Here is a 128,002-nt window from a genome sequence, read left to right on the forward strand (position 1 = left end):
TTCAGACAATTCATTGAACAGCATAATTAATTATTCTGCTGAAGAATTCACAGATATTTAGTATGTGTATTACTGTATGAACCTGTTGGATTCCTTTCCTAAAAAAATGATGACTCAATGAAAACGTTGTGAGTCCTTTTTAAAGTAATAACATTACAGCAAATGGGAAGAAAAATAATTTTTAAAATTGCAGTTATTATTTAATGATGTATTTTGGCGGCGTGTCTTGGGTTTTTTTTTTAACTCAGGTGTTTTCTAATTTGTGATTGCCTCTAATGCATGCAAAATAGCATGGGGGCCATATTTTATTACATTTTTACTTGTATGAGTTCCCTCAGATTAAAGTTCCTGCTCTCCACTTTGTCTGGAGAATCACCAATGGGGCTTGTGGAGGAGGTGTTTGGTAACTGGAGCAGAGAGACTATATTAGCTCTACCTTTGAGTCTAAAAATATCTCTGTTTTAGGATGGTTGGACAGAATTTGGCCCTTGGGATTTATAGCCTAGGCAGGTTAAGTGAGTGCTGTGCACATTAAATGCAGACTTTGAGGTAGGCCATCGCATCTTTCCTAAAATGATGTTACCCTACGGTCAGATTTTTGTTTGTTTTTAATACTCTGTAAATTTACTACAGGGGCTTTGATGCATGTTTTTCAGCTTGAAAGCAAAACTGTCTTCCTTCATCCACCACTTTACAATTTTAATGCTTTTAGCAGGCAGCTCCAAGACACAGAAATGGGCTCAGAAAGCAGCACAGCTAACAAGAATATCTGGAGCTCTTCTAGGGAAGATTTAAAAGAGAACCCAAGAGGCCAGAAGAGGACAGAAAATCTTTTAGCTGGGCATCTGTCAATCTTTGAATGAGTGCATGGACAATGCTCCACCGTGGCAGGTTGTTCTTCAAGGCGGTGTTTATGCACGTTCAGAGGAAGTTTGGTACCAAATCAATGCCAAATAGAGGCTGCTGGTCCTGGTGTGCATCCCTGGGGTGGGATTGCCTGTCTCTCCAACCAGCTCAGCTTTTTGCAGCAGCTTTGAGCTAGCATAAAGCCTTTGATGAGTTACTTCTGGTTTATAGCAGGATGGATGAGGAAAGAGCCCTCTTACACTTCCAACAGAACTTTCTGCTGCCTGCACTCATTCTGTTTTTTGCTTGTTTGATTGTCTTGAAATTTTTAACTGTGCTTTTGATCTGAACCCAAGAATTGAAACCATCACTGGGAATGTGCTGCTAGAGAGAATTATGAAGAAAAATGCAACCACAACACTTTAAATGTTGATTTAAGGGATGTCTAGACCTCACGCTGGCTTTCTGCACCAAGATGAATTTCTCATAGAGAATACCCCTCCTCCACTTCCCAGATTTTATATTAAAAGTCAATTCCCTATACTCTCTCTCAACTCTAGTCCTTCTGTGGAAAGAGGAATAATAGGGCTTCTGCTTTCTTATTTTCATTTGCAGTTTGGAAAGGGCTTGTATTTAATGGAAGTGGAGGGAACACTAAAGAGGAAGCATGAACATGTGTAGGGCTTTTGAGTTATTAGGTTAATTAAAGAAAACCACAAAATGGTAGCAGTGTAAAAGACCAAAGTCAAAGCATCCATATTCCATGGCATTGCTGTTGACTCTGAAGAAAGATGTTCTCACCCTTGAAGAGTGTGGCTTGTGCTCCTGTGGGCTGATGCCAGCAAGAATTTCTAGAACTTGTGCTTTTGTTAGATTCACATAGTAGATGTTTTCATCTTGCTTTTATCTTTGGAATTTTCTCTCTTCTCTCACAGCTGTGGTGATTTGTTTATTTTGGTGTTAATAACTAGATCTGCAGTTAGTGTGTCTAACAGCATAATAATCCACATGCACCAGAAACACAGAGGTAGATTCAGCACAGAATATTCATTTGTGTTGGAGGATGGAGAGGAGTTCTCAGCCAGGAAGGGTTTGAAATGCTTTCCAGGATCAGAATTCAAGTGATCTGTACAGTGGCAGAAAAATATCCAAGAGTAATATTTTTTCAGTGGAAATTCCCATTTTAAGGGGAAAAAAAGAAGGACAAAGTAATGTTTCTGCTGTTTATTCTGGCAACCAAAGTTGCTTAAGCATTATAGACTATAATATTCAGTAGTAATTCCAAATAAATCATTTGAGACTGCAGTCTTTTAGGCTGGTTATTTTTTCCTTCTTTTATACTAGACATTACAGCTAGGACAGGGTATGTCTTTTGCCTGGAGCTGCTCATTAACACAGGAAAAAATAGTGAGCCAGAAGAGTTTATTATCTAAACAGACAGGACATAGTGAAAGTAGAGAAGTTACTAGCCACACTCTTATGATGGGAATGAAGGAGTATTTAGAGGAATTATTTGTTCAAGGAGGATCAACAGTGATGCAGAAAAGCCCCAGCCCACCATAGTCCTGATCCAGTACTTCAAACTTTTGTTTTCATCTATTTATTCTCAATTTAAAAGGATTTGATGGTTTTTATATTTTTTTCCCTCCATGTTTATTGTTGGAAGACATCTAAATTGTCACAGAGAAATGCTTCATGTCTGATGTGCAAGCTAGGATGGGCTTGGAGATGGAATAGTCAATTCCCCCAAGAAAAAAGAACACCTGTACCTGAGTCCTGCACCACCCTTGAAGCCTTTTGCCATGCACAGCAATACACTTTATGCATTCACATGCCCAGAGGGGGTGGCCATATCCTGATGGGCAAGGAAAGCAAGATGTGCGTGTGGGTTCACAACTTTGAAGTGTCAGAATGGTTCCAAAGCCTATTTTCAGTTTCTTGAAGCTCCCTACTGGAAATATTTCTGGATATAGGAAAGTGAAAGAAGGATTTTCACTTGTTTAAACTTCAGTCCATCTCCTAAAACCAGAAGGAGTTGCAGGGAGGTTTGCCTTCCCATTGGGTCTGACATGAGGACCACTTTGGCACTGTCAGGGGGCAAAATAAAAATGGATCCACTGAACATTCTCACTGGTCAAAATCCTCCTGGCAACACAGAGAGAGCAGCAACCCTGCGTCTTGCACCTTATTGTGTAGATTTATGTGGTATTAAAGGACCATGAGCATTGTGCTAGCTCTCTGCACATGGAGGATTTCACTCAGCAGCTTGAGAAGGTCAATTAAGTATTAAATAGCACCCAGGATAACAGGGTAAGATCACTAGGTGCCATGTAACATTTTTTTACATATCATGAGCTGTGCACAAGGGCATATCTAACTAAAATGCATAGGAAATAGCATCACACAAATATGATCTACATTTTTTCTTGATCAAAGAGGCTGAGGAAAAAAATAATTAAAAAGTAAAAGCCTTATGCAATGAGATTTAAAAGAAAACTTCCGGGGCTGATAAGACGCATCTGGCACAACTTCAAAGTCCATCAAAGTACATATAATCAATGTTTGTCAATAGCAGTTTTGCATCCTTTAATTTATCTTTCATGGATATAAAGCATGATGTTATTAGGATCCAGTCCATACCTTAATTCTGTTTGAGATTTGATGAATCAGGGCTCTATTAAAATTCAGTGCAAATCAGCTTACTCAAGGACACATTACATAAAGTCACGTGTTATCTAACTCCTTTTATCTTTTTGTCTTTCTAACTAGTTAAAGAATCTGGAATTTCATAAACTTCTCTTTGTGGCTGGCCACCAACATACTGACTCAAACACATATTGCTTGTAGGCACCTGCTCAAGGTATGCACATGTGGCATAGTCAGGATACCAAATTTCTTTGTGTATGAAATCTCCTTTAGGAATGTTCATGCTCCAGAGCAAGGAATCATCAGAAACAAAGTTCTCTGGCATACAAATTTTAGCACCTGCCTCTGTAATCAAGCACGCACAACTGTTTCTTTCACCACAGAATCACATTCAGGACGGGAAATTTTTAAGCCCTTGGGATTTCACTGCTTTCTTCCTTATATTTCAACATGTGAACACTATTTTTATCACTTTCTGCCTTTTCAGGTTCTAAACTGTCTTGGAGAAAGAATGGTCACTTCATTTGTTTTTGTGACATGCAGCACAAACAATATCTGATCAGCAAAAGTTTGTCAGCATTTCTGCTACAGGGGGTTGTTTATTCTTGCAGAAATTCTCTGATTTCCTGAGTTGCTACCATTGTTACAAATGCTTCAGCCTCAGGACAATAAAGGTTACTCAAGAATTTAGATTTTTTTATTTAAAAAAAAAGTCCTGGTTCTCACATTAGTGGAATAAATCTTGAGGACATGAACTCTGATTCACATTTGAAATTTAGAAAATAATCAAATAACACACTTTGATGCTCTTAAAAATCATATATTATGTAACAAGATCTCAATGTTTTTCAGGTGAGAGAGAAGTAAGTATGATTCATACTTTTTTCCAATTTAAAATAATAGATGAAAGATAATTCTAATACAAGGTAAATGCTTGTTTTTATTGTTAATTTAAACTGTTCCCATCCTTGTTACTTACTGATTTAAAACATTTGCCAGTGGTCAATACAGTGATTATCTGGACAGGATGTAATTATTTGATCAGGGCAATCTGTTGAACATTAAACAATATTTGAAGCACGGTTAATTATTTGCACTGAATTAGCTCAGCCTCAAAAGACTGTGACTCGTCTGAAAAATCATAAGCAAGAAGAAAAAACTAATTTCAAGAAAAAAACAAGGATGGCTAACAGTGCTTTGACACTTCAGGTTCTTCCACTGGTTATTCTCCTAGGGACCACATGTTTGGGTGTGAGTATGTTTTTATTCTCCTTTTCTTTCTGTGTGGTAGCTCTGCTGTATCTGCATTTCAGGCCACTGAGGTGACCAAGTTAATGCATCATAAGAGGGGAGCCCCATGGGTTTTTTTTGAAGCAGACATCTAACAGTGTCTAGGAATGGCTCTCCTGAGTTTACTGAGTGGCCACACCACTCCGGGTGGTCTGTGGTGGGGAGCATGGTCCCTCTCCTGGCCCTGGGCACTAAGAAATGCTCCAAAACCCTGGGCTGCAGCATGGGCAACTCATCTTAAAATCATAGAATGTTTTGGGTTAGAAAGCACCTTAAAGATCATCTTGTTCCAATCCCTTTGCCATGGACTGGGACATATTCCTCTAGAGCAGGTTGCTCAGAGCTCCATCCAGCCTGGCCTTGGGTATTTCCATGGATGGGGCATCCACCATCTCCCTGGGCAACCTGTGCCACTGACTCACCTCCCTCACTGTAAATTTCCAGTCTTCATTCTGAAGGGCCTAAATGTCTGGTTAAACAGGTCAGGTAGGCCCTGCCTTGGCAGTTTTGCAAACTCTTCTGTAAAAGGTAGAAATTCCCTCAGCCATATGTTTTGAATGACTGAATTATCGTTGCTGCTAATGTGGGAGGAAGGTTAATGGCAAAATATTCAACACAGCTAGGGGTGACCAGAGCTCTGCTCTGGCAGAGCTTGATATACTTTCCTACATCTATTCATCTCCTCTTTAAAGAAGACTGGAAGAATGACTTGTAATCAAAGGAAAGTTAAAAGTCAGTTTAAAAAAAATTTCTTTTGTTCTTCCAAGCAATCAAGTAGATTTTCTCATGAAGGAATCTGAAGTTCTTGAAAACATCTGCTTTCTTAGTGACTTTTCCTATGTGTACAGGTTCATATTTACTGAAATACATTGCAAAAATTCAGATGTTGACGTGTTTAAATTGAATTCTTTGGGAAAAATATATAGTGAGGCTGTTTAATGGATTTTTTTAAAGTCTGGAATTTGAGATCAGTGATTTTCATAACTCAGTAGAGTAATTAATAATTAGTGTATTACCACGACCCATGCCACACTTGGTCCAGTATGGATGCAGGATCTTACTGAGGGGATCAGCTCTAGGGTACTTAAATGCCAGTTTTACAGACTTTGTGGAAACCCCATCTAGTACCAATAAGCTCATCATGAATTGGGCAGTGGTAATTCATGCTCAGTTAGGAAGATATGGGGCCAGTCTTAGACAACATGAAGTTTTGCCCAGATTCTTTCTAATGAGTCCTAAGTGTTAGATTGATTCAATGCTTTGACAGTCTTAATCTAACTTTGCTTTAAAAATTGCTATGGAAAATGTAGAGTATATCTCCCCCTGCCCCTGAAAATTCATTAACATTGCTGAAATGCAAAAGCAATTCTGCTGTCACTGAAAAGCAGCACGACAGAATATTCAGCAGGCTAGTTTTTAATAAAACATGCTTTTTCTTCATAATTAATATAACAAGGTTTTCTGGCTTAGCACTTGGCATGGATCCCAGAAAAAAAAAAAAAAGAGAGAATGAGTTGCCATGATGTGACCATTGCATGACAAACAAGTTATGAGAGGATATATTTGTCTTAATGATTTATCCTGAAGAAAAAGTTGCACTGAAATAGCTTGAATGAAAAGATAATAGATGCACTTTTCTGAAACCACAGAAAACACTCTAAAATTACTAGTTTAATCCTTTTCTAGAACTATCGTTTTTATTTAAATCTGTTTTTAGAAGTAATAAGATGATTAACAAATATTATTGGTGAAATATAGCAGAAATCAAACATGGGTTTAAGCAGTAGTTCATGCTGAGTCAGTGATAATCGAACAAGAAAATACTTGGGCATCCATGGATCTGACAGGTTTGGAGCAGAATCCGAAAACGAAAATTTTCATTCAGTTCTTTCATACTACCTGAAAATAAACTGGTTCCATCTGCATGAATGTGTACTATTTCCATAAAAGGCATAAAGCTGCATGGTGAGCACTGAATTTCGTCCTTTACTTTAGCATCTGTGTTGCAACTGCACCAAAGATTGTCTTCAGACATGGCAGGTCTTCTTGGGTTGGGTTTTTTACCCTTGCTTTTCATTCCACTTTTGCCCAGCAAGATACTGTAGTAGAAATGTGCCTGCCATCAAGGTACTGTATTGTTAAGTATTTCTTAATTAATTTATTAATTCAAAGAGAAAGCCAAAGAACTCTGCTGCAACTGAGCCTATCCTCAGTTATCCAGACTTGTACTGAAGCAACTTTTCTGGAATGCACTCAGATTTGAATGCCATGCTTAAATGTTGTGCTGAGTTGGGCTAGAGAAGTCTAGAATAGGACAATAGGAAGTTGGATCCCACAACACTCCAGTGACAGCTCTTCCCATACACCAGCCTGCAGCTCCCACTTAGCAGTGCTCTAAAGTGATTCAGCACATGTTTGCAGGGAAAAAAGTTATTTTTAAATCTACAAGTGTTCAGATCAGGCCTTTTCCTTGTATCAGATATCCCTGCAAACTCACCATCCCTGGCAGCAGGGAGGAAGGCTTGCAAGGGTCAGAGTAGCAGAGGTGGCTCTTCACTGAATATTTTGGGACTTCAAAAAATTGATGTCCACTTAGTTGTGATGGAAAGTGTTTTGAAATCACAAGCCTTGTCCAATCCAATAACCAAGTGCACTTAGTAGTGGAAAGGGAAGGATAAAAGTATCACATTAAGATCAAACAATTGTAAAAAAGAAACCCTTATCATAAGGGCCTATGGAGAGCTCTTGGCCCACTGTTGCCAGCAGTGCAGGTCTTTCCTTGCTTCAGGTGCTTGGAGACCGACATTTTGGGGTGTTCCGAAGTCAAGTCTGTCTAACATCTTTTTCTGACCCCCAAGGGATCCATTCTTGTTGTAAACCCCCTCTGCTGCTTCCCTTACCCTCACTGCAGGGCTGCACCACGCACACAGGGCTTCACTATCTGCTGTGCTGATCACTGTGAAGAGAAGCGAATGCTGCCAAGCCCTCCTGGATTTGTGGCCCATAAGGTGTAATGCCCTTCTGCAGTGCTCTCCTAAATTTACCTGATGCAGCAGGAAAGCAACAAAGCCCTGGGAGCGCCCCCAGCTAATTTTGCACGGTGCTCTCAGAGAGGGAAGCGTTCCTCACTGACCCCCCAAGGCAATCAGCTTATGCCCTGCAGCGTGCAGGTTGATATCCCGTGTAACTAAAGGGACTTAATGACTTTGCATAAGCTTTAAGTCTAGCAGTATAACCTGCATTCCCAGGACTGGCTGCAGGAGTGTTTGATAGCACAGGCACTCTGTTGGTGTGACTAGCTGGCTCCTGCAGCCCCCTGAAACACATTTTGTAGCTTCCCTGTGCTGTGGCATCCTAGGCTGACCCCATTTTTCACCTGGGAGCACGAGTGCACTTCAATCACCAGTGAGCTTTGAAAACATCCAGCTGCTACCAGGCCACCACTCACAGAGCAAAGATTAATTTGGAAACTTTGATCTCTTGGAAAATGGGAGCAGGTAACTCCTGAGCAGAGGACCAAGCTGGTTTCAGTGGTGCCTCTGAAGGGTCTTGCTTTTTTTTTGGATCCCTGTGGGTTTTGTATGAGTAGCTACCATGGGAAAGGTTCACCACTAAATAATCAGCAAAATAAAGATTTAAGTGTGAACTTCTCTGGGTACTCTGGGACTGGTTGATAAGGAGCACACCATTTAGTCTGATGCACAAATTGCAGTTCAGTGTGAAGGCAGGAGATGTCTTGTTAGAAGTGAAGAACTCAGAGGCTTTGGTGGAATCCTTTCAGAGAATGGTTTCCCAGGCTAAAAACACAACATGTGTTGCATGTGTGCTCCAGATGATAATATGCCCTGCTTTCATTATCCTGCAGCCATGGCCTTGGCTGAGAAATACAATGTCATTGCTGGAAAAGCCACTTTCCCTTGAAGTTCAAAGACTGTCACTACCCAAGATGGTTGCAGGCAAAAATCTGGCCGATTGTAAGAGCATCAGAACTGTCGATTCCCTCCTCCTTTGGCAAGCAGCCCAGACAAAGGTTCCTACTGAGAGCTGTCAGCAGGATCAAGGGGTTCACTACGAGCAGGCAGTAGCTGTGTCTGCCCTCGTGGCTCCTTCATGGCTTGTGTCACTTGTGGATGGAAGTTGATCAAATATCCATCTTCATTCTCCAGTTCAACCCCATCCCACCTCCTTCATGGCTGCAAAGCTGTGACTGCACAGATGAACAAATGAAAGCATAATCTTTGTTTTTCTGCCACAGAGGCCAGTTCATGACAAGTTGCAGGAGAATTTGCAGGACTTTATGCAATTGAGTGAAAAAGCCAAATCCTACCAATGCAGTTTCATACTGGAATTCTTATAGTGCTTTGTTGCAGAGTCTGTGTATGTATAGTGCTAGTTTTTGTCTCTCTTGCTACTCTGTCATGCAAGCTTGAGTGATTTCACTGTTTTCTCTGGAAGTCTATTTTGCACACATATAAATTCACATCATAACCCTGAGTTGTCACCTTTTTGCTCTCCTTCTCCACCTGCTTTTGTGTTTTAGTGATTCATTTTTACTGCAATAAGAGGTAGCAATAGCAAGACACAATAAACAGTTCAATTGCAGAATGGCCCTGGCAGCCATAAATAACTTCCCTTGAATTTGGGGCCAAATCTTCCTGGGTTTGCTCAGAAAGAATTGCTAGAGATTAACTGGACATTTTTGTCTGAGAAAGAGCCATAGGATTCCATCCTGAGATAAAGAAAGCTCATGGTTCTGTCATTCCTGTTCGAATCTATTACATTTCATTGGCCTCTATTTCTTTAGGAGTTGAAATGGAAACATTGCATGTATCATGTATGTGCAATGTAATTAGTACAAAATCTATTTAGCAAAATTTTCAAGTTTCTTTTTGAAGAAATGAACTTTTAGTGAAGTGCTAATCTTTACAGTGACAAAATACAACAAAGGCCAGGTGAAATTAGGATATTTTGATTTTCGCAATTTTTGTCTTGGAGACCTATAAATGTAGTTGGCTCCATAGTCAGCAGTGCACTGTACCTATGTAAAATGTCCTTTCTTTTTTTTTCTTTTTACTGTTTGGGGGTTGTTGTTATTTTCTTTCTTTCTTTCTTTCTTTCTTTCTTTCTTTCTTTCTTTCTTTCTTTCTTTCTTTCTTTCTTTCTTTCTTTCTTTCTTTTTTTTTTTTTTTTTTTTTTTTTTTGGTAGGGTTTCTTTTTTATGAGCCTGAAGTAGTAAAATTTAAAATTGCTCTCTGCAAATTCTTCCAGCTCTGTCCCTCATCACTGCAGAACTGCTATGAACAGAATCCAGTGGTTTTATTCCCTCTTGAGAGAGCACACAAAGTATCGGTGTTGAGCTGCAGCAAGGAGACCGTTTGGTGAAACCAGCCCACGGTCCAATTTCTTCTCCCCCCGCCCCCCTTCCTTTTGTTCAAATCCTGCTCCTCCTTGGGCTCAGTGTTGCACCTCGTCGGAAGGACAAGATCCTCCTCTGCTGGCCACGAGCAATACGGCACTGCAGGCAGGAGGCCCTGCCTGCTCTGCCCCTGCCTGCCTCCCTCCTGCAGCCCCCTCCTGAACGCCCACCCTCTGCACCCCTTCTTCTTCTGTATCCATCTCTAACATCCTGCATCCCCCATCCTGCATCCCCCATCCTCTCCTGGAGGGGATGAAGGGGAGAGCTCCAGCACACAGGAGGGAAGGAGTGAGCTCTTCCTCCTCCTCTGCTGCACACCACCATGGCAAGCTTCAGGCCATGAGTCAAAAAGTGAAAATTTGGCCCTCTCCTGGCTAGCAGGGGTGAAATTGCTTCAAAACCAGTGTGGGCTGGTGAGTGGTCCAGGGGACCCCAGGACAGAGGAGAGAACTCTCCGTGCTGAGAAGTCAGCTCTGCCAGAGGTTTTGCCCCCTGTGGCTCTGCTGCTGCAGTTTGTGACAGGCACACGAGGAGGGAGAGCTGCAGCACAAAAGGAGATGCAGGAGCCTTCAGTAAAGATTGTGTTTAACTCCTGGACTCTATGCTGAGTGCTCCAGAAGCCTTTGTTCCCAGTAATATTTATATTGTGGCAACAGAGTGCTTTCATCCAAAAGCAGGAATCAAATTCTGAGACTCAGTCACCAGCCACCAAGCCATTGCCTGCTCTGAAGTGTGATACTGTAAACCTGCACATTGATGAGGGCACCACTTTATTGCAAGAGGGAGTTTAGGGTACCTACCTTTCTGTGGTCAGCTCTACCCATGTTTGGACAGAGCAGCAGATGAATAGCCTAGGAAAGAAAGTAGTGTAGCACAATGCTGCATCATCTCTCATCTTTCATATTTCCTCGGGGTATGAGCATTGTGAAAGTGATCTCCACCCTATAGCTGGGGAAACTGAGGCACAGAACAGCCTGGTGCTCCTCACTCTGCCTGGGCTGAAACCCTCCAGCATTCCCTGGAGTGCCAAGGGCTGCCCCCAGTGCAGGGACAAGCTCACTCAGTCAAACCTTTCAGAGCCAAACCCTTTCCAACCCCATAAGGCAAACATGACAGCCGGGCAGCACAGAGAGCTGGAGAGTGAGATGAAATGTTTCTTGCATCATCCTGCTCCCAGTGCTTCTTCCTTGTTCTTTGTTTCATCAGATCCTCCAAAAGAGAAGAGTACACTTGCAGAGTTTGTTTTGGTCTGTGTTTATGGATGAATGCTATCACTAATTGTAAATAGAGCAATTAGACCTTTGCTTTATGTGGTCTCCATTGGGGTCTGGCAAAGGATCTGACGAATGCTGTACCTGCACTCAAGAAACATATACACCAAGGACAGAGCTTTTACAGCCTTCTCATTTACCATCATCTCCACACTCATTCAGGAGGGGCAATTGTGTGAGGATGTGTGTCCTTCCAGCTGCAAAGGATTTAGTTCTGTATGTGTGTGGCTCACTCAAATGCACCTGGGAAGGGGCTCTGCTGAGTGGCTCAGGGGACATTAAAGTCAGTGGGGAAGGGGAGAACTGGAGTTTCTGTTCTCCCTGGCTCAAACACAAGAGGGATGCAAAGGCGCCTGAAGCAAAAGTTCATTTATATATTCCAGAAAACATTCACAAATGTGAATTCTAAGCTTTTTATTTTGTCCTGTTTCTTATTCATTGCTTCTGATTCATTTGTTCTTAGTCTTAACCAGCATTATCTGAGAATGTCTCTCTTCAATGTATAATGTGCAAGTAAACAGGGCATATATTTACAACTAATTGTATCTGTAGCAATATAGAGGTGCACATAATAATTGCATGTGTATGCTGTCTTTGCTATGTGTGTTAAATTGTTTGGAAATGCATTTTACTCCCTAAAATTATGTGAGGGATGAAGAATAGCACTTCAAATCTCCTTCACACCCACTGTTAGGATGTGTATCCTCACTGCAGGCAGGTAATCCTGTCCTCAGCTGGGATTTAGAGCAAGAGGAAAAGCAAACGGAAATTGTCACGCTGGGGATGCGTCCTGGTGTAAAGTCAGTGCCTTTCCTTTCAGACGAACCTCACTCACACTCTTCAAAGGCTAAGAGCTGTTTTCCTTCTTCTTCTGTTCCCTTTTGTTGCTTGCCCTTGATCATGAGCCAAACAGGAAAGGCTGGAGCCCCACATTGGAGGTGGGACACAGAGTGCCAGAAATATTCTCCTACATCCAAAGATTGTTAACAGCCTTCCAGCTCAGGGGTCCAGGTCCCACTGGGCGCACCAGGTGTAAGGTCCTGGGCCGTGCTGCACTGCCCAACATCCACTCTGCCATGCCCAGGCACCGCCCAGCCTCCAGCTTTGGCAGCCAGCTGGAGTGTGGTCTCTGTCAGCATCTGAGAAGTTGGACAAATAATCAGTTTGCCACCACCTCATAAGCAAAGAGGAAACTTAACCCATTCAGGTCATGTTTGCCCCAAATCAGACCAGCCCAGCAGCTTAGGTGGTATTCTTGGAAAAGCCAGACCTCTCTGGTGGGTTGTTGACATTTTGTTACCCTTTTGAAAGAGCTCTAAAAATCTAGGTCAGTTGGCTCCAAAGTGTGTGTGGGGGGGAACAGCCTTATCTGGATGTCCAACATTAGGGGCAAACAGAACTTTGTGCTGTAAGCAAAGCTCTGTGCTGGTTTCCGTTTTAACCAGAAAATGACTCTCTGACCTTTATTATCTCATGCAGGCTACCCATTCTTTCCTCTGGGCCAACACGATGGAAGGTAAGTGGTTTCAGTTTCATCATTTCAACTTCTGCCTGCCACAAAACTGAGAGGCTGGCAACCTGGTTCATCAAGACCCTTTCCTAGTGCCCAGTGCAGAATTATTTTAACTTCATGATGAGCCTTTTTGTGCTTAAAATATGGTCTGTGATCAAGTAGAAAGTCTGTTTGACTTTGGACAAGTAATATGGTGAATGCTTTCAGACCTCCATGTGTGCTGCAGGAGACAGCAGTGCATCATGTCCCAGCCAGGAGTGTGTCTGACACACTGCAAACAAAAATAGAGGTACAGCAGCAGTACCAACATACAGCTGATCCCAGGGTTCTCCTGGACCACACCTGCAATTCTCAATTCTGTCCCAAACCATGACTTTTCTGCCACTCTCTGCCTTCCTGTGCTTTGGGGACCAGTAGGTGACAGTGGCCAATGGTCTGGAGGAGAGGTCATGGTGCTGGGCTGCAAACCTCACAGAAGGATGAACAAAGACCATAGTTGGGGATCAAAACTGGAGGTCAAATAAATGAAGGCTGACTTTCCCCTGCAGCATGCAACTAACTGTGGAACTTATCTCTGCAAGGCTTTGCCCCAAGTGCTAGAAGATTCAGAAACAAGCCCATGCAAGTAAAAATCGTTAAAGGCTGTGTCGCATTAAGATGTTGATAAGGGAAAAGCTGTGATGAATATTGTGTGAGGATGTGTAGGATGTTTGAGGATTTGTATATCCTTTCACAGTCTATGTGGGCCATGTAGAAGATTATGGTTTTATTAAAAAGTTCCGTATTTTTGCAGGTAAGCTCTGCTCTTTCTTCTCTTGATTTCAATGGCTGAGTTTATAATGCATATCTAATTAAATATCACAATAATTTTGCTGATTTTCCTTCAAAAAAATATGGTGAATGTTAGTATACCATTATTCATTTGCATTCCTGTTCATTTCAGTGGTATTTGGGCTTTCAGGTTAAACCAGAAATCTTATCTCTCATACAGCAGTGCCCAAATCAATGTTGCTGTTTTGTGTGTAGAAAACAAATTTCCAAATCATTTTTATGTCTGAGCTCAGTATTTGGGCTCTGCAAATATTTGATCACAGTCATGCACTTGATTCAGGGTTACACAGCCTTGTGCAAACTGGTTGATCTGCCTTTTGATGGTAGCTTTAACAATTTCTTAACTCATTCCCTGCCTTATGGTGCATGGTCCTTACATCTGTCCCCGCACTGTTCCCACAATCTTCTTCTCCCCATCCCCCTTAAAGTTTCCACTCCTTCAGCCATCACGATTCCCCTTCACCCGCATCCATCCCTCTGAGGAAAAAAGTGCTGCAAAACTGCTTTTAAGTAACAGCCACAAAACTATTTGAAAGGCTTTCTGGCTTTGTTGTTAGCTGGTCTCCCTTCTTTCTGAAGCTGCAGCTACTCCCAGTCACAGCTTGCTTGGAAGGGAGGAAATACTGTGAGGTCTCATCTCTGCAGAAGTAAATGGGGAATATCTCATTATTTAAAATACAGTCAGGATTTCAGCCTCATAAAAATAACACTGCAATAATCTCAGAGCTGGGGACAAAAAGTATTTAGGGGGGTGGTAGGAAAACTCATCCTGCTTAAATTAGGCCAGATTTCAGTCAGTCTCCAGAGGTTCAGAGAGCTTGAATAAATGCTGGGTACTTTCTGGCACTCTTGATGTGTGTTGGTAATAGGCTTTAACTCTGCACATCACTCATCTTGACAACTGCAGTCCAACAAAGTTACCTCGCAATTCAGGTCACCCGATGGCATCCTAATGCATCACTTTCCCACTTGGAACATTAGTCATCACTTGATCCAGGGAAGGTTTTGAAACCAGTGTGACTGTCGGCGTTGGGGTATCTGTTCTCTCCGTAACAGAGAGCCCGTGTCAGCTAATGAACAAGGGGATATTGATCAGAAATCCATCGCTTGATTGACAGCTCTTGGCAATGTGAAAAACTGCAGATGAAAGCTTGCACAGTTTAAAAGATCACCCAGACCTCAAAGCTGATTTGAAGCTTTAAAAGTCAATCTCTGTCTATCAATTACGGGGGGATTTTTTGTACTACACAGAGGAAAGTTATTCTTTGAAAATTTGCATGCAGGATGTCTAATTTAATTTCATGTAATAGTCACATTTCAGTGACAAATGTCAGATCACTGCTTTTTTAAGCATGTTAAGGTTTTCCAGCACTTACAAAGAACGAACACTCTGATTTAGTAATATGTTTAAATCAACCAGTGTATCAGACTTTGTGCTTTAATTATGTGCTCAGATAAAAAAAGTGTTGTTTTTGCTTTACTAAACCTATGGCTTGTTATGAATAATTTAAAAATTTGGAATGGGAGCACTTCTTAAATAAGAGATGTGGAAGCCAAATAGTTATTTAGTGTCAAAACAGTGATAAATAAGAAGACATCTCTTAGTTTGATATCATATGCCCCAGTGAGGGTTTTCTGGTCTTTGTTTTTCATTGCTCCATGCAGCTGGAGCAGCTGGGAGGTGGGAAATATCACTCATGTGACCTGGAGGAGCTATGTCTGTTTCTCAGTTTCATGAAGAGGAATAGCAATGGGAAAAGCAGGGACGCTGGTCATTTCTCAGATCTGCTGCACTCTTACATTGCCTTGGCTGGTCTCCTAGGTAGTAGCCTCAGCTTCCTGACTCCCATATCCACATGGGGGACAGGGTACCCAAAAGGCTTTGCTCATGTCTTCTGAGCCCTTTCCACATGCACCCTGAACTCCATTCCTTGGCCATTAAATTTCTTGTAATGGTAATGCCAGCCCTTGAGGGGATTGCCCAGGGTTGCCTGCTTTACCTCAGCCCTGGCTACCTGAAGCTGCCCTCCTCAAGGGCAGCTGGGTGCCAAACTCAGCAGGTGTGCTATAGCCTCTCCCAGAACTGCCCCATCAGTGTACATGGGGGATTGTGCCCCCAAACCTTGTGAATTACATCTTGGCCATCTTGTTTACAGAACAGCTGAACTCAAAAATCATTCATAACCTGTCAAGTAATTACATAAGTATTCTTAATAAATGATTAATCTGTTGCTGAGAAATCATGCCAAACAAAAGTCAAATTACAGTAGTGTCATTTCTTAACAACACACACAGAGCAGTTGGCTTAAAAACCAGGGTAGATTATTCTGCAATGGCTTAGCTATTTGTCCTCATTCAGGGCACTAATTTTTCCTCTGTTGACTCAGGAGAGTCCTCTGTAAAGCATGGTGGCATGTTTGCACTGTGCCTTTCTCAGCCGTTGCTCCCCTGTTCATCCTTCATAACTTTAAGCAGGTATATTTTTCCATAAAAAGGGATACCCCATCCTTCAGACAGCATCTGTGGAAAAAAAGCCAGAATGCCCCTCTAAGATTCTGAAAATAAACAGGGGATACAAAATCAGACTACTTCAGACAGTTCCCTCAACCTCAAGTCGTTTGCAAAATCTCCTCTCCAACAAAGTGAACTTGGAGGCTGCATTTCAGGCAAAACTTCCTTTTTGTTTTTCTTCCTTAACTACATCACATTAATTTTAATTTTTTTCAGTGTAGACAATGTCCTTATCTTTCAGCAAGATCCTTCTGTTCCTCAGCAAGGCGTACACTTCTGCAACACTTGCACATAGTCGAGACTCGGCTCCTGTGGAAATAATGAGCTGAGGAAAAGGAGTCTTGACTTGACATAGCAATAAATGAGGTGAAACTTTCCTCTATTTTTTTTTTTTTTGTGAGAAACGAGAGTTGGCATGTAGGAAAAAAAAAAGAGAAGAAAAAAAGACGGTTCTATTTTAATATGAAATATAAAACACCCATTGTACAAACGTGGAATTTCTTTCTTTTTTTCAGAAGCAAAGAAAGAATAAAGATAAAGGCTGCAAGTGAATGAATGAGGAGAGAAAACTAAGATAATGCAGTCGATAATCAGTTCAAGGCAAAGCATTATCCATGGGGCCATCGGTCCGGCCCTAGGGGAGAGCTTTTTAAAATGTCTCTGTACGTAGCTTAGCTTTGCTCATTACCATAGCTTGTCTTTGAAACACTGGAGTGGCTTCCACTGGCAAGAGCTGTACCTGTGGCAGGAGCCGCCAGTCCACTTTAATCAAACACCCCCTGTGTGGTTGGCAGAGCCGCGCTCCCTGCAGGGTCCATGAGGGCTCCGGCCCCTGTAGGCCACGGCTGCCAAGGCAGGGATGGGCTCCTCAGCCAGCACATGGCTGCAGTGCCAGGCCCTCACTGTCAAAGGCTGCTTTGTGGGTGAAAAGTCACAAACTCGTGCAGGTGGATGACTCTGTCCCCCCAATTGCTCTTGGGATGGGACTCTGTGTCCCCTCACACAGCAGGGCCTCCATGCTGGGGAAGGCCATGCCTCATTCTCTGCAGCAGCGGTGATAGTCAGCAAAGCAGCTGGACAAAGAAAATCTCTTCTTCTTATAGGAGCCTAAATCTCTTTTTGTGCTGGTGCCAGCCTTATTGTCAGTCCTGCCTGTGGTACCACACTCCTTACGCCTTTGCCTGGAGACCCTGGCCTGCATTCCCTCTGGGGCATCCTGGCTGTCACCACTGGAGCCACCTGGGCAGCCAGAGCCCCAGTGCCCCTCAGGAGCATCCTCGAGGGCAGCACTGGGGCCAGCTGTGCTCAGGTGAGCTCTGTCTATGCCGAGGAAGAGCTGAACAGCATCTTTGGTCCTCAAGATGGTTACTAAACCCACTGACATCCCAAATCAGCTGAAAGGGAAAAGTACTGTCCATCTCAGGAATAACTTCTTTCACAACTTGTCTCCTTCCAATTTTAATTCCTGTTCCAGTTTTAATCCTCTGTTCTTTCACTCTCTTCTCACCCCTCCCTGCAGATGAGACTGAGGACTATGAGAACTACGAGAACTACTACTATACAGAAGCAAATCAGGACACCAACCTCCAGCAGGAGCTCTCGGAGGAATTTAGCTGGATGGAGACATCTGTAGGCGACTTCACTTACAGGAGAGGTACCTGTCAGGGGTGGGCAGGAAGGCAAGGAAGGGGTAAAATCTCAACCCCGTGCTTGAAGCATGAGTGTGGCAGGCCTGGCTGCCAGCCTGCTCTCGAAATGCCTGCATCAAAGGGATGAGTTAGGAGAATTGTTTGCAATGTTCTTCTTTGTATTTCCCTTGTAAGGATCCTGTGTTTTATCTCCAGGTTTCACAGGCTGGATTCTGATCATGCAGAACATTTCTGATTGCTACTACAAAAAAGCACAGGCTTATTTGTCTATAGACACTGTAAGATGTAATTGCTGTTTTCATGGGATATATGTTCTGTATTTATGCTAGGAACCAAATGTAGAGCAGGTTTTTTCTTTTTTTTTTTTCTTCTTTTATCAGTTGCAGACGTTTTATTTCATTTTCATTTTTTGTTTTGCTAAACTTCAGGAGAACAGGAAAGGATGCTAGAGATTGCTCAAGGGACTCAAAATGGGAAGCCAGGGAAGTTGCCTGTAACACTCTCTCAGTTATCCCCTGGTACAAAGCAGCAGAGCTGACTTTGGACTTTCTCCAGTACCAATTGCTCCTGGCAGCCTGAACTGCAGTGGAGATATTAAGCACTGTGTAAGGAACAGCACATGAGTGACTTTAGCATGTGCCAGCTCCCTTTAGGCAAGAGCCACCCAGAGGTTTGGTAGAGTCCAATGGTAGTGGTGGCTTTTCCAGAGGAGACTTAATGCTATGTTCTGAACAGGACATTGCCAAATCCACATCACTCCAGACTCAGTCCATGAAGGCAGACTCAGTCCAGAGACAATGCCACAGAGACAAATCTATCTCTGATTAAAGGAAGGAACTTGCCCCATTACAGCTCTGTAATAGGGGGGTAGAGGATGTCCAGACCCAAAGCTATGAGCCACTGCAGCTTGAAATAAACTCCTGTGGGTGCTGACTTGATGCACAAGCACAGCACTTGTTACAGAGGATGCTGTGCCCAGGAAGACAGACTCTGGCAACCACAAAATGCAAGAAGAAAGAGCATGTGATGAAGGTTGAGATGCTGAAAGATCTCCATCCTTACCTCTACAGACTCATGCTACTCCAGCCCCTGCAAGAATGGTGGTACGTGTGAAGCCAAGGGAAGTGACTTCAGCTGTCACTGCCCCAAGCCATATGGTGGGACTACATGTGAAAAAGGTAATGGCTCTTTTGCTAACCTACACTCCTCATTTTGGCAGGTAATGCTATTGTTGCAACTTTATAAACCCACTGTTTGTTGAGCTGAGTGCTTGAACAGCCCGGAGCACTCATGTCCATAGCTCTTAGGACCTCATCCAGGCCAAAGTCTGTCCAAAGAGCATCCAGTGAAATAAACTTCAGGAGTGCAGAGAGTGCTCCTCTATGCCCTGCAAGGTGGGCAGTGGGGAGCTGCTCATTGGTTTTTTGCCATAGATGCTGCGAACAAGAAGTGAGACCCAGAGTCCACATCTGCCAAATGAAAGCTTCCTTAGAGCATCAAGGGAAGGAACATTCCTGTGATCCCTGCAAGGGCACAGCTCCTGTGCACACACAAATGCTGATGATGTACTTTATGTGTGTTTTCCACAGTGGAGGACATGTGTCTGGAGAAGAACTGCCACTTTGGTGACTGCCTGATTACATTAACCCCACCCTATTTTAAGTGCAGCTGCAAGCCTCCCTACAAGAGACCCTCCTGCCAGCGTGGTGAGCACTCAGCTGGGCACGAATTGTGGTGGGGACAGCACCATGGCCAGTCTGCAGTGGGAAATCACTCACTGCAGAGGGTGGTCCTGCCCTAGAAATGCTGCTGCTCCCATCCATCACTGGCCAGTGATGAGTTATGCTTGTTTTGCAGGGTGGTGGTTCAGTCATTGGTAAAACCCCCAGAGATATGTGTTTTACAAGATTTCATGAGAACTTAAAGCCAACAGGCTGAGTGGGAGCTCTCCCCAGCTTCCACTGGGCATGTGAGTGTCTGTGTAGTGTTCAGCACATTGACAAGGCTGTTCTGTGTTTTCCACATTGACAGCATCCAAACAGTGCAGACCAAACCCTTGCAAAAATGGAGGCACCTGCATACGGAACAGATACAGATCAAAATTCACCTGCAAGTGCCCTGAACCCTTCAGAGGGAGATTCTGCGAGATCGGTATGTCACAGCCCCTCAGGGGGAGGAGTGAACCTCCAGGGAGCAGGGGCTGCTTCCCCCTGCAGCCAGACCATCTGATGCTATTGCTGTAGCATCCTGTGGTGACTTCCTGTCACTGCTCCAAGAGCCTGACTACACTGGGGCACCGGGGACCTTGGAGAGAGGGTTAGGGGAAGAGGCTGACTTCTGCTGCTACTTCTGGCAAAGGGGCTTGAAAGAGTTCCCATCTTGGTGTTTTCTAAGTGTGCTTTGGCAAGGTCCCACTGGTGCGTGGTTAGTGAGGTCCAGAAGTCCTCAGAGGTTATACATCACAAAGAGAAGAAATGTCAGGATTTCCTTAAACATTCAAAATCTGATGTAGTAAAGATGCCTGCCTGTTTGCCTGTGACTCCCCAGGCTGAGGGGACTGCTTCTGATGAGTGACATTTAAAGTCAGTCAAGGTAGAAGATGGACAGATGTTGGGACATTATTCGAATTTCTGGCCTGTGCACAATATGGAACATAATTACTTGGTCCAGTAGGTACTTTTGATCCTCCATAAAATGAATGTAGGACAAGGAAAGGAAGGAAGAGGAACCACTTTGAGCAAGGAACAACACAAAAGTCATTTTCATAAGTTCATTTCAGTCATTTTCTTTCTACAGGACCAAATGATTGTTATGAAGAGGACTCCTCTACTTACAGAGGTAGAGTGAACCAAGCAGAAAATGGCAGGACCTGCCTGCACTGGAATTCCCACCATCTCTTGGACCATCCTTTTAATGCCTTTATGGAGGATGCTGACACACATGGCATTGGGGAACACAACTTCTGCAGGTAATATTTTGAAGACGCATCTGTAGAGGTCTGTATCAAAGAGATCCTTGAGGACAAACTGCTCATGAATTTGAGAAACTAATGGTGTTAAAATCTTGCATCTTTTTAGACACTACCTGCCCATAAAATACCAGAATATTAGAGATACCTTCTCTAATCATGCTGATATGAGGCTTCCAGAGCTGCCCTCTTTGTTTTGAACCAGTCCCACATTTTTCTTATGGCTAATATAGGGAATAGACATGGCAATAGTAATATGGCAGTACTGTATGCCTTGCTCAGGCATCTTCTTTGTCAATCTTATGAAATACTATCTTTTGTTGATCTCCCATATGGGAACATGAAGCTTCTCCCTTAGAATCCTCAGCTCCTTCACTAGTTTCATGGAGATTTCCCCATTCCTGCTGGCTGATTCTCTCAACTGTTCCCTTCAGGAATCCTGATGAGGATGAAAAACCCTGGTGCTACATCAGGAAAAATAATGAAGTGGATTGGGAATACTGTGATGTTTCACTCTGCGCAGGTAAAGAATTAGAATCAAGTGATTTGGTAGCACATAGGTGGTCTAGAGCAGTAGGGGACTCCCTGCTGCTTAACTCTTCCAGTCTGATATTAACTCTGCATTATACATCTGCTGTCTCTTCCAATGCAGCTGAAGAGACCCCAACAGAACCCCCTACAGACCCCCCTGAAGTATTCCAAACATGTGGACAACCAGAAGTTCGTAGGACACTCAAGAAGATTTATGGTGGATCCAAGGCTACACCTGGAAAACATCCCTGGATGGCATCTCTGCAGATACAGACTCCAGATGGGAATAAACATTTCTGTGGTGGAGTGCTAATTAAATCATGCTGGGTTCTTACTGCTGCACACTGCCTTGAGTAAGTGCATGTCCTGTCATTATGGTAGACAAATGTATAAAAATCAGGATAGCTAGTAAAGGCAGTTTGGTATCAAAATTATTTGCAATCAAATTAATTGCTGGGAGTCAAATTGAAAGGAAAACATATATGTGGACAGAAAAAAAATAATACATGCATAAAAATGTTTATATACTTGAAAATGGTGCTTGCTGAAATAACAAACTTAGGCACCACTTAAATAAAATGAGCTGCAAAAAGTTGTGTGACAGGAAAAAAGGAGGAAAGTAGGAAGATTTTGCAATGTGTAAAAGAAGAACTCTATGCAAACCTCAGGAGATATTGGGATGCCATAAGCAACATCACCTATTACATCAGAATTAAGTTCTTCAAAACAGTCAAAATATGTGTGTAGCTTTAATTTTTTTCCGTGTCAGCTAGCTTAGAATACTACATTTCCTCCAACATTTGTATTGAATCAGTTGGAAACCACCACCCTAGTAAACAGGTAAATTACACACTGGAAATAATTTCAACACATATAATTTTAAATATACTCAGACACTGGCAAGCAACTCTACTGCCATGGCTACATGAGCTGCCCCTCGTCATCACTGCCACAGTAATAGACTGTGTGCATGCTGCTACTCTGCCCTAAAAGGGAAAGAAAATCAGCTTAATTACAGCTGATTGCAGGTTAAAATCACTTTATTTCATGACTGCAACAAGTTAAGAGAACATGCATTTTCCAATACCACTACTTTCCTATCTAAGCCTTCCTATAATGATTTTAGGAAATCTTCTGGCCAAGCTTTACAATAGAAAGAAATATCTTGAGTTCCTGTTACTAAAAGTGCACCCCCACTGATAAAAAATGTCCATACATTAAGGACTTTTTTTTTTTTCCGCAGAAACCTAGAAACAAAGATCCAAGTAGCCCTTGGCAAACAAAACCTCAAGAAGAAAGAGGATCATGAGCAAATATTTGATGCAGTGGAAGTAATTTTACATGGCAAATACAGAGAGGAGACGGGTCATGCCCTATACAATGATATTGGTAAATCCTTTATTTGATACTCACATGGCTCACCTCCAACCTTTGTTGTTTGAAGTGCCTCTCTCCCACCAAAGTGAATGTAAAATTCTCATCGATGCTATGCTCTGCAAATAATCAGGCCAAATTTTGACTTAGACCTGCTTGAATCTCGGGATGTAAATTGTGATGGGCAGACAGAAGTCACTGCTCAGGAGGAGCCAAACAATGGGAGCAGGTCCAGCATAGGCAGGCAAATGGGAGGTTGGGTTTATGCAGCTTGGCATGGTAACAACTGCTCACAATAGTTAGGGATCAAAATTAGCTCCAAATATTTTTGTAATTGTTTATCTCCTCTCCAGCACTGCTTAAACTGCAGCCTGTTGATGGTTACTGTGCAGTGGAAACAAAGTATGTGAAAATAGCATGTCTCCCAGACTTCTTCCTTCCTGCTGGGACTTCCTGCTTCATTGCTGGATGGGGTGACACAGAGACAGGTACTTGTGGGCTAACTGGATTTTGGTGGGTACTCTAGTGGCAAGGTGGGCTGCTACTTTCAGTAGCAATTTCCAGACACAAATGAGGATCTAGACACTGGTGAAACCAAGACAGGGAATTAAAAAATAAATTCAGCTAAGCCATGCCACACAAATTACTCATTAGCAGAAATCTCTAACTGCTAAATCAACCAAACCTGTTAGAATTCTGATAAGATGCCTGATGAATTTTTTAGCCTGCCATCCAACTCTCCATGTCATGGTTTTATCTGAAGCCAGCTACAGAAGCAAAGAAGTATCAAGAGAGGCTATCATATAGCTTGTGTGTTTCAAGACAGCACCAAGAAAGACAGGAATTTTCCAGCCCATTGGATAGGTTTTCCAGCCCATTGGGTAGGATAAAACTTTTTGGAAGCAGCATCTGGACCCTCAGATGTACTGAAAAATAAAAAAAAATTTCCAAGCTTTTCAAATTCAACCAGCTCTATCCAAAAACCTTTCTTGCCCATGGTAAATCCTAAGGGGAGAAATTTTTATGCTTAAAAAATGATAATGGCAATTTTCTGAAAGATGCATTTTCTCATGTTCTGATTGATATTTTGCTGTGAAGCAGCAGAAGGAAAACCTGTCACTGAGGCTGCAGTAGGAGTCCTAGTACTTAGTGACTGAAACAGCCTAATACAATCCATGGGACTGAACTCTCCCTTCACATAACTCCCATTGAAGTGCACAAGAGACAAGTGTGTTCATTTGATCAGAATGCACCAACAGAATTTAATGGACTTTTTTTAAAGCTCCAAATAAAGTCTCTCTTAAAAGGGTAAGGGGGATTTTATGGCTTTTCCCCCCAACAAAGAATATCAAGTACCCTGTACGTGTTCAAACTAAATGGCTCCTTCTATGAGCAGAGCTATTATTAGCATTTCAGGAAATCACTGCAGAAATGGAATATTTCCTGAAACTCAAGCAGAACCAAACTTATAAACCACCTTTAATTATCTACAGATGTAGTATTTTGAAACTAAGGCTATTGCCTTTAGATGTCAAGTTATGTCTTTAGATTCACTGTAATTAATCATTGCCCTTAAATATTGTATGATTTTCAGTTTTCATCTGTTTCATTAGCTTGCATGTTAAAGCATCTAATAGAACCAGTCTGAGAAGCACTGAGCAGCTCAAAATCCCACGGGGACCTCTGGGAGCTGCAGAAAACCAGCACCTTGGAAAAGCAGGATTACACAGAGAGAGCTGATTGGAACCAAATTCTGAATACCTGACTTAACTTTAATTTAGACAAACACTCTGTCCTGACTGAAACTTCATGCTCCAGCTCATTGGAAGCACATTATTTCAGCCAGATAGTTCTTTCCTTCCCAGGCTAGAACATGCATCATCCCCCCTTCTCTTCCCCCATCCCGTTTTTTTGCCCAGCAAGCTTGTATTTTGAATAAAAGACAAATTTTGAATATGACAGGAATGAGAAGAAAGTGACTCCATTTTTTTGGTGCACATCCTGTAGGTGGCCCATCCAATCAGCTGTTAGATGCCAATGTCAGGCTGATTTCACAGAGGAAATGCAATGAACCCAACTTACATCAAGACAAACTGGATGACAGCATGTTTTGTGCAGGACGTCTTCGGAAACCCGGAATTGATTCTTGTCAGGTGTGTGGCTTTTTCTGTATTTAAACACTATTTTTTTTGTGTAAAGAGTCAGGCTGTGCAGAACTTTGGCAATGTGCTGCATATGTACCTGTTCTCACATCAGTTTTTCAACAGCCTTTCTGCAATACCCTTTGAGCTGTACATCCTTAGAGCTAATATTGCCAGTGTCACCTACAGGCAGATCTGTGGAATCAAGATACTTCTGAGGCAGTTTATCATAATAACATGAAAACTTGCTCCTTTTGTTTTTCCTCAGTTTTGTTATGGCCTCTACCTTGACTGCCAATTCTAATCTGATTTTCACTATCAGAGCTAAGATTGCAAGGAGTCAGTATTGATGATTCTCTTTATTACAGCTAACACAAATGTGAAACAAGTTCATACTTATACCATTGAAAGGTAGGAAACAGTTTGGACAACAATTTCTAAGGTGAAAATTACCACTGTAAAGCATATTTTGCAATAGAAATCAGAAACAAAACAAAAAAAAATGCAAGTAAGCAACTCAGGCTATTTTGAGGAGTGTGAGACAGCTTGGGTTTTCATTAATGCCAGGGATCCCATCTTTACCTTTCTGAGTTCAGGCTCTGAATTCCTGATACTTTCACACCTGGGAAATTTCATATGACCTTGTCAGATTTATGTCACAGACTGGAAAAAAATTAAAACTTACGGCCAAAAAGTCCGGTATCATTTGACCTGGTCACAGAACTGCAAGTCCACTTAGGGGCTAAGCAGCATCTGATGGTACATCTGTCAGAAAAAAACCATCATTACAGCTTCAAAGTCTTGTGATGAGAGAAGCATTCTGATTTTGGTTACTATTTTGCTTCACACTTTGAACATGTGTGCTTTTCTTCCTCAGGGAGACTCTGGAGGCCCACTGACTTGTGTAGCAAATGGCTCCTACTACGTATATGGCCTTGTGAGCTGGGGAGAGGGATGTGGGTTAAAAAACAAGCCAGGAGTTTATACCCAGGTGACAAAATTTGCCAGTTGGATTAAAGCTGTAATTCAGGATTCATCAAGGTCACGTCAGTAGGAGAGAGCTTTGGAATGACAAATGGTAAGTAAGATTGAGAGTTTTACTGGTTTTATTCATTCCCTAAATGCCTCGTCTTTGACAAAAAAGATGGCTGATATTTTCTTATGGCCTACATGGGGCATCCTACATCACCATCTTGAAAATAGCCTTAAGAGTGTTAGCTAGAATGTCAGTGACAGTTTTTCTGTTGTGGGCTTTGAAATAAGCCCACATTTTTTAGCTGAACAGATCAGAAAGTAAAGCTACTCCATTTCTTCCCCAAACAATGAAAGGGCCTGATATGTTTCTAGATCTGCTTTTCAAGCTGTGAAAATTCTCCCAGCTCAGCTGCTGCCAGACATTTCCTCTTCTCCTCATGCTCCTCTCTAACATGTGTTTTTTCTCCACTCATTGGACCCTGACACCTCAAAGCTATCGGTGTGTGCGCTTAAAGCCAGTACCATTTTTCACACACATAAGAATCACCATGGGGCTGAGTTTGCAAAATTGCAGCCATTGGAATTTCCTGAGGAGAGAGGATCAGTCAGGATAATTATTTTTAAAAGCATTTTGTGAGTAAATAACTACAAATTTTATTAGTGATGCATTTCATATTGATAAACCAAACAAACTTTCAGTGCTAGAATCACCCACTTTATTCCTGACTGGAGAATAATGACATGCTATGCTCCAGATCTACAATGGTTTATATGTCCTTAACCAGTGAGAGCTAGTAGTACTAAATGCTACTAAAAAATCTGTCTAAAGTCATTGGATAATTTGAGAGTTCTCATAAGATGTACCTGTCAGATTGTGTAACTTTTGCCCAATGATTCTGCACAGAAATTTGAAAAACAGGATTGGTATTAAATAAGGATATAAAGAACAGACTTGTTTGTGAAGAGCCAATTTCTTAAAATAGTGATGTCATTCTCACTTGAATTCCAGGGTTTACAACCTTCTCTAAGCAGCTACCTAATCTGTCAATAGCTGCAAAGAGTAATTCTGAGTTTTTACTACTGCAAAGAGTAATTCTGATTTTTCACTTGGGAAGATTTGGAAAAAAACTGAAGAACTGACTGTGACCTGAATCCATCCTGATAGTCTAGAACAGATTCCCTGAGTCTGCTAGAAGACCTGCCTTTGGCAAGTCAGTGATAACTTTTCTCCCACTGGCCTTTGACTCGTTCATCTCTTAAACCACCTGAATTGTGCTTTTGTATTCCCTTAGGTCAACGGTGTCAATATTCCAGGAACATAAAAATCTCCAAAAATTACAAACATGGAATAAGAGTCACCTGATTTATTCATTATAAATTATTTAATATTCTACCATCCATGATACAAAGCTGAGCCTGCCAGTCATCTAGTACTAATTTCATTTACAGCTTTAAATAAATAGCAGAATCTGTAATACATTCAGTGAGAAATTACAAAGTATCCACACAAAATTAAAAAGATCAGTTATAAATTGCAATGTTTTGGTTACCTCTTAAACCAAAAATTCTTAAATGCCATCTATTGTGTTTCACATAAACCTGAAAAAGCTACAGGATTTGCAGGACAAGATGAAAATCTATTTATGTTATGTCATGTTTCTGTTTACTTCTGATAAAGCTGCATTTGCCTTCTCTTGACTTGCAGAATTTCTGAAGCATCAGGATTGACTCCAGCTTGCTGAGATCCTTCTGTCCCCAACTGGTCCTGTAAAATCACAATCCAAAAAATTGTGAAACCTGCCAGTGGATAGGGGAGGGCTTAAATTATTATTCTATGACAGTATTTTCAGATTAAAAATTACACAACTGGCAAAAAATAGAGGAAAATCTAAATCACTGTTCTGCAGAGAGCGGATTTCTGCTGTGGAGAAGTGCAAAAAATGGACCTGTTCATGTAAGTTAGATACCTCACATACCAAAGGACAAAATGTGCTCAAGTCCTGGTTTCTGTTTTGAAATCAGAAGCAAACCAGCAAACACCTGAGTTCCACATGGACTGCACACCTGTAGATTTCCCTGGGACCATAATTATCATACCTTTGACTTATGAAGATACTGCTACTACTCTCAGTAACAGTGGCTCCCACTGCCTCCATTACTCAACCATAGTTTTCACTTATTTCCTGAGTAGCTTTTCAGATGGGAATGTAAATCATGGGTACGTGCTGTTTCTCTTGGTCTGGATTTCTTACCAAAGTTAATAATTAAATGATCAAAATATTTGAAGTGCAGTGCTTCTCTTTTCTTGTAGCTGAATGGTTCCTAACTGTAAGGGCTACGAGATTCCTGTATGGATTTCTGCTCTCTTGTACTGGGACACTGCAGACTGGGAGTCATCCCTGTGACAGAAGGAAAGCCTGGAAGATTCCTGCTTGTAATATCTTTAACCTTGGGCTGGACAGAGGCAGAGGAGGCTGGAGCATTGCCTCTTTGCACAAAGCCTCCCACAGCACATATTATCTGTCAGGAGCCTACACTCAGCCTGTCAATACGGCTGCCAGTGGAGATTACACGGCAACACTGAATTACATGGCAACATGTGGTTCCTGATGAAATTAGGAAAAGAGAATGGGAGTCGCATGGGGAGTCCCTTCTACCTCTGCTTCTGCTTTCCTCAGTGGTACTAGGACACTTGGAGATGTGACATCATCCACAAGTTGGGGAAAACACATCCTGACACGACACTGCTGAACTCCCTTCAATGGTTCCTTCAAATTAAGATGTGCACTAAGGCACAAAGCTTCATGAGAGAAGTGCACATATCCTGTTCAGGTAATAGGGAGAGCTGTAGACTCCAGGGAGCATTCAAAAGTGTTGGACAGGATGTGTGCAGGTAAGGAGCAGAGCTGTGGGGATTTGTGACAAGATGGTTTGCTCTACTTACAGCTCCAGGTCTGTACTGAGCAGAAGGCTGCAGCAATCCCATTTCCCGAAGGTATGCCAGCTCAGCAGCTCTTCTTGCCATTTCAACTTTGTGGGAGCCTGGGGGAGTCCAGCCAATGCCTCTGAGCCAGTTCAAGTCAGATTTGTATTTTATCTGAGAGAATGAAACATACACCAGGATGTATTATTTTGTTGAGCTCTAACCAAATCACATGCCCTGGGTATTCAAGACAGAGCATATAAAGGAGCAGCAGGGTCAATAATAAAAAATTGTTCATTTTTAGCAAGCAGACTGTGGTTCTTTCAAGGTGATCTTGTTGGCAGGTAAGGTTAGCAAAGGAGATTGCACAGACAGCCCCCAGCCCAGGCAAGGACCATGTCACTCAGCCACACTTACATCACTCTGCAGCTTGTAGGCCTGCTTTGCGTGTTTCACATTTAGCTGCTCAGGGTCACAAGTGTATTGGTGCAAGGGCTGCCTGTAGTTAACATTGCTTGCAAGCTGCTGGCTTCTCTTGGCATGGAGGAATCCTGGCTGGTTGAGGTGACTCTGGAACTGTGCCATGTTTAGGGCACAATCACTCCTGTACTGGAGGTCACTCTGGAGTTTCCCCACTCTGAGGACATGTCTGATTTTGGGATCATCATTTGCACTGAGGAGTCCAATCTGCTGGCCTCTGTCTCTCAGGAAGGCTTCTCTGTATTTGTACTGCAGGAAGTACAGAGGAAAATCTCATTTTCACATTCAAATTACCTTCAAATTCTATTATGAAATAACTTATCCTCCTCTGCCTATCAATCATGTTTCCTGTAGTGCACAAAGACTGAGGGTTTGTTTGATATCAAACCACATCTCCTAATCTAACAAGACACTTTAGAAGAATTACTTTTGTGCTCATTTTTAAAGGAGTGGAAAGACTTAGGGGGCCCAAAATGCTCATCTCTCAAAAGTAATCAGAGATCCTCCTACTGTTGCACTCTTGGGTACACACAATACAGAGCTCAACCAATGAAGCTCCTCCATCTTTAGCTTTCTTGCCAGCTGTGGTCTTCTGTGTTCAAAGATAACCCACTTTATCCTAGACCATGCTTTAACTATTCATAGCCTAGTATCTATATTATTTGATTAAATCATAATATGTCTTCTTCCCAAGAAAAGCTCTTGGCACATAAGAACAAGCCTGGTATTGGACATTATTAATGGTAGATTTCAATTGGAAATCTTTGCACTTAACCAGCACTTTGTTTCATTGGATCACCAATTTTCCATACCAGAATAATGTTCATTCATGTCAGACTTCGGCCATTTTTGCAGGATGGGGTGGCTTGGGAAGAGGGTTGGGAAGTGTTTGAAACAGAACAATTCTTACATCACTAGCAATCTCTCTTGAAGCCTTTGCTGTCTGGAATGGGATGGCGTCAATCCTAAAATCATAGCCAGATGCCCTTGTCTGTTCCCAAGATGTTTTATACAATTTCTGTGTTGAAAAGAAAAGAACAAAAAAGTCATTTCCCCCTGCAGTTTCTTAAATGCAGTTCCATAACTGCAATAATAAATGTTTTATCCTACTGGGCTTATTTGTATCAAGAGTCATCAGTACTATCTCCAAGGTTTTGATCCAGTTCTATAGCACTTCAACTTCTTTTCTATTCACCATAATGATAAAATGCATCATCTGAAAAGTGCCACCAGGGTTTCCTTTTGTACTTGAATGTGGTTGTTTTTGATGTGATTTAATTTCTATTAGAAACTGTGATGCATCAGTCACATCAATATTGCATTGATATTGCCCTTATTCTCTCTTTTGATGCATCCACTCACAGTGTCTTGGGTTTCCTGGCATCCTAATTTCAATACCAGTTATTTCGAGCTTTTCAAATGATCCTCATCTCTATCCTCAGCCACATGTGGCTTCATTAACTCATGTGGAATAACAGCCGGTTCTAATGTGACTTTGAGGCTGTGAATCACATTTACATCCTGAAGAGAAGTTGCTCTAGATTTGGTTCTTCTTCCATTAGTAGCTTTCTTAAAATAGCTTCCAGTCTGCAGTTCGTACTACACAGCCATGGTATCTTAGCTGACACTTTCAGCTGTCCCCTTCTGATTTTATTCATTTGCTTTCTGTAAGTCTTTGATTCACCCCTCCTGGGGTTTGTGACCATAGGAAAAGGAGCACAAAATCCACTCCACATTTTAAGACAATCTTCTGTTTCACTGGTGGCTGTACTGCTAGGTGGTAATAAATTTAAAAGTAAATTTAGATGCCAGAAATCCTGCAAGACAGCCAGGGCAGAAGCAATATAAGCATCACTGTACACCCTGCTAACAGGGATGACCTTTCCTTTGTGTGCAATCCTTGCACATATTATTTGACTTTTTACATTTTCCTTTATTGCTTCAAAATTTAATTTCTACTTGTTTCTTTCACCTATCTCAAAGCTCCTAACAAACTAAAGTCATTCTGACCCTACAGGTAAAGACAACAGCTATTTAGTCAGGGAACAGGACATTAGGAATAGACTGAGTTCCTCTGTATGAGATAATGTGGAAACAAATTCTTTTTAAACTAATTCCCCTCACTGATTCAGTTACATTCAGATTGATGACAACTATGCCTAAGGGATCATTTCAACACAGTGTTGCAGCTTCAGAAAGGTAGAATACATAGTCTAGGAAAGAGGATTCTCCCTCCTCCCTCACCCAAACAAAACAGAAAAGATTTTAATTTGTAACTAATCATATTTATAATGAAGGTTTGAAATCCTTAATAATAGCTTACTGCCCTAGAAAATTAAATGAATGCTCAAAAGAAAAATTAGCAGACTTTACCCAACTCCCCCAGCCCAAACCTAGCAACATGTTGGCTGTTCACTGCCTCTGGCTTATTTTAGTTCTGGTCAGGCTCAGAGAACTTGGCTTCTACATACATGAAGGTTTTTATTTCCAGATAAGTTTACCAAGCCAGCTCCCCAGAGGAGAAGGTTTACTTACATCACTGATGTAGAGTGCATTTTGGCGGGCTCGGATGAAATCCGGATGATCGGGAGGCAGGGTGTACCTGTGCCTGTCTTCAGAACCTCCAGCCTTGTACAGCCTCTGTGGGGCCAAAAGTCATTGAATGCAGGTCATACTGGAAGCAATGTCAAGAGCAATTCTTTCATCCATCATGGTACAGCAAAATTAAGGTCACTTATACATTAGAAGGAAACCTACGTCATTGCACTGGAGGTAGCTGTTTTTGGCATGAATCAAACTCGGAGAGTCAGCCACAGCAGTGAACTTCAGACTTTCTGGCTTCTGACGGTACTTTATCTGAGAGGGGCAGGAGGCAACAAAAACAAACAAAGGAAAAAAAACAGGATATGTTTTTGTTAATGATATATGACAATTCCAGGAGTGTGTTAACTGGGGTAAAACATAAAAGACACTTTCCTGAGGCTGCTGTTCTGCTTTAGTCTCAGTTGCTCTTTCAGCTAGGGACTGGGGATGCCTTTGTATCAGGCACAGGACTTTTTTGTGATTGTGTCTATGTGAGTGTGTGCACAAAAGACTTCCCACTAAAATTGACATGCAAAAAGCTTTTGAACACTACGCTTTTGACAGCTCATAATTTTTCTCCATTAATGCATGATACTGAGCAGGCAAATGCCCCTTCATTGTGGTTGTCAGTGCTGTATCTTTCTACACAACTTCCATAACCACCTGCTTAGAATTTCATAATGGAGTTTCCTGCATTTATTTATTCCTACATGTTTTGCCTATACTCTTGTGTTTCATTTGGAATGGAAAATATTCAGCAGGTGTCACACAGTGGACTTGCGTCTCCCATACTGCTTCTTGGTAACTTACACCTTGTATAAACAGGCTCCCACATCAAAAGGAAATGATAAGCTACATTCGTAAGTGTCATGTAACGAGGAGCCTTGATGGTAAACAATTCCTACAGACTTGCTATCCCATGAAAGATTTATCAGTTACCTCACTGATGAGCTCTCCAGCCTTCTTTACACTTTCTATCTGCGGAGATCTCAGAGCCATCCAACCAACTCCTTTCATGAAGTTCAGGTCTGATTTATAGCGATGCTGTTGAAAATGAAAATTGTTAACTATCAGTTTTGTATCCACAGCTATTAAGGTTTTTTAAAAAACTCCCTGGTTCATATTCACATTTGGAGGTATTTCATTTGCCATGCACATATCAGATCGTAAAGCCAAACTGTTTGCATTTGTTCGTTCCACCAGGAATTAAATAATGTATCATATGCAAGTTACAAGAGAAGGCCCCACGAGTGAATTAGTATGACTCAAAGCAGTAAGTAATAACCTGTTTGTACTGGGCGTAAAAGAATCTCTTTTGAAATAATTTTATGAGGTGAGTACAAGTCAGGAATACTAATTATTTTATCTGGTTCATGGTTCCTCGTTAACCCCATTTCTAGGAGGACATATTACTCTTTCTTTACTTACATTAAAGGCTTGCTTTTAGCTCCTAATCTATTAAAGAAAATCAGGCAGACCCAATAAAAAGTGAAAGTCAGCAAAGTGCCCACAATCCCAACAATCCTGACTTCACTTCAGAGTCATGGTGTCTCACTGTGTGACTTTAATCCAATCATCCAACCTTCATTTTTGTTCTCCCCTGTATGTACAAAGGACATGACAATCAACTAACTCATGTGTGCCATACATTACTCTACTAGGCAGTGAGGGTATCAGGCAAAACCATCATCACCATTTGTTTGGATTCCTGATTTGGGGTTCTAAAGGTGAGAGCCAAGTGGTGAGGCTCTCCCTCACATCCTATCCAGTCCCTCATCCTATCTTGTCCCTCTCTAGTCAGGATCAGGAGCAGCCTGAGCTGCTGGTACATCCTATTACTGAGGCTGGTAGTGTCCAAAAGAAAGATTTTACCTCACTCTGCAGCATGTGGGCTCTTTTGGCCCACTTCATCTTCATGTCTTCGGGAAGTGCCGTAAATTCATGGAGTCTCTTTCTGTAGTCTTGATCACTTGCTAAGGCTTGGGCTTTCCTGGCATGGACTAGATTGACCATGTCCATGGGCAGATGAAACTGGGACCACACATCTTGGGATCCCTTCTTATACTCTTGTTCACTCTGTAATTTGGCGGTGCGCAAGCAGTGCAGCAACCTGGCGTCATCCAGAACACTTCTGGCACCAATGCATTTTCCTCTCTCCATCACAAAATTGTGTTTATATTGGTACTAAAAATTTAGAAAAAGGGGAAAAGAGAAAATGTGCCAAACTTAGACCAGCTATTCAACATAAATAACTTAAGATAAATTACTAAAACATCTATGTTTTCTGTAATACCAGTCAAAGTATGTAGCAGTAGAAAGCAATTGTTTGAATATCTCATTGCTCTCAAATTTAAATACCACAGGAGCTGCAACATTAAAGTTAAGTGCATCTCATTGCATTTTCTGAATATGCCCAAAACATTGATCGTGTTTAACCTCAAATCATGTACTTTTATTATCCCTCTAAGAATTCTATTCCCATCAGAATAGGGAATGAGAATATGAGAGAAACAAACAAAAGACAGAAGAAAAAGAAATCTATACAAAAGCAAAACACCATGCACTCTGTAGCCTTCAGATTTGCAAATGCCACCCAGCTATTTTAAAGAGTAAATTCAGTTTTCCTGGAAAGAATAAGAACCAGCAACCCCTCATTCTCATCTTAGCTGGGACTATGACTCTCCCTGTGATCTTGCATTTATCCTCTCTGTGAAATAGTGATGATGATGATAATGCTTATTTATACAGCATCAACAGGGTGCTTAGAACTTTAAAGGGAAGGCCTGGGCCCTGAAGAGTTCATAATGTAGTTGAAATGGGATAATAACACTTATCTACCACACAAGAGAGTTGTGGGGATTAAATTACAGCATCTAATGTTTATAAAGTGCTTCCAAGATGAAGGGCCAAATTCAGATCTGTTGTAAGTGGATGTAATTCTATTACAGACTTGTACCCTCTAGAGCAGATCTGAAGCTGTAACCAAAAGCACTCTGCAAAATATGGTTAAGTACATATTATAAATTACAACTAGAAATGGTTGCTTCATTAAAGAAACAGGTGTGAAATATATTCATATTTTATCATGTAAGAGATAAAGTATGCAACTAAGTACCACATAAAATGAAGACTTTTTCTATCTTCTTAGAATTTATTAAATATCTTGTGAAGAAGGGATGAACTTAGGCTTTCTGAGAAATGGGTATCACCATGTCTGAGTGTTTTGCATACAACAATCTAAATTATGGGATATTTATAAGAATAAGATTACTTGTTTCTTCTATTTTAGAAGTTAAGGGGATACATATTTACAGGAATTTGCACTGATTTTTCTTCTTAACCAGACAGGGAACTCCTGATTTTTGGAGATTCAAAGAACCCTCAGCTTTTTCTGACTTCATTTCAATTTGGAAATACTAAACAGTTCCAAAAGTCAGCTCAAAACAGAATGCACAGAGTTAGTGGGCACTTTATGTTATGAGGAGCCAACTGCCTGAAAAAGGGCAGAATCCCTTTTCTTTCTGTTTGCAAATACTTTAATTCATTTGCTATTTCCCACTGGAAGATGTTTAACCTGGCTTGGTTCCCGATTAGCAGCAATTCTTCCTCATCTTTTTTTTCCTAATTCACACAAAGAATCTCATTCATAAGTAATATATTCTGTCTCACACTTGTCTCACATGATTATGGAGTTGCTTTAATTCAGTAAAATCTGCTTTAGACATTGTTTTACATGAAGTTAACAGAAATTAGGCAAGAAGGGAGGTTGAATCATTCAACTCACATCACTGGCAATTTCTCTGGAGGCCCTGGCAGTCTGGAAGGGGAGTGCTTCCATTGTCAGCTTGTAGCCTTGAGCACGTAGATTATGCCAAGATTCTCTGTATTTTGCCTAAAGTAGGAAAGGCACATGTAGACTGCTGCTTTACTTTTAAATGCACAAAGGAACAAACAAAGGAACCATCTTTCATTTGTTATTCTGTGTTACAGTCTCATTCTTTATAATCAAAGGAATTTTTTTTAAATTATCTTTGGGAAATCCTACTAACTCAGACAAAACATGTCTCGTTCTTTATGTAGATTTAATTTACTCACAACTGTATACATGCTAATGAAGATTTAATTTGATTATAATCAAATCAAGGAAAGCATAAATAGAATAGACCTCAAATTTCCTCTACTTATTCATCTTCCTTGCCACTGCACAATTCATCCTGCATCTGAAATAAGTTGTAAGAAATACAGAACAAATTCTTACATCACTGAGGTTGGCTGCATTTATTCTTGCCCGTGTAAACTCTGGCAGACCCAGTGTTGGTGTGTAGTGATGCTGACTGTCCTCTCCTGCTGCTTTATACAGGCGCTAGCAAAGAGATGAAAGAGACAACTGAAATTAATTTTCTGTCTTGTTTCAATAATACAACAGCAGTACTTAAGTTGTTAATGACTGTGACAACTGTAGTCAACCATCACTGAAAATAGCTGAGGATATCATTGAAACTGTGAAGTTTTTTTCTGGGCATAAAGATGTGGGGCTTTTGCTGGGCATAAAGGATATTTACACTAATTTTTATAAATATATGATGATGCCAAACCACTACATTCTCAGCCCGGCATTGTTATATTCCCAGCAAGGCGAAAGTAGACCTAAGAATGTCAAGGGCAACATGAATGTGTGTGAAATAAAAAGGCAAATATTTCTGGTAGACTGGGAATATTTTCTAGCTTGAATTTTTTTCTTCAAGTTATTATATATGACTTTGATAATTTTTCTATAGGTTTTGGGTTTTTTTTTCCGAATTTAGACCAGTGATTCTTCTCTAAAAAAGAAAAGGCTCTTTGAGAAGCTCTCAAAGATGGATCATACTATGCAAATGAGTTCCCTCTAGAACACCCCACAGTCCTGATTTTTGAGTCTCCATTTCATACAAAAAACTTGATAATGGAACTCTGTTGTTTGGATACTATGTGAGCTTTTTGAAAGAGATTGAATTGAAAACTGTATTAAATACTTGGGAAAAATAAAAGTGATCTAACTGTGAAAAAGCACAAACCAGTGATGCTTTCACCTTTTTTTGATGCATTTTGCTTTCAGAACAGGGTTGTCTCTTTCCCAGTTCTCCATCCCCAGCTTGCTGCATTTTGAAAAGCATATTTTCTGATTCACGTTAGGAGAGCCTACCTCATTAGCAATCATATTGCTGAATTTTGCATGAAGGAGGCCAGGAGAGTCTGTCACCGATGTGTACTTGAAGGAATGTGGCTGCTGACGATATTTACTCTGAGTTCACACACAAAGAAAAATGAGCAGAATAAGTAAACTGCCTTGTCAGATAAGGGATTTTTTCCAATTCTAGTGGAATTCCACTGCTTCTTGTGCTTAAAACTCTAGTTTGTCTATTGATCCTTAGACTAATTTACCTTTTGCTATTCTGAGTTAGGTGCATTCAAATTTCACAGGGAACATGAAAAGTAAATAAGGAAAAAGACATGAAAGAAAAGTGCTGCCGTGCTGAATATGCTGAAAACAGTAATGAGATTATTTCATCCCTTGGTGTCATTAACCCAGGGTAGTGGAATTAAAGCAAAGGCAATCCAGTCCAGAGAGAGAAGAAGCTGCACAAACCTACTGGATTTTTTGTGAAAAGGTTTCACCTGGCCTGTGGTCTGATGCCAGAATTGTGAACTAAACGACTACAAGATCACTGCAAGCAGGAACTTGTTCCTTAGAACACAATTCCTACTTTTCTTCATTTCACATCTATGTGAATATAGGCAAAAATGCAGGATTTAAAACTATGAGAAACTGTACGAAGAGAACAGGACAGATGAAATAAAAGTCCAGTTACAGAGGAAGAAAAATGACAACGCACAAAAGCAGCAGGTGAACAAGAAGACTGACTGTAAAACAGGTGCAGAGATGAGGACTCTGTAATATTCTGGGCACTGCAAAGCTCATTCTAATTTTGGAGAAATAATACAAGGTATTTATTACAGATAGGCACAGCTTTACTTTTAGTTGGAAAAGCCCATTTAAATTCCTAAATAAATAACATAAAATAAATACCTCCTGGGTCTGAAACACAGGAGAAAAGACTTGCAAAATAAGTTAGCAAAAGTTTGCAAAGCCTAAAACTCCATCAGGTTCACCCATCTGCAGTTAGGACACGAGTGGAATGATCAAACGCAAGGGGAGGGAGTCTGGCATTATCCACTGAGTCACTTTGCCAGCCCAATCTAATAGAAAGACATCTGGCAAACTCTTGTTCGTAGTGGAGAAATCAAACCCCTCTTTTGTTACCTCGCTGATGAGTTCAGAAGCTTTCTTCTTCCCTTCAATCTCCAGGGCCCCTGGGGTAATACATCCAACGCCTCGCATAAAGTTCATGTCAGAGCGATATAAATTCTAAGGAAAACCAAGCAGAAGTAATTACGAGCTTGCATTTGAGATGCCCTATATTTATTCACCCAAAAATATGCAATAACTCCATTAAAATTAGTATCTACCACAGAGAGTTTGTACACATTGCCCTAAGATCTTGTGTTTATGAATGTGTCTGTGTGAATACAGCCCTGGCAGATCTACAGCACAGATGCAGGATTCTGAGGACTACTGAGCCTCATGAACACCAAATGCTACTTGAACTTCTGTCTTCCATTTCTAACCTTGAAAAAACTTTTTTCAGGTACATGAATTTTCTTCATATATAATACATAAATCACAGGTAGATATTATTGATTTATAAATTTACATAAAATGAGACCAGTTTATAAAAACATAGGAAAATATGGTTTTTTTCTTTCTCTTTTAAGTAAGAGAAACTGCAGACAAACTAACCTTGATTTCTAACAGTTCTGAATGGTCATAATATAAGCAAGGAACACTAAGGAAAAATAGCACTGAACCACTGCATACACATCATTAAAATATTTTCCAGACCACCAAACCTATCACTGACTTCCTGTAAATATTAATATTTCAAAAGTTACCAATTGGTTCCTGATAAATACATTATAACAATATTATTTCATTTCATAATGAGATGGATGAGGAGTAGGATGGATGGAAACCTGCCTCAGAATCTCTGATAATGTGTAATCCAAATTAGGATTACACTTGTTTGGACACATCCTGTCATCTCTAAGTCTGTTTGCTGATATGTTAAGGTGATATATAGTAGCATTTTGTGGCCAGGTAGGTTTTTAAGATACAGCCCCTCCTGAGGACTGAAGGGGCAATGTGATCTATGAAAAGCCCTTTGTTCAAGGCTCTGCCTACAGATTTGTAAGGCATTATTAAGTTAATTTTACTCAAGACTATGTAGGGAGTTAAGCTCATCCTTAGAATTTCAATGGATGTGTCTTGGGCCAGAGCTTATAAGTATCCTACAAATTCAATCTTTCTTGTGAAAGTACACATGAAATTTCACCCAGATCCAAATCAAGTTGTAAACACCAGTTGGTAAAGGGTTTGCATTGTTAGAAAGACCTTAAAAAGGGTATTTTTACCAACTGTCCAATCATCCTCACTTGCAAACCCTTCTCTACCCAGTCGTCAAAGTCTACTTTATCTCTAGTTTCTACTAGACTTTATTCTTTCTACTATTCTATTCAACTATTCTTTCTTTATTCTTTCTACTACTTTATCTCTAGTTTCTCTAGTCTCTACTAGACTTTATTCTCCAGTTTCCACTAGATACTCTAGTAGTATCTCTACTACACATTGTTCCACTGCGCAGTGAGACAAACGCCTCATTCCTCCACGTAATCGAGGGGGAACAGCCATTGTTTACCCCTCAGCTCTGCCCAAACACTTGCTGCCACTTGCTCACGAGCTGGAGCAGAGCTGCTTTGCCCCAGAACCAGCAGGAAACATGGCAGTGCCACGCTGCAGTCACCTCACTCTGCAGTCTGTAGGCGTTCTGGGCGCAGCGCAGCCTCACGTCGTCGGCCAGAGCCGTGTACTGGTGGAGCAGCTGCCTGTACTCCTGCTCGCTGACCAGCGACTGCGCCCTCCTGGCGTGCACCAGGGGCATCATATCCAGAGGCAGGTGGAACTGAGACTTCGTGCCCTCAAAACCTTGCTTGTATTTCACCTATCAAGCGAGAAAGAGATCACATAGATATCACGGCAAAGTAATTAAAATTCAGGTTTTGATCAGGAGAGACGTTCCTCATATTTCTTCCATTTTGCAGTATAAATTATTCTTTTTAGAACAAGCTCCCAAACTTGTTTAACCATACTGTGAAAGATCAATAATTATAATTAGAATATGTGGCAGCCTATACTTCATCAAAAAGTAGCCATCTATATTATATTAAACTGAGATTATTTATTTGTTAAAACTTGATACATTGAATCTATAAAATTAAGCAAACTGGCAAGAGAAGTCCTAATTTACTGCATTTTTTTAAAGTACCACAAGAAGAGGCAGCTACTGCCCAAGTAAAACATGCAAGCAGGTTATTTGTTGATTTGGCCAGTTTAGTTTCATAATTCTAGACTAATATTTAGTGCTGGGTTGGTTTTTTTTTTTACTTCTTGTCTCTGTCCAAGAGAAGAAAGGTGCAGAAATCTTCAAAAAACTTTTTTCACATGACATTTCCCAATCAGATTATGCAAATTTGAGATGTTCAGGCTGTTCACCAGGATAATGAATATCCAGAGTTATTGGAGTCATCAAATGACTTAGAGTAACCTGACAGATGGATGAATTCTTCAAACACTTTCTACTAGCTGTTCGTCCAAGCCTGCCATCAGTACAAGACCAAGCACTTCTGAGAACCATGAACACACTCCCATATATTTCACTGCTTTCTGGATCAAGCCAGTCTTCAAAATGCACTGAAGAGTTACAATTCTTATAAGCAAACTACAAATGATGTCATTCTTAGCACATGTCAAGACCAAGTGGGAATCGTTCCCCAACCAAAAAAGTCCAGCTTGAAATTCCATAAACTCATTCATCCTTTGGTCTTCCAGAAAAACAATAAATTGAAAATCAACACTGAATTACTAATTTCATTTACTTCTGTACAAAGACCAGTGCTAATTCTCATTTAGACCTGCTTCTGAGTGATGCTTTCACAGAGTAAAATATTCTGTGACAGGCAGTGGGGGTATGAAGCAGAGGAGTGTGAAGATGGAACAGAGGCTTCTTTTACTGTCAAATTAATGTTACTCTAAATAACGTAGAAGAATGGCAAGAATATCACAATTATATTAATATATCTGGAAAGTGGGACAGAAAGCCTAAGTTTAAAATAAGTAGGCTATTCCACAGCTAGTCCACAGCTACGTGCATCTTCCTTGAGGAACTTTTCTCAGTTAGGAAACCAATTCAAGAATGCCCCCATCCTCTTCCTTGTACTTACATCACTCTGCAGAGATGTTGCACGGACTGAATGAGCAATATGAATGTCACCATCCAGGCCACATGAGCCAGCCATCTGCCCTTTCATTTTCTGAAAGGCCTCCTTATATTTGTGCTAAAAAGGAAGCAGGAAGAGAAATGTGGGTAGGAGTAAAGAGAAGTATTAGTCCAGCTGTTAATATCTGAATAAAAGGGCTTCCATAAGATAGCCAATTCTGACAATATTCAGTACGATAGTAAATCTGAATGAAGCTTTAGTGGGCTCTAGGAAGACCTCACCCAACTGCAATTCCTGTGACTGTGCAGTCTCTGCAGCAGGTAAACTGTTCAGCTTTCCTTTCACAAACCTGCCTTTGCTTATTTAACAAGAGCAAAGCATTTTGGAGGCTGCACTTCCGAAAGCAACACTAACTAGTCTGAGGAGATGTCTCCCAGATGCAGAGCTGGCTGGACATGCTGTTCCCATGAAAAGTCACTCAGCAGGGCAGATGTAGTCTGGAGTGACTGGCATGTCCTACTGGACAGCATCAGCAGCAGGTTCACGTACATCACTTATGATTTCACCCGAAGCCTTTGCTGCCTGGAAGGGGATGGCATCCAGTTTCAGCTGATAGCCACCATCTCTCATCCTTCTCCAGGACTCCTTGTAACGAGTCTAGGAAATACAGAACAGAAATTAAGAAGAGTTGCTGTTCAGAGGGTTGACATTGCAGCATTATTGAGACCCTAGAGATGTTACCAGATGAGTTTCATTCTATTCTAATGCAGAGGGCAAACACAAATGAAACCATCAAAGCACAACAGGAATTATTGCAAGACAAATGTCCATTAGCAAATACTATCTATTTGATCATTCTTAATCTTTCTAATGTAGGTGAAGTTGAATAAGAAGTTTGATTTCTCACATTACTTCAGAAGTATTTAGAACATACCATAGAATGATCATATATGGGGGAAATGAAAGAAATCTAGTATGATTTCCTATTTAGGAGAAACAGTGAAGCACTATCAACATTTCCACTTTCCTTTAAAATATTAAAAGTCAGGTTTATACCTCACTGATATTCATAGCATTTAATTTGGCCTGCAGGATTTCAGGAAGATCTGTTGTTGGTGTATACTGATGCTTTATACTCTCTCCATGCTCCTTGTACAGCCTCTGCAAACAGAGATGAATTTCAGTAGCAAGTACTCTCTACATGTTCAATCATTAGTTCAAACAAAAACATTAACAATTAAGTTTATGGAAAGCAAACACTACAGAAAAGCAGCAGAGGCTTAATAAATACAGGTATTGTATCAGTCAAAATGGATTCAAAAGCCTTTGGGATCTGATACACTTATCAGCTAGAGTGTGCTAGAGAGGAGCTCCTTGAAGTTTTGAGTGTGTAAATCAATGTATATGAAAATTTAGATATTTTAATATTAATTTGATAAAACTTCTAACATATGTGGTTGGGAAGAAGATAAATAAACAGTAGTTATTAAGGGTATGCAGCAATGAGTGGCCCACTAACACTTTGAAATTCCACAGAAATACAGGGAGTTGAAGACTCCCAAACACCTCTCCAAAGGTGTTCAATTTTGGCAGATAAATTGGATGGTAATTATTTGTGCAATTACTCCAAATTTATCTCCAGAGTCAGTTGCAAAGGGTGCTCAATAGTCAATGGGAAGAGATTGCAACACCTCAGAGTGTGATTTATCCCATCACAGAAGAGGTGTCTGTGTGTGCCACTCACATCAACCCTTGGAGGAAGAGCACAGAGCTGGCCCAGGACCAAATAACTTTCAGATGTCTGCAGACAGGTAAGAGGAGTTCCATGCAATTAACTGGAGCTGGAACTTCCCCTACAATGGCTATGCAGATTTCTCCTTCTCATATTACTTTTCCTTACTAGCCTAGTTTTCTTCTTTCATTGACACCACAACTTTCAGATGGGTACAGACAGACACTTTCCTTTCCTTGGCCTTAGATCTGACCCATGTCTGCAGCACCTGACTTGCCTTTTGCAGGCTATTATTTCTCCAGGAGAGTTTGAGACCCTCTGGATTAGAATGGACTCCTCCATTTCACCTGTCTGACACTTTTTTAGCAGCTGGGCCCACTTGTATTGCAGCTCTCTAAGAGGAAAATTAATGAGAGCTCCATGTGTGAAGAAGTAGAGCACCAGACTGATTTTGACTGTGACTCAGTGAAACAAAATTACTTATATTTATCCTGCCTGAGATGTAAGCCTTTTGGGTCTTATTAATTAAACCAAAGGCACAGACGCCAAAAGTATTACAATAGCATGTGTTTTACACAAAGTCTTTCATCTTCTCCTTCACTTTAAAAATATCTATTTTCAAAATAAAACATCCTCTCATGTTTGAAACTTGTCTTTTTTGAGTGACTTTTGCTTATTATTCACTTCTGTATTATCCCAGTTAAGTCTACAATATTTTTAAATCGCTCTTCTATTAAAAATAAACATGTTTAAACACCAAACAGCCTCAATTCTTCCCTTTAAGGTTTCCCCTCCTGGATTTCTCTCTCAGCAGGATGACAGCTTGAAATAATTTATTTTTCCTTCCTTGTCATGCTGCCTTACGTTTTGTTTCCAAAGAATACACAGAAACTGAAATTTGAAAGATCTGTCTGAAAAAGGGAAAGAACCCCAGACATGTTCTTCCTTAATGAATATCAGAAGGTCAAAATTCTTTAAAGGTCAAAGGTCAGTCTTACTCCTAAATTTTACTTCTAAAGATAAGTGGGACAGAAAGTGCTTTCTGTATGAAAATCCCATTCACTTCTGGGGGATCTCTTCCCAATCTAAGTTAGAAACATGCTCTTTGTGGGATGCACCACACCAGAATACAGAAGTTTCATGGTTCCAAAGGATAATCTCAGAGAAAGAAAGAGAGAGAAAGCCAGTGCTTCAATCAGGTCGTTCAAAGAGGATACCACTCTTATAATCATAATGTATATACATTATAACTTACATCTACAGCCTGGTTATAACTAATTCTAGCCTGGATCATCTCAGGAGTGTCTTTAATACTGGTAAACTTCAAAGCATATGGATGCTGACGGTACTTCTTCTGTTGAGCAGAAAAAGATCAAAGCTGTGAATTTTGTGCTGCTCTTTCATGCTATTTGAAAGAGAAAAATCATAGGTTGCTGGAGATTAGAGTGAATTTGTGAACATAATTATTATTCCTCTTTCCTCATCTTTATGTCCTAGGTACTTTCAGATTAATATTTGTTTCAATTCAACAATAACCTTTTGCCAATTAATATTAATCCTTAAATATAAGAAAAATATTTCAAAATCAGGTTCTGCTTACCTAAATACTCCAGAACTCAGGATTTTAAAATCTTTTCTACATTACTTCAAATAGAGTATGACCAATTGTATTTTTCATTTCCAGTTCCTTTAGCAAGGAATGATAGACAATTGTAGTGTTTTAATAATGGCAACTATTTAACTTATTGGTTAGGGGTTTAGGTTACCTCCTTAAACCTGCAGCCAATCTGTGCAGTGGTTGACACAGTACCTAATTGTTATGGCATATCTTCTAGATAATGACATTAATTTTACTTGCTGTTAAGAACTCATAGTAGCTTCTGAGAGCTTCTTGGTTTTGTTATATATACATAATTAAGGTGTAGGCAGTGCAGTGGAAAAAAATGACAGTTTTTCCATTTGGACACGTCACTAAAAGCTACCCTTCCTGCAGGAGTTGTCTTAAATCCATCAATCCATACCTTTATCACTTCTCCAAATACCACATAATAAATTTTCCAAATGCATGAGATAAACTCATGGCTTGTCATTTTCCTTTAAACTGAGCTGTGACCCACACAAGTTTATTTGAAGCAACATCTTGACCCTTCGAAGACTAAAAATACCAATGTAAAACACACAAACACTTTAATGCATTATAAACTTATAAGTAATGTTTTGGTTTCCAAAAGTAATATCCTAAAACTGAGCAATCTTACTGAGTTTAACAGGGAACAAAACTGGTTTATGCCTTGTCTTAATCAAATTTGGAGACAAAGCAGAGTTGACCAGAACATCTCTGCAAAAAGTTGCTAGAGAGGCAATTGTTTTTTATTATATATGGTCACTATATGTATGAAAGGACAAGGCTCAGAGCAACCTAACATTACTTAGTACTCACAAAAAGGTTGAGATGAGCAGCCTAGGGAGTCAAATTTCTACTCAGCAGTTTTCACTATTGAAACACCCAAATGGAATTCACAGTTACTATTCCAGCTGGCATTACTGTGGAAGCTTTTATAAAGCTACCTTGCTTGACACTAGCTGAGGATTTCATTTATTGTGCCTAAAAAATCATCCTTCTTCACAATGGATGATTACATGGGGGGGAAAAATAGTGTTAGCAATCAGCCAGTTGTGAAAGGATGACTATTTTTCTGAGACACCACAGACTGAATGGACACATGGTTTCTGCATTACAGTTATTGAAAAATCACAGGATTCAATCTCTTACAACAACAGATTTGGCCAGCAGGACTACCTCTGAAATAACAGAAACAGAATACTATGAACCTTTTAACCATTTACACCAGAACTTCATTTGAAGGCCTCATTGGACAGGCACAAAATATTCTGGAGTCTGACTTCTCCTGTAAGTGATATTGGTTATAGGGAGAAATAAAGGGTTGATAGATAACTGCAGACAGAGATATCTATATGAATTTCAATGAATATATATGAAAAACGAGCAAGAAAGAAACGTGTATCTGTTACAAAAGGAGGTTCTGGGTCCAATGGCTCCATCTTTTCATCATCTCTCCTGTTTTGGTTCATTAAAAAGGTAGGCTAGTGGGTAGCAATTGAGCACTGTTTGATTGCCATTATTATTCATAATATCATTTGTCACCTACTTTGTTTTTGCAAAGGCTATATGGACTCCTACTGGCATGTGTTTGGTATCTGGTTTCCCTCTAATTACCAGTCCTATCCCTGGTTTTGAGGGCTTTCATGTGGTATGCCTTTTTCTTTCCCCTTTGAGTGGAAATTATTTTAATTTTATACAGACATTTTGCACGCATTATGCAGCAAATTCTGTTACATGCTGTCATGAAATCTCACCTCACTAATGAGTTCTCCTGCCTTCTTAGCCTGTTCCACATTTAATGACCCAGTGGCTATCCATCCAGCTCCTTTCATCCAGTTCAGATCTGCTCTATATCGGTTCTGACAAAGAAAAGAAAATGTCCTATTGTTGGTGTTCACACACTTAAAATGCTATTAAAGGATTCAGACATCTCCAGAACAACAATGAAGTCAAATTAGCGCCTGCTTTTGTTTTATTCACTATTGCACAGTTGCAAGGAAAGCAAAAAAAATACAGAATGAAATAGAAGTATAAGGACTCACCAGCAATTGTGCAATATGCCTTGCAAGGTAATTTTTAAAAGTGGTCTACACCTTACTGTTGGTTGCAATTTTTAGTCTAACTACAGTTTTATTGCATATGGAACACTCTTTAAAAGATCATCTGTGACTTGCAATAAAAAGAAAATGACACAGCATTTCCCAAAGCATACCCTTTTGTTTTACTGGAGAGAAAGCATTTTGGGTTGTTGTTTTTCCATATGTCTTTAAGGAAAAAGAGTACAGCAGCAATTCTCACTTTCCTCACAAAATCTCTCCTACCAACAGTACTGCATTTCAAATGTAAGTCAGGTTTCTCAAGGATGTCACAAAGGTTTCAGCAGTCATACCTCAACAAGGCCTTACACATTTCTGTCTCAGTCTTCTTGAAAAGTTCTGACTTACAACCTCAGAATGGAAAGCTTAACTTAACTGTTTACAGTATCAGACAGCTCATCTGATGGTTACATGTGGTCTCCATATGGAATTTTATCACCAATTTTATCACCATACATTATTTAACCTCCCTGCACATTAGGAAACAAAAATAAATGTACACCATATAGGAATCCTAGTGTTTTATTGGCATTTGAAGTAGGCTTTGAAGAAGCCATGCTCATAAACAGAGTTATAACCCTCCTCAGAAACATTGCATAATTAAGTACACCTCTTGAGGAAATAAGTGGTTAATATTTACTGTTAATATTCACTGTTTAATAGCTGAAAAATTAGGTGCATAAAGGTGTCATGGCATTACAAGCATAAATGTCTGAATAAAGCCAGCGCTAAGTGGGCTGGGAATGGGCAGGATGAGAGAAGGTTGAAAGAGGGGAAGCTTTGGACTTACATCACTTTGCAATCCATAGGCCCACTTGGCCCATGCCACTTTCCTGTCAGTAGGCAGGGCTGTGTACTGGTGGAGAGAGGTCTTGTATCCTATATCTGTGGCCAGATTCTGAGCCTTTTTGGCATGAACAAGGTTAACCATATCCATGGGGATCTGGAACTGGCTCTTGGTGCCCTCAAAAGCCTTCTTGTACTCCAGATCACTCTGCAGCTTTGACATCTGCAGGGAGTGAGCCATCTGCGAATCTTCCTCCACAGCCTTTACTCCAATGAGCTTACCCTTCATCTTCTCATAACCCTCCTTATATTTAACCTGTGAAGAAGAAAACAGACCAAGAGTTAATGATTTAGGCTGCCAAACTGACAGCTCTGCTGGGAGCAAAGCAATGGTCTGCCATTGGTGTGGCATGCTGGGTCCTCAGTACAAAGATCATTTGCAAACAAGAAATGGAATGCCTTAGAAATTAGTGTCTATAAAGAATAAGCCCTTTTTTGATAATAATATGTTCACAAAAACCTGGAAGAAATATTTTCTTTTTGATTCTCTCTAGGAAAAACAACATTCTTCAGGCATAGAGGTCAGAAGGTTCTTTCAGGAATTTTCTAGCCAGGCAGAGGCAGAGATGCATTAAGTTATGATGTTTCACAGGAGATTTCCACTTCATTCTGAGTTCTAAAATTCACCCTCAGGTCAAAATGAGAATAGGAAAACACAGTCAGCATGTGGGAAAAAGCTCTGAATTGCTCAGAGCAACCCTTCTGACTAATTACAGAATGCCAATCACCCAGACAACTCCTCCATCGCTCCTTAGCATGAATCTAGTGAGGGTGGCTCAGGGCACTGAGACATATGTGACACATCCCCAACACTAGCAGCAACCTGGACTGTCAGCTGTCCTGAGAAAAAGGAGGCTGATGGAGACCATACTCACATCACTTGCCAGATCCCTCTTTGCCTTAGCTGTCAAGAATGACAAAGCATCCAAACGAAGCACAAATCCTTTTTCCTTCTGCTTCTCCCAGCTACTCCTGTAGAGTTTCTAAAGAGATGACAACAGCACAGTTTCTTTACTATTTTCAATCCTTTCTATTTCTTCTATAGTCACAGTGAAAGCTCTCAAGTAATGAGTCCCTCCTGTACTCCATGCCCAGAAACAGTATGGCTACAGATCAGAACCTGGTGTCCTCCCTTAAAAATCCTGTAACTGTGGATGCTGTGGTTACTGAAACCCCAATATCTCACTGGTTCCAGCAAAACTGTCAGTGTGCCACTTGCCTGGAAGAGTGTGAAAAATGCACAGCTCCAAACTCTAGAAGTGGCAGGTCTTCAGAGCAGCAGATTTGACCACGATTTATTAGGAGTGTGGGATTAAATTTCAAGATTTTAAATCTAAAACACGAGGACCTTCTCTGAGAAAGAACATAACTTTTACATGCATAACTATTCACAGGAGTGAAGGAATCACACAGTACCTCACTGATATTGGCAGCATTTGCTTTGGCCAGCATGAAGACAGGGTCATCTTTGCTGATGGTGTACTGATGAAGAAACTGCTCTTTCCCTGACCTGTAGGCAACCTGAACACAGGAAGCAAAGCAGAGTCAACAAGCAGTACTCCACATTTAATGATTAAAGAATAGTGGTTAAAACATTCCAAATATCCAAAGATTTGTGAGGGTTAACTTATTTGGGAAAGTTATTCTTTAGCATCTTGAACTTTTGTGTTAAATATAGGGTTAAAAACTGACCTACAGAGTCAGGTTGACTAAACTACTCATGGTTAAATTTCAAGGAAGATGTGAAACAGCACATATATCAGGACATTTTATTTCCCAAAGTTAGCTACTTATCTGGCTATAAGGCTGACAGCAATTCATACTCTATACAAAATGCATGCAAGAGCATATTTCACCCAGTGTTAAACTGCAGCAACTTCTTGTTAATAGGACACAGAAACAGAGAATTCTAGGCATGAAATGAAGAATACTATCAATTGAATCTGCAGAGAACATTTGTGACCTAAATGTAATTGCTGACACAACACTCCATGAGGACTAACATTACAACTTTGAATGAAAACATCAAGGACCTTTTATGTTTTGAGTAGAAATCATCCCCATTTTATATCCCAGGGCTACAACAGCAGAGAAATTAACTGCTCTGTTTTAGCCCATGAAGTTCTTGGAGGAGCTGTTGAAAACTATGAAAATATGCCCCATTCACAAAGTGCTACATTTCTTACATCCCAAAGAAAAAGAAGCCCCTACTATAAAGCTCAAAATCTATGGTTACTATTTTGTTTTCAGCACACAAGAGATAAGCACACAAGAGATTCCCAACGGTGCTGGATTTTTGTTGCTGTTGTTCTAGTTCAAAGAATTCAAGGAGAGAATTAATCAAATAAACGAATAAAACCCCTTAGAATTAATCTGAAGAAACTTTATACATTGAAAGGCTTTATGACTGGGGGCTCTCTTACCATCACACTGTGTCATATGTCAGGAATGACCACATTGTGCCTAAGCTGCTTGCAAAGAGACAAATTCAGTCAAGGACTCACATCACTTTGAAGTTCCTGGCTTTTCTTGGCGTGCTTGATCTGAGAACTGTCAGCCACACTGGTGAACTTCAGAGCATCAGCCTTCTGCCTGTACTTTTTCTGCAGCAAATTAAAGCAAGTTACATAAAATTTTCTACAGTACTTGCCCTCCCCTAAAAATGTATCACTTTTAAAAAGAACATGAGTGACAGAGCCCTGTAAATTCCCAGGAGAGTTTTAGCACAGGAATCAATAAGATAAGCTTCCAAGAACTACCCACTGCTGGTATATTGAGGTGAGGAGGGCAGTGCACAAGTGTGTGCCAAATGCACTGCTGCTGACACTGCAGGAATGAATATCTTTGGTGTCAGATGTGCTGACTACATCTCTTACAGGACCTGGGCTGCACACCAACCAGTGAGTGGTGTTCAACCTGGGCATGACTTAAGTCAGGAACCAAGAGAGCTGATAGGCCACACAGTCATTGTTACTATCTCATTTCCTTACAAGAGACTTCTCAAGCACATGCATGGATGGTTCAAAACACAGAACATATCTTACTGAGATATTTTTATATTATTAAGATGATAATTAAATTAGAGCGAGCAGTTTCAGAGTCCTGAAAGTAACTTGAATTCAAAATCTTGCTCTTTTCAAAGCAGAGCTAGGCATAGACATTGCAGTCAAGCCCTTCTGGAATGAACAGCTATGAGACACCTCCACAAGGCAATATTTTTCCCATCTCTGGCTCAAGTCTCAGAGATGGGAAAAAATATTGTTCTTTTTTCATCCTCTGGTGCTTATATAAAATCTGTTTGAATGGACAAATGTGCATAGAAACTAATATTTTTAGTCTGGTAAATAAGACTGTCCATAGTTTCATTCCATTTTGCATTTTGTTTTACATCTGAAACACACTGAGGTGAATGGAAAACTTTAATTCACTTCATAAGGCTTTAGAATAGGCCTGTTTTAAATTGATGTCATTGCCTAAACCTTTTGCACCCCTCATTTGAAAGCAAGCTAAGCATCCTTTCTTTCCTTGACATAGTACAAGGAAAGGCAGGACTCTGTTTCAAGACCACATTGTGACAGGGGAGACCAAGCAAAGTTGTGTTCTCTAATTGAATTCTCATTCTACCAGTTCAGTCATGAAGTGGGGCATTCCACCTAGAAAGGGTATAAATGCAGTTTTTTTCTTTATCTGGCATTTCAGGAGAGAAATTCTTCTGTTTGAACTGATGGGTGAACAGATCAGTTTGCACTGTGTCTCTGCCAGGGGAACACAAAATAGAAGTTAAAAAAGCATGCAGCACTTCAAAGAGGTGCTCATCGCTTTATTTTAGAAACCTGGAAGGGAGGGCGGCAGATTAAAAACAGCATGTTTTGTCACCTTGCATGGAACACAAGGTAGTGACATCCTGCAAAGAAATGACAAAACACCAGGCTTTGTATGGCAGTAGAGATCTCTAAAATAATATCCACCAGGCTCCAGTTCAGGTGACTGGCAGCCTCTCATGGCCTTGCGCAGCGCTGGAAGGAAAAGGCAGATCATTATGGATTAAATATTTGTGGAAGTAATTACTACCACAGCACACCCCAGAAGCAGGTGTCAGTAGCAAGACACCAGATCTGAAGTTGCTGCTCTTCTTTTGTTTCTAAGATGTATTTTTTCCCCTTGTAGGAGTAGTGAGAGGATGTCAGAGACCCAAGGTGTCAGAGTGTGATCGCCAGTAACTAACTGGCTTCTGCTCCTCCTTCCAGAACTGAGTGGGATTTTATCCCTCTTGTCAAACTTCCCCTAATTTATTCTTCTTTCTGTTCTCTAGTTTTCCCAGCACTAGTGAGGCTGCTCAACCATAGTTAAGAAGCTGAGGAAGTTTACTTCCATAAGGTTAATGGCAGTGCAAAGCCATGAGTTAATAAAGCAAAAGCTATGAAAAGCAGGAAAAGCTGAAGCTATCAGTAAAGTCACAGCCCCTACTTGCCAAGGAGCAAGGAAATTTTCAACTATGGCTGATAAATATCTAATTTTTCAATACTGCTCCTTAAAGCCTTTTTGTACTTCATGCAGCACGTGAAACTCAATGGAAATTTAATGCTGATCTGCAACATGGACAGGAGAATGAAAACAGGTGGAACCACAAATACAGGGATGTCTACCTCACAGATTAGTTTGATAATTATATAAAGGGAAAATGTCATTTTAATCTCTAACCCAGGATCTTTTAAACTAAATTATGCCCATCAGTTTTTCCATTTCTCAGATATTCCTTGTTAGGAATCCTGTACTTATTCCACACAATGTAACAGAGTAAGTGTGCATGAACCTTTCAACAAACGACAGCCAGAAGCCTGAGAACTTTGCTTACCTCACTGACTAAATCTCCTGCCTTTTTGGCTTGCTGGATATTAAGACTTCCTTCTGTGATACATCCAGCTCCTTTCATCCATGTCAGATCTGCCCTATATTGGAGCTGCAGAGGAAAATTACATTTATTGGCACAGAGAACACAAGAATAATGTTTGCAAGTGAACATGCACCCATTCCAGTTGCAAAGTCATTGCAAAGACACTTTAAAAGCCATAATACAATGAGGCAGTGTTCATATGAAACAAGAATTACCATCAAATGGAAAAGGTTATAATCTCTCGTGCTGTTTTTAACAGTTAAGCTGGCTGTACATCATCTTACATCACTCTGGAGATCATAGGCCTTCTTTGCCCACTTGGTCTTCATATCTTCTGGCAGCACAGTGTACTCATGGAGTCTTGTTCTGTAATCCAAGTCACTGGCCAGTGCCTGAGCCTTCTTGGCATGCCTCAGGTTTATCATGTCCATGGGCAGATGGAAATGGGCCTTGCTCTCCTCAAAACCTTTTCTGTAGGCAATCTAGACACAGGAGTGAAAATAGATTGTCTGTATCAGATATTACAAAGCTGTCTCAAGTCCCCTCTCTTCTCTGGTCTTTATGCAGATTAGGCAAAAAAACCCCAAACACATTTAGAAATCAGGTCCTAGGAGGGACAAAACAGATGTCAGGGTAAATTTTCTAAATTCTAGAGACATTTTCTCTATTATAGTAAATCTTACTTTTAAACATACCATTACAGACTTAAAAGTTCTGTGTAGAAGTTTATACTGAGGTTTTAATATGATGATATTTTATTCATATTGAGGTTTTAACTGGATGTTATTTTTCCTGCCCCAAAATAAGGGTGCCATTGCCCAAAATCCCCTGCTGTCCAATCATTGCAGATTAACAGATGGTGAAGGAAACCAATTTTGTTAAATGTTTGCAAGAATTTCTTACAGTAACAGCAGTAACAGTGATAGATCACACAATGTTGCTGAAAGTTTCATAATTATGAAAACCACCTTTTGAGTAAGAAATAATTTACCTCACTACTCATCTTGGCCACCTTCAGAGAGTGCAAAAGTCTTGAATCTTTGGTTTCAGTTGCTTTTCCTTTTGTTTTTTCATATTCTTCTTTATATTTAATCTGTCAAAAAAAACAGCATAAATCTAAGAATATTTCCAATTACCCATGAAGTAAGCAATACGTTTTTCACTGGTGATTTGGATGTTCAAAATTTAGAAGAGCTTTGTCTGATTCTCTCATTGTCACTTCAAATTTCCCAGATTTTCTCAGAAATTCCAAAGATGCAAGATCAGTCTCATTTATGAGATCTTTAACCTCATTCCTTAAGGCTCAGCCCTCTGAGGTGAATATGCTTTAATTCTCCTGATTAGCTAAATTATCTGGCTCTTAGAGGCAAAAATAAGAAATAAATCCAAGTAAGGAATTCAAGACTTAATTTTTTTATGAGGTGGCAGTTTAGAATCCCCACTACTGATGAACATTTTTCAGCTGCAGAAAAAGTATCTCTCTTTTCTCCCTCTCCACGGGTTAAAAATCTTGATATAAGTTGTTTAGAAAGCTTTTGTTTGGCTTTTTTTTTATATACATGTGTTTATGTTAAGGAAGCAGACTAAAGAAATATGCATTCCCTTTGTAGTAGATGATAATACTATTTTTGAGGCTATAAACAATTCAAAACACTGAATTTCACTATGGGTTTATTGTGTAAATTTAGCTTCACTCTGTACACATGATTTTAAAAAAAATAATTTTCGGCAAGTGAAATTTCCCATCAGAATCTCAACTGCTCATTAGCCATTGAGAAAGATGGACAGCCAAATGCAGGATTTAAACATCCAGATGAAGTGAACTATGCTTTATTTGTCTGTGCTATAGCTACTAATAGATAAAGAATAAAGAATGAGAAAGACATAAAGAATAATCCCCAGGTAACTAAATGTAACATACATCACTGGCAAGATCCCTGGAAGCTTTGGCAGCAAGCAAAGGCAGAGAATCCAGTTTAATTTCAAAGCCCTGGCCCTTGCTCTTCTCCCAGCCTTCTTTGTACTTAACCTGAGAAAGGAAAGACAGCAACATGTCACTAACACAAATACACAGGAATTTCAAACAAACATGGAAATGACTCAGAGAAAAAGAGAAGCAGAAATATGCTCAGTCCACAAACTGGAACCTCCTTAAGTCACAGTTCATTGTCATTTTGAGCTAATTAATTGTCTAGGATTGAGTCAAAATTTTATTCTTGGGGTTCACAGGCACTTAATGTCCCAGAACATCCAGCAATAATTCTCAGTTTCAGACAGATAAGGAGGAGGGAGGGTTTTTCAAAATTGCCTCTGGTTATGTCTACCTCTGAAAATAGTATAGATGTATAGGAGCTGATCCATAGGCAGAACATCTAGTGCTGAGAACCTGACAACCTTCCACTCATTTCAGGATTTTTCTTTCCCATCCCCAAACTATAACCAGTCAAGCCCCACACACAGAATTTGAAGGTGCAGTTCTTTACATGAGAAAGCATTCAAAGGGAACCCAGCTGGTGTGCCCTGAGACCACCCCACAGGTGAAGCAGAGGTCAGGGCAGCATCCCTCATAACAATCTGATTTTCTTCACAAGCACACTCATGAGCTACACTATCTCACAAACACCATGAAATGCATGAGAATCACATCCTTCACTTCTGAAAGTTGATGGAATAAATAATAGTTTTTTTAAGTAATATTTTTCTAAGTAATAGTTTTTTAAGCTCTTTTTCAAGATTCCACTTGAAATTCCATTAAAGCAAGATCAAGCATGCCTTCATCCATACTCTGTATGCACCTAATGAAGGTAAAAGGTTCTCAGGAAGACCCAGTTTCTGGATTTGGCTTTTTGCATGTTTATATTTATCCTGAACTTTATCAAGCCCAGCAGTGAGCTTGATCCAAGCTGGCTGAAGTCACTATTTCTTTCCACTGACTTCAGTGGACTTTGAATTACTGGAATTGTGCAAATGTTGGTTCTTCATACAATTTCACCTCAGAAGAAGTTAATTTTGTTGAGTGAATACTGATTTACTGATTTAAAGAAATTCAGATCATCAGAAAATATATTGGAAAAAAAGTCTAGAGGTTTCATTGCCCTTGAAATTGGATGTCTGTCTATTCTGGGAACCATATTTAATTTTGTTTAGTACAAAGACAAATGCTTCCAGAAAGTGTGTCATCATCTTTAAATGAATTTCAGTCTATTAACAGCACCATGAATGCCAGTATTTCCCCAAGGCTTGACTGACCTCACTGTATAATTCAGCATTGGCTTTGGCTTTCACTAACAGTGGTACATCCTGAGGTAGAGTGTAATTTGATTTTGTCTTCTCATACTGGGCTCGGTAGTTCACCTGTGTATGTTGAAAAGGTCAACAAGAAACTCAGTTATTTTTAACTTAAGAAAAATATAACAATTAGACTGAATGATTGCTGTTAAATTTCAGGTTATTGATGCCATAAATTATAAATACATTCATAGGAATTAGTGATGCAAGCATGAAGGCTGTAAGGCTAACTTTTACTTAAGCAGTAGGAAGTAGAAATTTACTCTATAAATAAAAGAGCCACTGATTATCTTTAAGTACAAAAGATATAATTTAAAACTTTGCCTTAATAAATACACAGAAAATAATTTCCTAAAAAAGCACACTGATACAAATCTTAAAAGTGGAGACAAATCTACTTGTATGCTTGCCACATTTTTTCAAGTGATTTTATTTAATATATATTCTTGGTTTGGCTATGCATCTGCTGAAGAACTGTCAAGAATAAAACACATAAGGATACAAATGCTATGAAATTAAATTATCTCATCATTCTAATGAACAACAGGAGCTAATGATGGGAGAACTTACATCACTGAGCTGCTGTGCATTTATTTTGGCTTGAGCAATTTGTGGAGTGCTGGCCACAGAGCTGTACTTCAGCTTGTCTATGCTTTGCCTGTAGTTTACCTAATTTAAAATTAAATTTAAAAAAAAAATTAGTAAAGGAAGAAATGGTCAGACCAGAAAATGAGAGATTGAATAGATGAAGCTTTGCTAACTAATGCTCTGGATAAAATATTACTTAAACCATAATAAAACTCATTTTCTTAACCATCATTTAGTCCATTTTTGTCTTTAGCAGACAAGAATTATTGTAATTGTCTATGAAGAGCTCTATACAGTGTACCACTGGGTAGAGCAAATGAATTCTCTTATACTTGGTCTTTACTGAGTTTTAATGCAATAAATTAACCACAGAATTTCTCTGTGTGGTCAGAGTTTTGTGTGGATGTTGAGAAAATAAAAATACATACTTATATACAAAAAAAGTAATTTTAATGTCAGCCAACAAGAGGACTGAAACCCATTAAATTACTAACACAATAATATGGTAGCAACAACAATAAGTTATAAAAGAAATATGTTAAAGCCCCAAATTATGCATGATAAAAAATCACATGATGCTTCCTTTCAAACCTGTTGCAGCAAAAGAATTCATTGCTATACTACAAAACACAATTATTATTCTTTGTAGGCCCTCATTAATATTCACTGTAGTTAATCACCACTTTGCAAACACTGCAAATCATATTGTTTAAAACTAGTTTCTTAAGAACACTTCTTTCCAGTAAAGTGGAGCATATTTCTGGAGACTTTGAGTTACTGAAACTATTTCAATGCAAACCTTCTTATCTCCCGTATCCTCACATAAACTTCCTCATTCTGCCAGAATGATAAAAGCTAGGAAAAAAGGCCTGAATTATCTCACAGGTCCAAAGTGATTAAGGTACTTAAAACAGTGCATTTGCTTCCTTAGAAACAGAGAGAATTTTAATTCCATGGAAAGGGATCATTTCTTTTAACTGAAACTGAGTATTTATTGCTACTTGTGATTGCTTAGTGTATGAGAGAGGTGTATTCCTAAATGAGTTCAGAGTGAGCATGTTGGTTATTTGGGAGTGCACCAGCCCCTGGGAATAATGCAAAATCCTAGATCAGGACTGGTGAAACTGTGTCTCTGTGGCCAGTGGAATTGTGTGTTTCAAACCCTGATGTTGATGCAGAGCCACTGGAATTTCTGAGATTATTTTTTACATTTTGGACATGAATGTATGTTTACCTTGAACTCTTTAAGAACAGAGCTTTCTCACACTGTAAGCAATCAAACACTGAATTTTACTGTTTTCAGCTTTTACAAAGGCAAAGCTGAAATTTATGCTACAGAGGCAAGAGTTCATCTTAAGAGTTGAAGTGTACCCAACACTTCCCCAAAAACATCAGGGCTCCCAGTTCTAGCTCTTCATGCTACCATCCTTGTCTGGGAAGAGGTGTTTATGCCCAGATAAATCTCACATAATGTTAATGACCTCTCTAAGGCATAATGCTCCTGGATTTTTGTAATTTCAGTGTAAAGACAGGGTGTACCTGCCTTAGGAAGTCAGAAATGCCCTGCAGAGCTGCTGCTCTCCTCTGCTGAGTTTGTAAGCAATGCCTGGTGTCTGTGCTCCTGACTGAGGCACAGGGTGAGCCGGCAGAGGAGATCAGCCAAGCTTTTAATGCCTGTGAGCAGTGAGGGTATCATCCTTTCCCTTCCTACAGCCAGGGGCACAGGGGCTCCTCTCTCAGGAGCTGGAAGGTTCTGTGACCAACCCATTCCCCTCCAAAGGGGAACAACAGTCCCGGGGAATTCACAATGGATTCACAATTGAGTCTCCCTGTGCTTTCAGTGCTTGATGCTGCTGCTGAAGCTGCCCCAGGGTGGTGAGACTTGTGCAGCACAGAGCTGGGATAGGGCAGAAGTCACAGATTTCACATCACTCCACAATCTGTGCTGAACTGACCCAGCAACAGGACAGGGCAGCACTTTAAACTGCTCTGAGACCTCCTGACACTGCACTCTTTTGGTTTAGCTTTGTTAGCAGTGTTTGCTCCTGTCATTAAATCATCATTTGACACATGCAATCTATCACAATCTCTCCTACAGACAGATGATGAGCTATGCAAGTCACAGGAGGGGGAAAAAAAACCCAAAAACTAAAACATAAAATTATTTACATCTTTCAAAGGGACCAACTTTCTTGTTGTCTGGTATGAAGGAGTGAGAGTAGCTGGGTAATTGTAGTCAACACCATCATGTTTGTAATCAGACTTATAGGCTATCTGAAACACAAGGAGAACAAAAAAAAATAATTCTTTTTTTTTTCAGCTGTCATTTGTTTGAATAATTATCAGTCAAGAGGAAAAGGGAAACAATAATATTAATATTAAATGCAAGAAACAAAGTAAGTTCAATGTCATGAGTGACAAAGAAAATGAAATTATTTGCATAGTTTAGCCACTAATTGATTCTTTTTCAGCTTCTCAATTAATCCAATGCCAACAGTGGGAGCATTAACTTAACTTCCACCTATGACACATCTCTTTTATCTTTCTGCTTAGTTCTCAAGCTTCTTACAGATTTGTAAATAATGTACTTGAAGGAATGGTATGTAATGAAATAGCTTCTTGACTAACCCAGTAAATTAAATTGGAATCCAGAAATCTTCATTAAAGACTGTTTTTTCCAGCAAAGGTCTGACCCTGGGGGTGGTGGCAAACAACCTTCAGCATCCTACTGATGTCAAAGAAAACTGAAGGATCTCAGTATGTTGCCAGATCACTGAAATTTCTTATTTTAACTTCTTCCACACAGTGAGCCATAAAACAGTGCAAAAGGGTTTCCAGAATTTCCCCTCTTCTCAACACATCTGTCCATCAGATCCCCAGTACAGTATGATCTAAAGTTTTCTATCAACTTAATTCTGGAAAAACTGAAAGACCAGGATGCCCCAAGCACACAAGTGTGATTAAAAGGGACTCACATTGCTTGCCAAGCTGCCAACCTTCATGGCATGGAGCATCCTCTTGTCCATGCCAACACCCACATAGTGACCTTTCATCTCATTCTGGTAGGTTTCTTTGTACTTAAGCTGTACCAAAAATGAAAAAAAAAAAAGAAGATAAAAATACTCTGAGAAAATATATTCAGCTTTTCCAGTGAAGAGTTTCAGCTTTTAAGAGTTTCCATATTTTACAGCAGGGAGACAATTTTTACAGCTCTGGTCTACCAGTGCTGCTCCAATACAGGAACTCATTAGTCCACAACAGACTTGGTATTTGAAAAAAAAAAAAAGCTAAAACTCTCAGTGAGTTTCTTTTACTACCAGATATCATTTACTTGCTCTTCATATCACCTAAATGCCACATAAAGAAGATACATCTGTGTTTCATTAGGAACAAATACTAGAACAAAGTCCCAAGCAGACAATATTTGTACATTAAGAAATGAACAAAATTGGGTTGTTTTGGTGCATCTTTCACCAATCCCAGAGTGGGGGATTTGACAAGAAAAATTGATCATTCAGCTACCTCAACTGTATGGCAAAATATTTACTCCTCTGGGATTTTAGAGAATGGTAAGAGGCAGTATGAAACGAAATTGTATTTCGTGAGAAATCAGAGGTATAACTATTAACACTGATAATTTTCACACAGTAATTATGTTCCTCTCTGGCACTTCACTCTGGTGAAGTATCTTCTGCCTACTTGTCCAGTCAGGAAATGGACATGCACAGTGAAATAAGTAATAATTATGACAGACCAGAGAAACAACTCTGCTACTTCTCTAGATCAGCAGTACCTGATAAGTGAATTTTCTTCCAAATACCATAATAGTTCTTTTCATAATCCTAAATGAAATGAGCCCCAGTTATACATCAGGACACATTAGGATGAGTGTTGTACAAAAACGGTCTAAAATGAGTTATAATCACATTTCCAGCACACATTTATATGAAACACACACTCCCAGATGACCTGTGATTCCAGCAGCTACTATGGCAAGTAAGCCACACACCAGGTACTGAAAACTTACATCACTGGTGAATTTTGAGATCTTGCTCGTATTCTTGAATTGTGGAGTGTCACAGTAGTTCATGCTGTAGCCTTTGTTGTTTCCAAGATCCTTCTTGTACTCCACCTTAGTGACAAAAATGCACAATGGGAAGCTATGGTAAAACCTTAATCTGCTCTATCAAGTTCCTTCTCACACTTTTTATTAGGCAGACCCACTGTTCAGAGATTTTGACACATGGTGTTCATCAGATGGCATATGATGAAAATTAATGTGAAGAGAATATTCATGTACTCAGTTCTCATTTTACAGGCAAAAGAAATGCAATTTCATCCTCTGCAAACTACACAAGACAGTGGCAGGAGGGAAACTATTAACGAAAACAATGATATACAAAGAAATTCTGAGGTGTGCATGCAGCAAATGAACATGTACAAATGTGCCATGTACCAAATTCCAGCAAGACCTCAGCAAGAGCTTTTGTACTCATACAGCCATTCCTGTTTAAGGAACTGAGCCTGTAACTGCTGCAGTGAAAGACTCAGAGATGAGAGGAACTCAGCTTGCTTGGCTGAGGAAATCAAAGGCAGAGAGAAGAAAATGATGTATTTGTAAACCTCTCAGAAAAGTAACCATGCAGGGAGAAGAACTTTTTAAACTAAAGGGCAACGCTAGCACAACACAGTGGTAATAAAGTGGACAGGAATAAATGTAGGCTAGAAATTGGAATAGGAGGATTATACAGTGCTGTGTTGAAGCAGCAGGAGCCAGGAATCATTGGCCCAGGAGGCCCCTTCCAGCCCTACTTCCAGGGGTTTTTCATTATTGAAGGTTTCATACTTTGACATCTCAAGAGTATAAGTTTTTTAAGTGCCATAGGGAAGTTCTAGAAACTCACATTTATTAATAGTTTTATAGCTGATATGACACTATAAATAAATTAATAATTCAGAATCTACTGAGCATTCTCTTGCAATCTTCCCTTATCAAGCAGAAAAAGAATCAATTATCAGTGACTCACAGTCTTTCACAGGATGGAAGAAAACAGAAATCTGCATAACCAGAATGGTTTAAATTTTGTCTCTGTTCTTATTTTTTTATTATTAGAATATCCTCTGAGACACTCTAAGATACACACCAAATTAATTGTAAAGCTTTATATATTAATATCATATTAAGAGCACAATTCAGTTTTGGGGTGGGGTTTTTTCAGTTTTCAATTTTTGACGTGGTCAGAACTAAAATCACTCTCCTGGGGTTAATTTCCCACAGTTTCATAGAGATGATTGGAAGGGCCAGAAGGCTGCACCTAAAGATATGTTCTTGAGCTTTTCTCTCCAGTTGCTGTGCTACACACAGATGCTTTTTTTATGTACAATGCAGGAAGAACAACAGCTTTATTTTTTTTAACATGCACTCCTTACTCATCAAACACAGATGTTTGTATGAGCTGCTCCCAAACTTGTTAAGAGATCGATTCAAGCCCTTACCTCACTGACAAGCTTGTTAACACTTTGGGCTTGTTTAAGGACCAAGTTGTCTTCAGCTGTTAGGGAGTGAAAGTGAGCTGCACCTTTCATCTTGGAGAGATCTTTCTTGTATTTTATCTGAAAAGAAGTAGGGAGAATTATAAAATAGATGTGCATCTTTTCATCCTTACTATTTAGACTGGCTTCATGAGTCAGGATAATATCTTCCCCGTGTATGGTTTGATAAGTAAATGGAATTGCCATGCTGAAACACTGTATTTACTACCTTGAATAACCCAAATATAACTCCATAGCCCTGCACAGTCCCTCTCAAGACATTTTACTAGATAGCATTTTTCATTAATTTTTGACATAGACTGAACAGCAGTGGTTGTTGTTCATAGCTTGAAGAGATTACTAGCAGAATCTTGGCTGGAGCTTGTGTGCTCTTCTATTAATGAAGTTAATCCTCAGTACTTAATTTTAGTCAGAGGATTACAGATAGTCATCAAGCAGTCTGCAAACTTTTCCTTCTGTAGAAACCAGCTTTTTTAAAAAGCTCTATCTTTTTGTACTTTCAATGTGTTTAAGGGAATTATATTTCTCTACAAAATCAAGATTGAAATAAGGGAATTCTAAATTAAATTTAGACATCAGGTTTTTGACATAAATTGGACTTGGATGGGTGAAGAGAGGTAGTAGTTGGCCTTTTATAAATTATTTCACATGAACTGACATACAAAGTGGTTTGGCTTTTTTTATTTTCCAAGTCTGCACACATTTCCTCAGGCTTTAAAACTACAAGGAAAGTTGCTAAGTACTGTAGTGCGCAAATGTTACTTCCATGAAGCAATCCTCCTCTTCACTCCATGTATTATAAATTAATGAGGAAACTACTGACCATTAGCATTTTCAAAACCTTTCAAACTTTATCTGGAAAGGTTAAATATTCCATGTTTAAACAGGGGATCACTGAGTTTGTCCCCAAACTGGGATTGGTCACAGGGGATTTTTGGTGTTTTATATTGTCCCAGTGATTAGCTCAGGTAACAGAACACGACTGATCCTTTCACTCCAGTTTACTGCTCGTGTCTAGCCCACTCTAACACGAACTGAAAGGCTCCACCATCTGCTCTCTGCCCACAAGACAGACTGAGCTCATCAGCCCAGGCAGCCCCAGCGGGGACAGGTGCCCACACTACAGAAGTTGTCACTCACAGGAGCCCTTCAGAACAGCCACAGGGTACTGACCTACAGACTGACCCACTGTTTTGTCTCTGCCAGAAATGGTCCTCCCAAATAGGGCTGAGGCTGATGGGCTGGATGCAGGAATCACACACCACCACCTCTTTGCCAGCTCTTCAGTTTGCCACCCAAAACCAAAAATCACATCCCAGAAATAAGCTCACTTTTGTGAAGTGACAGTGTCACACTCTCTGCTTCTTTTCCTCCATATGACTTGCTTTGTGCTGGAGGCATGATACATCAAAATATCAAAACCAGTACAGTTCATTCATCCTCCATTTATTCACTACTGGGAATACCACAGTAGTCCACAGGATGATTAAGGCAGTTGAAGATTTCATTAATAATACAGGTGCAGATTTGCCAGGAGGGTTAACCTAACAGTAGGGATCCCCATTAGTTGCTACATGCATCTCCTCCCTCATGCAAGTTGGAGCTGTGCCCCCTTCTATTAATGGATATTATTAATCCCCTGAGCCGTCCAGTTCCCAGCAATGCAGCAAAATGTCACTTTTGTTTACTTCTCAAGTGCAGTTTTAGCATCCTCCTCCCAGGCACTGCTCTGACAAACTGCTGTTTTTAATTGTTTATGAATTGTATTGATTCAGGTTTCATACTTACATCACTTGCCAATTCATTTGCTTTCTTGGCATTTTGATAAGCTGGAGTGATCATAGCAGGAAAGCTTCCTTTCCCTCTGCGTTCCTCAAACTCATCCATATATCCCTGAAGAAAATTCAGATGTTTACTCATCACACATGAGCAGGTGGGGCCATGGGTTATTTTACAAAGCCCCACAGTCCTTGTTAGTAGGAAGGTTCACAGCTTCAATGACTTTTTTTTTTTTAATGAAAAATGACCAAAATATAAGAATAACTTGACCTGTTAAATTACCTATGCCTCTGAAGCTACCTGTGCATCATTCCAAGAGAAATTTAGGTAGCTCTTAGCTGTGGTAAAGATAGCATTCAAGTGTACAATGACACACACCATTCTGCTCTCACCTCATTTCCCACAGAGATGATATCTGCTTGACTCTCTGTTTGTCAATACATGTTTTCCTGGAATTTTATAAAAATAGCTAATGGCTTGGTTAGCCAGGCTAACTTTAAACTTTACACTTTACACTTTAATGGCTTAAAGTTAACAAGTTTAACATAGGATCAGCCTTTCTTTGTGGTGTTACAGGAGCTGTTTGATCTTTCCATGGTCATTTTTCACATCATAATTGACCAAAAATAATAGTTCACTAGTGCTGTGATGTATTTTGAAGAGGGATAAATAAGTGAGACAGAGATACCTAGATATCAGAATGCCAAACTCCTTAGTGAACAAAATCAAAAATTCCATTTGTCTGATTAAAAAACCCAATTGTTGTGGAAGTATCACCCTTAAACTCATCTATAGATAAGTCTATGCGTAAATATCTGACAATTTGAAAGCCATTTAGATAGTTTAACTGCAAAATACTGGGGAATTTTTTTTTATTGTAATGGACAATAATAATCTCAATGCCTTCTATGGCAAGATCTGGGGAGAACTTGGAGTACAAACAAGAATACAAACAAGTGAGATAAAGTGTAATGTGTCTTCTCTGCAATATTTTGTAAATCTTTTGTAGTAAAGAGGCAGTTTGAGCAAAAATAGAATGTGCCATGAATAGGATGCATGCCAAGAATGCCATGGAAAGCACAGATAGGAATGGCTACAAATATCTGGGATATCTCTTTTGTGTGTTCTCAGTGCAAAACCATCCATTGTAGGTCATTTTGGGCACCATCAATGCTTTAAAATAGGCCACACCACAAGTTTGTGGACATTATGATGCACATTGGTGAACAATAGTTACAATGGCATTAAATTATTCTATAAACAGGCACTGAAAAGAAAAAATATAGTGGAATAATCAGCTGAGTTAGCTTCTTAAAATACTATTAATGAGTTTGAATTCTCCAGACCAACCTGTCTTTCGCTTCTAACTTTCTTAAATACATTTTAATATAATTTCTAACATTGTGCATATATTCAAACTATTCATATATTCAACTATTTTAGCCACTCTTAAGGTTTTTAAACACGAACAAAAAGATGTTCAGCACAAGAATTTTACAGTAAGATTCTTTAAAGTGTCTCATGTTATATATATAAATATGCATGTACATATATACATATATCTATATCTATCTGTCTGATGCACACTCAATTCATTGTTAATGATCTCAACAGTTAGAAATCTAATCTCTTTACCCATGTTAAGTCACAATTTACTCAGAAAATTCCATTAATTTCAGTGACTCTGTGTTATTTTACTAACAATATCAGTATCCAATCTATAAAGATTAAAACTCAAATCGAATTTGAAGTCCATGACTGAAGTTTCAAAGACACTTTCAAAGAAAGAAAACTTAAATTAATTCTAAAACAGAATCATTCTAATGCTTGGAAATGTAATTAGTGCTTTTTCAAATTCATTTTATTTGTTTATTCCTATTAAAACTTGTAGCAGTTCAAAAGACAGAAGTAATTGAAGGCTCCACTGCTACAACACTAAACTCATATTCTTCAAGGACGGTTTGCTTTCCACAGAATACTAAATGTAAATTTCAACTGAAGAAGTGAAGAAATGTAAAATACCAAAGGTTTTAGGAAAATACAGCCCCTATTCCTTCATTTCTCCAAAGTGTATGGACCTACTGAGGAGCAGAACAAAAACCCCTGAGATTAACCATATAGTTTTCTTTATACATAAACACCACTATTCAATTCCTTTCAAATTCCATTTAGCTGCATTCAGTTCTATATAGCTGTGCTATTCCCCCTGTCTAATTGGAATTTGGGTGCATTTTGGGCAACCACAAAACCAATTGTATTCCCTTAAAAATGAAACATAAGCAAAATGAATGCCACCGAGCAAAACAGAACTAAAGCCTATCTGGTTCCACAAATACAGAGCTGCAGCTTGTCAGGTTTATAATTCCTCTTTTGTAGAGGAGGTGAAATCTAAGAGATTGTGTATCTAAGAGATTCAGTGCTGTTCACACATATTTAGAGCTGCAAAGCTCCTAAGGTTTGTGAAAATACCCACAGGGAAAAGGCACCTAACTGTCTGCCAGCTTTCTACTGTTTCACAACCCTTTAGCTTTTCTCCTGACTGAATTTCCTTATTCATAGAATGGGAATATTTCCTCGAGTAAGCACATTTCAGTGTGATACATAACAACACCCCAACAGAAATGCAGAGTGCACACAGATAAATGCACACAGATAAAATTTGCCGAAGTCAGTTTTCAGCAATGGCCCTACCATAAGGGTCATGCAGTGACAGTGCAGACACCTTGCAGTCACATCTTCAGGTGCCAGTTACAGATACATTACATTTTAGGAGCACAGTACTGTTTGTACACCATCCTTTCCCTTGAAACTTTGTTTTCTCACACAGGAAAACAAAGTGAAAAGAGGTGCCACCAGTTTCTGAAGCCTTGAGCAACCAGCTGCAGAAATGATCAACACCAGCATGACTATCCCTTGGATGTTCCATACCTGTCCATACTGATCTGCATTTTCTCTTGCAACAGCAACATCTGTTCCAGCTGTGTGGCTGGCTTTTCCCTTGATCTCTTTTTCATATCTTTGATGATACTTCACCTAACAGGAAAAAAAGGAAATTAATAATCCAGGTGAGTTTAGTCTGGTTCACAGATGCTGCACAATAAATTACAACCAATGGCATGCACATGTTGTCAATAAAGGGTTGTCGAAATTCCCATTGCCACCAACCTGCACAAGTCAAATATGCCACTTGAAGGTATAAAAACAGAACTAGTGGTGCATTAATAATGCACTAGGAACACAGGACTTGCCATTTCAACCCAGACCATTGGGTCAATGTGTTCAGCAGCACCTGCTTGACAGTGGCTAATCCCTGATGCTCCAGCAGTTTAAAAAAATAGAACTGATTGTAATGCAAATTCATGGTTACCACAGAGCACTTTTTTACCACAGGGTGACCTGAACCCCATCAGTAAATGGGTTTGTTTCTGAAGATGCTTTATCCCCAGTGATAAAGGGAATTTTAGGCAATCAACCTTCAAGTTTAGACCAAGATTTGCTCTACATTTACTGAAGTCAAAATAATGCCTGTAACCTGATGCTGCCCTTTAATCACCATGTGTGTTTGCTGACAAAAGTGAAGGGTTTTCCATAGATCAAAGGCAAATAAAAACATGTAATTGTTTTAGAGTCAGTTGCTTTTACCTTCAAAATTATGGATCTCTTATTTTCCTCAATGACTCTTAACAATGTTTTAAATTCACTTCCTTTGAGTTATATGTTCTTCCATATGATACCTTCTCCAACAAAAAGAGCTTTTCTTTTCGTTTCCAATAACAAAGCACAATTAACTGTACATTTTGAAGGAACACTGATATCTTTTTATGGTGCTTATTAAAGAGTTCAGGGGTGTTGTGGTCTTGTTATGTTTGGAAAGGAAAAGAAAGCCAGTGAAGATCAGTATGCCATGCTCATGGAATTTCTGCCAGCAAATGTTTTAATTCAAAATTTGTGTGACAGTTTAATATTTTCTTTCTCAAAAGAGACTTTTCTTTGGACACTTACATCACTGGCTAATTCATTTGCTCTCTTGGCTATTTGATAAGCTGGAGTGATCATAGCAGGAAAGCTGCCTTTCCCCTTCCGTTCTTCAAAGTCTTCTGTGTATTTCAACTGTAAAAAATCAAGACAGTTCAGGAGCAATTAGAGCAAATATGTCTTGATTGCACACCTAATCAATCCTTAAAGTTGCAAAGTCAAGTGCTCCATGGCTGTCACCTGCCAAAAGGAAGATGAACCATGAAGTCTGAATCTTTGCAATTTGGTCTTTAACTACACAATCACACATCTTCTGCAAGGCCCCTTTGTCTTGTTCAGGGTGTAGGATGAAGAGATTCATTTAAAGAAAATACTTAAAGTCTCTGCAAGACACCTTCTCTATTTACATTAGAGTCAGGCAGCTTCTTTCTTTAATTTTCATGGCAGCCAGTTGCTAGGTATGGACCAGACTGGTGCCCCAGCTTCTGTTCTGACAGCCTAAAATGGCCTCAAATTGAATGTGGTCTTTGCAACTGAAAGTATTAAATGCCTAATGGTAAAATGAGTCTGCCTTTAAAATATTAATTTAAAATTTTTCTTTGTGTTCATATTTGCAAGTAATTTATAAATACCCTAGGAACCACTTGCAGAGCCAAAACCAGATCAATCTATTTTGTTTAACTTACATCACTTGCAAGGTGTGCTCCAGCCTTTGCATGAAGTATATCTGGGGTGTCTACAACAGAGGTGAACTTTGAAACTCTCTCCTCATGTCCACGCTTATATTCCACCTGAAGAGGAAAACATATATATCCATATTCCACCAAATAAGCAGCAAAAGTACATTTCCTATCAGAAGTCTTCAAGAGAAAATGAGCAACAGCAGTCGTGACACTCCTCACTCTCCACAGTCAAGCTATCCATATATTTAAGGTCCAATTTCCTTAAAGTGAATACCAAAACCAGACAGAAATGGACTCAGGTGTTCACATTTTCACTTGATGTATGTGAGCCACACATTTGATTGAAATACCATGAGAATAGTCATTAATGTCCCAAGATCATACTGCAATGATCTTGGGATATGTAGATATTATCTGCACAAAACAATACTATAAAACCATTGTTATGAGATTTATTTTTACTTATATTTTCATGTGAATAGTTCTCAAATACACAAGCAATTTTCTGTGCATAAATTTAAAGTAGCTTTTATGTGAATTAATTTCGATCTTACAGCTGTTTGATTTCACAGAATTCACAGAATGACTAGGTTGGAAGAGACCTTAAAGATCATCGAGTCCAACTTAATTTCAAATAATAAAATGAAAAATGTCAAATGTAAATAATTTGATGAATACAGCCCTAAAGGTAATGAATTAAATGAACATTTCAGTGCAAGTCACAATCTTTTTCAGATTGTGATAAATTATGCAAAAGTTGCTACATTTTCCAGGAAATATCTACATTGTCACTTATTTTATATTATTGTACTCCCAGGCCAAGTACTTTATTAACCTTGTTTTCTGCATCGTTACCATTTTCTCACTTTGTAACAGTATAACAAATATTCACCACCGAATCTAACATCTCAAGTGAATGGCCTGAACCCAGGACTCTCCAAAATCAGAAGTGTAAAATATAATTAAAAACCCTTGTGACTTACATCACTGCTTAGCTGGCTGGCTCTCTTGGCAACCTGGTAACCTGGAGTGATCATAGCAGGGAAGCTGCCTTTGCCTCTTCGTGGCTCAAACTCTTCTGTATATTGAAACTGGAAGATGAATTTGTTTATTAGAGAAGAATCCACTGTAGTTTTTACAATTCTTCTTTTCCTGCCTGCTTCCTAAAGGTATATATCACTTTATTTAAAAGAAAACAAATTAAAGAACTTCCACTTTGTAAGTTGTTAGTTACAGCTACTTCCTACACACAACAGAAAGCATTTCTCATTTGTATCAATTATCCACTGTTAACTGCCTACGCTGATTAGGTCACTAGCCCATTGTATGGACACAGTCATAATTTAGAAGTGATTTTCATCAGTCATGGAAATTCAGTCAGTGAAAAGTCTGGTCTGTAGAAAATGCAACACATTTTTCATCATGAGTCCTGCTCTAGTGAGAGAAAGAGCACTGCCTCCTAGATCAGATCACCTCAGTTTGGTCAGCAGCTGAAGTGTTTTTGAGTTATATAAATATATAAATGTGTGATGGCAATAGAACTGTTATGTGACTTTAATTCCTTACATTTTTTTATTGTTATTGTATTGTTATTGACAGAAATAAACATGTCAGTCTCTCCTTTGGCAACATCTTGACAGACAGACCCTCCAGATACCCCTCCTGAAAAGCCTGGAGGTGACTTCTTACCAAAGACTGACTTTCATGTATTTGTAAGTCTTCAGAATAGGATAGACCATGAAAATAAAGCCAAACATCAGTCCACTTACATCAGACAGAGCCTTCTGTGCCTGTGTTATCTTGACCATCTCAGGATCTGGGATTGTTCCTGGGTACCACGATTTTCCTTCCTCATAGGCAGCATAGTAAGCATTCTACAAAACAGGAACTAAGTAACTACCTATCTTCACTCTGGTTTTGGCACTCAAACAGATGATCTAACAGGAAAAAAAAAGGAAGCACACAGAGCAGTGGAAGTGAAATTGTGCAGCACAAGGCCTACATTCCACATCCCTTCAGAGTGCCAAGGCAGAACTTGTACAGCAAGAACTGACATCAAGATGACAGGATCCAGGATCCTGGAGTGAAACTCAAATAACACCCCCTGGGAATCAGATCTCCTGCTGTGAAGCTCCAGTGCCAGTATAGAGAAGACACACAGACTGTGGCTGTACATGCAGCAGCCCCAACAGCTGACTACAGACACTCTTCCTTCCCCACCTTCTGATTATTCTTTCCTAAGCTATAGTTGAGCTATTTTGTCTTGAAAAGCCAAATGAAAAGCAAAGGCTATTTTTTTTTTAGCATTGAAATGCCATGGTTAAACCCCTGACAATCAGGGCCAATCCTTGGTGTCCTTCAGGCTGCTGGCTGGGAGACTCAAGGGATATTTCTTACCTGGGTAGCCAATTGTTGGGCTTTATAGACACTTTCAATTTCTCTGGACCTTACATCCCACTGAAAGACTGATTTGATTTGTTCACTCTCTTCTCGATATTTTATCTAAAAAGAAAAGATAATTACTTGTTTTAGTAGTTTCTTAGTGCATACCAACACTCACCCCCTTTGGAGAAGAATAAGAGAGGCAGGGTGATGATTGCATTTAGCCCCAAAGCCAAAACTCTGTTTTCTAGTCCACCCCAGCTTCTCCCTAAGATTTCTGCCAGTACAGGAGCTGCACATCTGTAAAGGAGCAGCATATTACACCTGAGACCTGGCATGACATTCTGAAAGAATAATTTGATCTTTAGATAGTCCTTTTGGGGGAAATAATCTGTTAGAATTGAAATCCCTAAGAAATTTAAAGCAGGATGTGTCAATGCATTACATGAAAAAGCTATTACCAAGTAAGCAGTATTAAAATACTCTCCTATTTCCCTGCACAGTGTCCAAGAAGTGTCATATCCTAACTGTGCAAATGTAAATGACTACTATATTTGGTCCTGGGTCATTATGTTCTTAGTGCTACTTTTATCATGTTAGCATGTAGAAGAAATCCAACTGAAATCACAGATCTGTTATACAACTCACTCTCTACCCAGAGTAGAGAATTTAAACTGACTGGACAGAAATGTTACTGAGCACATGTACCATTATTCCCATTTATAAATTAAGCACAAAGGAGCAGAGAGCTGAATGACTTGCCTGATAACACAGAAATTCTGTATAGAGAAACCTAATTGTTATCTCTGCATTCCAGTTGATGTCTCAAGACTTATGTGAGAACATCATATTGGGATTGAAACATTCTATTTCCTGCATCATCAGAAATAAACTTCAGTTAAAAAGTTTATTTTTTTACTGAACAAACTTCCATAGTAGCAAGAGAAACCTTTTCCCAAGTTATAATTTTTTATACATTTACTAACAAAACATTTTCCTGCTCTCAATTTTTTACAGTACTCCCTTTAAGCAGGTACTGCAGATTCAGCTTCTTTACTACCCTTAGCAGTTTTCTCTCTGGAAGAGAACCTCATTATGTGATTGAAAAGGACAGAAGGTGTTTAAGGTGTATAAAACAAGGGAAAGTGATCTTTGAGCTATAATTTCTCTGGCTTGTGTACTCACATGCACTGGAAGTATCAGTCTCATATCTCTGCCTAAACCAGAAATAGAACCTGCAGTAATCCCAAACTCATTCCTGAGCAGATCTGTCACACACAGTTTAAAGTAAGTGTGACAGTCATTGCTGAAATAGTTACAGCCCATGATACTGCAAAAACTGAGGCATAAGAATGCTGTACAAAATGATAAATTATAGTATCTGACAAAGGCTATTCTTGTGCATCAAGGTTTTACAGCTAATAGAGGACATCAGAATGAATTCAGCATGCCATAATCCAAGAAATACAACTTTCTTTGTTAATTTTAGTGATGGCTAATCACACCAAAACACATTGCTTTGCCTGTGAAATACATTCACAAGTAATGTTATTTTAAGATATAGAAAGACTTGGCATTCAAGAAACCAACATTAGGCAGAGTAGTGAGACAGCCTTCGATTATTGGGCGTTCCTGTATTTTTTATTTCACCAGACCCCTCTCAGTGCAGGTTTGTGGATGATGTTTCTGGAAGGAATCAATGCAGGGGTGGCACTGGGAACGCCCACAGGCTGGAGCATTCCAGCTGCATGGGGCAGGGCAGAGCCCACAGGGAGGATGTTCCTCCATCCCCAAAAACACCTCCAGCAAAACCCTGCCAAGCTCCCTGGACCGGCTGCTTTACCACCTCAGGTTCAGCAGAAATACTCAACAAAAGTATTTATGGGAACTTCTCTGTGCTCACCACCTGGTTATAATTTATCTGATGTTTCGTGGCAGTTTCTGATGAGACCACAAAGCAAGTGGGTTGTTCTTGCTCCCAGAGGTTGTGAAACCCAGCTTAGTCACCAAGTTTGCACAGCTCTGGGCAGTTTAGGTGAACTGTGCTTCCATACAGGTTATCAGATAAACTGGTGAGCAGCTCCAATCAGTTTTTCCTTCTGAGAGAAGAAGGAAATCCAGATCTAAGATTGCTTTCACATGAGTAATCGCATTGAAAAAATTATGACTGAAACCCAGCTGAGGTTTGAATCATACACAGGAAGGTGAGTAAAAAGCACGTATTTATACTTACAAAACAAGGGATGTTATCAATATGTTATCAAAATGTAAAACAAACACATTTGACCCTCAAGCTTCTTACCTCACTTACCACTTCTGACAGTTTTTTTGCATTCATATTTATTGGTGTTTCAAACACACTCGTGAATGCATTGTTCTTTGGATTGTGCCTAGAAAAGGGTAAGTGCAAAAGGATATTAGGAATGTACCAGACAGCCCACCGGAAAGGTTCTCTTTGAGCACTGAAAACCACAATATCAGCCTCCACCCCTCTATACACATCTCTTCCCCCACTCACACAGAGATCTTAGACTACATTCAAGTTATTACTGTAAGGAGTAGGTGCCTAGAGCAAAATTAATTTTAATGATCATCATATCAATGCTGTGATTCTAATAACAAAAGAGAATAATAGAATAAAAAACAACTGTCATCTCTCCTTTTTCTGCTGACAAATTTGACAGGAATTGATCGTTATAAAATAAAAACTTCCTAGAACAAACCAACTCCAAAATCTGCATTTTATGTATTTTCCTTATGATTAGTTCAACCTTGTTAACTCTTAACCACTGATTTCGAAAGCACTGAATTTTGTGGTTGGTTTTATTTTCTTCTCACAATACTGAAAGGGAACTTGATTTGGTATCTTTTAACACACTGGCCAAACAAGGAAGCTTTATGAATGGTAAAAAAGAGTTTCCCACCATTTGTGATTCACGTAAATCCAAAGATATGCATGAAATCACCAACAATAACTAATTTCACATCACACACAGGACAGACTGAGTCCAAATGGGGATCTTCCATTATATTAAAATTACTAGCCAAATTAAACCTTTGCTTAAAAAAATAAAATGGAAGGAATAAAAAAAGGAAATACACTTACGCTTGACAGTAAGGCTTTTTCTCATGGCTAACAAAGTTGTTTACAGTTAACATCATCTTGCATACTTCACAGTGAAAACAGGCTTTATGCCACGTCTGGACACGCCACAAAAGAGAAACCAAACAGACATGATTTGTATTTCATTATTATTATTCTGCTAAGTTTAAAATCTCACTATTGATCCTTACCCTTCATTTAATGAATCTATTTTTTTCTTCAAATATATACATGTTATTAATTCATTTCAGTTCTGAACCCAGTTATGAGCAAAGAACTTTTAGAACCGAGAGATTTGCACTGTGTTAGAAGTACCAATCTGTACATTTATTATAGTCCAAAAATGATAAAGAAAGAGAACTGACCTGATCTATACAGTTAATCTTCTCAGCAGGGTAAACCCCATAGCCACATCTAGCACACGGCTGCACATTCATCTTGAAATCCACAGAGTGAAAAATATATAGGTTTATACAAAAGGTTCAAAGACTATGAAAGTGACTTTTTGGCCTGTGCAAAGCACACTCTAGACACTCCAGTCAAGGCCTTTTGCTGTGGTCAATGGCTCCCATTAAAGCTCTGAATTGAAGTCTGTTGCTCCCTTTGCTGACCTTCTGTTTCAAAGTCAGCTGCAGGCTGGCTTTTAAAGCTGCCAGTTAGTAAGAGTGGTTATTTTGGCAACTGTGTCAGTGCAGAAGGGAGGGCAGCAATATCTTTCTCTAAATAGAAGAATGAACTCACAGAAACGAATCACATCCATGTGAATGTTAGAGCCTGATCATTTTGTATTTCAGTTTTGCAGTCACAGGCCCGGGATGAAGAGAAAAGTGCACACAGCAGCAGCATTTACCATGAGTTCCTCCTCACCCTGATAAACAAGTGACCTCATGGGGGAGCGTTTTGTGTTTAGGAGCAGCCTCACAGCAGAAGGAGGTACCACCAGAGATGGAAGCCAGAGATGGGTTTGAAGATCCCTGGCCCTTGGGCGGATGTAGAAGAAGTTCACTGCCATTGTCCCAGACAAGTTATTAATGTTTTCCCTTGGTGACAGCTCAGTTTCACCTTGCATATTATGTCAGCACACTCTTTTCTCATATCTTCCTGTTTCACTCACCTGTCACTCCATCTCCAGGTGTAGCAGGATGCACTGTGAAGCAGGCAGAGCCTCTTATCTCAAAGAGCTCTAAACATGATGGGTACAAATCCAAACTTCTATCTCCTACAGGAAAAACTTCAGAAAGGAACCATTTACTTTTTAATAGAATGAACAAAGCATCTATTTAACAGTGTTCACCAAGAGTAGACTGCAATAGATCAGAATATAAAAATTCCTTCACCAAAAAATGATAAGGAATGTCTGATATTAGGATTGAAGCAAGCTATTAGGGTTGTGAAGTCTGCTCTGAACAAAAGAAGCTATTAAATTCTACCAGCTACAAATGGTCAGGATTTAAGATTTACATCTTACCTAATCATAATGTCTCCAGCTGCAGGGCTCCATAACCCTGGGACACAGCTAAGAGTTATCTCAATCTGAGTAAAAGTCTACTTAGTCATCTCTGCATCTGCCCCACTGCCTGCAGCAGTCCTGGGACATTGCTAAGCACTTCCCTTTTCTATAAATTGCAAACAATTCCATCAAAATAGTTTCTGTCTAAACCTTCTGGGTATGCTTAGAGAGCCTCCTATTCATCTCTCTATTGAGAGATGCAGTTCTGCCCAACTTATTTATTGCTACTTATACTGAATGCTGACAATGTACTGGCACAATGTCCTGTCAGCAACTGGTCTGCTGAAAATAGAGTCTCTAATCTAAAGAGCAGTGGCACTAAGTCCTGAAAACACTTAAGGCCTTTCAAAGTAACTAATATCAGTATACAAACAGATGCATTTTCATTTTTTAAAAATATCCCCAAAACATAATTTCTTATACTAAAATAACTGCTGAGTTACCTTATATTCTTTTTGGGATCAAGAGAGATTTATGTCGACAATAATATTACATCACAATAATATTTATCTCACTTACTCCCATGAACCAAAGTAATTTGGAAGGCTTCCAGTTCCCTTCTCACACAGTTTTGCATCTTGTCCCAGATTGTCATTCTGTTTATGCAAGTGACCTGTGTTAGGGTCACAGTGGCCAGGCTGTCTCCTCCTCACTTAGCACTTGGCACACTACCAGTTGTCACCTCTTTGTGTTCCACTCCAAGAGTCATCACACTGTGTATTTTCTAGACAGTCCCAGAGGTCTCCATGCTGTCTGAAGCCCATTTGGAGCCCTTGTCTCCCACTTTAGCAGGAATAAGGGTGCATGACCTGCTCCTGGCCCTGCATTGCTTTAGACCCTCCTGAAATGAGCTCAGAGAAGTGGCGAAAGCAGGACATCCATGAACCACACCAAACTGCGAAGACTTGGCAATTACAGAACAAATAATTAATCCAGGAGTCACCCGGACACTGATCACGTGGAGAGGACTCCAGCATGGATGATCATGCTGTCCCTATGCACTGGGTACCCACAGAGCACACAGACATCCTCGAAGGCAATGAGACCGTGTGCTCCTTCCAAGAGGAAGGAACAAATAAAGCCCTTTATTTCACAGATAAATCCCACTTCATTTCAAGACATACAAAGCCTGTTTTTCTCTTTTCACAGTGACAGATACTACCAGTTTGGCTGGAAGTCAGCAAATGCATTTTCCAAGTTCTGCTTCTCCCAAGTCACAGCACATTCAAAAGAAGTGTGGTAACACACAACATCCTCCACAGCCACTGTCTTTCCCAGCCACACTACTTCCCTCACATCCATTGTGCACCAGTTCTGCTGGAGTCTCTTAGAGATTTTCCCATTTCTGAGGACCCCAAAGCTGTCCTGTTCTTCACCACCCTGGATTAAAGCTGAGTTGCTAACAAAAAAGGGAGTTTATTAAAAAGTAAATATTGAATGGTCTCATTACAAAGTACACGCTGCATTTGATCATGCAAGGAATTAAATCACAAAACCAGTGCAAGTTTGTTATCTTGACAAATCTTAACAAGACATTTTCTCTTCAGTTAAAAGCTCATTGTGGCTTTTTTCCTCCTTTAGTAAGGCCTCATAAAGGCTTTTTGATATCAATGAAAATCTTGAAAGGCTTTACTTAACAGTAGAACCTTAATCAATGTGGTTTAAAAGTACTGTGGTTACACATAAAGTACAAGGAGACAGTACCTTGAAAGTGCAAATTAGTGGGAAGAAACATTGTTACCTCTCCAGCCTCCTAAAATTCGTTGAATTAACTGCACAGAAAACTTGAAGCATGTCTGCATCCTCAATCTGATTGTAAAAAAGCACATATTAGTTACACAAAGTAACCTCTCAAGAGACATTCAAGTCAGGGTCACCTCCTCTGTCACTCCTGAATTGAAGCTGTGCCCTTCCAACTGCATGAAGGACAGGAAGACAAACATCACAAATTATGACAACCCCATCTTCCGTCTGTTTGCAAAAATATCCCAGAGGTGCTGGTTTACTACAAAAAATGGGAGTTTTATCCACTGGTAAAAGCTGCCTGTAAAATTTCAAGCACTCAACCAGCCTTGTCTATGTTCACCTTCTCTGAATGCTGTGGTTAATTACTTACCTGGGCTCAGGGCCTTTTGCCTCATACAATCTCTCCATGCTAATCAAATTTAGCATGGTAGGAAATACAGCTTGGAAAAACATTGAAAGAGAACTGGAAAAGATTTATCAACTCCAAAATCTCACAAGACTTGAATAAAAGCTTCTAAAGAACCTTCCAAACTTATACAGCTGCTTTTTTCATTTTTTGGAAACCAACCAACAACTGTTTATATTTCATGATTAAAAAGTTCATGCTTACACTTTCCCCTTTTTGCCAGTGTCAGGAGAACCTGAGAATGTAGGGATTTTGCAAATGCTTCTAACAGAGTGAGATAAAGTAAGAGAGAAATCAAAAAAAGAGCGAAGGGGCTAAGAAGATATCACTGTTACAGAGCAGAGAAAGAATGGGTCAGGATGTGCTACAATCTAAGATAAAAGCTTGAAGAAAAGTGTGAAAAACATGTAGAGCACAGCCCACACCATCACCAGTGTCCAAATATGCCCATTCATTGTGTATTATAACACAAATAAGACTCAAGTTTAAAACTCACAAAATATGGCATGTAGAATATTCTCATCTCTGCCTGATTACAGAGAAATCCCAACAAAACACATCCATCAAGCTGAGGTGTATTACTCTGCAGAATTCCATAAAGTTGCAGTGTGCCAAATCACTCTTCCCTAACCCAAATTCCTCACAGCATACCAAAACCATCCATCCTTCCTTGCAAAACACAGGAAAATCTAACAACCGTTGTTTGGAAGGGAACACACTGTGAGTCACCCCAGCTGTCCATCCTAAAAGCATCCCCACACCTCCCAGGTCTCACAAAAGCCCATCCTTGTTTTCATAGCTGTTGTGAGAACACAGGACACAGTTGTTATTCCAGACAGGTACTGTGCAGTTGCCTCAAGCCTTCTGGTTTGTACCTGCCATCCACCTTCCAGTTTCCCAAAGGCACACCCCATTTTCATCCTGCAGCTGCATGCAGTGGCTAAACACTTATTTTCCTCAATGTAAATATCCAGTCAAAAGCTCCATTATAAATGTTTTTAAGGAGGAGGCTGAGTCTCCAGGGCAAAGGAGATGAATGGTGATGCTGTAGGTATTATATTGCTGGCTCTTTCCCCTGCCCAATAATGCACAGAGCCAGCTGTGTCATATTCTACACGAGAATTCTTTTCCCTTTCTGACCCTTTCCTAGGTGGCAATCACTCCATGCCCTGAAGCAAGATACTTCCTTGTATTTCTATTATATTTCTTATTTTCCCCTTACTCCATACTGAAAACAAGAAAGATTTTCTGAAAAAGAAGTCTAGCACCTTGTACTGCATTAAAATTAAGATGTATTTAAGAAAGGTATTGCAGCACACTGCAGAATCAAACTTTTTCTTTGTGAAGGCCAGAACCCAACGTGAAAAGAAAATACAAATATAGAAAATAAAAAGAAAATAGAAAGAAAACAGCTTGAGTTTGAGAAATTCCCCACAACCAATTCTAATAGTAAACTCTTGAAACTTGGCAAGCATTATCAGACCACTTTTTTGATAGCAATACAATGATGTTTAGAAAAAAGACATTTCTTGGTCTGCTACTTTGGACGTGGTGACCAGATGGCAATGGATAAACATTTTCATGAAGGTATAGAAGCAAACAGTTTCTGTATTTTTAGGTGACACCCATACATATCATCAGAAAAGCATATTTGGATGTTCTGAATTTCAGGTGCCACTGTCAGTCACCACTGGTGATTACAGAGTTCCTCTCCTCTCCTCTCCTCTCCTCTCCTCTCCTCTCCTCTCCTCTCCTCTCCTCTCCTCTCCTCTCCTCTCCTCTCCTCTCCTCTCCTCTCCTCTCCTCTCTATACATTTGATCTCTACATCATGATCTGTACATTTCCAGTGTCCCTGCTGTCCATGGTGATCCATTATGGATTTGGAAGTGACGCTGTCCCCTCGAAAAGAAGCAGCTAACAGATGGCATGAGAGGAACCATGGGATTCTGCTAGTTTGATTTTCAGGAGAAAACTTTGGCTACACACCCAGCCAGGAGCCACAGGCACAATCCCAGGGAGCAGGGAGCAGTCCCAGCAGCAGCATGCAGGCGCACGGCAAGAGCTCCTCCATCACATGGAGGCACTGACCTGTCGGGGAGCCAAAGCCTGTTTGTTACCATGCCTGTGTTTTGTGCCAATTAGGAGGCATTGCACTGAAAAATGTCCCTTTGATGTAAATCTCTTCAGGTAGTGAATGTTAAACACCAAGCACCGCTGGGTAGGTGTATGATTTTGCAGGATTGGAGCCTGCATCCAGGAGTAATTAGCAAGACTGTGCCAATCTTCAGTCCATGTACTGGACCGCTGGGCCTGATGCTAGGGCTGCACAGTGGGATACCGTAATTAGCAGAGATGCAACACGCACAATAATTGGGAGGATAAGGAAATGCCCCTGAAGTTTATATAAGGGGGAAAATTTCCTTAGATCTAGACAACCTCCTGTCACCATGAAACTTTCGACTCTTCTTTGGCGGGGGTGTGCCGGAGCACAGCTATTAAAAAGTGATAATTTCGGTTTTGCTGTGATGGGGCCATCATTACCTGGGCAGCGGGGAGGGCCCGGGGTCTGGGTGGGGACAGATGGGGACAGGGATGGGGAAAGGGATGGGGACAGGGATGGGGATGGGAGAAGGGTCAGAAATGAGGACGGGAAAAGGGTCAGGGGTGGAGACAGGAACAAGGGTCAGGGATCGGGACGGGAAAAGGGTCAGGATGGGGATGGAACAGGGACAGGGATGGGGACGGGACAGGACAGGGAGCAAAGGTCAGGGATGGGGACGAGAAAAGGGTCAGGGATGGGGACAAGGGTCAGGGATGGGGACCCGCCAGGGAGCCCGCCCCGCCCCGGCGCCGCCCCGGGAGCACCGCCGGCCTCTTTCGCTTTAAGTGTTGCTTTAAGTTTCGCTTTCGCTCCCGCTCGGCCGGACCCAGCACCAAGGCAAGCCCCGGGCCCTTCCCGGCCCTTCCCCTGCCCCTGCCCCCCGCGACCCCGCTGCCCGGCCCCTGCCCTGCCCCGCTCTCCTCCCCTCGGTGCCCGCTCCTCGCTGCCCGGGCGGGCCCCGCACCGCTCCCGGCACCGCGGCCTGCACGCCCCGCTTGCTCTGTGTGTGTGTGTGGGTGTATGTGTGGGTGGGTGTGTGTGTGTGTTTGCCAAAGCCGAGGCTGGACACGGATTTGGGAGCTGCTCTTGTTCTGGGGGAGCTCCCAAAGCTCTGCCAGGGCCCCGCTCCCTGGCTGGGTGGTGCAGCCATGGAGCCACTGGTGGGCTCTGGGCTGCTGCTGGTACCGGGGTGGTTTTCGATGTAAACGTGTGCTCTTTCCAGTAAATGGGTGATAAAAGCGAATTTAATCTGCCTAACTATGGGAAAGGGGCAGGAATCGGTGCTGATTTTCTGATGAACGTCTGGAAGCAGAGACCCGATGTTTCAGTCCATCCCACCCTGAGCAAAGGTCCTGCGTGTGCCCTGTGCCTCTGCTGAGCTGGCGCTGCTCCTTCTGCTGTGGTTTCCCCATTGCTTAATGATGAAATTAAAGCTACCCACAGGAAACACACAGGACTCTTTCACTTACACGCATCTGACTATGTATATGCAAATGAAAACACTGGAGCCCTTGCTTTCATCCCAACATGCTTCTTTCCAGACCATGGGAAACTATCTGGGAATTACTTGTGTGATGGGGACAGCTCACTTGGGCACATGGCAGGGTACTTGGGATTACCAGGTGCTGGACTTTGATGATCCCAGGGGTCCCTTACAACTCAGAATATTCTATTTTATGATTGTATTCTATATTCTGTGATCTTTCACCATAAATTATTTTTGATTTTGCTGTAATCTGCATTTTTGAGAGTGATTTCAGACAAGTTCCTTTTGGTAACTTGCACAAGAAAAGAGAGATGCCTGAATATGTGCAATGCCACAGCAACTCAGGACCAGAAATCCGTAGCCACTCTTTCTTCAGGAAGTATTGTACAACAAAACTGACTGTATCTTCTGTACACCAGACCATAAACAGTCTGGTTCACAGAAGTATTTCTAAAATGTCAGTGCTCACTGAGGGACACTTAACATTCTTGTACTTTCATTTGTAGATGTCACTGGATCAGCGTGGTGATCTCCCTGCTGGAGAGGGAGAGGATGAAAATGGCTGTGATGTAGTTGATGCAAGGCCAGACAGAAGCAGCAGGTTCTCACTTTTTGGAAAGTAAGTTCCTACTTGTACTCCTGTTCTTCTTGTATCAGCTGCCATGGTGCCCTTTTAATCAAAGAAACATAAAAAGGCTTGATTTGGTGTTCAGTTTGCCATGTCCACAATGTTATTGATGGTCTGGATGGAAAGATGCTTTATGTTGTATGAATTTAATGTATCTTGTCTGTACCTTAAAGCATTTCTTTGTAATATCTTCTATAGGGAAACCTATAATATCTCCCATAAGTTTTATTTGGCAGCTAAGAGACCACCAAGTTAATTTAGCATCAATTACAGCCCCACATCTTAAACATTGACCTTTGGTGGAGCTGGGAATTGAATATGCCATTAATTATCTATTTTACTGCACTCTGCTCAGCTAATCTCCAGCATCACTGGAATCCCCTGCTGGCTGTCTAAGTTACTTTAAAGCCTGGATGTGCCATCTAGGCTGTAGCCTCACCAAGTCTAGAGATGTAACCCCTTACAGAACACATTAAAAGCCTTTCATTTTAAAGCATAGCAGTCACACTGAAGCATAAGCTTGCTTTCATTAAACCAGTGGGAAGCAAGAACTATTTACTGCTTGTCCGTGCTCCTGAAAACAGTGGATAAATGTGATTGGAAATGCAAAAGATGAAAAATGAACATGCAAAGTTTATAAATACTGTTGAATGTCAGCAAATGGTTACTTCATGTTGGATTTGGTGAGATTTTGCAAGAGATATTTGATGCAAAGTCTAATGCATTTACAGAGAGGTTTTGAGTTTTTAATATTGGAAATTTACATTAAAGTGAGCAGTGTAATTCAGAGAGTACATGGCTAATATACTTTTATTTTTGCTGTTTATTCTATGAGTTTAATGGGGGTAACAAATTTGTGAGAGAAGTGAAGATGCTTTAGTTTTGGAAGACTTTTGGTGTGCTGTTAAGCAAATCACTGTACTTTGTCTCATTTTATCATTCCTCAAATATGTTTCATGATGTGTATGTGTATTATTAATTGTAATAAATAGACAAATGTAACATTTGTTTCTAAATCTTATAAAATATTTTTTCAAAAGTTTCTTTTCAACTTTATAAAATGTGTATTTTGATATTTGATTTGGTCTTCTTTATAAGAGGTGATATGCTAATACTATTACTAAATTATGCAACTCAAAGTTAATAATTGCCAAAGAAAAGGCAATAATCAGCATTTCTATGACTTTTTTCCATAAGAAATTTTTCAAATAATTTGGCTATTCATCAGTTTGAGGCATTCATCTTTTGGGTACTCCTTGAAGATGCAATTTGCAACACTTCTCTTTAGAAGTAAAAAATTGCTCAGATTAAGTATGAGGCAATTGAGAGAATTCAACTTAGATTTTGTAGGAAAAAAATACTTTTGAGAAATCCAACAGAGTTTCTTGAAGAAAGTAGTGATTTCTTAAAGAGGAATGAGATGCTTAACAATTAAGTTATTTGTCTTTGTCCTATAGAAACAAAAAGCCTTTGGTCTGAAGGAAGATAGGGGAGGAATGTGAGAGGATAAAGGAAAATGGGATCTGATCTAAACTATGATTGTGATAAAGGAGGAAGTGAAGAGAGAATGATCAGTCTTTGTGCCTCACAGGGAATTTTGGGGACATGCAATGAAAAGTCATGCAGTAGGTTTAAAACAAGTGTTAATATATAATTTTAACATAGTGCAGAATGTCGCTGTAGCCAGGGGATATGCGCGTGTCAAGATTTTAGGTAAATTCTGAAGAGATTAGATGTGTGTGGAATAAAATTCCAGATGTTAGCATCTTTGGTGGAGATGTTCCTAAGTCACATCTCTGTGAGGATATTCTGTATCCAGTTTCTTTTGTTTGCTTTCTTCAGACTTATTCCTAGTCAGTACCAGGTACCAGGCTAGATGCATTTGTACTTGGACCAGTGGGGCTCTCTGTCCTGATTGCCAAAGCTTCAATTTAGCAGCATGAAGAAATACATCTTAAATAAGGTGTCCAGAAACCTTTGGAGAGACTACAATTTTATTGTCCCTTTTTATTTGTTTTATCCACCCAGTCTTTTACCAGTTGTGCAGCACCCTCAATTAAATTCTTCACTGTATTTAATGTAGCATTGCTTAACATAAGTAAGTTCAATAGGAAAGCAAGGAACTTGTGATGTTACACGAGCACGTTAATTTTAATTTGAGAGAACAGAGCAGTGAGAAGCCAAATTGAAAGCTGTGCAGACAGACCAGCTGTTTCCAGGAGCTTCACAGCTCCAATTTGCCACTCTCTGGCTGTGACTGGAGATCTGCCCTGTCACAGCAGTAACTAGAAGTAAATTAAAACCGGTGGGGAAAAGAGTTGGAAGAAATTTTGGATTAAATGTACCAGCCGGGTTTTTACTTAGCCACTAGATGGCAGGAGGGGATTAATTTTGTGTACTGCAACAAGAGCAAAAAATGGGCACTGCTGCAGCTGAGCAAAAAGTTATGTTCCAGAAAGCAAATGGTGCACAGGCACATTTTTGGTGCACAGCCTTGCACATTCTGGCAAGGCTGTGCACCAAAAATGTTTAAAACACGTTTAAAGAAAGATTCAGCTAAGGATTTCAAATGTGTATTTTATTTTTTTAGCTAACTAATAGAGTTTTTCCTATACAAGTTTGGGCTTTTTTACTATGCTATATGTGCTCCTTTGACACTTTCAAGGCTTTAAATATAGTCTTGCTTCTCTTCTCCACAGAATGATTTAATATCTTCATTTAGTATCTTTTGGGTTTTATTGGGGACCTCCATTAGGGAGATTGATGGCAGCAAATGCATTTTAGCATCCAGGAAAGCTAATGTGACATGAAATGGAATAAAATTGAAGTTGCACTTTGCTAAGTAGAACTAAGATTTCTCTTAATACTAATTAAAGTTGGCTTTTTTGAAAAGCTGCATCCAGAAATTCCCAAGACTTACATTTGCAGTCAAAAATTCTGACTGCTTGTGGGCTTCAGTGAAGGAGCAATGCAGAAGAGTTTTGTTATGAGTAGTATCTAGGCACCAGTTTTATCCTAATTTAATTGTATAGAACCTTTTGTCATCTGGTTACTTTTATCTGCTCCAGCCCTACTGTCTTGTTTTATAGTCAATATTCCCCTTCTCATCTGGAGACAGAAAACACAATTTAAATATCTATTAAACAAATCTTTACAAATACTTAGTTACAAAAGGAAGTGTGTGATTCTATGGTGCCCTCAATGCAGACACATTATATGGATTGTAAGAAAACCCCACTAAGAAATTTCAGAGGTTCTGTGGGGCTTGTAGTTGCCAAGAATATTTTAGCTGTTTAACATTGCAAATCCAAAATATCTGTAAGATATTTATTTCTGTCAAGTCCCACCACTTAAAAGTTTGAGACTTTCGAGTAATTTGGAAATTTCCTGGAAATGCCACCTTTCATAGTTCAGTGGTTGTGATAGTTACATTGTTAAGATATTTACCAGGTTTGTAAATTAGTATTTAGATGAAAAAGATTTATGGATATATACCTTTTCTTTCCATGTGTTTCCAGTGTTTATTTGGGTTGTAGGACATCAAACTGAGGAAGCAAAGATGTTACCAAAGGCTGTCTGTTTTAAATTCATGACCCTTGGTCTCAGTACAGCCATATTTCTCAACATAAATAACCTTGTCCTTCAAAGGATAAATACTCATTTTTGAGATTCATCCTCAGCTGAACCTCAGGTCTGGAGTTGTAAAAGGTGTAGAGAGTTGTCTTTGTTTCAGCTTAGCTTTTCTGGTGTTCCACTTTTCACAGTATCACATTCATTCTGAATTGGAAGGGACCCACAAGGATCATCAAGTCCAGCCCGTAAGTGCCTGTATGGGCATTATCAACAGCTTATTTTTATATTGATTTATAAAAGAAGCTGCTTTTCAGGTAAAACTTTTATGGAGAATAGCTTCACAATGATGCAGATACTTATGTTCTCCAGAGTTGTCCATTCTATTCCACATTTTTCAGTGTCAGAATATAATAGATCTTTCAAAATAAATATTGCTAAGAAAAGTATCTCTTTTATCCTTAGATAGACTAAAAATAGCAAGCTACTTTAAAGCGACTAACAGCTGATGAATGATTATCTGAAGTTATGTTCTGGGCTGCAGCTCAGATGTCTGAGCTGACCTCCTGTTTCAGCCTCATGTTTCCTTAATGTCTTGAAGGAAGTCACTGTCACAGCTCCAAAATCTATCACAATATAATTTTAACTTTGTTTGGAGTTTGCTTGTTCTGCTTAGCACAAGGTAAATATCAATTGTATATGTTCACCTGAAAACACCAAACATAAAATTTCAGAAATAATTTATAGTTTGGAAAACTTCCTACAAAGACAATTAAGAAATTGTAACAAAGAAAACAGGGATATTTCATTTTTATTACTCTTTTTTAAGTCGGAGGTTGTTCTGGTTTGTTTTGGTTTTGTTTTGTTCATTTGTTTGGGGAGTTTGGTGGGGATTTTTTTTTGTGTGTGTATGTGTGTGTTTCTGTGTTTTGGAGGTTTTGCTGTTGTTTTGTTAAAGCAGTTTTTGTTAGATCTGGAACCCAGCTTCTGGAGAACACTGCAGGAATATTTAACAATGAGTGGAAACTGTGGCCAGTGCTTGTACTTTCCCTTGGATGCTTACTGCATTTACCTCATAGGAAAAGCCCAAGTATCTTGAAATAGTATTTAGTCTATATTACAAGAACTCATTGATTCACAGTCAATATTTGTTTCCAGTCTCCTTGGAGCCTTTTTAATGTGAAGTACAGCAAACACTGTGTTATCCAGGAACTGTATCTGAAGTAATCACAGTCAAGTATCCTAATTAAGTTTTGTAATTAGTGTAGTAATTTATTTCCTTCATTACAACAAACTCTGGGCTGTATCATACAGAATTTGGAGGACAGCTATTTTGTAGGGTGACATTTAAGCTTTCAGAGCAATCCAAACAAATTTAAACCAAATTTATAATAAACCAAAGCTGTTTGAGGGTAAATATGTCTCGGGATCTTTTGGGTCCCCCCGAGATTGTTGAAAGTCTCTTTTCCCAGCCCGGGTGCTTGAATAATGAGCCAGAGCTCTTCATTTCTCGGTCTCAGGGTTGTTTATTGTGTCTTATCTATAAAATTCTTTCTCCTGCCCTGCTGAGGTCCATCCAGCAGCACAGTTCCAGGCACTCTGCCTGCCCCCAGGGTGGTGTTATGTCTTTATACTAAAAACTACCTACACAATGTTTACAATTACTTTCCAATACCCATCACCTATGTTAGACAGTGAGCTTCTGCTCCAAACCAATCTGTAAGTGCCAACATCGCAGCAGAAGATGGAGGCCAAGAAGAGGAAGGAGAAAGGCTGGACACACCCAGATCCCTCCATCTTGCCTCCTTAACCCCCATATCAGAAACCCCAAAATCGGCTTTTTCACCCTGTGATAACTTCACTGTTATTCTATCTAGACTGCTGTGGCTTGCTGATCTTCATATAAGGCTGGTGATTTGCTCCACAGGTCATAATCAAACCCACAGGTGTCTGGGGCTCCGTGCCAGGGCTTCTGAGCCCCCTGGCAGGGGTCTTGGCCATTCTGGCATGTTCTGGGTTCCCACAAATATGTAGGAAGTAGTTGTATTAGTTAAATATAGAGAGGCTTTGTAAACTATGCATGTTAATTTGCATTATTTTGCTGGAAATATTCATTGTGTGAATATTGCAGCAATGGTGAATCAGGTTTTGACAGAAGGAAGACGAGAACTCCGCTGTCCCACCTCCATCCCAAAATCTCTTTTCCTGCACTCTTGCACAGGAGCAGAGATAGAGTGAGTGATGGGAGGGTGTTTTCTGCCTGTCAGCAAAGGTGGCCGTGGCTGCATGAGCTCAGCTGGCAGGGTGCTGGCTCGGGGGCTTTGAATGGCCCCACAGAGCAGAACAGTCCAGCGTGACCCAGCGCTGACACAGGCGAACGCTGGGGCCCGGGCTCACAGAGCATCCTGCTCTCTCTGCAATGCTGCCCCAGCATGGTGGGCTCCTAGCAGTGCCACACAGCACCAGACTCGCTCCCCAGCACGGGCTGAAGCTGCTTTCAGATGCAGTGTGGAGTACCATTTGATGATGAGCCAAGGTACTGTGGGATGTTATTTGCCTCCTTCCTTCTCTGGCACCTGTTTGGAAAAATCATGAGTTTATAGCCTAAAACAGTTCTGTTTAGCTAATTCTAGCTCCGCTGGCATTTTGCAATTGCTAATCCTTGCCAGAGCGTTCTCTGAGCATTAGTGTTTGGTGGGCTTGCTATATTTTGAGTCGTTTTCCAAGCAATCCATATGTACTTATTAATTTCTCTTAGTACCTATGGAAGGTAGAAAAACCTTAATTTTTTTTTTTTTTTTTTTTTTTTTTGCATATAATTGTCAGTTGCCTATGTACACTGTACTGCCTAGGGTATGATCATACAAGATTTCAGTTTCCAGAACACCAATGGAAGGTATGGATGTGCAGGTTTTCTAGAAATGAGCAGAAAGCCTTTCAGCAAGCAAAATTCTTTATTTGTAAAAATTTACCTTTTGAATGCTTTTTGGCTGTTATGTTGCATACAATATTGTGAGGCCTGCATGGCAGATATCATGTAGCTAATTGGGAAGCTGGATCTCAATTATAAAGTGATGATTGAGAGTTTAGAACTCTGTTTTGCAGGCATCACACAACAAAATTGTCATGTGTGTTGTAAGTGAACCCTGAAATATTAAATGCACAAAACTAGGGCACTGCCACCTGTTTATTTTCTTTTTGTTTTTGTCTTTTTTTAACTGTTGTGAAATGTGGACAATATTAATTTGTCTGTTGAAACTTCTTGTCCAAAGTGCAACTGGCTTAGTCCCAATGCACTTGGTCTGCTTCATTTGTCTATAATAAATTAAATTGCAGTTGTGGATTTGATTTGAATTAGTTAAGGCCATCACTAACACATACTTAAAAAGACAGGAAGGCATATTTAGATTAACTATCAGAACTTCAAAAGATATTTACAAAGTATGCCAGAAGTTGTAGTCTGAGTCTTGTTCTTTCAAACAGCTCAACTCTTACATTATACTGTGAGTTGTCTTGGACTGAGTTTCTCAGTTTTTTAGGTTTTTAGAGAAGATTCTGTCTCCTAATTGGAGATGGATCTGAAACTAAAATGGGACAAAAAAGCTACAAGAGTAGCTTAGGGTCTGAAAAATGTCTTATAATGAGGTATTGAAAATGTATCCAGTGTTTCAATTGATGTTAAATAGTCATACAGGCACTAGCATTGTTCTCTCTTCAGGGAAACTAATGTGTAAGAATCAAAGTTAGGAATTTGCTTCTGGACTGAGATCCACTGCAAACCTCCATGGTGGATGTTTACAATAAGAATGCAAACAATGACTTTACAGTAAGGATGGTTTGTTCAATGCCCTTTCTTTCCAGGAGGCACCAGTCAGTAAGCTAACCCACACACTCTAGACATAAACATGGCACAGATGGACAAAATATGAATTTTAAAATTATTCTTCACTTTACTGGGCAGAATCTCTGAGTGGGTCAGGTTGGAAGGGACCACAGTGGCTCCTCTGGTCCAAGGTCCCTGCTGGAGCAGGGGCATCCCAGAGCACAGGGCCCAGGATTGCCCCTGAGATTGGCTCAGCTGGTTGGAACATGGGGCATCCATCAGGTTTTGTACTACCCTCCCCCTGGAAAACAGCCACATGATCTGCAATTGCTTTGTGAAATACCTTTGTTTATACTTCATTTTGTGATGGAAGAACTGAGACCAAGAAATACAGAGTTACTTTCCCTAAGTTATTCCACAGCAGAAGCGCAACTCATTTTGGTTTGTTTAATAATTTTCATCAAGTTAAATGGGCAAAGCAGAGCTAGCATGTGGTCTTAATAAATATATTTTATTCTCTGTTGTACTCTTAGATGTGGTATTAAAAAATGTAGGGAAATGCCAGGATTTCTTTAAGTAAATTGAAGAGGTTTATTTTGCAAACTTTCTGTGAAATCTGTTACACTACTGCTTCATGTGTCATATCAAGAACAAAAGTACTTTTTTAGTATGACATTATTTGTTTTGGATGAGTGAACTCAGTCTAGTCTTGGAAAGAATTTTTTAATGATAGCTTAGGTCCTTCCCAGCTCTAGTATTATCTTGATAAGTTCAAGGAAATAATCACATTGTTTACCTAACTCCTTTCTTTTGATACTTCTTCAGCAATATTTTCTGTTCAAAATTACTGTGTTTACCATTATTTCAAGGGCCGTTGACATGAGTTTCCAGATGAACAAGGGGCACTGTCCTAGTGGGTTCCTGACTTCAGGTTCATTTAAAGAAAAGGCTTTGCCTCTGTTGGCTTTGTTTAGTCAGCTGACAATCTGATTCCAAAGATGCCCTTAAGGGGTCATGAACTAAGTCATGGGCAGTTCAGAAAGATGCTGAAGGCTGATTAATCCTATGGCCCTGTTCTTGAGAGCATTTACAGTCATTATTTTATTGCCTGAGCAGTCCTGTTGCTCCCAGGAGGAAAGTGGAGTGGGTTTGTTGGGGGTCCAGGAGCCACACTGGCCATTTCCCTTCATTCCAACCATTTCCAAAAATGACTTTCAAAGTTCAGACATTTCAGCAAAGCAATATATAAATAGGCAAGGGCAGTACAGACTTCAAATATAATGAATAAATATGAATTTCAGACTCCAGTATTATCAGCTTAGCATGTTTCACTGAAATTTTGAATTTCTTTAACAGATGAAACAAGATCCTGACAGGGAACAGAAATCTAGGAACACTGGGGTTTTTTGTGTGTGGTATTGTGTTTATGTTTGCTGTTCCAAATTGCAGCTGTCAGTTTTCATGCCTTTTGTGTAGGACATCTGTGTGCCATGGTAAGCAATGTAGGTGAAATAATATTTAAATGCTTTTTAGGGAACTTCTATGTGCAGTTTTGTAGGATCACTTTTCTTCTCTCTGCTAAATGAAGACTTTCTATTGTGTGGAAAATATCCTGACTTTAATATTAGAAATTTTTTTTCAGTTTTCTTTTGACATCTATCTGGCATATATTTTAAAATAACCTTCTAAAGACTGGTGATTTTGTTGGTGCTCATCTATCAAAGTCAGCAGTCCTTTGCTAACATTTGCTAATAGGGAAATTGAAAGTATGCAATGCTTACTTGAACTTCCTGCTATTCACTTAGTATTGCCCCTCTTTCCTCAGGAGTCTTCTGTTTCAGCTATTCAGCTTTTTCTTTCAGTTTCTCTCATGGCACATAATTTGCAAGCCTGAGTGTGCACTTTCAAATGCACTGTAATACAGTTTTAGTATTTGGTCTAGACCTTGTGGTTTAGTCTTTGTCCCATAAAATTTATGTTTTCTGATTTTTAACAGTAAAGGAATATTCATTTTTATGAAAGATAACTCAAGTAGTGACACACTGTTCTTGTCCAGAAATCTTGCTGTTCTGCCAGCCTAATGCAATATTAATGGGAAAAGGCAGCAGGATAATCTGTTATTTGTATGCAGTTCTAAATCTGTGTGACACTACCAAAACAGATGTGACAAAGAACAAAGAGTGTGGCTTAGAGAACTCAAGATCTAAAAAGCTCTAGTCAAGTTTAACAAGTGTTTTTTGCTTGATATTGCCCACAGGGTTCAATAAAAAAAAATACGAAGTGGGGAGAGTGTACAGTAATTAGAGGTGTATTAAATACAGTGAAATTAGACTGGATGAAGGTATTAAAGCTGAATAAAAGTGTTAAAGCTGGTAGTTTGAAGAGCAGTTTATGTAGAAGTAGGAGATCCTAATGCATGATCATCAGAAAGCATCAAAAGTATGAATTATGGAGCCCACATCAGACCACTAATTATTGAGGCTAAGATAAAAACATAGAACAAAATATTGAACCTTGTTTTGGCTTATTTATAGATTCTGTTTCGTGTTCAGTTTGTTTTTTATGAATAAATCTAAATTGATCTCCAGCACACTCAGTGTTACTGCACATAGCTTAGTGATGCCTTGTGAATTCAAACACAATTGTATTTGCATTTTCATTGTTTTCTGTCTATCCTTTCACTGTCTTTTTAAATAAATAAGTCCAGTCCAGGATTTTTCCCCAGGAGAGCAAACAGCATTTGTGATGAGCAGTAGTCACAAACATAATTCATATTGTGCATGCAACAATGGAAGGAAAGTGGGAGTTTTTAGGCAGAAAGGGCAACACAGCTACACAAACTGCATAAAAATAAATCAGCAATATAGGATTTGTAAGTTTCTTTAGAGGCCTTAGAACTAATGCACTGTCTCATTTATTCCCCAATACTGTAACTTAATGGGAAACTTCTTCTAATGAAGCCTGTAGAGAGTCCCCAAATATCAAAAGTCCTAAGGGAAACATATCAGTTGTTTGTAATTGATTAAAGAGCGTTGCAACTTAAGACACCTTGCATCCCACAACACTTAAGGGTATGAAAATTCTGGTGGTTGTCAGTGGAGAAAATGTTTATACTGTCCACTGCTTTGAACCTGCCCAGACTCAACAGAAAGGCTGAGAACGTGACAGAAACTGGAATAAAACTATTCACCAATGCCAGAAAAGCATTTGGACTCCAGAAGGTGTCCTGAAGTGATGTGTTTTGCAAAGACACCATGTTTTCAAGGGCAGATTTTCTTTTTATTGGAAACAAGTTATCAGTTATTCAAAAATTATATTGCACATTGTATACAAGAAGGAAGCCAGAGTAAAACTGTCAATGTTTTGAGATATTCCTTTTCAATGAAAGTCAAAGTTTACTGAACTGATAGAGCAAAGTAAGACACAGTTCTCTCCTTTTGTGTGTTTACTTCTAAAAGAAGTGAATGGAATCAGTGTGGCCTTTTCCACCCAACTCTGAATGTCAGCTCCCTTAAATTAAATAGTGTAGAATTGTAGAGTTTTTTTAATCTGCCTACATTTTTCAGCACACCAGCAAAACGCCCTAATTTTCCTGGGGGAGAAGGGGACCATAGCTTTTTTTAAAAACCTACATATCTCTCTGTAATACCATTTTTAGAGCTTATTTTGAACAACTCTCCCTGGCCTTTGTCCTGCACATGGATTCTTAAATGTTGGTATGTCGCACTAATATATGGTAGCAGCAGGGACTGAGGAAGGTGGCTGTAGAAAGGAAGTCAAAGGAGAGAAAATCACAGCTGCTAAGAGACACTGCTTTATTTTTTCTAAATAATCTTCAGGTATAGTTAAATGTTGTTGGTGATATTTTTATCCTTAAATCTTGAACCATATTGAAACAATAATTTATTCCAAGTGTAAGAGAAAAGAAGGTTTGTTGTGATAAGTACCAGTCCTTTATATGATCATGTCCACTGCTTGTGCAAGGGAGGTATTTCCATTGAGTGACAGAATTTTAGCCACTCACGCTGATAGAACACTTTACTACTACTTAAAAGTTCAGTTTACAAAATGATAAATAGAATAGATAACTTTAGTTTTTTTGTTTGAAAAGTGAGAAGTTGATAATAATGATTTTCTCAGGGTTGATACTGACTGAGTCTAGACTTGCTGCAATCACATTCCCAAATATGCAGTTGGCAAGGCTGAGGCCTGGATTTAGAGACACGGTGAGGATGAAAATGTGCAGCTATATGAGTGCCAGAGTGGAGTTTCAGTTTTTATGAACTTCTAACCAAAGGGAGAAAACATGACATCAATAATGGGGAGAATATTTCTGCATAAGGGAAGGATCAGTGACTACTAATGGTGTGAGGAATAATGACACAGCTGTAATTAAGACCTGAAGAATGAGTAAACAGTCGTGAAATTCAACTTTCTGTTTAGTCCAGACAAGTTTGAATCCCAAAAGAGGGAAATTAAAGTCACTAGATGTCAGAGAAGCAGAAACAAATCAAGCAGAGGGCACATAGTTTAAAACATTTTATAACAGCATATAACTAATCAGTGGAAACCCTTTTGGAGAATACAGTAATTAGAAAGCTTAGTAAAAGCAGCAGGAAACATTTATACTAGCTGCTGTCCAGTTCAAAGTTCAGAAAAAAAGATATAAGCCTTCAATCATAAGTGTGCCTGTCACTGACAGGAGATTTCCCTTAAGGCCTGATTATTACTTATTCATAACTTTATTAGTTATCATTACAAGGTCTGATTTAGCATGTTGAACATGAAAAGTTTGGCATTGTGCTGTCAGTGTATTCCAGTCAGGCAGTTCCCATATTGTGCTTGGTTTGCACAGGAACCAGAATCTTGTCTGGACTGCAGCTCCAGGCTCAGTGCAATCCACAGCCTTTGCTCCCTTATTTATTCACTTGGCACTGATGCCAGAAGATTTCTGGAACTTTTTATTGTCTGCCAGTAAGGAAGTGATGGGCGTGCCCATGCTGTGGGTTTTTGGGTATCTCATTAACCTGTGAGGAATCATTGGAGTGAAACCACAGTGTCCTGTGGAAGGGAATGGGGAAATGAGCTGCCAAGGCTTGTCTGTGGCGTTTGCCATTGACTGGCGCAGAGCTGCTGGCTGCTCCTGAGAATTCCAGCAGCAGGAATTACATCCCTTAAACTCACGAGTGTTTCTGCATGAATGAGTGCAAACTATTGACCTTGGGAGTGAGGTGGTTTCAGAGAAGTTGTGTGGCTGCATTGCTGTGCCACTTAATTAACCCTTGCTGCTGTTTTCAGTGGGGTTTTTTGTGGGGTAATGTGGCTGCCTCATTTCTGGGCTGGATTAGGTCACTTCCAGCATTTTAGAAGAGCAGACAGTGCAAACATGATACTGCTCAAATGGGTCCATCCCTGAGTGCTGACAGCTGTTCATGGGTTGGACATAAACAGAAATGTGTGCACAATGCCCTTGAAAATATCCCATTTTCTATAATAGCCACTGTTGAATGGTTTCTTTGGGAAATCACTGAAGCCAGATAAATCTGTAAAAACTGGAACCTGTGGGCTGAGGAAATGCTTCTTCATGGACATGAGTGGTTTATTTGTTGTTCTGAAGTTTCTTTTTCTGTCTTTCACAAAGAACTGTCTGGTGATGGAGGATCAGGGGAAATTTTAAGTTAAAATAAGAATCCAAAATCTCTTTGAAAGTCAAATGTAATATCACCATCATAGAGTTCTGACTGATTCTTTAAAAGAAATAGTTAAGAATTGGTTAAGATCTTTTCTTGAGGCAAAGCATATTTAATTATTGCTTCCAGAGCCCTCAAGAAGCATATGCAAGGAGAATATCCATACTTGCAATTTGTCAGGAAAAACCCCCTGTATTTCCAGACATAATCCTCAAGTAGATACGGTTCAATATCTTGTTTTTCAGTCTCTAAGGGAAGTCTAAAAAAGGACATGATATTAAGATGGTCACATGTGAAAAGAGTATAATGGAAGCCTGCCAGGTACAGCTATTTAATTTGGCCCTTTATAATAGAATGTGACGGCACTCAAAGATAAGAAGAAGCTGTTTTGAAATTGAATTGCAGTAGCATTTATACATGATGAATCATTTAAAGAAGGTTTATTATAGATTCCAATTGATCTTGTCCTTTAGTAATAAAAAAGAGGACACTTAAAGCTAAACCATTGTTAAATCAGGCAGGTAAGAAAATAGATTACCTGAACAACATTTAATCAGTTCATAACAATCTCATGTCTACCGGTTATTAATGAAGCAAATAAATTAGTATTTCTTTAGGAAGATGTCAGGATGAGAATAGTGAAAGTACTTAAATTAATTGAGGTTATAGGAAAAATTTAATATTATAACCAAACTGTATTATACAATTCTTTGTGCTGTGAAAGTAGTTTATGTTTTCCTCTCAGACATCAGCACTAGATACTATTGGAAGCTGGGTGCTGGAACAAATAAGAGAGGTGCCAATAACAACTTCTGCCCTTTCTGAGCATTGTTTTTAAGTGGGCTCCAAAGCTTGCTTATAATTCTGGGATTGAATCAGACTCCTTACAGGCTCTTACCGTAAGACAACTGGTTTCAGTCTTGCTTGAGGAAATCTTAACCATACCAGAAGCCCCCTGCTTGGACCAAAAAGTCCACCTGTAAAAGCAAGTACTGCTGAGTTCCTCCTGCTTGTCCATCAGGTGTGCATGCTGGCTGTAATTGATTTGGTATTCATGCTTTATTTAGATTGAATCTGTGAGTAATGTCTTTGCTATCCCTTGGCATCTTTTTCTAATCCAGTGTAAGGCTCCAGTACACAGCAAAAAGATCAGTACCAGAGAAGATTTATTAATATAACCCATTAACATCATTATTTTAATAGTTTGATTTGTTTTTTCTTAGGTTTTATTTTACAGTGTTCAGGTATCAAAGATTACATTGAAATGTGCTTGGGTCTTTGCATAGATTCAGACTGCTGTTTGGCAGACCAAATTAACACATGACTTGTTCTCGTCTGTAACCTTTTTCAGTAGAAACTACCTACTTCTTAGTCTTAATCTGCACAAAATGTAGAGATGATGGGGATTCAGTAAACAAACCACACAGTTGGGTAAACTGCATATCTTCATGTTCCTGAAGAGGCTACTGAGGGAAATATGTCTGTCCTTACATTAATTACTTACAGTAAAAGTCAAATATGTCCAGAAGCAGTTTGCAAAAGGTTGCTGGCAGCCTCACTTCATGCAGACCATTTGTTTTATCTCTGGGTCAGGATCTGTGTCCTGCTTTTGGCTGCAGCTCACTCCAGAGTTATTTCACCTCGTCAGAACCCATCCGCACACAATAATCACTTCATGGAAATCACAAGATCTTTATCCCGCAATCCAAAATGTAAATGAAGAAAACAAATATTGGGGAAGGAGAAACACTGGGCGGGGCTGCACGAGTGGTTTGAATTACGGTAAATAGGCCATGCATGTGACTGGTCACTAACAATAATTTCATTTGGTTCACCTAGAAAAAAGAAGAATGGAGAAGAAGAGCAGCCAAAGCCCTCTCTCAGTAACCAATACCGAATTGTTACACCCACATTCCAGTATAATATGGATTACAAGAAAGTTGGCAAATGTATTATTATAAACAACAAAAATTTTGAAGACAAAACAGGTAATGTTCTTTCTTTGATGATACTCATTACAGACCATAGAATTTTTATACTTTTTTGTTTTTATACTTGTACTTTAATCAATAAGTATTCTATTTTTAGGACATGATATTTTAATGAATGTTTTTATCTTTTTTTGATAAATAGTTGTTCCTAAAACTTTTCCTGTTCTCTAACACCAATGTTAGAGTGGCTCTTTTCAACATCTTTTCAGTATATGTCTCAAACACCATGTCTCCTTGCTGTACCAACTTCAAACTAAACCTTTGTTCCAGAGTTTAAAACTATGTTGTTAAAATTTGAACTTTGGCATCTGCAACCCATGTTATAAATTCCCTGTCCCTGAGCTGCAGCTATGAGCTACAAAAGCTGATATCTGTAGGTGTGCTCTGTTCACACTCCTGCATTCAGCTTTCCAGACCATATGTGGTTTCAAGGTAGACAAATACTTGTGTTATAATCAGGTTTGTAGGATTTTTCCTGTACACTTAGCAAACACAGTAAGTTGTTTTCCCCAAAGATTCTGTGTCAGTTCCTTTTACTGGGTATAATAGGGACACTTTTCAGCAGGTTTCCCGTGGGGTGCTTTGTGCCTGCATAACCAAAAGGAGCTGGATCATCCTTAGAGCTCCTGTGTTGCAAGGTGTTGGGGGCACGCCAGCATTTTTCAGGATAAGACATGTTAACACTGAGCATTGCCTTGTTTTTTAAATCTCACAATTTGTTCTCAGTGCTGCTAGAGGATTATTTTAAAAACATGTCACCAAGATATTGTTTAATTTTATCAATGATAAACTTAAACATTTGCCTTTGGACACGTGAATCACTTTGAGTTGTGTAACGTGCAGTCAACCATGTTCTTTGTTTCCTGGCAGGAATGGGCACACGCAATGGCACTGACAAAGATGCTGGAGACCTTGCTAAGAGCTTTAAAAACTTGGGCTTTGAGGTTGATATACACCATGACCGAAGCCGTGATGATATGGAAAAATTACTGAAGAAAGGTAGAAATTCAGAAACATAGAATAATTTAGAGGGGAAAACCTTTGGAAATCACTGAATCTACTCTCTGCTTACAGCAGGTTAAATTAGAGCAGATTGCTTAGGCCCCACACATACAGTTTTCTGTATGGAAGGGTGTGTTTTCTGAATGGACTGGGCTTAGTTCCCCACCTCATTCCCCAGCATCAATTCAGAAATGCACGGTGTTCTTGTGAAGCAATTGTCCTGTGTATTAGCTGAAGAGCCTTCATATTAGACAAGGGGTTCAGTCTGTTGATTCCAGTGGGCTAAACTCTGAGTGAAGGATGCATCCATGTACTCAAGGTACTCACCACATTGTAAAAGATGATCCTCTCCTCATGCCTGACAGTAGGAGCCCAGTGTATATTTAGGTTCAGAAAAATGTGTTTGCTAAATATAATTTCCATTTAAAATGTGGCTTCTTTTTGACTCAGAAGTGTTTGCCTTGCAGCTGCTGAGGAGAACCACAGTGATGCTGCCTGCTTTGCCTGCATCCTCCTGAGCCATGGGGAAGAAGGGCTCATCTATGGCACAGATGGACCCATGGCTATCAAGAGTCTGACTGCCCTGTTCAGAGGAGACAAGTGCAAAAGCCTTATAGGCAAACCCAAACTGTTTTTCATTCAGGTAATAGCCCTGAGGTGAATACAGTGTCCTACTGCTGCAGCAGGGAAAACATGCTCTGTTGGTTGTCTGCCCTAGAAAAACTCTGTAGCTTCACTTACTGAGTGTTGCTGGAGGTTTGTGAAAAAATGTGTTGACAGAAGTTGTCTGTGGGTCAAATTATTGTTTGTTTTTAAAAGATAATTTATATACGAGATTGACAGGTGTAAATAATATTTTCATTGTAATTTTCTACATGGTTTTTCTTGGTAATACATGAACTTCAAAGTGAAAAGATAAACTCACTTTTCTGCAGACAAAGCTAAGGGCAGATTACCTGATTTTCCATAGCAGTAATACTGTCCAGGTCTCTTTGAATTAAGGCTGACTCTACAAATCACTGCTTAAAGAAACACTTTTCTTTCCCTCAGTAGCCTAAAGATTTATATTGCATTTTTAAACTAGCATGTAATTAATTGTACTAGTTAATACAATTATTAGTTAATGTATTAATTGTATTAGTTAAACTTTTAAAGACAACTGTTTCAAACAGCAGTAACTGACATATCATGGGTCTGAATTCTCTTTTTTACATTATACATAGTATTATTTACACACATGAGTTGCAGCAGATGTGGTTTTCCCTAGGCTATTCCATCAATTAATCCTCATCCTCAAAGTGAAAACTGTTTTAGACTCTTCATACTACTGAAGTGATGTTTCTTCTAATTACACTTTTGAAATGGTTGCTTTATAGACTTTAAAATTATCTTAATAAAGGCAATCAGCCCTCTTACATAAGCCAGTCAGGCTTGTTCTTTTGCAAGAGCTGTCAGTCAGAGCTACTGATCCAGGGCTGAAAATTACCCACCAGGACCATTGTCCCAGTGTGCCCTTTAGCTAAACTCATGATTAAGAGAAAATTAAGAATCAAAGAGATAAGTGGAAAAGTATTAAAAACACAATATACTCATAATGGGTGGTCAAACACTAGACCACATTGTCCACACTGTAGAGTCTCCACCTGCAGAGTCCACTGCCAAGAAATTGTCCTAAAGTTACACTGGACACAACATTATGTAATAATTGGGTGCTGAGAATGACTCTAGACTGGTAAAATTAACCATGGTTAGAATAAATCAGTGCTGACATGGCACTTGTTGGGAAACAGCTAAGACTGAGGCACAGCCTCAACACCTTTGCCTCCCTCTCCTTACAGGATGTATATTTTTCAAAGGGTAAGCTAGTAGCTTTGTCACTGAACAATTAGATATCCCCCAGAATTGCATCTATGCTTTTAATACATTCAAAGTACTGCCTAGAACTGAATCCAGTAAAAAACTTTAATGAATACCAATTGTTATAACACCTTGTTTCTGCTTTCTGGAAACATTCTATTTATATACTCTGCTTTCAGGCCTGCAGAGGCTCTGAATTTGATGAAGGAATACAAACTGACTCTGGACCTGCCAATGACACCCTGGAGACAGATGCCAACCCGAGATACAAAATCCCAGTAGAAGCAGATTTTCTGTTTGCTTATTCCACAGTGCCAGGTAAGGAAAAGAGGGTCAGGATGGGGGTGGAAGCCTGAAAACTCACCATCCATACTGACTGGATTGGAGATGGACCCCCTGATGATACATTCTACACTGATGGACAAAGCACAAAGGCTTGGTGTACATTGTTTGTCCATCCCTTCTACACAGACTGCAGAGGAAAAGAGAGATTTCAGATGGCAAAGGCTAAAGGATTCCCTGTGTTCTGGGAATCTTGCACTTCCATGTCCTGGAGTGCTGAATGTGTGATGAAGGCAGGAAGAGGAATAGTTCAGTATTTATTCTCAGTACAGTACTTATTCTCAGAAAGGAAACCTGTGTAATTTTACTTCTTGCAGATTCACTAATGCCAAAATGTAGAATGGCACTTAAGCAGTGTGAGGTTTGGAGAGTTAATACACATTATTCTCAGCTTTAATGAAGTAGGATGTGTAACACAGCCATTAAGAGCTCAGCTTTCAGTGTGTGCATTGTCAATCTTTGCCCAGAGTCTTTCACACAAAACAGCAAAAATCACTCCCTGTATTTTCTTCCTCTTCTTTTCCTGTCAGGTTATTACTCCTGGAGGAATCCTGGAAGAGGCTCCTGGTTTGTGCAGTCTCTGTGCTCTGTGCTGAACGAGCATGGGAAGCAGCTTGAGATCATGCAGATCCTCACCCGGGTCAACTACGTGGTGGCCACCAACTTCGAGTCGCAGTCGGACGACCCGCGCTTCAGCGAGAAGAAGCAGATCCCCTGCGTGGTCTCCATGCTCACCAAGGAGCTCTACTTCTGACAGGGCACTTCAGTGCATCCCCTGGGGGAAGGTCAGGCTGTGGTTTTGGGTGGACATGTGGTTGTGGAAAGGAGTAACACGTTTTTAATAACAGACATGTGGTAACACGAGGTTTTTTGTAAGATGGGGTATCTGATGGGTGGAGAATATGCAATATTTTAAAGAAGCTGTGGGCCAGCCTGACAGTTATCATTAATTATTGTGTCTTGATTTCTCTTAGTATGGCTGTCATGGTTTATGGCTACTGAAGATGTTTTTTCCCAGAAAGCAGATTGTAAATTAAGAATAAAAACAAAAAAATCTCGTGACTCCTTCTCGTTTACTGCTAGCTCATGGAACCATAACCTCCTTGGAAATTTCCAAAGACCATCATATTATGGGTATGTCCAGTAGTAAAACAGTTTGTAGGTATTTAAAAGGGTGTTTCTTAGTCTAATATATTAATTTTTTTTTTAATGGACATTATTCATGAAGGCTTATGGTTGCTCTGTGCTCAATCTAGAAGTCAGTTTACTTAGTCATCATTCTAGCATAAAATGAATGTAAAAAAAAATCAATATTTTTAGATTATTACCTGAACAGTATAGGAATGTAACAAATAGAACAATCAAAATTAAAATCTTTGTGAAAGACTGGCAAATTTTACTTAGATGGAACCATATTAAAGTGCCTTTGTAAAGATATTTTGCCTTGCAAATGACAATTGACTGAGAGAACAACCTGAAATGGTGGTATTGCATTTCTTCTGCTTGCAGAAATAAAAATGTCTGCTTCATGATTCAAAAGTTAATGACAAGGCTTTAAGACATTAAAATTTTATGTTAAAAAAGGTAGAATTACATGTTCCAATGACAAATGTATGTTTAGATTTAACTTCTAGTTGCCAAAACTGGAAATGGTTACTTGAATCAGAAACCAGAAGTGCCTTCTTAGTTACTGTATGGTCTTGATTTTGTGTTTTAGAGTTTTGTTGGTAATCTTTATATTTCTACTTTTTATATTTCCTTTAGTTGGTAGCTAGGTAAAAAAGAAAAGTAAGTTTAATGATTTGTTTAAACTGATAAAGAATTAGTTGTTCACCCTTTTCCCAGTTAATGTACTCTATGCTCCTTGCAATCTCCTGAGAAAATGAAAACCAAGTTAGCAAATTGTTGTTTATTTTCTTACAAATACTGTGAAATAGTGAGACATATATTTTTTTCATAAGTCAAATTTACAGTTGTTTGAATTAAATAAATGATGATTTATGGAAATATTGAGCATTACATCAATAAAGGCCTTTTGTAAAAAATTTCTTGTGTATATCTTGTTTGTCACTTGATCTGGTAAAACAAAAACCAACCAAGATATGTCCCAGTCCTTTTCTCTTTAAGGAATGCAGGTGGTCTCTGCCATCTTTTCAGGAGGAGGTTTACAGTGTTATTGGAAAGGTAGATTAGAGAAGTGATTTGGCATTGGGTGACTTGGGTTGGACAGGCCTCGTCCTCTCTTGAAGTAAACCAAAGGTAGTGGAAGTATTTTATTGGAAATGCCATGTTCCACCAGTGCTTCATCTTGCCCTTTATACAGTAAATTGTACAGTGCTCTAGCAGTGCATGTGAAAGTGTTCTCCCTGTTGCTTCTGCTCCATCTTAAGCTATTTTCTGGAATTAAGGATGTTCCAGGTTTACCATGGACAGCCAACATTTCAGTATTTGTTACTTTTCTAGAGGGTCTTTCATGTCTTTTTAGTTCATTAGTGTTTATTTGCTTGAGGTCTAGCCTGTTTTTAAATTTCTGTGAACAATATTCCCCTGTGTCCAGAACTTCAGGCCAGTTCCAATATATGAGATATAGAAAGATCAACATAAAATACCTGAATACAGTGCCTGAGAGGAAAGGAGCATGGAAAGATTAACTTAGAGAAGAAGTGAAAGACAGACACACATCCCCTTGTGTCAGGACCAGGATCTCTGCTAGATAAGATTGCTTTAGATCATGTCCAGATAAAATTAATATTATTTAAAAAGAAAATTGTGTACCACCAGCCATCAGCCCTGAGTGGTGATGCTGACAGAGCTGGGAGCTGTGCAGCCCATGAGCCCACTCAGAGTGAGGAACCCCTGAACCCCTTCACTCCAGCAGAACCAACTTGCTGAACAGTGATTTAAAAAGCTGCAAAATTTTTTCGTTTTTTTCCCTGGTCAAATTTATGACTGTTTTCTATGGGAAAGCAATTCCCTTGCCATCTGCAGGATTAGCCAGATGATTTAGTGTGTAAATCCACTTTCATTATTGATACACTGAACGTTTCTGGAGAGAATCCCAAAAATTCACTTTCAGCCAAGACTAACACTGAAATTACATTGTCATGACAGAGGCAGCACAAGAAATCCTGCACCACCATTGTATGTTTAACTAAATGCTGTTTAAATCTGAAATTGGTTTCAATTTATGATACTTTTATGATCTTTTAGGGTTCTTACTGCCACTGTATATTCCAGCCATGGGTGGATATTATGATTTAGAAACAGCTCAGGAAATGAGGGGACTGTTCAGAAAGCTGAACCAACAAAACCAGGCTGTGTCTAGGTTGTTTTTCTATGTGGGAGACATTTATCACTGCCTCAAATGTGCATATTTTTCATTGCTTCTAAGTGAATATTAATCTTCTGGATTTCCCCTTTCCAGAGCAGTCTTTAGTTACTTCCCAAGCAGAAACAGGAATTTCCTTGTGGGTCATATTTCAGGTGTTTGTATTTATACAAGGACTATAAGAGGGCAGTCACAATGCAGGGTGAGGACTCGTCATGTTTTGCTGCAGGAGGCAGTGCAGGGAATCTGGATTTACCTGAAAGTGTGTTTCTCTAATAACCTTCTTCACCATGAAGACATTTTGCTTGTAAGTATTAACACAGTTTGTTTTCCTTGTCTTGGAAATTTTTGAAGTTTTATAACAGCTTTCATCATAATGATTTGAGGCATTTTATTTGCGTTTTGACTGAAATGTCTCATTGCATTTCAAAAGGTTTGAAGCAATCAAATCCCTTAATGCCTGGCATACAAAAATCTGAGGGGGTATAATCATGGAATTGGCATTTTCTGTTTTGAATTAGGCATAACCTGTTTACAATGTTGCTTTCAGTTGAAAAGACAATTAGATGTAACAATTAAAAAGTTTTTCCCAAAAGGCAGAGTGAGATAGCACAACTAATCTCACGGGTATTTGTCTTCCTACATGCAAATCTTGACTTTTACTGACATCCAGAAGAGACTTTTATCCTGCCAGAGACTCTTGGAACATTGTTTTGTAGTAATTGCATTGTTTGCCAGTTGAGGTGACTGTCAGTCACACTGAACAGAACAATACATTGCCTTTCATTGCAACCCCAGGTGTGTGCCCCTACTATTGACTTTGTGTACAGTCATTTTTAGTTTTGGAAATTGCGTTTTTGTCCTTTTATTTTTCTGGTAGGCAACAGATGAAAACTCTAGAAGCAAATTTCATAACAGTTTATCACGGCATTTATACAACAAATCTTTCTTCCCAAATGGCAGAAATTGCAAAGGTTTCCCTGAAAAAACAACTCAAAAAAAATACAGACAGAAATGTGCAGAAACCTCTGATGGACCTAAGTTTGCAGTGGTTCATTCCCATTTACAGCCTGGAACAGGAGGAATGAAAGTCTGTAGCTTTAGGTGTGCCTCAGGGGTAAAATTCCATGTGTAACCCACTCTACTCCTGACTGGACCATGTTTACTTTTGGCACCATGGAGCAAATCACTGAAGAAAGGGAGACAGAGGAAAGCCCTTAAATCTCTCACTGCAGCCAGGGTTCTCAGTAAAGAGCCAGAGAGCAGCACTTGTAATCCTTCAGAATTTCCCAGGAGAGGCTCTGTGGCTTCAGGTGGCACAAGAGGGTCTGTGTAACCTCCTTGTAGGTACAACAACTTGCAGCCAAGACCTGATTTTGCAGGGAATGAGAGTCTTGAGGTAAGGCAAAGGGAACTTTTGAAAAGGCATTGTATGAATAAAACAAATTTTCAAATCATTAAAATTGCCATAGTAACTTAACTGTATTTTCTACATATGTTTTAAACTCTTTAGGCCAAGTTATACCCGATTTGTACAGGACTAATCATACTGGCAAAGCAGTGTCAGAAACATACATGAGTGCAGTATTCCTAGGTTACAGGTGTTGTGACTAGTGCAAAAGAAAGGGACAAATGAAGTTCTCTTGGCAGTTCTCATCGCTTCTAAGCAAATTGTCTTTTTGGCTTATGAAAGTAGATAATATTTGTTATTTGTAATTTTGTGATTGTATTATAAAATAACAAATATAGCACACAGTGTATAATTTAATATTATATAAAACTATTTCTGAATATATTTAAATTAATAGTTATTATGGCTGTTTTATGTATTTTGGTCATCAGTATGAAAATTAACCATTGTAAGATTTTTTTTTTTCTCAACAGTAATTGTGTGTGCAGTGAAATGCTGTTCTGCAGCAAGCAAACTAAAAGGAATTAGCTTCAACATTTTTGCTCTTTTTGTTATCCGAGTGAAAGAAACAATCAGGATGGCTTCTACAAATAAAAGAAATTCTGCAGGTACAAAATTTCTTATACTAAAATTTGTCAGTGGTAAAGCTGTGAGATGATCTATCCTTACCTGAATGCCATCTATTAATTTCTTTTGGGGTGCATTTCAGATCACTAATTATGAAGCTAAATAAGACCAGACCCCAAAAGTTAAATAAGATCAATTAAATAATGCAGCAGCTCATGATATCTTCTAAACCCCTACATTTTCACTACCATTACTTTGCAGTTTGGGCCAGTTGTTAGCATTAACACCAGGGAAGCAGGGCCCGGCTCTATATTTTATAGCCTTGATTTATGTTTGTTTTATGGCCATTTAAGCACAGAAACCCAGTGCTAAGCAACAATTTCCAGTTCAAACAGGTCTTTTTAAAGAGATTAATTGGCAGCAAGTTCAGTAATGGTGCTGTTCATTTCTCTTTGATTAGTGAGAATTCAAAATACATTTTGCCCTGAAGGTGGAGTCTGCAAGCACGGATTCCTCATCAAATCACCACCTCTGCAACTTTTCAGCTCACAGGTATACCAGCACAGATTAGTCATATTCCAGCAGTCCCTCATATCTGCTGTCCTGAATTTTAATGAGACACAAATTGCTTTCTCTTTGGCAGAATTCCTGGAAAAGGCGTCTGTTTGTCCTGTCCAAGTCCAGCACAGGGAATTACATCCTGAAGTATCTAAAAGGCCAACACGTGAAAGGCTCCATAGCTGTTGATCAGTATGTAGCTAAAATGCATCACCTTTTTTATTTTGAGTCATGTATCAGCACTCTGCAATGGCCACTGATTGTGCAAGCACTTGAACAAGTCAAGATTGGGTTCTTGGTTCAAACCCAATGAACTCCACAAAAGAGTCCCTTGGGATTTGTAGGCTTTGGGTGTAGTTATGATAAATGTAGAAGTGAAAATCCTGAATTGCTTTGTTGTGATTTGCTTTTGTGTGAGTGATTGTGATGTATCTGCCAGTGAGAAACCTGGCCTGGCTCCACGATCCCACAGGCTGTGTTCCTGCATCCCAGGCTGTGTTCCTGCAGTAAAACACATTTCACCTCCTGTGAGACAGTGCCATGCTTTCACTCACAGGTCAGTCAGGACAGGCTGTGCCACTCTCAGCTGTGGCACACACCCTTTCCCAGCTTGCAGCTCCACAAGGTGCTTTGCGGCTTTGTGCAAAGGTCTCCTGACTTTCTCATAACCCTTTGGGCTGATCATGGTTGCTCACTGCCTCTTATTCTGCCAAGAAATTGCCTGCTTGGCCCATTTAGGTTGTTTTTTTCCATCCTGTCAGCACATGCCTACTGCAGCAGGACTGAGTGTCACTGCCTTTGGACTGGCGCCCTTTACCATGCCAGGGGTGGTATGAAATATGCACAAGGGAAACAGAAAATTTAATGGGAAATGTAAATATTTCCTGTCAGATCTAGAGGTTAATACTCCAGGCTCCTGGAATTGTTAGGCAAAGAGGTCACTCACCACATTGCTGTTGTGCTTCTTCCATTAAAAGAATTTACATTGTGAAGATTTCAAAAATACTGCAGCTTGCTCAGTGGTCTGTGGTTACATTATTACCATAATTATTGTTGTTATTACTTTTATTAATTTGGCTTATTGGAGGTTAATGGAAGTAGTGCTTCAAGTATCCATTAAGAGTACTTCTGTTCCTCTTCCCCTCCATTAAAACTCTATTAATATACAATTAGTTTCAAATCGTTGTTTTATAGTGGTTAAAAAACTTCCACAATAATTTTTTCTTACTATTGTTTCTTTTCAAGATTCTGAATTAAACCAAAACCCCCTTTTTTCCAGAAATGAAGATCCATAGTCTGGGGACTTGGGAAAAGTTAATTTTATATATTTTGCCTGGAGACTTTCTTTGTTGAAAGACCACCTCTTTTGAATGTGTGCATTTATTTTCTTGAGCAGTTTTTTCTGTGGAAAAATGTTTAACTTTCCCCTTGCAGATCTCATTATATATATTATGCTGTGCTCAGAGTAGAAGCTGGACTTTTACATACATTTGTATGTAACTGTGTAGAGTTATTTGTATGTAACTGTGTAGAGTTATATAGTTATAAAACCATGTTTCCTATGGTTATCTTCACAGAATCATAAGTATTCAAGTTGGCATAAGTAATGCTGAAATTATGGAAACGGTGAGGAAGATGTTTAAATGCCTTCCTGAGCAGGTGATGTCCATCAGCACTGGAAACAGATGTTACTACCTCATTGGGGACAGCAGGTGGGCAAAAGCAGTGGGACAGTGCTGTTAAACCACTGTAGCACTAAGCTGTGCCCCAAGGAAAGGTCCTGCTCCATCACAGCCTCTCCCTTCCCTTCTGTGTCCCAGCTACTGATGGCCCAGCTCTGGGATGAGGGGATTCAGCTGCCTGGTCCAATGGAAAACAGCTTTTTTCTGTGGCATAGCCTCCATTTACTCATGGCTGGGTTAATTTTTTGCTGGTCCAGGCAGGTGAGCTCCCCTTCCCTGCAGCCACCCGGTCACAGCAGCCAGCGTGTGAAAGCAGAGGGAGCACAGGGATGGCAGGGGGATGGCAATGGCAGTGCCATTTCAAACTGTGCTGCTCAGGGCACAGGAAAGAGCAGAGAGCTTTGTTTGCCTCCTCACCCAGAAGCTCCTGGGAGGTAGAGAAGGTTCTGCTCCTCATGGATAAACCACAATATTGCCTGAAATCTAGGTTATTAATCAAGGGAAGCAGACTGAAGGCAAAACTTCTCCTGAAGGAAACAGATCCCCAAAGTGCTGGCTGGGGCTTTTGCTGCAGCAGGGGCGTGCAGTTTGTGCTTTTTCAGGCTGGAATTGAGTCCTGAAGAGGGGCAGGAGCTGTTTCTGTGGAGGTGATCAGCCAAAGCTCAGGTGAGGGAGGAGGATGTTGGTCACCCTGCTCCTGTACTGCTGGTTCCCAGCATCTCCTATTCAGTTTCCCAGTCACGAGCACATCAGGGGAAATTTTTGCTTTTTTTTTTTGCAGAAGAGCAGCTGATGTATGAAATTCTGATAAGAAGAAAAACACATACCTGGGTGCTGCTTGAGCGTGGCATCCAAAGCTTCCCCCTGGGGCGCGGCTCTCGCAGCCCACGCTCCTGGGAAGCATTCCACAATTAATCCAGCTAAATCCACTGCAAGCATGAAAAACAGCTTCAACAGCCCTTCCATGGCAGGTTTCTCATCCTGGTGGCTCAAATGCGTTCATTCCCAAGCCTTGTTAGCTCTCTGAGTCAGACTTTGCCATCTGGCTATGACCACACAAGCACTCCTTCCTGAGAGGCAGGTACAGGGTTTTTCCCCTTGATCTCAGGAATTTTTGGTTTGGGCCCCGTAGGAAGAAGTAAGTAGGCAAAAGAATTGGCCTTGTGTGTTACCTGTCAGTAAGTTTTCACTCCTCTTGTTCCCACTTCAGGCAGGAAATAGATGACTGGGTCACTCTGATATCTTCAGTCTGCAGGGAGGACACAAGAAGTGGATGCTGCCCTCAGGTGACATGTTACTGTACTTTATTGTAGGGGGAAAAAAAGGTATTTCTCTTTTTCATTAAAAAACTGTGCAAAGGAATTTTCCTGATCGTTGCCTTGCAAGTTGCCTCTGACCTTGGTTATTCAGAAATTCATTTTCATATAAATCCTGTGCCCTGGCTTTACGCATCAAGCAGGCATTGCTCAGTCTGTCTGCACAGGGATTGATTTTACATTGAAGAAATCTCTTTGAAGAGTTGGCTATATGGAAACGAGGGGAAGGTTGATATTATGCTGCAATGAACCACACCTGTGATGCATCAGAGTGAAAACTTGTGTGTTATACTTAGGGTGTAGATTTCAGATATATTTACATGTTGTTTTACATCAGTCAATGTCATGAATCAGCTGGAAGCCCTGGTAGTTCAAGCTCAGGCCCAAGTTTCTGCACTTTGTTAACCAGCCAGGCCCACCAGCTTAGACTCAGCACTAAGTGCTCACATCCCTGCAGCTTCCACACAGCTCAGAATGCAAGCAGGGCACATTTATGTCTGCCTGAAAAATGCCATGCAGACAATGCCTCTGAGCCATTAGAAATAAAATATTCTCTAGTGAGATGTGTCAGTACATTTTAGCCCACACCCAGCAGGTGCCTGTTTTCTTATACTTCCTTTATTTCTAGAACCAAGGTCTTCCAAATCCAGAAGTCAGAAGTCGGACTTCCTCTTTGCCACTATTCTTGAGTTCTGTAGACATGGCCAGCTTTCCAGACAGGCAAAGCTGCCAGGAGGTAAACAAATTAACTGTCCTTCATCATGACTCTGTGCCTAGGCATGACTGTGACATTTCTTTTGCATAGTTGGTTTTTCTCCATCAAAAGTTGTTCAGAGTTTCTGCAGTGGGTGCCTGGGTGGTCTCTTCTGGTGGGGTTCCTGAGCAGGACCTGGTGTAACACCACAAAGGAAATACTTTAAGAGGCAAGTCTGCATGTAAGTGGGGGCAATGAGAGATAGTCCTCACTGGTTGTCTCAACTGACTGGCAAATTTTAGTGAACATTAAGTAAACTCTTGAAGATTTGCTTTGACATGCCTTGGCAGAGGCATGTGATGATTGTTTTGGCAGCTGCTAGCCACATTCCTCCTGATTTGTGATTGTGTTTTTATTTCTTTCTCTCTTTTTAGGCTGTAAAGCTTAGAGGAGAGTTCAGATCCAATTCCTCTCTGCCTTTCTGACTTTCCCCTCAATATTAAAATAGAAGGGATAGAAAACATTGCTGCTGTCCCACAGCAATTGCAGTCCAGTGTCGGGGTGGAATAGCAGCCAAGGAATTGCTGAGTTTCTGTAGTCACAAAGCTCTGTGAGGAAGCTGAATGTGGGTCAGGCACCTCCAGTGTATCTTTATGAGGAGTGAACTTTTTTGCTTTTCATCCAGGAGAATGGTTCCTCAGAAGACAAGAACAGGCCTTATTCAGATCCTGGCCCCCATCAGGCTCAGTGTGACTCGCCAAGAGGAGTTTGTCCAAGCCTGGTGAGCAGAGCAAATCAAACAGCTCTTACCTTGTTCCATCTGCACAAGTGAATAATTTGCTTTTATCTCACCTGGCTATCTGTGACTACAGATTATCCACCTACTTTCCCATCGAGTTGATTTCCACTATTAAAACTTACTAAGTATTTAGTCTATTTTCTTGTTTCCCACTGAAAATGATCTTCTAAAACTTGCTTGAAATACCTGTGTTCAGGTGTTTTGGAGTCAGAGCCCCAGAGTTTCTGTGCAGCAACTGCAAATTGTGGCAGCTCTCACAAACTTGATGAAGAAAGCTCTGCACTGGTTGAGGATTTGTCCCTCCCTGCACATTTCTCAGCTGTGCCACAGTTGTTCCTAAATGGTTTATTTCTTCAGCCTTTGCCAGTAGCAATCGAGTCAATGTAACTAAATTACAGAACAAGAGCTTGTTAAATTGAGGCACGTCTTAGAACTGACCTTCTGTCAGCATTAATATGTCCTCAAGTGATTTCACTTCCATATCTAGCAGGAGCGATTTGGAAAGATAAAAAGACGAATGTTATCTTGTATTAGTGGCTAAGTGTTCTGACCTGTGTTCCCTGAGCCAGTGCCTGCAGCAGTTTTCCTCTGCTGTGGATTTGCAGCAGGGCCAAGAGGACAGAAGGCACAACCAAGGCTCTTCCACACCCCTCAGCAGCTCAAACCCATCTTTAGTGACAGCTTATGCATTGAACTCTGGCCTGGAGTGGCTGGGATGCAGGGCAAAGAGTCTGTTCTGCTATCACAGCTAGCAGGGTGGTAAATCACACGCTGCAATCACCATCCTTGTATATAGGCTGACAGCAAGTGTGAGATAATGCAGCTAAATTTAGTGGAAAGAAGTGAATAGTTGAAACTACATTACAATGCCATGGGCAGTCAGCATAGCCCAGCTGATGCACAGCACTTTATAAAGTTGCAGTAATTCACTTGTGAGTCTGAGCTCTGAAATGCACTGAGTTAACCCTGGGTCTGATTTTAACCAGTCCTGCTCTGGGTATATGTCAAGAATTTCTTTGTGTCTCTTCCTTGTGCATACCTTTTCTGTCTTATTCATTAATTCTTCTCATTCCTACAATGCCTCTGAGAGCAGGTATTATATGCAGCTGTTCAAGCTGGGACAGGCTGACCATGGGGGTTGGGAGATAAGGAATTTGGATTTTAGCTTCTTAGCCTGAAGCAGAGGGAATGGCACAAAGCTCATGTTTCTGGTTTGGCATGTGTGAAAAATAAATACACTTGCTGTATAGAGAACAAGAAACAACAATATTTGTCCATTGGATAAAAATATTTCTCTTGCCTCATAAGTTTAACATCTACTAACATCTCTGGACCTATTCTCTGCTCAGTGACATGCAGACAACTGGCTTCCTAACTAATCCCTTGTATTTATTTCCTTTTAGCAGTGTGAGTCCCCATTTCAAGCATCTGATGTGTTCTTATTGGTGGTTCCCTCATCCAGGCCCAGATCTTGAAAACTCTTTGTTAAGTAATTGTCACTCATGCAAACAGGAAGTATCTTACCATGTTTTCTGTGAATATTTGCTGATTCTGTTACTTCTCCACAAAAAGGGGGAAACGCGTGTTAATCTGTACAACTGAGCCTGTTAAATACAAACCCATTCTTTCAGCAGGATAAAATTCTGGGAGGAAGTGAGGAAAACCTGCTGTTGTCAGATCCAGACGAAAACATGCAAAAGGACGAAGAAGATTATTACCAAACTCCCAGCAGTGTTTTAGCTAAGGTAGTTTATCAGCTGTGGGTTCTGCTGCCCTGTTAACATCTCCAAGGACACAGGAGACATTTAATGAGCCAAAGAGGAACTGGTAGGAGGAACCACTTGTACCTTGCAAAAGGAATACATAGATAAAGCACTAGGTAATAGAGCTTTCATTTATACAAGAAAACAAAATACACTAGACTCATTCAAAGGATCTTCCTGGTGGAAAGTGGGATTTGGACAAAAACATTGCTGATTTTGTTGAAATTCCCCAAATTGACTGTTTCATTGTTAATGGCTTTTGCCTGTTGTATAATGGGGTAGGGTTGGGGTTTTTTCCTGAAATTGGAAGCTTCATTTAGAGAATGTAACAGTACATTAGTTTTATGTATTTTGAAATGTAATTCTGTTGAAAAACCAGTACACTGCATAAAAGCAGTACTTTTAAAACACTGCAGTACATTTTGGTATCTGCATTTCACTGTGAAACAAGGCAGTAGGAGAAATCATGCTGTTGATTTTATACAAATTTTGACACCCAATTTGGGAAGCTAATTTGAGGAGAAGATAAGTGGTCAGGAGAAGTGGTCAGTTTTCTGCAGAAGTCACAGGCTGTACATCAGACTGAAGGACATTAAAAATGGTGATGTGGTGACATAATCTAAGTGCTTTAAGTCAAGCATACCCAAGTACAAGTCTCCTTTTTCAGCCTGCTTAAATTAAAAAGCAACAATTTTTTTTTTTTTTTTTTTTTTTTTTTTTTTTTTTTTTTTTTTTTTTTTTTTTTTTGTGGTAGTACTTCAGAATATAGCACTGCCAATAATTCCAGCATTAACTTTTAAGTTTCAAGCACCTTTCTAGCTCCCAGTTTCTGGGAATTGACTGATTTGAGGAAATCCAGGCTAAATTAGCCAATATGTTTAAACAGCAGGAGCAGAGAACAAAATAAGGAAATCAATGGGGGTTTCTTCTGTAGGCAGGGCAGTGACATTAATGTCCTCTATTGCTGTGTGTTTCTGACAGTGCACTACTGAAGTATCAAGGCCTGACCCTACAGCTGAGCCTGATGTCCCTGAGCAAGAGAAGCCAGAGCAGAACAGCCCAGTAAAGGAGAACATTTATATGTCAATGAAATCAATGTAAGTAACAACTTCATTAAGGTTTTGGAAATTAAATGTGGCACAGCAATAGAGATAGAGCTGACATCTCTGGTGTTTGTGAACTAAGACCCAACAAGGACTCCTTCAAACAAGATGCAGCCTCTAGATCTTGTTACACAAAGTTCAGCATTCATGGAAACACTGGAGTCAAATTCAAACTCATTAACATGAAATTTAAGCTCACACTGCAGACTCCTGCATTTTCAAGGCTCTAACTATACAATGCAGCACCTTTTGTTGACTCACATTTTTTCTGGGTTTTCATGACAGCCGCTCACCACTTCACTGAGTCACTGCAGCCGAACTCCAACAACCTTTCAGACCAGTGCTCTCCAAAGCAGGCAGCATATCTAGAGGTTAAAAGAGAAAGGTAGAGATGGGGCATTAGCTCCCAGCTTTTCCATGAAGAAGTTGTGTGAGTTGGGACACATCTTCCCTTTCATTTTGCCATCCAAAGAGCAGCTCTGTTGCTGTGTGTTTTGAAGGTACAGTGTCACAAAGAATGACCTGAACTTTGTGTCGCAGCTCTAGGGCCACAAGGAAACTTTACAACCTCCACAATACAGCACTGAATACTGAAGAGAATTGTGCCTGCAGGGTGAAGTTCCTCCTGAGCCAGAGGAGGGGTCAGTAGCTGTGTTAGCTGTGGCCTGACACCTACAGACAGTCAGATCGTGGGCCACATGGAGGGAGGCAACTGGAAATGCAGACCCACTAACCAGACAATCCCAATAGATTAATTAAAGCTTGTCTGTGTCTCTGGGACCCCCCCAGAGGGAATAACTATAAAAACTTCACAAGGTTAGGCCATCTGAGTTAAAATTTACCAAGAACAGCTTTTGCTACTAACCCCGGTCTTGTTTGGGCCACAGTGGGGAGTCAGCTCCAGGCAATATAAGGCTTATCAAATAAAACTAAAATTATTTCAAGTAGTTCTCAGTTATCACATCTCTCAAGGGACAGCTTTACATCCTTGCAGAACCCAGCACAGCAAAGGCCAACAATCTGTACTCAGTTTCTTTGTCAAGGCATGCTGTTAGCTGAAATGTTTCCAGGCTTAATAAATAGTTTTTGCATACTGAAAATGTTTATTTTGAGATTTATGGTCCATTTTTGGAAGGGCTGTTTATTTTACTTCGGTTTTATTTTGTCCACTGGATATTCTACAAGAACTTGTTATTCTTTGCTTTATTGAGGGCTGCTTGATCCCACTTCAAACACAGCAAGAGTGCCTGGAATTGCCAAACCCCTTAATTTTTTATCATCATTCCTCTTTAGTAAGCTGCTGGATGAGACATGCCAGCTCACGTGCAGGCGTGATGGGCTCCCATCCCCTCCCAAATGCCAGAGCAACAGTGCACGTCCAAGAGACCTGGGAGCAGAAAAAGGCACAAAATTCCCAGAAAGCAACACCAGCCTGCAGCCAACCCTCCAGAGAAGGCAAAGCTCATTACCCCTCTCAGTGGTTCACTTGTCCATACTGCTCAGGTAAGTGTCTTCTCCAGCTGGTAGCAGAGGAGACAGACCTGTTCATGGGTTTCACTTTGCCAAGCCTGTCAGCATTTCAGAGGCACTTTAGTCATGCTTTTAGTCATAGCATTCAGTTTTAGGGGGTCTGCAAGGAGCAGGGAGTTGGACTCAGAAATCCTTATGGGTCCCTTCCAGTTTGAGCTGTTCTGTGATTCTGTGGTCTCTGATGTTTTTCTCTCACAGTCAAGTTACAGATGAGATGCAGCTGCAGAAATTGGATATTTTCGTACCCCTGGCTGATATTAACAATTACCTGAAACTTACTGAAGCAGCAGGACGAATATGGTAAGTCTGATGTCGTGTGGCAGTGCCTGTGAGATGGGAATAAGTGTCAGGCACAGAAGTGTTCAGCTGCAGACACCCATGTGCAGTTTTGGCAGGGCAGAACAGGACAGAGGCAGGGCTTGCTGGCACTTCAGTGATTCCTTCTGCTCTTTCTGATTCTTTTTGTACTGGAGTTTGTATTTCAAATGCTGTTGTAAAGAAGAATCCAGCATGCTGTGGAATAATTAGTGATGGTTTCAACCAGAACCAGATCAAAAATGTGCAAAGTCATTGAACGTGTGTGTCATTTCCAGGGGGCAGCCCCATAAATGCAATCCTGTCCAAAAGTGCAGTGACACAGGACATCCTGTGTGTTTCCTTTGCTCTCTGCCCTCCTCAGTGTCTCACAGTGGGCTGGTCCTCTCAGGCTGGGGTGCTTGTTCAACCACGGAGACCACGTGGTGGCTGTGAATGATCTGCAGCCTCAGGGTGTGGAGGAGGCTTTCTTCTTCATCAGCAGGTCCACCAGAAAGGAGGTAAGCTTGACTAATCTTGACTCAAATGTATGAGCCAAATGAGAAAGCAATTCCCTTTTTTGCATTTCAATTCCAACCAGTTTCCTCTGGTCTAGGTTTGGCATGGGTAACTCCAGCACCCAGTATCTCCTCAGCATCAGTGTCTGTGGGGAACACAAGCACTGCAGAGTTTGAAGAAGAGTTTGAGCAACACCAAGAGATGTTACTGGGCAACCATAAACTGGAGTTACTTGGGATATTTTTGCCTAATGCATATAAATTGCAAGTTTTGGGAAATAAACCGTTGCCTCCAGGGATGTGTGGTTACAGTGGTTTGGGTATTGAGGGCAGAGCCCTGGACTCCTATGTCCCATTGCTTATCAAGCACTGCACATGTCCTTGTGTGAGACTGGGTTTTTTGAAGAACATGGGACATTTCTAAGATGTTCTTTGACCCAGCTGTGATCCACAACGTGTTTCTGAACTCATATTTCAGTATCAGGTTCATGACCTATATCCAAACATATTCATATTTGAATTCTGCTGAGAAGGCTGAGGTCATGAGATGCTGTTGCCATCTAAAGAAAGGAAAGCCAGTCTCAGCAAGGAAAAAAAAAAATACTCATCTCTCTTTATGGAGAATTTTTATTTAGCTAGTTCAAACACAAGTCAGATAATTGCACAAATATTGACCAGATATAAAAAGCTATAAAAATATTCCTTTTTTTTTCTTTTTTAAGGTGAAACTTACTATATGTAGGATTCCACATTCAGATACCTTTCATGCTAAAGGCTGCTCATGTTCCTGAAAAAAAAAAAATGACCTCAATGATTAAGTAAGTGCCAAAACTCAAGGGGAAAGATCAGGGAGGAAAAGGTGATATATGTACAGATAATCATCTTCCTGAGCTGCCAGACATCTTTTGTTGCTGAAGTACAAAGAACAGAGAATGTGGATTTTGATTTATGTCCTAATAACTTATTTTGTGCCATGAATGGCATGTATTTGGCTTATATTTCACGTTGCCATGTATTTCTGTTACCTGGAAGAAAATGAGGGTCAGATCATTTACATGACCTTTGCACTGTGTATACTTTTTATTTCAGCAGGAAATACTGGTTTGTATTTGTATTGCCTCTGCTCACCTCTTTACACTGAGTTACTTTGGTTTATTACTGAACTCCTAATCACGTATAGGTGGGCAAACAACCAGCATTTGGACTAAAGCTGTGTTGTCCCTGGATTCCCCTTAGCTACAGCAAGGCTCAAGTGAGCTGAGAGCTGCAGTGCTTTAGGAAAGGCTGGTGTATAAAATGTTGTGCAGTGATTCAGTGGGGCCTCCTTTTGTCCCTCCTTTTGCCCCTTTTATTATCCAGCCACAAAGATACATCCAAGGGATGACAGGAAGAAGAGCTGGTTGGAGAAAGAATGAGTCTGGAGCACCTTTGGATTCATTGACAGCCAAGATAAGCCCTAAGTGAAAAAGGAATGAATGGATTTGAGAGTGGGAAGGGCTCACCTGATGTGTGAAAAGTAAAAGTAGCTGGGAAAACCACAGAGAGAAATGATGTATCTGAAGGCATGTGCCCTCACCCCAGTGCAAACAGTTCAATGTTTCTCACAGAGAATGTTTTGATGCTACCAAGCAGGACACAGGGATGTCACTGGTGCAGCAGGATTTCCAGAGCAAATGCTCATTTGTTTCCCAAACAAGGATGTTTCCTGTAAATATTTATTTGTGGAAATGCCTTCCTCGCATTGCTACCATAGAAACATGACCAATTTTCAGCTGATAGCACACCAAAAGGAAATTGATAAGGAACTTCAGGAGCGCTCCAGGGGGTGCCAAAAGGGAGTTTTGTCCTGTCCTAGAGTGACCTCTGTCGCTTACAGCACCATGGTGTGACATGGCAGAGCACATTCCTGTGCCCTGCATGAACATGGACACTTTGTGTGGGAATTTTCACACACCCATACTGCTGTAAAATAGATACTGGCAATATACAATGATGTGGCAACAGACAGAATCACTGGGTTTGAGTACTGATCATTTCATCTTGGCAGACACAACCAAAATAACTACTGGGTTTAGCAGGCACAGAAATACTGATATTAAGAGATTGATATAAGTTTGATTAGGGTGAATTTGGCTCAAAGGAGGTATTTATCCAGCCTCCAACAGAATAAGGCCAGGTTGACTATTACAGTAAGGAACTACACTCACTAAAAATGAGCATTGGTGTAACTTACTTCAGTAGTAAATTTGACAAATTTGCTGGGCTTTAAAAAAAATTTGTTATAAAATTTTATTCAACTGAAGATGAAAACAACATCATGTAACTCAAAGCATGCAAGCACAAATATGTATATAATCTATTCAGACTCAGCTCCTGTTCAAAAGATTAATTTCCAGACTGAATGTTTCCACAGCCTGTCACTCCTGCCTTTGAGATAAGAGTGTTTGGGACGTGCTTGTTTCTCAAGGTGGAAAGGATCACATTTTGATTTTTCTGTTTCAGCGCTGTTCAAAGGCCTGTTTGTGCTGAATTCTGCATAAATACAGATGGAACTCCCAGTTCTGGAACTACAGAGGCTGAAAATGGAAGAAAACACATTCCTTGGGAGCTCTGCTCCAAGGCTGCCATGGGAGTCCTTTGCTCTGCTGCTTTGAGCACAGCAGATCCATTTCTGCCCAAGGAGCCCCTGAGGGATGGGATGGGATGGATGGATGGATATCACTGTCCAGGGCTTCTTCCAGCCCTGAAACTCTGTCAGTCTGCTAGGACAGTCCTCATGGCCTGAACCCTAAAATCACAGATCACCTTCTTCAAGAGCCTCTACTGAGGATGTCATCCTCAGCCTTTCCTGGCCAAAGTTTGCCTCAGCTCTTCTGAACTTTGGAAGAAGAAAGTCCAAACTTTTCTGTCTTGTTCCAGGACTCATCTCTCTGTAAAATCAGGAAATTATTTTTTAATATTTATCCTAGACAATTTTTTTCAGAAAATTAACTTGATTTTTTCTTGCCCTATTTTCAGTGGGCATAGGGAATATTTGGATTGCCACTGTCTGCACAGAAATCTTCATTATGGAAGATGTTGTTTCTACCTATTCTCCCTTCTCTTTTTCTTAGACCAAACATTCTGCATTCTTCCATCATTTTTTCAAATACTTCCTGAAATTGGTAATGCAAGACAAATGCCTTTTGTTTCCAGTTATGGATGAACAGAGGAGGTGAGAAATTGAAATGCAAAGAATTAAATTCAAATTGAATTCAAAGAATTCAAATTCTTTTTGAATTTCATCAAAAAGAAACCCAAAGCCATGAAGCAATTTCCTAGAACTTCATGGAGAAACATTTCTCCAAAGAGGTGAATTAGTGAAGATGGTGGTGGGAGGAGAGCCACCTGCATGCAACCTGCTTGTTGAGCACTGAATGCTGCACCTCTCTGCCATGGAAGAATGTTGATTTTGGACAAAACCAGGATTTGGTTAGATATAGCATGCACAGAATAATTCCAGAATATTTTAGAGTACTGGGGGATTAATTCTGAACTTTAGTAAACAGTCACCCCATAATGTGTTACTCCATAATTGATCATTATGTCAGTTTGTACAGTGCTAAATGCAGATAATTAATGTCACATATTGGCTGATTCATAACACTTACAGAGGCACAATATGGAAATGACATTGGTACAGTAAATTTGGGTAGGATGTGTGAAGTTGTCTGCCCACATATGATAAATAAATGTCCTAACACTTTACAACACATTGTATGCTGCAAAACGCCTCATTTTCTCCCAACACAGCCCCTCCTTGCCCTGCAAAGATTACCTGTAACTTCCCAGTGATCTGCAGCTGAGTCACTTAACAGCCTATTTTTAAAAAACTACACTTAAATAAAGATTTAGGTTGTTTCCCTGGCTGTTAATTCGTGGCAGGTTCCCATGCTGCTCTCACTCATTAGTGGCTGCTAATATTTCCCCTTGAATTCCCAAACTTGACTCATGCTCTTTCTACTCCAGCATCCAGGAAGATGGCAATTGCCCAGGAGAAAAGCAACTCCTGGAAGAGAGATAAAGTTGTGGTAAGGGAAGTCTCAATGTTGATGTGAGGTCATTGAAGTCAAGAAAAATGAAAAGCCCATTGAACAGAAAGCACAAACCAGAGCACACAACCTCCACTCTTCCTCCCAAGGGCAACACTCCTGAGAGCTGGGCTTGGAGCAATAAAGTGATGAAGAGAGCACAGGTCCTGCAGGAGAATGAGTGCAGCCAGGGAAGGTTGTCTGTGCAGTGCCCACCCTGAAATGAGCCAGAGAGAAACTCTGTGTAATGCTTAATTCTCTTTCTAGAGTCCCTCCAGCCTGGGGGATTGGAGGGATATCTGTATATGTAATAGGGATATCTAAATAAATACCTACATATTTAACCGGGGTATCTAAATAACAACCAGGCATACTTCAGTGTGACTGGAATTTCTGCAAAGGGATGCAAAGAGGAGCAGCTGCAGTAAAAGAGAGCGATGAGAGTGCAGATACCCTGCACACTGCAGAGAGAGTGGATCCACGGTGAGCTGGGGACACCAGGTGCTTAATCTGTGCTTTGCCCCAGATTTTCTGGTGACCTCAGGAGAGCCGTTTCCTCACACACACTCAGTAAAACTCAAGGAGTGGTTTCAGACACATCTGCATCGTGCTGTCTCTTACCATCAATGTGGTCTCCAGCACTGCATTCTATACCAGGAGTTGCTTTAGCTCCCAGAAAATTCCTGGGAAAGCCTTCATCAGACCTGCATGTTACAGGCATGGGGTGGGTTAATCAATGCCCTGTGCTATGGGGAGATGCTGATGTGAAGCCACCCTTGATGTCCTGCAGAAACTGGCTCACCTGAGTCCCTCCAGGCACTCTGTCCTGAGGGAACGTGGGGTGATGCTCCCACTGCCCTGCCAGGAGCTGGCTCACATCACCTGTGCTGCTTGTGGAAAGCTGCTCTTGCACAGCAGGGATGTGGAAATCTTCCCAGCCACAGGGATTCCTCCAGCATTTCAGCCCCTTTAGGGGACACACATATTTGCAAAGGTGTTTCCCTGCGGGTGCTCCCTTGGTCAGAGCATGTCACAGACATGGTTTGTGAAAAATCCTTTCCTTAGGATTTTTTCTCCTGAGAAGCTGAGAGGCCTCAGGAACAAAATGAAAACAATGGGTATCTGCTGCTGTGGAATGCAACAGGTAGATCTGTGATTGGTCTCATGTGGTTGTTTCTAATTAATGGCCAATCACAGTCAGCTGGCTCAGACTCTCTGTCTCAGACACAAACCTTTGTTTTTCATTCCTTCTTTTTCTATTCTTAGCTAGTCTTCTGATGAAATCCTTTCTTCTATTCTTTCAGTATAGTTTTAATATAATATATATAATAAAATAATAAATCAAGCTTTCTGAAACATGGAGTCAGATCCTCATCTCTTCCCTCATCCTGGGACTCCTGCAAACACCACCACAAGAGCAGGGGATGGAAAGTGCATGTACTGTCTGCCTAGGGTCTCTGGAGATGACAGGGTAATCTGAGATCTCAAAGGGCTTTTTTGGTTTGTTTCCCAGGGATTTACTCCCCTTCCATGTACATGCCTCACTGTAGCCAGCCACTTCCCTCCTGCAGGCTGGCCAGCAAGTCACTGTGAGGAACTTGGGGCATGCCAGGCAATTCCTAGAAATGCCACTGGAATTTTGAATGCTCCTTTTGGCCCCTTACCCCCTTATAATTTATTGCATCCCTTAAAGAAGTGGAGAAGCCAGACAGGGTTGATACAAATCTTTCATTCAGGAAAATCCCTTCAAATGAAGCCATCCCTTCACTGTGAGGACCCTCAGTGACCAGGAGCCCTGTGCTTGCTGCTGGCAGCTCCTTGGTGGCTCCATCAGAGCAGGACCAGCACTCTGGGGGGCACCAAGCTGCTCTGGGGGCAGCAGGACTGGATTTGCCACAGCAAGTGTCTGGCCATGTTCAGTTTTTCATCCTGAGTTGATCTGTGCCTGAGAATTCGTTTTGTTTATAACCCAGCAGTGGAGGATGAAATGAAGCATTGGTGGGAGCATTAAGATCACAGCTATCAGCGCTGCTAATCTCCTTTTTAAATGCTGGATGTTTGTGGTAGTCATCAGTAGGGACATCACTGAGCTACATCCTTTTTTTTATTTCCTGCCTCTGTAAGTTTTCCCAGGAAATCTGCTTCTGTTTGTGCCTATAAAACACAGCATCAAGCCATGGTTTATGCCTCAAGGCTGTTGGAAGGATGCTACCTCCTTCAGTGATGAGGTTTGCCCAATCTTTTTAACCAGGAGAAGCCAATGTTTTCGAGTAGCTGCTCCTCAGCAGCATCTACTGATCAGTCATATTCTACATATTCTACACCAGGAAACTTTTTGCCAAAATAATCTCATTTATATGCTAAATGTCCTGAAAGCAAGTGCCCTGCAGGAATTCTGGCCTTCTGTCCTCTAATTTGCCCCTCTACTATTTTATTCAATGTCCAAAGTCATTCTTCACAGATGTCATTTTGCTTCCAAGCAATTGCCCTTGTGCCCCAGTTTCTAAGAATAAAAGTGAATTCTGGCAGCCTAACATTTCTGAGAAATCCCCAGTAGCGGAAAAGTAGCTGGGGGGGAGAACAAAGAGGAAGGAAAACTCAGTCATGAGGAACAACTATAAACAGCAAGAGGGACTGTGGATAGGAAAAAAAAATATGTCAAAGGTGGTAAAACAGGAGTTCTCTGCTGTAAGTATACATTTTTGTTATATTTGGTGTTTTTTAGAAAGAAAGTCTGCTTCAGGTTATTTCCCAGCACCAGACGAGCGGCTGTAAGCAGCACCTTCCCTCAAGGTCAGCTAAAACACTGAAATAACCCAGAGTAAATGTGTGAGCAGCCTCTCTGGCACCTGGATGAAACATCCCCTGCCCAGTGCTCTGGTCACCCTGGGCCTCTCCATCCCTTGGTCTGTTTGAGCGCTGCCAGGGCACACACCTGGGGATGCCAAGGCTGGGGTGGGCACAGTGCAGGGTGTTGGCACTGCAGCCAGGGGACAGGAGGGGTCTGTGCCTGCAGGAGGGGGAGGTCACTGCTGCCATCCCCGGAGGGGACCCACACAGTGACCCACAGGTGACAGCGGGCTGTGGCACCTCGTGGTGATGTGAGCTGTCCCTTTGGCTGTGTTTGCTGTGGAAAATGGGTGAATGAACCCATTGGAGCCCCCTTCAGAGCCGCTGCCACAGCTTGAGCTGAGCCTTTCTGGAGCAGCAGAAGTTCATGGCAGGTTCCTGCCCTGCTCCTCCAGGAGGGCTAAAGCCACAACACTGCCATGAAATGGTGCCCAGTGTCACAGACATCTTTTATGGAAAATCCTTTCCTCAGGACTTTGCCTCCTGAGAAGCTGAAAGGCCTCAGGAACAAAATGTAAACTAATGGTTATCTGCTGCTGTGGAATGCAACAGGTAGATCTGTGATTGGCCCATGTTGGTTGTTTTTAATTAATGGACAATCACAGTCAGCTGGTTTGGACTCTCTGTCCAAGACAGAAGCTTTTATTATGATTCTTTCTTTTTCTATTCTTAGCTAGCCTTCTGATGAAATCCTTTCTACTATTCTTTTAGTATAGTTTTAAGATAATATATATCATAAAATAATAAATCAAGCCTTCTGAAACATGGAGTCAGATCCTCATCTCTTCCCTCATCCTAAGACCCCTGTGAGCACGGTCAGCCCAGCAAGTAAGTTAGAAATGTTCAGAATGACAACATTGCCCTGAGTCACCCCAGCTGGAGTGGTGGTGCTGGTGTGGGCAGGGGGCATGCAGACCCCCAGCTCCCCTGACAGCAGCTCCAGAGCCATTCTCTGCTTCCCTCCCACCCTGCTGTCCTCAGCCTGCCTTTTCCCATGTTCTGAGGCTTCCCTGCTGCCCCCCACCCCACTGATCTGTTTGGGTAGTTAATCATTCCCTAATGAGCTGTCACTAACTGCACCACTGTCCTGCTGCACTCACCCCTCTCCTTGCCATTCCTTGGTCAAACACAGACTACTTTGGGTTGACATGGCAGAAAATCAGGAACTTTCACACACTCCTGGGAATGTTTGTCATGCCCTGGAAGTCCATAAGAGCCCTGCCATGGCCCACTGCCCCCCAGTCCTTCTGTGGGTGCCCATTGCCCCTGCCTGGCTGTTTGTCCCACAGGTGAGCTCCAAGGAATGAGCTGGGCTGTGATCATGAAGGTGTTAGTGCAAAACCAGGCTCCTGCTGTGCTGCAGAGCTCAGTTCCTCAGATGGTCGCTGGGTAGCAGCACAAAGAACAGAATTGCAGCTTTACCTCCCTCGTTCAGGCAATAGATGCGACCAAGAGCAGGGCAGAGAGCCAAGTAAATAACAAGGTCTCAGTAACAAGAGAAATCCAGCCTGCCTTTCTCTGATTGAAGAAGCCCTGCTGAGATAAATGCTCCAATCCATCTCCTCTCTGAAACGGGAGCTGAAAGTGGGTCAGATCCTGCTGCTGGCAGTGCTGTATTTGGGGAGGTCTCTGCCAGGAGCTGACAAACGACTGGAGCGATCAGAAAAAAATCAACTTTGCTTCTCACAACAGAGTTCACTGAAATCATGGCTTCTGCAGGGAGGAAGATTGTGCTGGACAAGGAGGAGGGGTGAGAGGCAGCAGGAGGCAGCACATGTAGAGCCCCACAGCCAGCCCTGGTTTCGCTGAACTCCAAAGTCACCGCTGCTGGCATTTGTGTCCTCGTGTCACCTTTTCCTCCAGGGCATTGCTTGTATCTTCTTCCCTGAGGTGCTGAACTTTCTTCCTCTTCCTGAACAACCAAGGCAATGTACAGAAGGAAAGGTGAGCAAAGTGAATCTGAAATGCCCAAATGGGAAAGCTTAGAGGTTTTTAAAACTACTTGGTTTATATAAGAACTTATTGGAAACTGGCACAAACAAGTGCCTGTCTGCTCTGAGATACCAGAGCAGATGTGACAGAGTGGAAAAGCCTTTTCCCTGCCAGAGTATTTGCTGGAGATTTGATAACAAGGTGCCATTGTACAGCAGTGGGTAAAGGTCCAGAGCAGAAAGGAGAAGGAGAAGAGGCCTCCGGGCAGTGCAGGGCTCTGCCTCTGTGGGCTGCAGCTCCTCCACCAGCCCTGCTGCTGCAGACAGCAGGGAGAGCTGGCTGGGCTCAGTGGGCAGGCAGCTCTCCTGTGCTGCTTTCCTCCTCTGCAAACAGTGACAGACTGTCTAATCCCTTCATTTCTGTTAGAGGCTGAAATCTCCGAGCTTTTCTCTGCACCGCTGGACATTACATTGAGTGCTGAACATTAAATTCAGCACTCCAAATGCACATTTATAATCTGTACCACAATGTGATACTTAAGTACAGGATCTTCAATTTTTAATATTGGTACTGACAAGCTTTCAGTATTTCCTGTGAATTTCATTCATGCTGGTCATAATTCCCACTAGATACTAATACTGTGTGGTTCACAAACATGAATACTGAATGTTTTTGGAAACATACTTGGTTTGGAATGGTGGCTATTGAATAAAACCTGAACACATGAAGCAGCCTGTGACCCACCCTTAAAAGTAATGGCCTTATTTGTTTTGGTTCTGAAATGAGAAGCAGCTGATTTTCTGTAGCCAAGGGAGGACGGAAATGTTTGGGCCACATTCTCTTGTTCTCAAAAGTCACCTGCTGCTTTTTTTTTCCTCTACCAAAGATAACTCAACAAAAGTAATTCAGACACAGAAAACACATCAAAGCAATAACTGCATCTTTACACTGGCGTGGAAACAAATCTCCCAAAGCAGTGTTCAAATTCAAATTTCATGTTCGGTCCAAATTGATCTCTAATTGCATGAAGGATATATCTGAAGTCACACTTCCTTAAATTTAAATGGCAATTTATCCTAAAAATCTTTACAAAGCTCATACAAAGCAGACAGGTTTGATCGAATAAAGAAATCCTTTAACCATGCCAGTGGCATCTCAGTTCCTTTCTCCACTCCAAGCTGCTATCAATTGTTATTTCACATCAAGGTTTAGAGGGACACCAGCACTCTGAAGTTCCATTTAGCTGCCCCTATGCCTTTATTCTGCAGTGTTTCACACGTGCCCACTGGCTCCCCAGTGGTGGCCACAGGCTGTGGGTGCTTTCATTGATCACAGCCAGCCTGAAACCCAGAGCCAGCACAGCCAGGAGCTGCTCTCCTCATCTCCCCTCTCCCCTCCTGCTACCCTTTTCCAACAGGGCTGCTTTTAGCTCATTTATCTGCCTGTTGGGGTGATATGTAATCAGAGCAGGAGTCCTGATGGGAAATACGAAGTGATCCTTCAGAGGGGCTGCCTTTGGAAGCCAATCAAGCCAGTGCTGCAGCTGCCCCTGTCCCTGGCTGTGCCTCCTGCCCTGAGCCTGGCAGCCCCAGACAAACAGGTGGAGCCTCTGGGATGCTCACAGCCCATCTTTAGTGAAATCTGGTGGGATTTGTGTCAGTACAGGCTGACTCCTCCACCCCCCTGTCCAGGGGACCCTGGTTTAGTGTTTCTATGGCACCACAGAGGTCTAAGTCCCCTCCAGTGACTGTGAAAAGGTGACACCTTTCCTGCAGTCAGAAACCCCACATGCAACCAAAATAACAAATGCTTTAATTCGTCCATCTCTAATGCCAGCACTGCCCAAAGACTGAAAAAAAAAAAAATCCAATTCTTCATTAGGAAAAGCAGAGCCAGAGTCAAAGTCCTAATTAACAATGTTTGTTCAATAACACTGAAACTTGGTTTATCCCAGGTCTGCACTCCCCAAAGGACTTAAACTGCTGAGATCAGAGAGATGTCCCTTGGATGCACCAAGGCAAGGGAAAAGTCTTGTCACACACCTTTCCACAATATTCTTGTTATATTTAGTTTTCCACATCAGTTTGTATGTCCTCCCACTCAACCTAATCCTGTTACTAATCCTCTTTATAATAAAGATAAAAATAATTTATTCCTGTGTTTGGATTCTGAAAACACGTTTTTTCCATAAAAAGGAGGCCAAGTAAGTAGGTAAGATGGAGGTCTCCTACCATGAAGGTGGATGAAATGCTGCAGAATTCATCTACACACAAAAACCAGCTGGTGGAAGTGCAAATACAAACCGGAGAGGGAAGAATGAAAACACCCAGTGGGCCAATGCAGGAATACCTACAGCAGAGCAGAAACTGGAAAAAGCCTCCAGCACTAAAGCCCTTCTGCTTTGCTGACCAAAATGTGCCCATGACCATCTGCTCCACATCAGGGCAGGATTCACTGGGTCAATCCAGCAGATGTCAGTGCCAGTTTCTTCCAAGATACACCATTCCTGGGGCTAGTTTCAGAAACCAGTCTGCTTTTAAAAGAAAAAGAGCCAACCCCTCAATCTGGGTAACAGGCTAGAAACTGAAAGCAGGAGGTCAAGAGCCACAGAGAGGTAACAGGTGCCTCACACTCATCAGGCCGCACTGAAAGTTGAATTTTTTGGGTTCAGAGTTACCAGTGGCACAAACTGAGGAAATTGCAAAACCAGGAACAGCACCAGCACAGTGGGAACCCCCCCACCACACAAACACACTCATTCTCTGCAGGAACAGTCATTCTTGAAAATGCAACTATGGAAACAAGAAGATGTTAAATCTTAGTCACAATTCTGAGTCTGAGGTGCTTATTCCAGCCTCTCATAGTCCATGCAAAAATTAGACAGGAAAAAATCCTGAAGGCCAAAAAAAAAGCATGCATAATTCTTTAACAATTCAACTGGTAAAAACAATTCCCTGTCAAATATAATCCCCAAATTTGCTCTGATTTGTACAAGGCATTCATTCAGTTCTGGTTCTTGCAAAACCCATAAAAGATCCTTCTTCATACACCTTCAAAAAGGAGTGGAATCCTAGCAATGAGCACTCCAGTCCAGTTACCAGTTGTTCTGACAGCCAGCTAGCACTATGCATGATGTAAAACAAAAAATTCAGTTTCCTTCAACGGCTTAATTTAAGCTGAAGCATTTAACAATGCCTTATGTGAAATACTCATTCACAACTCTTTTAGTACAAAGAATCTTTTTGCCATCAGCTCGTCACTGATTTCTCTCACAAGACAAATAAAACAAGTGACTTCACATTACAGAGCTCATCACTCAGAGACAAGGATCTGTTTATACTTGCATTGATCATTAAAAAAAAATGTTTTCACAACATAAAATAGCATCGAGGATTCCAGACAAGCTACTCTGAGGGGCTGGGGAGTGACTCTTTACATGTGATTCCACCCTGGAACTTTGGAACAGTTTTTATTTTAGTGATTAAAATTTTACTAGTGTGCCTGCATGCACCCACATACTTCAGTACATAAACACCAGGCAGATGCAAAAAAAAAGCAGCACTGGATAATC

At 40.4% G+C, this 128,002-nt stretch overlaps 4 protein-coding genes across 8 annotated transcripts; 3 read left to right on the forward strand and 1 right to left on the reverse strand.

Annotated features, from left to right (window-relative positions):
• Nucleotides 1–4,624: 4,624 nt before the first annotated feature.
• Nucleotides 4,625–26,041, forward strand: HABP2 (hyaluronan binding protein 2). The gene is made up of 13 exons (XM_058810264.1): nucleotides 4,625–4,743; nucleotides 12,949–12,985; nucleotides 17,844–17,978; nucleotides 19,044–19,151; nucleotides 19,563–19,679; nucleotides 20,005–20,124; nucleotides 20,770–20,941; nucleotides 21,376–21,464; nucleotides 21,594–21,825; nucleotides 22,716–22,861; nucleotides 23,200–23,334; nucleotides 24,854–24,999; nucleotides 25,865–26,041. The coding sequence occupies exons 1-13, from the start codon at nucleotides 4,675–4,677 to the stop codon at nucleotides 26,039–26,041; spliced, it is 1,683 nt and encodes a 560-aa protein (XP_058666247.1). The 5' UTR covers nucleotides 4,625–4,674.
• On the reverse strand, nucleotides 25,334–75,062 carry NRAP (nebulin related anchoring protein). 4 transcript variants are annotated; one of them, XM_058810263.1, is made up of 42 exons: nucleotides 74,978–75,062; nucleotides 73,867–73,961; nucleotides 73,063–73,150; nucleotides 70,776–70,880; nucleotides 70,148–70,252; nucleotides 69,362–69,469; nucleotides 68,382–68,486; nucleotides 67,723–67,830; nucleotides 66,649–66,753; nucleotides 63,730–63,834; nucleotides 61,885–62,001; nucleotides 60,416–60,520; nucleotides 59,364–59,471; nucleotides 58,558–58,662; nucleotides 56,371–56,469; nucleotides 55,762–55,866; nucleotides 54,434–54,541; nucleotides 53,504–53,605; nucleotides 52,797–52,994; nucleotides 52,474–52,578; nucleotides 50,123–50,221; nucleotides 49,035–49,139; nucleotides 48,494–48,601; nucleotides 47,563–47,874; nucleotides 46,431–46,535; nucleotides 44,308–44,406; nucleotides 42,377–42,481; nucleotides 41,870–41,977; nucleotides 41,324–41,437; nucleotides 39,847–40,044; nucleotides 38,250–38,354; nucleotides 37,131–37,229; nucleotides 36,207–36,311; nucleotides 35,733–35,840; nucleotides 33,821–34,132; nucleotides 32,888–32,992; nucleotides 32,123–32,221; nucleotides 31,901–32,005; nucleotides 30,276–30,383; nucleotides 29,303–29,614; nucleotides 28,907–29,059; nucleotides 25,334–27,727 (listed from the first exon to the last, which is right to left on the reverse strand). In XM_058810263.1, the coding sequence occupies exons 2-42, from the start codon at nucleotides 73,920–73,922 to the stop codon at nucleotides 27,626–27,628; spliced, it is 5,103 nt and encodes a 1,700-aa protein (XP_058666246.1). In that variant the 5' UTR covers nucleotides 73,923–73,961; nucleotides 74,978–75,062; the 3' UTR covers nucleotides 25,334–27,625. The 4 variants fall into 4 exon arrangements, with proteins under 4 accessions (XP_058666246.1, XP_058666244.1, XP_058666243.1 ...); XM_058810261.1 differs by lacking the exon at nucleotides 74,978–75,062 and adding an exon at nucleotides 74,229–74,470 and having other exon boundaries at nucleotides 73,072–73,150; XM_058810260.1 differs by lacking the exon at nucleotides 74,978–75,062 and adding an exon at nucleotides 74,229–74,470.
• A 6,557-nt stretch (nucleotides 75,063–81,619) lies between these two features.
• On the forward strand, nucleotides 81,620–102,043 carry CASP7 (caspase 7). Its single transcript, XM_058810457.1, has 6 exons — nucleotides 81,620–81,732; nucleotides 96,664–96,812; nucleotides 97,686–97,814; nucleotides 98,285–98,460; nucleotides 99,854–99,992; nucleotides 100,547–102,043. The coding sequence occupies exons 1-6, from the start codon at nucleotides 81,620–81,622 to the stop codon at nucleotides 100,768–100,770; spliced, it is 930 nt and encodes a 309-aa protein (XP_058666440.1). The 3' UTR covers nucleotides 100,771–102,043.
• A 3,205-nt stretch (nucleotides 102,044–105,248) lies between these two features.
• PLEKHS1 (pleckstrin homology domain containing S1) lies at nucleotides 105,249–119,287 on the forward strand. 2 transcript variants are annotated; one of them, XM_058810775.1, is made up of 14 exons: nucleotides 105,249–105,363; nucleotides 105,783–105,874; nucleotides 105,966–106,072; nucleotides 107,458–107,592; nucleotides 108,773–108,848; nucleotides 109,507–109,614; nucleotides 110,258–110,353; nucleotides 112,003–112,116; nucleotides 113,116–113,231; nucleotides 114,531–114,740; nucleotides 114,966–115,067; nucleotides 115,447–115,582; nucleotides 116,302–116,397; nucleotides 118,082–119,287. In XM_058810775.1, the coding sequence occupies exons 1-13, from the start codon at nucleotides 105,333–105,335 to the stop codon at nucleotides 116,368–116,370; spliced, it is 1,392 nt and encodes a 463-aa protein (XP_058666758.1). In that variant the 5' UTR covers nucleotides 105,249–105,332; the 3' UTR covers nucleotides 116,371–116,397; nucleotides 118,082–119,287. The 2 variants fall into 2 exon arrangements, with proteins under 2 accessions (XP_058666758.1, XP_058666759.1); XM_058810776.1 differs by having other exon boundaries at nucleotides 112,006–112,116.
• Nucleotides 119,288–128,002: the final 8,715 nt, after the last annotated feature.

This window comes from Ammospiza caudacuta, chromosome 9 (genome assembly GCF_027887145.1).
Source record: "Ammospiza caudacuta isolate bAmmCau1 chromosome 9, bAmmCau1.pri, whole genome shotgun sequence".
NCBI lineage: Eukaryota > Metazoa > Chordata > Aves > Passeriformes > Passerellidae > Ammospiza > Ammospiza caudacuta.

Bases quoted from the DNA above. Each gene is read 5' to 3' on its own strand.
- HABP2 (XM_058810264.1), top strand. From the start codon at position 4,675: ATGGCTAACAGTGCTTTGACACTTCAGGTTCTTCCACTGGTTATTCTC. The intron at 20,125-20,769 runs GTATGTCACAGC...TTCTTTCTACAG, and splicing joins AGGGAGATTCTGCGAGATCG to GACCAAATGATTGTTATGAA. The intron at 21,465-21,593 runs GTAAAGAATTAG...CTTCCAATGCAG, and splicing joins TGATGTTTCACTCTGCGCAG to CTGAAGAGACCCCAACAGAA.
- NRAP (XM_058810260.1), bottom strand. From the start codon at position 74,300: ATGAATGTGCAGCCGTGTGCTAGATGTGGCTATGGGGTTTACCCTGCT. The intron at 69,470-70,147 runs GTAAGTGGACTG...TTCATCTTCCAG, and splicing joins CACAGAAGGCTCTGTCTGAT to TTTCAATATACAGAAGAGTT. The intron at 32,006-32,122 runs GTAGGTTTCCTT...TTGGCCCCACAG, and splicing joins GCTACCTCCAGTGCAATGAC to AGGCTGTACAAGGCTGGAGG.
- CASP7 (XM_058810457.1), top strand. From the start codon at position 81,620: ATGTCACTGGATCAGCGTGGTGATCTCCCTGCTGGAGAGGGAGAGGAT. The intron at 96,813-97,685 runs GTAATGTTCTTT...GTTTCCTGGCAG, and splicing joins AAATTTTGAAGACAAAACAG to GAATGGGCACACGCAATGGC. The intron at 98,461-99,853 runs GTAATAGCCCTG...CTCTGCTTTCAG, and splicing joins CCAAACTGTTTTTCATTCAG to GCCTGCAGAGGCTCTGAATT.
- PLEKHS1 (XM_058810775.1), top strand. From the start codon at position 105,333: ATGGCTTCTACAAATAAAAGAAATTCTGCAG. The intron at 105,364-105,782 runs GTACAAAATTTC...CTCTTTGATTAG, and splicing joins AAATAAAAGAAATTCTGCAG to TGAGAATTCAAAATACATTT. The intron at 112,117-113,115 runs GTAGTTTATCAG...TGTTTCTGACAG, and splicing joins CCAGCAGTGTTTTAGCTAAG to TGCACTACTGAAGTATCAAG.